The following is a 114,843-nucleotide window of genomic DNA, read 5'->3' on the forward strand; positions in this document are numbered from 1 at the left end:
TTGGTGCCAAAAACAGTGTTTTGTTTTCAAAATATTTAAATGGGACTCCTTGTATGTGCCTTCTGTTGTTATTTCCCCAGCCCAGTGGAGGTTTATTTAATGACCATCAGGGGGTCAGCTGCCTCCACTTGCCCTGGGCCCCAGGTGTGTGGGTTGTGTGTGGGTTGTGTGATCTGCCCAGCTGGGGCTGTTCCCGAGGACTCTTTCCTGGTACAGGGTGCAGAGGGAAGGACTTGACCACCTTCAGTGTTGGAGCCCACTCTGAGCTTGGCAGCCAAAGGTAAGGCAGCCTTAAAAAAATGAATATGCTTGATTTTGAAGTTTGTAGCAAATAGGTGGGAGGGTGAGGGGTTGGGCATATGAATGAGCTGTCTTTATTTGACTTCCATCAGAAATAATTTATTAAGCCTAATTTGGAAGGCTGTATGGACAGATCTTGCAGATGCTGAAATGGAAGGATTGCTTTAGCCAACATATGGAAAATATTTACAGACCTTACACAATGGTGATATATAAGAGTAAACAGAATGTCAGATAAGCCCTGCATTCCTTTATTTTCACTTAAGACTCAGGAAAAAATATATGCTTTTTTGCTAGCAGGGAAAGAGGAGGGCATGTTGGAGGGCAAACTGATCTGGAGAAAAATGTGCGTGTTAAGCAAAGTGAAATATCAGCTTTAAAAGCCTTAAATAATTCACATGCCATGATATCTCCTCTGAAGTTTGTGCAAAGGCTGATTTTTGTGGACTAGGAGCTTAGGTTATGGCTCAATTTTCTGCCCACCTCCACTTAACTTGCAATTGGAAGTCAAAATATCACAATTACTTCGATCCTGCTCATGGTGGGAATGGGAGTCAGGGATATGCCTGTGCCAGCTGGGGAGGGGGACAAGCCAGTCCTCAGGTCAAGTTAAAGCTATTCTTCCTTTTCTTGGCCGCCAAAGTGGTACCTTCGGATTTCTCCTGGAAGCACAGTCTGGGAGGGTTCGCTGGGGCAGCTCCGCCGGGAGCAGCGCTGAGCGGAGCTGGGAGCCCGAGGCGAGGCTTTTACACAGAGCTCGTCTTCCCAGAGCGGAGCTTAGCTGCTTGGGCTTAGGCGTGGTTTTACACTATTTCAGTGCTTGTATTGCATAAATCTGTATTCGCCTGCTCCCCAAGCCCCTCGGCATTCCCTGGGAGCATCGCGCAGGAACAGCGCTGTGCCGCGGGGTCGTTGCTCCGGCAGGAAAGGCAGGAACAGGCTGACAGCTCCAATGGGATGCGGCACAGCTGGTGCTGACCCTGCTCTGCCAGCCAGCAGCCAAAGCAATTCCAGCCAATGGCCTTGGCTTGCCAGAGTTTCATTGCAGATTTATTAGTATGGAGTCCTACGCAAATGGTTTCTCATTCTCCTCAGTGGTGAATGGACAAGTGATTCCTTTCCTCTCCTCTCTAATGTTGCTAATATATAGGAAATTCAATATATTGCTCGCTAGGTTGGGGGGAAAATGCATCTTTGACCAGGTATGTTACTAAAGTGGTCTTAAGAAATGCTAGCTTGTGCAAAATACTGGTGGTTTGAAACAATGACATTTTTAAGTGTTGCTGACCTAAGAACTTTCTTTGACTTTTGCTGTTGTTTCTTTTGGATATGCTTAGTTGTTTATCTAAGCAACTCTGGTCATTGAATGAGGTTTCAAGAGAAAAGGTAAGCAGAGGAAACAAATGAATATAGGCAAATACAAATAACTTCTGCTGTAGCAAGTAAATTTCTTTCATTTTGAAACTCTGAGACTATTTTAAAATATACTGATTCAGTACACTTTTTCATGTTTCTAAAAAGAGCAGGGTTGAGAATACTTACCCACACTGAAATGCTTAGGAACTACCTAAGATTTGTTAGTTTTGGCACAGGCCTGCAAAGGCAGTCTAATGTCATCATGTTTGGAAAAGGAGGACAGTGGCAAAGGGTGATTCAAGTGCAGCATAAACTTAGTTAATTTACAGCACAGTCTTGCTTTTAATAAAAACAGGAGAATTGGTACACAGTGCTGGCAGAAAGCCTGAGGCAAAATCAGATTTAGCTGAGGATATCAATCAGGAAGAGCAGCCAATGTTTGCCATTGCTACATTTATTTTTTGTTGCTTAACCTTTTCAAGATTACTAAATCTGTGTGTTGGGTTGGGTTTTTAAAATTCTGCTCGTTTTGGTTTTTTTTAAAGGCCAGTCTGTAACTGTGTCTGAGGTACTTTTTATATGACTGTGGTGTCCTGGTCTGCTCTAAGTTGCACTGACAAACACACACCAGGTCACTTGCTGCTTGGTGCTCACTCACGTCAATGCTGGGTCCAATAAGAACCAGCTGTGAATGCATCTGAGCTGTCTCTGATACAGTTCCAAGTCTGGAAAAACTAATTCCTCCCTTTCTTTGCAGACAGTGTTGTGCAATGGCCTGAGCTCACTAAATTCTTCTGTTGTTCAACAGCAAGTAACCTAGGTACTACATCTGCTTTGATGGCAACTGACTTGTTGAGGCAATAGATGTTTGGGAGATTTTTGCACTCTGAGACCTACTTTTACTAATTCACCTTTTTATGCCGTTGGAATTAAAAGAAATCAGTACACTTATTACTTCATTATTTCCATACTATTTTGCCAGCTAAGTAGACCTGAAAGACACTGGTTTTGGCAGAACTCCAAGAATCAGGTTAATTCTGTTGCTGCTGTACACACAAAAACACTGTTAGGGAGTTTCTGTTAGCTGCTTATAAAGTGCTTTGAGGAAACACTTTATAGGAAAGATGTGAAATGGTACCATGAACTAAGGTGACTAATTATGAAACCATATGGAAAATCAAATGATAATGCAAGAAAAACAACCCGGATGCTTTGGTATGTGGTATTGTAATGTTTCCTGGAAGGGGTGAGCTTGGCCAGCAAGATTTCCATCATTATCCCTTTCCTCTTCTACCCACTACATCCCTTGGCTCTGTAGTGTCTTGCAGGTGTTGTTTGTTGCAAAATACATCCAATCCCCAAGGAATCTTGACAAGTACTCAACAGACAATAAGCTATTTGTGCCCACTGATCTCTATTTCTACTTTTGGAGTGAGAGATTTGCTGTGGTTTTTCTTCAAGAGGTTCTTACCATCTGCCTTAATCATTTTAGTGTTTACAGGTCTGCAGTTGTTGACAGCATTAACTGCATTGTTTGTTGCCTTTCCTTCTGCAAGTTACACAGAAACACCATCTCAGCCACTTTCCTATTTTAGTATTCCAGCCTGCAATGTAGTTTTCCTGGGCTGTTTATTCTCTGCAGCTGTACTCCAAGGTTCCAAAATGAGGGCTGAAAGATAGAATCAGTTAATGCTATCAGCATTAATATTTGTGCTTTATCTTTGTAAAATACTAATGCTAAGATAAGAAAATGGCCACAAATACAGTTTACAACAGCACTGTACTTACAACTTGCAATGTTAGCAGCCTGCAAGCTGATCTATCTTTGTAAGCAAATGTATATTCTAATTTCTCATATCCTTTCCAGTAAATACAGCCTATGTTCAGAGCCAGGATAATCAGCTCCCTGAGTTGGTAGAACTGCCTAAGATTTCCAAGGACTACATGCTCACAGCTCAGGACTAGTTTGGGTTTGGCAAGACTAATTATCAAAGAGAAAAAGCAGTAAGAATCAGTTCTTGAGAGAGCTCCTGTGATGTCAGGGAATGTAGCCCAGTTACAGTTAGGATAAAAAGTAGAAAAAGCCAAGGACTACAACTGGTGTGGAAGCAAAAAGCAGTTACAAAATGGAGGGGTAACCTGCACAAGGACTTAACAGATTAGGAAATAACTGTTGAATGTGGAAAAAGTTTCTGTCCATGCCTGGTGTTATACTTGGGTTTAAGGGTAACAGAGAGATGAAACCTTAGACCCAAATCAGAACCTGAGTCAGTGTTCCTGGCCTGAGCCTATGACTCCCCAGTTATGGATTCCCCAGAGGAATGGACTGCCAGGGATCTAATGTTTGCACAGCCTACCCTTCCCTCTCTTAGGTGCCTTGTTCCACCTGGTGCTTCTAACCCTAGAGTTCCTCTTTATCCTATCATTAACCCTAGAAGCTGGCTGATCAGTCTATAGTAATGCCCAGTTATGGCTCAGATAAATACTTCAGTATTTATTAATTTTGTGTGGGTGATCTATTATTTTGGTTACCCGTTTGCATTCTGTCCTTGCTTGGAACTGTGTCTCTCTCCTAACCTAGGAATGGGCTGAACCTCAACTTGTGGCCACCAGTTGTGACCCAGAGGCCCTGGGTGAAATCCTTGTACAGCTAACCTCCTGTTCTGGCTGCCCTTTTTCATCCCATAGCAGTCAAGGCTATTCTTCCAAGGTAATGAGCAGACTGGGTGGTGATCATCTAGCCCTTATTACATCATGTTCCTAAGAATTAATAAGTTACAAAAAGAAAAGGATAAATGCCTTTACTTCAGGCCTGTTCTGCTAGGCAGGCAGTTTCTATACTGGTCTGCAGTGAGGCTTGCTGTAGCTACCTCCTGACAGAGCCTCCCCAAAACCTCCCTGTCATGGTCACAATTTGTGTTCTTCTCAAAAAATGGCCTCTGGTGGGACAGTTTGAAATGTCCTTTCTCCAGCCTCACAGTTTCAAAAGGTTGAAAAAGTGTGGTATTTCAGGACTGCTGTTCTGTTTTCAAAAACTTCATTTTAAATGTAGCCTTGAATAAATGATTACTAACTCAGCTGGGGACCAAGGCACTGTCAAGCTCATGGAAACATGCTAACAAATGTAATGCTGACTAAATGTCTAGTACATTTTGTCACATTTTTGAGAAATGTCACAAGGTAAAATATTCATTCTTTGGCAAGGGGAGGTCTCAACTTGGAGGTGCCAAAGGAATTCACAAAGCTTTGGAAATGTCTACGTATCCCTTTCTCTAGGGAAAGAGAAAACTCCAACATAATTTGCATGACTGTTTACATCTGAAAATGAAAGCTGGAAGCCCAACAAGGACACATGAATTTCAACAGAGTTTGTTGCCACAATTATCGCTCAGTGGAATATTGCTTCCGAAGCTGTTGAACTTGTTCTCAGGGGTCTGCTTTGTAATTTATAGGGTTTGCATTTTATAATCTAATTGGAATTTGCAAGATTTTTATGCATGTTTGCTTATAAAAATCAAGGCTGTGTACTGAGTGTTTAAATTCTCTGCTGTGCTAACATAGATATGAGTAGAGTGTAGTCAGCAGTCCAGTCACTTAACTCCAGGAGAAGCAGGCAATCCGACCTGGCCTTGGATGAAACAGCTAAGATCAACTAAGGCATAGAAGGCCATTAGAGCAACAATTTCTTGTAGTATTTCTGAGATAATGGATACAAAATCTGATGTGAAAGAGTGTGCTCTGTTCAGCAATTGTCCCTCAGACTGGACTTATTGTACTATCAGTATTATTATTTGATGGTTTAGGACTCTTCCCCTGGGGCTGGTGGTGTGTTTGGTGCAAGCACAGGTGTGTTGCAGCACAGCACTGTCTAAAGCAGCACAACCTGAATCTTCACACCCTCCCCACCCGTGATCAGGTTTACTCTGCCCTGGAAAATAAAGTGGATCACAGGTCTGAGGATTCTTAAGTATATTGTACAGTACTCTACCCATCTCCTTGTCGTGGGCACTTGAGCTTCTAAGAGATTGAGTAGTCTGTGCATTTCCCAGCCTCTGTGTCCTTTTCGTGTGCCTGTGTTTGGGTGGGAAGCTGAATGATTTTTTTTTTTTAATTTTAACAACTAAGAAAAGGTGGCGTAGGGACATTCAAAATGCACACTGCTGCAGCTCTTGGGAAGAGTTGGTATTTTCCGTGTTGGTGGATTAGCCAAAACTCATGGCAAGAACTGGTGGAAATTAGTTACTCCAAGTAACTGGGGAAGGCAGGTTCTTTTGTTTGAATAGGTTGTGAGAATTTGTCATGTCATTAATAACATGACATTAATTGCCTCCCATGTGTTTCTCCCTAACTGCTTCCCTCAGGCATTCATGCTCTTAATATTTCCCCATGTATTCATATGCATTTTTCTCCTGACCTTTCTGTTGGTTTTTTGATTTGTTTTTTATTGGGTTTTGTGGGGGGGATTTTGTCTTTTTTATTTTAGTTTCTTCTCTTTTTTGAAAAATTTCATTTTCTTCCCACAACACCCCTTTGTTTTTTATCCCCATGCCCTGTTGGCTGTGGCATCCAGTTAATGTTACATTTCAGGCCTTCGGATCACATCTGTTAAAAATCTCACGATTGAGCTGCATATCATGCACTCAGAGTTGCTGAAATTTTGTAGTGCAAGGTTTGCAGCAAAAGTTCAGAGAGAGCAAGCTACTCCCCAGTCGAGAGCAAGGTACTTCCCCAGCTACTCCACATACTTCCCCTACTTTTCTAGTGGGTTCTGAAACCCATGTCAAAGTGTATGCTAAGAAAGAGAAGTTACTGTTTTTATTATAATATACTGTTATTTTGTCTGTCTTAAATTTTGCATGGATTTCTGGTCTCTGATCTGCATGGCAGTTACTATAGGATTAACCAATGCTGCAAGGACAGCTACAAACAACTTACTGTTTTTAATCAAAACTGAGGGTTTTATTGAACAGGTCCCCAAGACAAAACTGAAGAGTTCTGATAAAATTATGATAGTTGCCACCATGGACTTCAAACAAACTCTTAATCAGCCTGTCATTTCATATCCCCATTGTAGAACAAAAAGTAAAGCAGAAGGGTTTCTGTCCACCAAAAAGCTCCAGGCTAGCATGCAATATGTAAGCTCTGTTTATGACAATCACTATTTCATGCTTTTGCTGATTTATATCATACTTGGGTGAATAATACCTTGTACAAAATTGATTGGCAGATTGTTGGTTGTCCTTAACCTTTGGTGTGTCTGAGGGTGTTGAACCATTATCAGTGCTGGGAAGAAGCACAAGTTAGCCAGGAACTGGTATTTCATCATGTCACTCTGGTGGTATGAGCCTGCTGATAGCCTGTGATGATGGATCAGGACAGTTGGCCTTGGAGAAAGTCTTGCCTGTTTAAGGACTAACATGAGGACAGGCAAGATAGCTGTCATGCCTCCAAGCTGTTTCTGTGTAAGAGAAACAGACCACTGGACTGTTTTGCCAGTTAGGATGGAAAGTGTGTTTGGTTTATGTCTCATATAAATAATAAAAGTAATAAAAGACACAAATACCTCACCGCAAATGAAGCGGTCAGGAACAAATTTAAGAGAAAAACAAATAGCTGACCAAAGCACATTAACCACTCGGACTTAAGTCTGACTTCAGTATGCAATAAAGGGCTTTATTAGCCTACACACTTGATGTGCTCTGTTGATTTAAGCACCTAGAGGGTTTTTTTCCCTGCTTCTGGCAAAAACAACTGATGAGAATAATGGTGTTCATGAATGTCCCTCACTGGAGAGAAGAAGGGTGCCAGGACTCCTCTTGTTCACTCTTGTCTCTGCCCAGAAGGGCAGTCAGTGCTTGCTCTGTTAGGAGACGCTGGCAGGAGCATGTGTTTCCTTGGCAGAAGTGCAACCTGTTATACACACACACACACACACACCAGTACACAATGTCCTCTTTCCTTGAGCAATGGAAATTAGCATTATGCTGTTTCCTAGCTCAGACATCCAAGCCTGCCTTCCAGAGAGCTGTGCCTGAGTCCCAGCCCCCAGCTCCACTGGCCAGGCTGGGGGCTGGGATCCCACAGCTGCAGCCCCCAGAACTCTGGCCTCTTGTGAGAGCTCTGTCTCCGAGGGAACTGCTGAAGCCAAGTTCACATTCAAATAGTCTGTCTTGCCATCTATCAGCCTATATCCTGGCCAGTGACTTCTGGTGTCTGTTTCTTTGAAATGCAGAGCTGTTAAATTTATTTAGCTACTTTATTTAGATCAAATGTAGTTTTATGGTGTCTTGTAGGTATGCGAAGGTTGTTGTTATCTCCTTTTGTGGAAGTTTTTTGGCAATGGTCGACTTTGTGTTTATGACGCCAAATTAATATTTAGGTGATGCCTTTTTTTAAAAGATACTTGATCTTTAAATCTGTGTTTTTCTGCCTTTGTGTGGTTCAGCCTTATTCAATGCTGAGAAAACACCATGGGCACCTTCTGCTGATATAAGCTGCCATTAGCAGAAACATATCAAATACATCAGGAGACAACGGGAGTTCTTAAGTGCTTATGAAAGATTATATTAGTTATTGTACATATTTTAGTTGTTACTACATTTTTGACCTTTATTAGATGATTACTTCACACAAGAAAACTTGCAGACCAGCCATGCTGCACTAATGTGAAGGGTAGGGACAGATGTCTCTTTGCTCTAGGAAAAACTTACTAAAATTAAAATGCGTTGTTTATAAGCATTTGGTTGCAAAAGAATCTACCTGGGTAATTTTTTGGGAAGAACTAATTTTTGGTCTGCAAAAAGAAGCAAACAATTTTCAAATCCCTTGATCTGGTGTGTGATGCACCAGTTGAGTGACACTGCAGGGTGCCCCCCTGGCTGTGGGTGCCAATGGAAAAAAAAGCTGAGACTGAACAGATGAGCAGGGTTTGTCTGAAGACATTTTTTTCCAGATACCAGGAACTATAATCTTTCCTGGCTTCCTTGAAAATCTGAGCACTAAAACAAGTGTTGGAGATCGAAAAACTGAAGGAGAACACAAAAACAACAGACCAAATGGAGGCCCAATTTTCACATTTTAGGTTTCCTTCAGAAATAGAATTAGATTAGGAAAGATGAAGATAAAGGCGAAGATACATTAGGAAAAACAAGAGAAAAATTCTGTGGGATATATATTACCCCCAAAGAAAACCCACAGCCCTATAAGTCTCAAAAACAAAATAATTTTTTACTGAATACAGCAAATCAGGTTTTCAGAATAGGACAAATAGTTTTTGAAGTCTGAGGGAAGCAGCAGTTCTGTGATTTGGAAGACAGGGCCAGCTCAGGATGGTGCAGTCTGCTTGCCAGGACAGAGCCTCCTGGGACAAGTGTCTTAAGCCCCTCATCAATCAACTGTTGCAGTCTTCTTGGGAGTCTCCCTGTGGAATTTTTACAATATATAATTCTCACAATTTATACTAGGGTTGAAGGGCAATTACAATAACCTGTGGTTAAAGATTTTTCTATATAGTTAACTTGAGTTTTAAGTTATAAAATTTAAGTGGCTTGGAACACCTCTCGTAAAGAAAGTGCTGCCTCTCTAGAGGTCAGCAGAGGTGTTGGAGCTGGAGTTTGTCAGGTAAGTGGGAAGGAATATCTGCTGCTGTCTTCTCATGCTGTCTTTGGGAATGTTCTACTGCAGAGCAAGTTAGACATGTCAGCCCTGAGCACACTGCACAGGCTGTCTTCTCCCTTCTCTGCAAAATCTCTTGGAGGGTGAGTGTCAAGGTGGACACGTCCCTGCTGTAATTTTTAGTTCTGTAGGATCTGTGCCAGAACACTGCAAGGGCACCTCCAGTTGCATCCTAGAATTTTGAAGAATTTTGTAAAGGAAAATAAACGTGAAAAACATAACCCTACAGTATCTCAGAAGAGCCTGTTTAAGCAAAAATATTTTAACTGAGACGAGGCCTGGAAAAGGACAAGCTATTGAATCACCTTCTATGCTAACATTCCTTCTCTTTCACTCTTACCACAGCACATTTCCCTCATATGTGAAGGCACTCTGTCAGCACTTCATTGCAATTAGCTTGGTTGCACTGGGAATGGCTTTTAACGAGGCAGCTTAATCTGCCTGGTCTCAGGAGTGCAACTGACAGCAAGGAGTTGTGTGCAAGAGATGCAAAGATTTGGAGTTTGCAGGGAAGTGTGAGCATTGTGTAAATAATCCTGTGGATCTGATGCATGTGTTCTGGATATTGACTCATGCTAGAAGTTTAATTTGAAGTGAGCAGGAAAAGAGACTTATTAATGGCTTGAATCTGATGTTGATGAATGCTCTCAGTTCCCTATGGAGCTTGAAAAGTTGGTTCCTGTTGCTTGTTATTGTTCCCTTCTTTATTCAGTATTCTCCTGTGAGGTTTTATTTTATCTTTATTTATGGGCATGTTTTTCGTCTGGGATATTAATTGAAACCTTTTTTAAAAACAAGACATGCATGTATGCTAAGCATGGAGGCTGTGTTCCCACAAAGGCTACAGGAAATTTTAAACTGAGGAGTCAGGAGTGCCACAGCTCTCCTGGACTAAAGTGCCATTGGGTAGGGACAGACTCTTGTGCATGCAAGAGTCTGTCTTGGGGAATATGCTGTTTGCATAAATTGATTTTTGGGGAAAAAAAATTGTTTCTTGGTAAAGAAAGTGTTTGTCAGTGTGAGACTATCAGACCACACTGCGGAAAAATTGAGAAAAAAATAAATTATGCTTTTTTCCCTTTGTTTTAAGCGGAAATGAGTTTATTTTCAAAAGCAGAATCAAGTTCTGAAGGCAGGGCTATGTTCCATGGGACTCTGTATTTCTTGCACCCCTTGGCTGCACCAAGATGTCCACAATGTTAAAGGGCTCTTGGTCTGACATTGCTAATGCTAGTAAGAACAGAGTGCAACTCCTCTCTCATTGAAAGCCTCTTTCAATAGCCTTGTGCAAATCTCTCTAAAGTCAGTGGAAATGTTCCAGCTAACCTCAGTGGGCACTGAGCCAGTTAATACATCACATCTGTCCTAGTCACCTGTGGATGTGCAGAAATAACAGGCAGTAGAACGTGCTTAAACTCTGCAGCACAGTTCAGGAGCTTTTGTAAATACTGGAACACAATGCAATTCTTTTAAAAAACGTAAAAAGACCCCCAAAACTCACCAGCACACAACAACAGAAAACCCATACCCACAACCAAACAAAACCTCCCAGCAAATGTACAACTCCACAAAAAACAAAACAAATAAACAAATCTCCAGAACAAAACCCAAAAAATCCTGAAGGCTAATCCTGAAGATCTGCTTCTGAGAAATTTGTTTCAAAATCAGTCCAAAATCAGTCCATAAAAGTTCTATGACATTAAAAGAAAACAGAATTTCCTGCTGTAATACAGCTGAGGAGGAGGCTGTGAGCCACTATATTTAGAAAGAACAGGTATATGAGCAAATGGATTACAAGTGCTTTATAAACTTGCTCTCTTTAGTGCTCTCAAGCTGAAGCCACTCCTCTGGGCAATAAAGATATGCAGTTCCTGTGGCCAGGAGAGGTAAAAAGCAACTGGCCTGGTGTTTCACTTCTTCAACCTTCACATTTTAAAGCATGGTGCCTTGTCCTTTTAAATTTTTTTCAGTAACCTGTGTTGCAGAGATCCTTTTCCTAAGATGCCTGTGACTAGAAGCTGATGAAATCCTTGTCAGAATGATGTCATCAGTCCTCACTAGAGAGGTCTAATTTTTGGCTCTTTTGAGGTTATTCTGATGATTCTGACAGCTAAGGAGTCTGAGGGGGCAGAGAAAGAGCAGCACCCCTCTTCTTTCAGCAAGATCTGAGCTCCTATCTTGCTTGTTAGCTGTGATATGCCTTTCCTCTGGATCCTTGTTTTCCTTCCACATTGATGCTGGTCTTCTAAGACCTTTCTCCCAAGTGCTAGAGATGCCCATTAACAACTTAGTCTTTTTAAAATCTCTTTTAATGCCTTTTCTGTGCTGGAGTGGAAAACTTCACTACATTAATGACAAGATCATTTTCAGAAATGAGCACATTTTCCTTACAAGCCTCTGCAGGGAGAGGGTGAGAGTTTGTATTTTCTTCAGCTGTTGCAGTTGGCTTTTAAGTCTTTTTACTTAAATAGCTTGATTTATTTTGGTTGTCAGAAATTTGCACATTCAGAGCTCTGGTAATATGTACAAATATTTACAGATGGCAACAACAGTTGGAATAATGTCTGAACAGCCTTCTTCACAGCAGTTAGCAGGATATCCAGAAAGAATTGAAACTACAAGAGGGCTTGCTAGACAAACAACAATAGCTTATTCAATGGAGATGGCTAATCTCCATTATGATTTTGAATTTGCTTTCTCCATCTTATTAGTCTACATTACTGGAAAGAAGTGTTGTTAAAACTAACGTTCTGTGCTTTTAACAGAGCCTTTTGTGGAGCAATTTCTTATACACTCTGGATTAGACCAGCTCAGGGTTTTAGAAGAGTTAATTTTTGATATCTGGCCTCATATTTTGTGAGCTTTCAATGAGATTAAAATGGACATTTCTTTGTAGATGGTGAGGCAGCTTCTCTCCACAGCTAAGAAGGTATGGGCTTCTACACACGGTATCTTCTCCACAAGAAAGAAACAGGATTACTCTAAAGAATTTACCTCTCTTATTAAGGTACATAAGAAAATTGGCAAAATTTCCTAGTCTAAAGCATGTCCTTTTCCTCATCTCTTGTAATTCATCAGTTGCAGATGCCAGCACAGTCTCTGAATCAGTTCCTGTGGAGCTCAGGTCACGACAACAGTGATGCTTTCATCAGATGAGAGGCTCTGCTACTGAGACTGGGGAAAACCTGCCCTGTTAGTTCCTGCCTTTGTGTCAGAACTGGTGATCGTGTACATGACTGCCAAGCAAACCACACTGGAGGCACAGGCACAGGTGAAAACTAAATGTTTGGAACAGAAGGAAAGGGAGGAAAATCAATTTTCACCCAGACAATCTACCTGGGGGGGAATGTCAAATTGGCTCTTGTTACAGCAACATGTGCTCAGATCAGTGTGAGGCAAGTGTAAAACCACTGCCCAAATCCCAGTCTGTACAGCTCTCACATTTGGCAGGAGAATCAGAACCACAGTTCCCCACAGCCACTGGTTTGCCATTTTAAGCATCTGGTTTGGTCAAAAACAGTGAATGAAAAGTTGTAACTATGAAGAGTATGTGATATGGGATTCATGCAAAATATTGATACTCAAAACAGTTTTAGATCTCATATGGGCCTAACATGCTCTGAGGCCATAACTGTATTTTGATCTGATTAGAATGTGCCCACAAAAGCCATAAGATGCCACAAATGCTACTTGATTATTAAGTTCAGCTTTCAAGGCATTATCCCTTTACCTGCCTGGAGATGAAATTGTGAGAAGATACTAACACTAACAAGAGCCTGATAACTTCAACCTGAATGAGGCATGAAAAAAAAATCTCTTTCTAGAAGTTGTAATGAGCTTCTTAAACAGGCTTCCCAAAACCAGGTAGTTCAGTTCATCAGGAGAAGGAAGGTACTTGGAATGTGGAGATAGCTGGATTATGAGGTCTGTTATTTATTCAAAGTGTATTGCAGCATGACTGGCCTAACTTCCATTTACTTAAAATTCCTCAAGAAAAGTCAAGCTCAATATGTAAAAGGCCACTACCATGGTGCATTGTAGCCTTGCCTAAACCCAGAGAGCAGCACGGGCAGTGCTGTGCAGGAGGAGCTGGGGCTGGTCTGTAAATGCTGCCCACAGCTGCTGCTGCTCAGGGAGCACAGCGTGCCCAGGGAATGGTGAACCCCAGAAGGCAGAGTGCAGCACCTGCAGGGTGTTGATGGTGCCCCACTGCCTTGCCCTCTGCAGCACCACTGCCAAGCTCTCCTTCCATTCTGATGTGTGCAAGCTGCTTTAAGGCACCACATTAGGTAACATGCCATGGGGACAAGGTGTGCTTCAGTGTCTGAGCAGAGAACAGAAATCACAGCTGCTAAAAAGCTTTCAGAGAGAAAAAAATTGCCTCTAAAGCAAGGCTTTTTTGAGGATGAAAATGCATCTAGTGATCAAACAAGAGGTAGTCATGCTGTTCTCCATATAGCACAGGATAACAAGTAGCTGAAAGTGGTTTCAGCCCTAGGATGTCTGTACAAAAGTTGTTTCAAACATCCCTGGCCACTTATCTTGGCAAATCCATCTTAATCAAGTTATGAGAGATATTACTTAACCTAAAGATGTCAAAAAATTATTTGTGTAGTTAAACCAAAATGATGGAAGAATAAGTTATGGCAAATAACCATGTTAAATGAGGGTCAGGTTGCTCTCTTAATCAAATAACTTTGCCAAATATTTACTAAAATAGGACAGACTCTTGCAAAAGTATAAATAGTTTGTTAGTTATTTAAATAAAAGATTCTTACAAGCCTTATTTGGTATGATTCTTTGATAGTGTTTATGAGGGTGGTTTTAATAGCAGGATTTCCATTGTGATTTTTCACTAGTGAAAAGTAATTTTTTTTTCCTGGCAAAGTAGATTTTCCCTGCAAAACTCTGATAGAAAATATGCTACTTCATAAATTATGAAATTGTAAACACTTCATACGTGAACTTTAGCCCTATAATTAGAAAGGGTGTTTTGTGGGTTTTGACTAGATATTTTGTTGCCCTTTGCAATAGGCAGGTTCTGAATCCCTGATAAGAAAATACTTAGATATTCATGGAGGAGGGGGAAGCTTCTGGTTCAGTCTTTTGCCCAAACATGTTCTTTGTGCATGCTTGTATTTGTAGAACACAATATCTTCAGAACAGATGAGACAGATGTCTTTAAAATGTAATATTAGAGAATATACATAAAGTAATGCAACGTGAATATTGAGAGTAAATGTGCAATTTCAGTCTCCCTTATCTTGTGGAGTTGGGAATACCTATATTCATGTCTTACTCCATCCTGTTATGTACAATTCACAATATTCCTTAAAAAGAACCCCCACAGAAAAGAGTTAGAAGATACAAGTTACTCTCTAATAGTATGGAAATCCTGCACAACGAAATTTAAGAACTTTAAGAAATCAAAAGTAAAGTATAATTGCATTTTGGAAACTTCTTAATTTGTGGGAAAGAGCAGAATTCTTTGATTCAGTTTTGGTACCATAGGTGTTAGTACCACACATGCAGTGTAATTATGAGTGGGATGAGGATGGGAAAGTGTTAAAAAACATAGTGTGGATGGATAAATCAGAAAGCATCCCTGGTTAGACAATGATTGCTCACCAGGATAACCTGAATCATCTTCTTGGTTATCTTATATCTAGTATATATCAAGTTTTTGCAACCACGGTCCAACTTAGCCAAATGAGGAGCCCTTGGGATAGCAAATGTCACATGAAAACGGTTGGGTTGTGCCAGAGACAGATAAAAACAAAGATTCAGCAGTATTTTCAGCCAGTCTGTGTGTGAAAAGCAGTTTGGCCTGAAATATTGAAGGCTGAACTCTCTGGCTGCAGATTTGAAAATAGTATTATATAAGTCGATATATAAGTTTTGCTGCTATTTTTAGTATTGTGATTGTGTGACCTGTAGTAGTGGTGGTGAGTAGGGGTAATATCTTTGGCTTTGGCAGAAGTGGCAATAAGTTTTACCAACACTATCAACTTCTGCTTTCTAGTTTTCCTCTTTTTGTCCAACCTTGCTCAAGGCATCTATCAGAGTCAGGTGCATGTTGTAATAAGGCACAGTCACAAGTACAGAAGCATTCATTACTTTCTGGATGTGAAAATGGCCTGCTCTGAAGTGATTTCAACTCCACAGTAATAGCTGGAACTATTGAAAATGATTGATTCCAAGAAAGGATTGAGCCTGGAGTTCTCCAGGCAAGGTCAGAAAATGAACCAGTGTCTTAGCTGCCAGATACCAGAAGCTAGAACCATGAAAAAAAATGGGGGCTGCTTGCTCACTTTATTTTACAGAGGCTCCATCCTGACCTTCTGTCTATCTGAGCATAAGATATAAAATTATTTTCAGTTGCAGATCAATTCCTTCCATACAACCATAAAAATGTGAAGTTTGCTTCATTCCCTGCAGTCACCCAAGAGGAAAATGAAGCAAACTAAGAGCTAGACTGCCATCTAACTCTAAGCATAATACCTTAAAATATTGTTTCAAATGGCTGGAAGTATTCCAGCTATGTGATCAGATTATTTGAGTCCAAATGATACCTAAGCAAATGAGTCAATAAAGAGACTAATCATAGATGAAGCAACTAAAAACATGTTGAATAACTGAAAAAGGACCAGTAGAAAATGGAAACAAAACATAAGGAGTGCAAAACCATAGCAACAGTCAGTGTTGCTGGCTACAATAGGCTTGTGTTAACTAGAAATAGAACAAAGTAATGCAAGGGATCAGGAAATAAAAGATAAAGGCAGTTTCAGTATTTTCTGTTGTAAATCATGCCATTTATGGAGTAACGCAGCAGAAAGCAGTACAGTTTAAACAAACTGTAAAAAATGGGAATAGATAGTTCTGTGATTGGATTGCATTCTACATTTTAAACTATTAAATGAGAGGAAATTCAAAGTGTTAGCAGTTTTTGCTTAAAAAAGAAAGTACTGCTGGGGCAAGCAGATTGTGCAGGACCTTTCCCGTGCAAACATCTGCAAATTAATCAGTCATGGTTAAATGGCAATCTTTAACTGGCGACACTGTTTATATGAAAAGCAATTTCAGTGCTAAAGCCTTGTAAAATATAATGGCAAAGTGAGATGTCTTTTTCAGCAAAAGAGAGACAAGCAATAGCACCAAACTTAAAATATTTGAAAACCTAGGGAAAAAACAACAAACCTGAAAATAGACAACAGAAAAGAAAGTGAACAGCAAGATTTTGTGGTTTTTTTGTGTGTTTCAAGTGGTTGGGAGTTTGCCGGTAGAATGTACAAGGTGGCTTCACTTCAGGAAATTTTAAAGCCTGGACATGCCTTACACCTGTAAGTATGCTCAGAGTTGAGGGTGAGTGTGTGGAGATCCAGCTGGGTGTTGATGCCCTGCCTCAAGCTTTCTACTCCCAGGTTTTCTAGTATGCCTGCAGGTGGGTTTCTTCTATTTTATATGTATTTTTATACATACTAGAGATAGAACCCTTGTGGGCAAGAAATTTGGGTCTGTCTAATGGGCCATCTATTAACCATCTTAGAGGTTTCTACTCTTCAGCAGTTTTGGTAGAAAAAGTCAAAAGTGGGTTTTTGGATAAACACGAGAGATGTACAAACAGTACAATCACTAAAACCTCCTTCCTGCAGGAAATCAGGCCAAAACCCAAGGCCTACTAGGTAATATGCAAGGAGTAATGTATCAGTTGTTTAACTGAAGGGTGTGTTGAGTGAAAGAAAATGCTGGATGGGGGAATAAACAGCTGGGACTCATTGGATTATAACACTCAAAGCACCAGACAGTAGTGTTGGAATTTCTGCAAAGCCAAGAAATCCTCAAGAGACAATATTCATCTGCTGAGTAGAATGGAATAGTGGGAAGAATAGCATCAGCCAAATTACTTTAACCTAGCTTTGCTCCAGTGGATACTATTTGATGAGGCAAATTCTAGAATATTCACTATAAACAAATTGTTTGTACAGCAACAATTCTTGTCTTTTCTTAGTGTTCTGCACCCAGTGCTCCTCTGGACACAAATGAAAATATTCTGTGGGGACACAGTATGTTTTTAGAAAAGATTCCAGAAACACATAAAAGCAGCATGCTAAAACTAGTGTTATGTCTTTGGAATTGAGACAGAGTTCCCTTTTTTTATCTTTTTTTTTTTCCTTTATTTTTTTTTTAATAGATAAATATCATTGATACTGGGAAAGTACAGAGATGGGAAAGCCTGAAACAACCAGGAAGAGCTGAACAACCCTAGTCGTGCTAGTGCTCTACAATGGAGGAGATGTTTCTCACAGGTTTACTTTTATGTAGAACTCCTTGCTTAATAATGTAGGCAAAACTGTTTTGCTATATTTTCAAAGGTGAGGATGGATGGGAAAGTGAGCTGGTTTTAAACCACCTTGGCAGTGTTGTTATTTTATCCAAAAAAATCAAACTCTTAATCAGCTATTTCCGATCTAAACTTCAGAATTCACCACCTGCACAGCTGCAGTTGTACAACCAGTAAAAAAAATTCCAGAAAAATATGATTTCAAAAGCATTGAGCAGAGCAAAGGAGATAATTTGTATTTTTTTAAATTGCAAACAAGGAAACCATAGAATTGTGGTCCTATATGTTCTCTATACATGCATAGATTTTGATGTGTCCTTTTCAATGGCTGTGTGTTATCCATGAATTTGGATTAAATGAGCTTGAAAGTATAGTTGGATGCATTTGGTCTTCTAGCAAGGCCTATCAGGAAAACATCATGCCTCTCCTAAGCCTAGCCCCTTCATACTCCTATGCCCTCCTTATAGTACATTATCTCCTAGCTTGTGCTCGTGCAGTAGTGTGATGATCTGCCTCTCTGGGGGGACACAGTGGGGTGCTCTGGGGTGCTCCATGGTGTCAGTGGTTCACATTGCAGCAAGGTCAAAAAAGCAGCTGTGCCAGTGTGACAGAGTGGAGGAGGTGAGAGGGCAGAAGATGCTCTTCTGCAGGAGGGATCCTCATAAACCAAGAATGTTTCTGGAGGAAAGATATTTTTGCTGCATCCTTCAGGCATTGCATCTCAGGAGTTTGAAATCTGTAGTTTACTGTCACAATCTAGAAAGTAAACATAGTGAAACCAGCAGCTGAACAAACCATACATTTCATTTTTTCAAGTGATCCTTTGTATGATTTGAGGAAACTCACTAAAAACTGTGCTGTATTGTGTCCATAAGGGTCTATGGTATTTCTCTGTAGGACATGGGGATTACCCTTCAATTCCTACCTTATTTAAGCTTTAACTTGAAACTGAACTGTTGTTGGGGTCTATAGACAACTTAGCAAAATCTATTCTGGAAGAGTCTCAGAGCAAAGAAATTAAGAGATTAGTCACATCAGCTTGCCAGCATACTTTGCCTTATATGTCATACAGGAATTGCAAAGAGGAACTTTGGAATTATGGAACTGTGCACAAACTATAGAAATACATGAATAGCAGCAACAGCAGAAGGCACAAGTGAGTCAGTGTTGGTGTTGTCCAACAAAGCCAGGATCTTGTGGCTGAAAGACTCTGTTGTTGTTTTGCACTTCTGATAGAAAATATACTCTCAGGAAATACTGTTCTGTGATGGCTGGGGCACTGTGTGCTCTGACATGTCTCTACCGTGAATGTCATGTTCAAAGAAAGGTCTATATTCAGGAAATCTTTGTTTGTGAGTCATCTTTATCATCTAAGAAGAGGTGGCCTGCACAGAGAGGCTGTACCCTGACACAGTGGTGATGAGAGATGCAGAGTTTGGACAGTGGTCCTGGCTTTTTGCATCTGTGAAATCTTCTGATTGTGCACAACGCTTTTGGAGAGATTAAGGTTCTGGGATGAATGTGCATGTGTTACATATGTGCCCTAGATGGGTTAAAGTAGCTTTATCACCATGAAAGGAATGGGGAAACACACACAGTTCTTCCCATGGTAGCAGACATGTAGAGGTGGGTAAAATGGGATCCCTGATACATGCTGGTATTTGTTTAACATATTATTATTTGGTTTATTATTATTTTGCTTAGATTTATAAACACCAATTACTGAACAAATATCAGATTTTTGTGGGTTTTCCCTACACAGAAACACCCACAATTCTCTCTGTAGTATGACATCACTTTTTTTCAGGGCAGCTGTTGTCAGGAACAATCACTATGGCCAAGTATTTCCCACTGCCTCCACCCTGTCAGGAGGTTGTTGGCTAAATCTGATTTAGCCTGCACTCAGATGGAAGCGAGATACTGAGGGAGTTTGGGTTTTTTTCCTCCTATTCATTGGTAGCTCAAAGAAATAAACAGACTTGTTAAACTGAGAAAATCTGACTGATTCCAGCTTCAGAAGTACAAAAAAGATCAAGAGAACTAGAAGTCTCCCTCCTTGATTTTTTTCTATGAGGCACTAGATATAAATATTTTAGAATTTAAATTTTTTGAATGCTGATGATTATAAAAATCAATTATATTCAGGTAAATTAAACTCTTCCCTATGAGGATCTTTTGATAAATCAGGATTTTTTTCCTCTAGAAATGCAAACTTCCTATTGAGACGCTGGCCAACACTCTCACTTTCAGGTTTTGGGCTAGGGACTTGAGCTACCCCTAATCTTATCAAACATCTATTTGACAGAATGCATCCTCAAAGGAAATTAAGGAAATTTAACTGAAGTAATCTATTACAAACATACATTGATTACAGGATAAATTTTCAATGCTGAAGACAATCAACCCTGAGGTTTTGCAGCTATTCACTGGGAATCTTAGTATGATACAAACAGATTTGGGTTAAAAGCCAGACATATAACAGCTGTGTTGTTGGAAAATTAGGAATCATATTCTAAATATTTTAAGCCAAAAGAAATGTTTTAAAAAATCTGCTATGCTTCAAAATTGTCTCATGTGAGCACTTTCATTATCTTTAGGGGAACAAGGACTATTTAACTCTTTCTGGATCTTTTCCTTAACTGGTGACATATTTATATTCCTAATTCAGGAAGAGAAAAAATTAAGAAACCCTGGTATTCTAGAGATTATAATTGAAGTTACTAATCTCACTTACAAAAGTGACTCTTTTTAAAATACAAAACCCCTTTTATCTGTCAAAAAACCAGAGAGGATATGATTTCTAACTTTAACAAAACAAACAGATCTAGGTAATTCTTAGGGTTTTTTAAATTAGTAAAGCTGATGGGGAGTGATGGGTGGAGGAGCTTGTATTTCCCTTCCCACCACATCAGCATGGGAGGAGTTTGGTCAGCTGGAGTCCAAGGTGGTGACTCCTGTGCCAGGTCACAGGGAAACAGCAGAGAAGCAGATGTGAGCTACAGGAGTCAGTGTGTTGTTTTCTTACAGCAAATGGATCACTCTTGTGAGAAACAAGGGAATACAAGAATGTTAATTGCTCATCATGGACTCTGTGCTGATGAACTCTGTTCATCATGGACTCATCAGCACTGAAAAGAGATTACATTCACCAGTAACCTGCTGGGTGGCACAGACTGCTGGAACCCTCAGGTTGGGAAGAAATTATCATTCCTTGATCCTGCTTTGATAATGAAGAGCTGCTCTGTGTTCTAGCTTGAGGAAAGTAATCTCGGCTTAGAGAGGCAGAAATGAGGAGGGTCACTAATGCATGCCTACTACAGAACAGTTTGTTACAAGTGACACTGATGGTAACTGGAGCACTTGCTTTGGTGTGAAATAGGATGAAATGTAAGGAGAAGTGGGATTTGAAAGGTCTGGTCTACCAGGAATAGCAGGTGTATGGATTCTGCCGCCAATACCATTGCAATCCCCTTTGCAGGGAATTTTGTATGAGTTGGATGCATCCATTCTGCCTTCTGTACTAGCTAAGCTTAAAAGAATTTGCAACTTTGTTTGTAAAATTTATTCAAAACCATCTAATCAAACTATTAAATCAAACCAATTCAAATTATCCATTGCTCCCTTATGGAGTCCCCAAGGGTGGAGATAACACTGTCTTAAGCAGTGTGAAACTTCTTATCACTGTTATTCTCAAGCTTTCATGAAGAATGTGAACCACATGTCTTGGAGGGGAGGAGTGGACACATGTTTCTACATTTCCACTAACAAACGTGGCAGTTCATGATTTGGTGCAGCAATTCAGCCCAGTTCTTTCAGGGGCAGGGGATTTGTAAATATTTTCTGAATTTAGCATGTGGGATCCTCTGTGGAGTCTCTCATTGCTTAATGCACTCTATTTCCACTGTGGTCTTGAGTGTTCAGAGAGGGCAGGTATCCTACCAGGGTCAGTGGGCCTGTCCTAATCTGGGACTCTAGGGCTGGGCAGCCCGTCCTGAGCAACATCTCCTAATGTTTGGAAACATTTGGGGTCCTTGGTGCCAGAGCTTGAGAACAAGGCAGCCCTTTGTAGATCTCGAGTAAACCTAGCTCCCCTTTAATTGTGCTTAGCAGACACCTGATTAGAAATCAAGTAGCTTGGAAATATTTGGAGCATAGAGAAGCTGGGATAGGAGTTAGAATAGAAGGACCAGGACAGGCTGACTTAGTCATGATCAGTTGGAATCCTGCTCGTGTATGCTCTGCTGCAGCCTTGAGACACACAGGTGATCTGACAACAGTGACCACTTATAGGTGCAGTATGGTGTCCTGACCTACTTTAGAACACTTGATTTCAGCTGAGCCCCACTCTGCTGGCTTGGTAGGAGGCTTGCTTCCATGCCTGCCTTAATTTCCTTTCACAGACTCTTTAGTGGAATAATTGCTTTACAAACTCCAAAGCCCAACAAGCTGCTCTGCATTCCAGTTTCACAGGAAGTAAATTCCGAGCTTGCCAAGACCTCTCACTCATCTGCGGCTGCTCGGCATCCCAGATCCCTCAGACTGTTACAGGGGTTACGTAACAGGCACATGCGGGTCTGGGGCTTCTTATATAGAAAACCAGAAATTAATGAGTGTGATGTGGCAGGAAGCAGCTTGTATGAAAGTCCCAAATGGAGATTGAGAGATGACAGTAATATGTTTTCAATACTAAGTTAAAGCAATGAAATACTCACTTGAGCAGCAACTCTAAGTCCCTGAGGCTGGTTTTAAAAGGTATAAATGAAGTAAACCCCAAAAATTGCATGGTCAATTTACTTGACATCATGAGCTTAAATTACCCTAACAGCTGGTTTTAAAACTGTTCTCTTAAAAGAGAGAAAGAAGTATTAAGGCAGCTGTCCTTCTTTTTGGAAGCATGATGATAAAGGCAATAGGATTACAATAGTAACAGCCTCCTGCAAGGGGATGAGCAGTTAAGGTTTGAACCACTATGTTGGGACCCTGAGTGCAGCCACTGGCCCTGGGGCTGTGCTTCAGCTCAAGCTTTGTCAGTGTGCTTGTCTCCACTGGCCCTGCCTCCTGGATGCATCTTGGGTCTGCATTGTGGTCTTGCTTCCAGCTCCACCTCCTTTTGCTACTGACTGGACCCTCTGCATAGACCCTGGACCTAATTTATGTCCCCTCCAGGGACTGCTGATGTGCCAGCAGCCAGCTCCACGTGTCCTGGTCGCACATGGCAGGACTGTGGTTTGTGTGTGAGGGCTGTTTGCACCTTGGCCTCTGGCTCACAGCCCCTCATGGAGCTCTGCTCATGCTGCTCATTCCTGGACAGTGTCCCAGGGCAGGACACACCAACCACAGCAGTGTGGGTGCTGAAAGGGTGGAAGACACCAACTCCACAGCAGTGTTGGGCTGAACTCCCCAGCCCGTCATCAAACTGCTACAGAAGCTGATGGAAATAAATTTCATTCTGTGCCTTTTATGCTTCTCAAGGAGTAACAAAACTTTTTCAAAGGTGTCTGTCATACTCAGACTAAGCCGATTGACAGCATGTTTCCTGACCTCTCTTTTCAGATATCTTTTTCCTGTGTACTGAGGGCATTGATTGCTTCTTGGGATGAGCTCAGGCTTTTGTTTAACAAATTTCCTGTTGCTGTGGGGACCAGAACAGGGGCAGCAGTTTCTCCAGTGTTCTTCTTACAGTGTGTTCCCAGGCTTTGGGGTTCTTGCTGCAAGTCTGAACCTTGCTGATGTTTGTTGAGAATTATTTTATGTGGTGGTATTTGGAGACCTTCAGAGTTCAATAGTATAATGCAGATATGTTAGACTTGAACAAACAACCTTTAGCAAAATACTCTCTCAGTTTCCCCCAAGAAGGAGAGAGACAATACAAGGAGAAAACTTTCGGTTTTGCTCTATAGCAGGTGTCAAAGATGGGGGATCCTTGATCTGTGATGGGTAGGGTTGGGACAATTTTGATCTACTCTGCCAGAATGCAAAATGACAGTTCCTGCCTACTTTATCTAGCATGAGCACCCTGGGGGGAAAAAAATCCTGGCAAAGAAGCAGAATAGGCTGGGATCCTATTTGCAGCCCTGCAGCAGTGGAGGGTGGCATGGGTGATGAGGAGCAGGTTGTAGAACCTGGTGTTGTGTGAATTTTCTCTTCCCTCCTTCCCTTGACCTGTTTGGACCAAAATGTCTCTGCCCCAGGAGGCAAGACCTTCCCTGGCAGAGCCTACCTGAGCTACGTGAACCTTAGAAAGTCCATATTTACCTGTCAAGGTTGTCCTCATGGATCACAGACAGGCCAACCCAACCTGAATCAGGACCTGCAGCTCCAGATTTTATTCTCTTATAATAATAAGTGGCTGAACTTCACCTGTTTGGAAATTATTGGAAATGGAAATGCTTTCTAAAAGTAAACTTATGTTTTGAAAGGAATATATAGTAAAATCTTGCTAAATATCAGCAAATATTTTCAGGTGATTTTTGGTCTTTTCAAACTAGTAACTAAAATTAAGAGGGAGGAGTGGAAATATTGTGCCTGTCCTGTAGAATTAGAATCAAAAGAGAGAAAAAATGGAGGGAATTTGTAATAATTAATTTACCAGGATGCTACCACTCTCATTCAATGTGCTCCAGTAAAAAGTAAGTGAAAGTCCAGATAATGTCTGAGCACATGAAGAAATAAACAGTTCCTGTGTATTTCAGAGAAGAATGAACTTCTCATTGCTGTGGTTCCCAATGGTTCCTCAGTTTACTCAGAGATGAACATTGTCAGTACATTCTTTAAACATGAACTAAAGTCATTTTTGTTTTGAAATTACGTACTTCTATTATCATCAACACACTAAGCAAGACATTTAGCAAACTTTTCTCATATTGCAGTTTCATAATGACAAAACTGGACTAAAATACATACATATAAAATTTAGAAGTTTAAGAGTTACTGCCAGTATCTTTCAGGGGTAAATTCTCTGGTTCCCCTGAAAGGTTTGCTAACCTGATACTGTAGAATTCTGGTGCCTCAAGCAGTGCCCCATCTGAGCAATCACTTTAGAAGTACAGCTCTCTAGAGATGAGAAGAAGAACTATCTTACCTCTACCATTGTTTATTATTATGAAAGCTAATGGAAAAATCAGATTTGGAAAAGATATTATGCAGATTCTCTGCTACTAGAAATCCAGCAGTTGTAGAAAGAATTTTATTTCTTTCTGCTACAGGTATCCTGTTTCTTTCCTTGTGTCCTCTCTTTGCAAAAAGGCAATAGAATTTATTTGAAAATCCAAGCAGAGCCCTGGTCATTTTTACTGGCCTGACTGGGCAGGTACAGCCAGCACTTACATAGGCTGTCAATCATTTTTAGATCTGGCTTTAGAATCGTATATAGATTATTTTATAGAAGGAATTTCATAAAGAATGTAAAATTAATCTTTTATAATTTTATAACTATTTTTGGATTGTATTATAAAAAAACTATAAATGAAAATGTTTTCTTGTATACTTAGGTGCTCTGTACTGCATTAGTTCATATTCCTATGGTTCAGATTGCTTGCACTTGTTCGTATGCTTTCATCCCCATGATGGATTATACTTTTCCAAGCAGCTGAAATTTTTGGGGAACTAGTATGTTTCAGCAAACTTAACCAGGTAGAAAAGGAAGAATGTGCACTTTATCACTGCAAATTTCACATGTGAAGTGAGTAAATACATTTAATCTTTAAGAGAAATGCTTAGGCTTTCTTCCATAGATTCCTTTTAAATGGATCATTTAACTTGCTTCTTCATTATATGCTTCAGAAAGTAGAAAGGACTAGAAAACATTTTTTAAAAACTTGTGATGAGACTTGAGCACCTTGTGACCCTCTCATCTCTACCCCTCAAATGATATGTGCATCTGCAGCAATTTTTTGAAAAGACAACTCTAAGAAAGAGGTATTTTCAGGATTAGCAAGTCAGTTGCTGTGTGTCTGGAGCACCAAGGAAGGATCTGTGGGCCAGTTTGCCTTTGTAGGCAAAGATCTTTTGCAGGAGTACACTCACGTATTCACAGACTGCTTCTGTACCTCTAGCATGGACTTTTAACCAGCACATCTTGCAATCTTTTTCACAACCACTCATGTGTCCTGTATGTTGCTTATCAACTGTAATTAATAGACTGAGTTTTATAGCAATGCACGAGCATTCTTTGTGTATATGTCCTAATTCTGGCAAAAGTTGTGTTACCCAGGCCTCACTATGGATCATATTTCTGTATGAAAGGCACCACAGTGTGGGTGCCTTTAGCAGGCTGTCGAGATGGCTGCTGGAAAAATATCTTTAAAGTTTCATTGCAAGTCAGACTATCCTGAAACTTGGCATGCAGCATTTGGAGTGGGTGCAGTTCTTTTTGTTAAATCCGGGTCTGTCTGCTGCTCTCTTTTTATAGTCCAGGTTCCCTAGGGTAGAGGGAAGTACCTAATTGCAAATCTGTCTTGCCAAGTGCTTGGCAACTAGAGCTTCCTCCACAGTGGAGTCTATCTCTAGAGCAGATAACGTCCATTTGGAAGAACCTGACATTTTAGGCTAGAAAAGGGCAAAGAGTTTTGAAGAATAATTTAGAAATTAAACTCAAGTAACACACTTATTTATAGACATTGTGGATAAGACAATTTTAAACATGTCATTGATTGAAAAGAATGTCTTGTAACATAATCTGTAGCTTTCCCTTTCTCTTGCATTTTTTGTCTTTGGCCACTATTGCTTTATTGTGGCATTTTAGGATATTTGGGTGATGGATAATGTTATGAAAACATTTTGTACTTGTGTATCACACAAATATATCTATATCTAATTTTCAAGAAATATATGTGCTTTATTTGAATCAACTAGATAGTTAGAGTTTGAGAAGTACTTTTATGGCTTTGTGTATGTTACAGAAATCTGGCATCTGGGTCTGTGCTTGCAGAGTGTGCATACCAAGGAGCACATATCAGCAGAGCAGAGGTACAGCAGAATTAAGGGCCTGGGCTTGCTGTGAGTCAGTCCTGTAAACCAGCAATCCTGCAGAGTCAGCACAGGCCCCACGAGCAGAAACCTAAACATCTGGTTAACTTTAGGCTTGTGCTTAAGCTTCTTTGACATGAGCTGCTAAGGGAGGGTGGATTTGCTTTTATTCCCTATTCCAAGAGCTTTACTTCACAGGGTTACGCTTGGAAGCAGGATGGAATTTGTTCCCTAGCTTCAACTTACCTTCACATGGTGGGGCAAGGAGAAGGAAGTCCCCAGGTTTCTCCCTCCCTTTTCTCTCTCTCCATATGCAAGCTTTGCAGAGGGGGTGCCAGCCTAAAAGAGAGCTGTAGCTTACTCATATAAATATTCCAGCTGGAGTATCAAGGGATGCAGAGGTGCTGGGTGCACACCTGCCCCAGTATACAAACAGCCTAGGCATTTTGTAGCATTAGATTTCCCTTTTGGCTGGGGTGGTGTGTTCAGTAATACCTCAGTGCGTGGGCTGACCAGTATTTGTGCAATTATCTGAGGACTCTGGCTGTAAACACTTGCAGTGGGTTTGTTCCTTTACTCCCTCAAGCTATGAAAACAAATTGCTCTTCTTTTTGGATTGAATTCCATTCCCATTTCATTATATTGCTGCTCTTCTTCTATGTTTCTCTCTCATGTATTTTTCTCTGCTTTTTGCCTCTGAAGACTTTCTGTATTCAAACTAATTAGATGCAATAGTTTGTATCCATATATTCTATATATTACTTTATTATAAAGTTCTGAATTAGAATTTCAGTTGTCCTAGTTCTAATGATAACATGGTCAAAGAGAATCCTACAAGAACAACCATGGCTGCAGATGCTAGGGGGAAATTACATTCTTGCATGACACTGATGTTCTATCTGAAAAGCTACTGGAAAAATAGCACAAGTCTGTCAGCTTTTCAATTGTGCTCTCTTCTCCCAGACAGTGGAAAATGTTGCTTTGATCCACCCAAATAAAGGAACTCAGCTTGGAGACCTCTTCTGACTCTTCAGTCACCAGTGAGTTCAGTTAAGTTCTTAAAGATCTCTGCTGTGCTTAGTCTGATACACTTAATTTCACATTATAAACTTGATAAATTAATTTTTGGGAAGAAGAATGTAGAAGTCTAAGGAAGAGAATGGGAAGGAAACACCTTTTACTTCTAGAAAGATTTAATTCTGAACTGAGGGAAATAAGGCTTGAAAACAAATGCTATGTTTCTGTTAACAGACCAACAGGATTATCTCCCTCCATCCAAGTGGGAGGATGTTAATGACTTGTTATGGTTTGTTTGATGGGAATTGGAATTTATTGTGGTATCTGGTAGTATCTATCTTTCAGTTCTTTGTCTGTTTTGATAAGGAAAAAATCTTGTGCTGCTGTTTTCCAACTTCATTCCTCCTGATAAATAAGCTGCATATCTTTATAAAACATCAATTACCCTCTGTTTGTCAGTTTTATAAACTGGAAAAGATTAGTGGGAAGAGAAAGGGAGGGCTGCAGCTCATGTTGTGTGCAGGGCTCAATGGCATCAGGGAGGCAGCTGGGGGCTCCTGCTGAGCAGGGAGAAGGGAAGGTGGACAGGGGACACCCCAGCAGGGCACTTCCCAGCCTCCAGAGCTGCAGTTCCTGCCCAAACCTGCATGGCCCAAGAGTGAAGGAACACTCAGGCACCTGTATTCCAGCTCTGGGGCTGATTGTTTGAATCAGTGCTGCTGCTGAAGGATTGTCTTCTGCTGGGCTGAAAGGTGCCCTGGGAGAGCTGTCCTCTTTGTAAGCATCACCTTGAGAGCCTGCTGGGGGCAGAGCTCCTCCTGCATCCACAGCTCCCTTGCTCAGTCATATGTGATGCTTTTTTAATTGTGCCAGCTGCAGTGCTTTTGGGACCATTGGTTTCCCCTGCCACAAACACTGAAACTAGCAGAAGCAGTTGTATTTCTTGTGCTACCTGAATTTTACTTTTGATCTCTTATTGAATGTAGTCTTAGGTTTTACAGAAGCCTGTCTCATAACTTCCAGTGAATTCACAAGGAGCTTTTTGCACCAGAAGATAGAAAATAGACCTGCTAGGATTAATCCAGAATACTTGCACTTGGCTGAATCGCAGCAATGTGTTTCTCACCTGGATATTTTGAGACTTCTTTGAACGTTTCAAATTAGCATTTCACTCAGGCTGATTCTAGTGATAGGGGATGAGTGACATTAATATTTGAAAATTCTGTAGTAAATCTAATTTTCAGGTTTGCATGCCAAATCTTAGCATGTACTGAGGTACTTGAAGCTGACATATAGCTCTTGTAGTTACAATTTAAATGTGTGGCTTGTCTCAGCATTTCATGCCCCAATATATAAATGTTACAGGGTTAAAAACCAGTGTGTTGTAAGCAGGATGATATGGCTCTTTTGAATAATTAGTACCTGATAAAACTACATAACACCCTCTCACAAACTGTGATTATGGTCTGTCATCACATGAAAAGCAATTTGGCTGGTAACTTTAATTTTTTACCTCAGATTTTACTGGGAGGCCATGGGCAGAGTAATGCATGCCAGATTATGCTCTGCTGTCCAGGTATCAGTGTGTATTCCTAAGGGAGTTTGACAGCAGGAGCTCGGTAGTTCAGCAGCCATCAGCTGAAGTGGCTCAGTAATGTCTTACCATGTTCTGTAGGTTCCAAAATGGCTAGAACCAGTAGGCCTTGATTAATCAGTCTTATGAATTCTGTGAAAGTTGTAGGTGATGAATCTGCATGGAAATGTTTAAAGGAAAAGCCCAACATTAAGTCTCCATTTTAAGCCCTGAAATAAAGCCAGGGAATTAAGTTCTGGAGCACTGTTGGTCCAGTTTATTTGTATTCATGTCCAAAGTAATTTACCACAGATTTTACAGTCCTCTTTTTGCTGTCATGATAGAGGACTTACCACAAGTAAGTCATAATGCAGAAAATTAATAAAGCATTGATTTTTAGCAAACAAAAAGCTGAGCTAACAGGAGGTAACTAACACAGACCTCTCTTCCCTCCCAGCATGGGCTGCCTGTAAGTGAATATTTCAGAATACTGTGAGTTATACAAAGACAGCTGTGATAAATACCTATAAATTCAAACTGCACACTGTTTTTTCATTAAGCAACTGCAATGAACGTGACTCAAGTTACAGAGTTACAGAACTAGTTGCAAGCAGATCTGCAATGGAAAACATATGCCAGATAATGAAGGATCACAGCAGGAAATAACTGCTTGGCTGTAAGCTATGTGCAGGGCAATTCTGTGTCCTGGTGAATTGTCCATAGTAAACTACCACAGTTTAATCCATTAAAAGCACTAAAAGAACAAAAAGGTCCTCAGTATGTCTGAGTTCAAGCAGCATTTGGACAATGCTCTCAGGCACATGGTGTGACTCTTGGGAGGGTCAGGAGTTGGAGTTGATCCTGCTAGGTCCCTTGCAGCTCAGGATATTCTATGGCTCTGTGTTCTCTGCTGCAGCATGTGAGCCATTGTAATCCCCTCACTTCTGGGATGTGGAAGGAGCCCCACAAGTAGCTAACACAGCCCTCAGGAGTGGGCTGGCCATCACACGGTGGAGTAACTTCTGGGAGTTTTGAAAGCAAGTTTGAAAAAATTTTATAGCTGAATATCAATTTGGTGAAGGAAAAAAAAATGTTGAACTGTTTATAGAACAAGAAAAAAAGCTGGCTGTAGCATTTTGTATCCTCTGAGATCCACACTATTGTCTCCCCTCAGTGCTTTCCTCCTGACAGGTGCGTACTCACATAGTAGAAATTTCAGCAGTTCTCTTTGAAATTGGCATTCTCAGATCTGATAAGACAAGACTAGAGACAAGAAAACTGAAATGGTGCTGAGAACTCTAGAATTTCTTACCTATACTGCCAAGTCCAAGTGGGGGAGTTTTGATAAGGAAACTGAGCTCTTTGAAACAAGTAAACAGACAGAACAGGAGCAGGACTCAAGAGGACTCCCAGGGCACTTGGAAATAATTGGTACTTTTCACATAACACACAGTAACACTTAAAACAGCAAAAGAATGATTAAAGCCAAAAGCCTTATAGCAACACAGAGTGCATCTGAACCTCTGGTAGGATTTTTCTGGGGGAGATGGTGAGAAAAAACAGAAATGGGAAGTATGAGAAAGGTTTTATCAATGAGCTGCCTGCTGTTACACATAACCTGTGGCATTCATTATATCAATCATTTAACCTTTCCTCATAAGATCCTGATTTTCTTTTAAAATGTCAGTGGTTAGGCTACTTTCCTATCTTATCACATCAAGAAGTAAAACTAACTATGCGTTGTTACAATTAGTTTATGCCATATAAAAGGCATGAATCAAATACCTTAGGCAAAACATTTTGTAGCACTAGAATTTTTGAAACTAAAGTTTAATTAGGTCTTAGATTAAAATCTGACTCTTCTGAAAACTATGGAAGAACTTTATGCAAGAAAGCAAATAACACGTAACATAACCACTCTCTTCTCTGCCATATCACCACAGGAAGATGTGAGTCTTTCCATAAATGGAATAAACAATACTCTGGGGATACTCAGGAATGCATGTAGTGGTTAGTTTTTAACATGATACAATAAACCATTGTATAGGGATAACATTCTAGCAGTCAGTGGAGATGAAAGTAGAAGGGATTGAGTCATGGAGAGGCAGAATTAAGCATATTTAAAAATGCTTGATTATCTAGGTTATGCTGATGCAAAATAACCAATTTACTGGACCCTCAGCTCAGCAGTACCAGAATTTTTTTGTTACCAGGGTAACAAAACTCTATATGCTGGCTTTTTAAGAGTATGATCAAAGAGACTATTCAATTTCCACCCACTGTGTGCAGGCTGCCAATTTAAATATTTACTACCCCTTGAACTGGCCAGCCAGGAACACAGCAGCAGAGAGGGGTATGAACCACATATGTACTGCCACTGACCTGGGACATGCTCTGTTTTCTGGATAAGCTACAAGAGAATTCTGAAGTGAACATGCTGTGGCCACATTAGTAGAATAATTTACTATGTGCTCTAAAAAAACAAACATTAGAAACACCCAACCCAAGCAAAAAACCATTTAAGTAGTGCTGCAGTAAGAACATTGCTTCAGTAATGTCTCAAGAGAACTGTCCTTGCTATAAGCCTACCACTTGAGCTGCATAGTTTCATTATAGATTAGGAATTCATAAAGCCATAAAGTACTAATTTCCTTTAAAATGCTGTTGTCCTACTAAGTGATTTGAATGGCTAGTCATTTTCTCTACACAGCCAAGGTGTCTTTTAAATGTGGAGTAAAATTGACCAAACAGGAGAAAACTGGGTTATTGTTTTTCCTTTTACTTCTGTTACCTTGTGTGGTCTGCTTTCTTGAGGCAGAAATAATTTAGGTGTCCCCTGCTAAATGCAAAGACTTTATTTATATCACCTCATTCAGAAAATACCTCTTCATCACCAACAAATATATGAGGCAAGCTCTAAAGATCTTTTCTTTCTTTGTATTTTATTCACTAGTAGAATGTAATGGCCAGAAAGGTGCTAGGAAAATAAATATAAAAATGTATTTGTTGCCCTTTTCAACTAGGGTGAACATGATAAACATGTCAGTTTCCTCACCTAGTCTGGCTTAGTACTGAGAATAAGCTATTCTTCCCTATGCTAAATAGACAGATGTATTTAGATTTGCTCGCAGGATTCTGTTCTCAGAATTCTAGGTATCAGTTTCTATTCATCTTTCCAAGCACATGCAGCTTTTTGTTGCTGTTTTTTGGTTTCTACCCAATTTGTTACTAACCCTGTCATAGTTGGTGTCCAGAACTTAACACTAATCCAGCTGCAGCTTCACAACCACTGAACATTTGTTGAAGCAATGTAATTTCTGTGCAGATTTTTTTCTAATTGCAGCTTTCATACTGTAAGATTCATGTTCAGTTTATTAATATCTCAAATCATGTATTTAAACTTTAAAGGAATCTTGGTACTTGGCTCTTACCTTAATAGTTTTTAGAGATTCTTAGAATCACAGCAGAGAGAAGCAGAAAATCCAGTGGCAACCACTGCTCAGTCCTAGTAATTTTTTGCTCTTTTCCTTCTTTTTCTTTTTTTGGTCCCAGTGAGAGGCCATTGCATTTAACATTTTACTTCTAGCTTCCCTCTTTATTATAGAGTGCTACAAAAAGTACTTCCTAAGCATTTCTTAGTTAAAACACAATTTTCTTTTTACTTTGCCCTTCCTCTTGAAAAAGAATTCTCCATATTTTAAATAGCTGTCTGGAAGAAGGAATAGCAGTGTGTTCTTCCAGATCATTATGGAATACATGGAGTTTAGAACTGTTCCTTACAAATTTTATTTATCCCTAACGATTTGTAAAAATACCATTAGCAATGATTTTTCCTTTTTGGCTATTAAATGAATGCAGAGGTTAATTGTTGTAGGGCTGATGGAAGGAGCTGCTGAAGGCTGTTAGCAGGGAAGCTCAAGAGCTCAAGTTGCTTAGAAAGCTCACAATAGATAGCTGAGATATTTTCTCTTTTTGTCAGAGACCTCTCTCATAAGACCATAGACAGCATGAGTGAATGTAGGAGGAAACGATACATCTGGAGACACTGGCAGACACCATTGTTTGCCAAATTTGGCCACAGTTCCTTTAGATAAATAATTTCTCAGTGATGTGCTGTGTTGAAATTATATAAACAGCAAAAATTACAAGACCTGGGCCCCAGGGTCTTGAGGGTTTCAAGATTTTTTGCAATCAATATTCTGACATCTGCAAATATTTTTCCCTAACAGCTGATGCCAGAAACAGAGTAACATTACCATTATTTTCTATGTATTCAAGGTTTTGAAAATACTGAAATCTTGTCTCTTCAGCCCCAGTCCTGGGTCAGAATCTTTGCACTTTCATAACCATCAGCTCATCTGAGGCTTTTACAAGAGTTATCAAAGCAGCAACCTCTTCTCAGAATGGCCAGAATCTCTTACAGCAACTCCATCAGCACCTCAAGAAATGTACATGGAAAAACATGGTATTATGTTTCAGTCTCCAGAATTATCAAGGGGTTTAGAGAAACTTCTGTTGAACATGATGTAGCTCACTTTGCACATTGAAGGTATGGGATTTTCCTCCTTAGGACCACACAATAGCCAGCTAACTCTGTAGTAAGAGTTCCTTGATAATTAAGATAGTTTTTGGATAGCTCTAGTGTGTATGGCTGTTATAGTGGAACTATCTTCTATCTTTAGAAGGAATTTATGCAGGAAACCTATGTGCAAGGTTCCCTGAACAGAAACATCCCATGGGAAAACTTACCTTACTTTTATCAAAGTATCTCTAGTCAAGCTTCTGAAGTTAAAAAACCAAATCATTTATTGAACAGGTATTTTTTAATAAATCAGTTTCCATAACAGAAATCAAACCTATGCCTGGCACCTGAGACATCCTGAAGGCAGCAGCTGTGGAACACTGACAGTTACACATGACTCTGAGGAAACATGGGCTATGCAAAATGAGTAACTGCATTTATTACTATTGCCTAAGTAGAAAAGGCCAGACAGGAACAAGAATGTACTTTTAAAAGTTATGCTTTTCTTTTGATGAGATAATCTCCAGCACCTGGCCTTTCCTCTAGCAACACTCCCAAAGTAATATTGTTCTCTGAAAATAGTCTGAACAAAATGAATACACTTTGTTCCATTTTCAGTCCCCCATGTACTAAACAGGAACAAAGCAGAGATATGCAAGTACAGAAAAAAGTCTCTCAAACTCTTTCTTATTTCAGTCTTACCTTAAGGCAAACCTTTAAATTTTAAGGGAATATCTCGAGAATTAAGCATAAAGCTTATGAAACTCTTTTTTCTTTGTTGTTTTTGATCCAAGTTAACTTTCTTAGAGAACAGGTATGCACAGCAATAACCTCTCAGATAAGACCATGTTAGTGATGTCTATGTAACTTTTGCATCTGCAAGTATTTCTTAAACTGACATTTGCAGTCTAACTGTACAAGACAAAATTTCAGTAGTTAAGAGAACAGTGTGATATTATTTCAATGAGTGTAAGTGTTGAGGGCAACAAGGTAAAACTGCCTCAGTATTTCATTTCCACACAAAACATATGAAAGAAATAACAGAGTAAGTTATTTTCTCAGAGCCTTATGTCTTTAAAAAAAGGATGCAGCAAAGCCTCTTTTGCAGTTATTCTCGTTGCAGGGTTTAAGTCTAGTAGCTTATCAAGTAGGTCATATGCTTCATCAGGAACCTGATCCCATCCTTTCATGTCAGTTGCCTTAATTTCCAAAGCACTATCACCTTCCTGAAAATTCTGCAAGTGTTTGTCTGCTGCAACTGCCAAAGCTGTGTTGTTTTCAGACCTGCTGGTCTCTTCTCCATGAGATCTCTTACAGCTGCTATTTGTTCCTCTCAGTTTTTCACAGAGGGTTCGTAGATTTTGAGCTGGGACAACTTGAGTGCACACAACTGATTTTCCTAGGGAAAAGAGTTGTAAAAGAAGCCATATTTTAATATATTTTCTATGCAACTGTAACTTTTGTTTCAGAGAAACTTCATGTCTCAAAGTATAACCAGCATGAAAGAAAAACATCCCAAATCTATCAAAGAACCCCCCCCCGCCCCCCATTTCCACACCAGCCCTGCTGTTACAGCAGCAGCCCCTGAAAGTCAGGAGGGGTTCTCTCAGTTTTGCTCAGAAAATGAGCTTTGGGTTATGTGAAATTATGTAGTGACAGGTTGTCAGCCACCCTGTACACCCACTTTTTGCATTTCACTGTCATTTTAACAGAACTGAAGACAATTAAATACCCTGATTTTTACACCTCTGTCTGGAGAATGAAAATTGATGCTGGCAGTTACACATCCAGGTAGCAAGCACTGCAGCATTTAGCCTGCAAGCACTTAGGGGAATGGCTGTTTGGATATTTTGTTTTGTGGTGATTGTCTTTTTTAAACAGGTCAGCTGTTGGGTATTGGGTTTTTGGGTTTTCAGCTTATTTGTATGATTGTTTTATTAGGGCTTTTGGGGGAAGGGGCAGGGGAAAAAGCAAGGTTTACATCATCTAAACTTTAAGTCATATTGACTTAAGCCTCCAGGCAAAATTTTGTAGGAATAGAAACACTGTCTCAAGAATTCTAACCAGATGCCAGTAGGAAATATTTAGTTGGCATACTTCACCTCAAGTAGCCCTGACTTAGTGAAAGGCAGTAGACAGGTTGAGAAAACTGACAAAGTACCCCATACACACATTGTAAAAGACAGCAAAACACAAAACTGTCTTAAAAGTCTGTCAATATAATCATGCAAAAAGTATGATTTACTTCCAAAATTACTCTCAAACCTAAAAATATATAAAATCTATTTATATACACAAAAAAAGTCATTGATTGTAAATCACAGCACTGAGTAACATTTTTCCCCTTCCCCCATAATTAAGGTTTGCATACCAAAAGTTCTAGCAGCCTGAATGGTTTCTCTGGATCCACGAACTGTCATGATTTGTGCCAAAGCAGTTAAATCATCACTTGCTTTGAAAAATGGATACCGTCCACTGAGTAGAGAAAGGAATATGATTCCTGCAGACCACATGTCTATTGCTGCAAAGGAAAGCAAATTTATTAACAACTGAACTCCTGATTTCATCATAAATAAAATCTCAACTTTCTTTACAAAGAAATTATGATCTAAAAAGTTTCTATCAGCAAAAGTTATGTTCTGAAGTACTTTTGACTTTGGTCACACAGATAATACATCAGACACAGAAGAGTGGAAATTATTGTAATTAGACTTAAGAATAATTTCCTACTTTGATGCAGAGGGAGTGTTTTTCATATGAGTAATTCCATTAACTTGCTAAACTTAATATGGACCAAAACAATGCCTGAAGTTATTTTACCTGGGAAGATGAGAGGGGGCAAATGAAATAGCAGGTTTGATATATATTTAACTTTACTTCACATGAAGAAAACCTTATATAAGGGTCAGACATAAAAAACAACTCCCAAATGTTTGTGAAAATAGTTTTTGGGGATTGAGGCTGGCATAGGTAGGCAGCATAAGAAATGTATCTTAATATGAACTTTGTTCCTCTCTAATATGAACTCACTTGACAAGACAGGCAGTTTAAAAACTGTAAGAGTTCAAAGTTATTCATCACTTTCATTGTGTTATGAAGAGTACAGAGAGTACTCTCTCAGGAGATAGAGGCCAAAGCCTGATGGAAACTTCAGTACTGGAAGCTACACGAATACCTGTCTGCCATAATTTTTTTTGGCTTGCTAAGGTATACATTTTGAGAGATGGCAAAGAAAGTGAAGGATAGAGTTTGAAGGATCTCAGACTCTGAAGAGAAAGAGTAACAGTTGGGAAATAGAGGCATGTTCATCTTAATCCTATTCAAAAAAGTAAGTAGCAAAATAGGCAGTAATTAATTTGGACATTTTAATTAGAAACACTCTTAGCACAGGATTTTAATTTGGAAAAAAAAGTATTAAGTTGACTTTAGTTGCAAAACCAGATTTTATGTCTTTTATTAAGAAATAAAAATCCAAGTTAATAATTTGGCACAATTTACACTGGAAAGGTTTCCTGCCTTCTGCACAGTTCCTGTAAAAAAGTTTTAGGATAATCTTTCCAACAGTGATATAGTAATGATATCTGTTTGAGGGGCCATGAATCCCCCTGAGGATGTGGTTGGGTAAGCTGGAATAATCAAGGTCAAGACCTTTAAAAAGGTTTAATTATGTAACTCTTGCTGAAATTAAAAGGCATTATACATCTGAGTGGGCAGTAAATCCTGGCCCCACAATTGTGGTCCTCAGCAGAGGGCAAGATCTTGTGGAATGACATCAAAATCATGATTCCTCACTACGCTTTTGTCCAGTGTTATGCTGCTAATGAGGAAAGGGGAATAGAGGGAAAAACCAGGGGAAAGTGTAGCTGGACCTGTGTAGGCTCATCTTGGAAGTTTAGATTGTACTCCCAGCACGGTGAACCTGGGTCAGATGTGCTATATTAGCTCTGGGTAGAGTCAGCTGGATTCAGCCAGTAACTTGGTCTCAGCACAGAGGCCAGAACTGGGAGTAAGACTGGCAGGAATAAAAGGAGGTGACTCCAGCAGCCCCAAATGAAAGTGGACAGTTATACTTACTAGTTCAAATAAAGCATGATATTATAAATATTAGTATTAGTCTACCCAGTTCTAATTAAGGCCTTTGTTGATATACTGCAGTAGCTCAGCACCACCGACTGAGTGCAGGGATGTCTGTGCCACCACCAAAGGTGCCCAGATTTACCCCTACTTTTTGTAATCCTGCTCTTCATTACCCTAGAGAACAGAGAACCATCAGAAAGCATGTTTAATACCAGCATGTGCCCAAGATTTCCTAGCTATGTCTTCTTTCTGCCTCAATTCTGTCTAGACAGATTCAGAGATTCTCTAAACTTATCCTAGATTTCTGATGACTGCTAGCCCATAAAGCTGGCTGTTACAGCACAGGCACAAGAACTCCAAACAAGCTGCCTTACCTTTGAAATCTCACTCATACCCACAGGACAGATGTTGTTTCAAACAGCAGTAAGGCATATCTATCTATCTATAGGCATAAGCTGATAAAATATATTGTTAATCCTATTTTGAGTGTGTATACATACTTTACTGAAAATTGACAGCTTTCTCAAAAGTTATTCAGCAAAAAATGGCTAAAACCTTATATTTTAAATACAGTTTTTGAGGACATTTGTATTTATTTCTAAGTCAGAACTCCTGGTCATACACATGTTTAATGGGTGATGTTCAGTGCTCATGAACTTTGCTTCTATTGGTTCTCCATCCTGCAGGCAGGCACAGCCTCTCCCATGTTGCTTGCACCAGGTAATGTATTAATCATCCCTCTACCCTGCCCCAATATTTACCCAAACCACTCAATCTTATTAACTAAATTTTAACACATGGAAATTAAAATTTTAGTTTAAAAAAATTACAACATTTATACACTAGCTAGTGTATAAATGTTTTAAACCACTAGCAAAAAGTAAAAATCTGATAAAAAGTCATACACCATTAATTATGCCTTCTATGGCAGCATATGTTACAACCTATCTAGAAAAGGCTAACAATGTCCTCTCTCCCCAAGATTTATTTAATAAGCCAAGAAACTTCATAAAAAGTTGTTTTTTCTTTTAAAATGTATTGTATTCAACTCCTGCACATGGCACTACCTCTCAAACTCTCAAATGAATAAAGACACATTCAAGTTTCAAACACAGGAAAAATATTCCTGAATTGTTCTTCCTCTGAATAATAAACTTTTAATTAAAATCAGGAAATACTTGAAAAGCATTAGAAGGGATGAAAAATGAATTTCACAAGTTTAAAAATACAAGTTTAAAAAGACAACAAAATATGTATAAATGAGAAGGATGGAAAGGTGAAAAAAGCCATTTGTTTGAGTCTGTTGGGTAGTACCTGTGGTCTGAGTAGGGCACTTTGTTAATACTTCTGGTGCTCTGAATCCAGGTGTTCCTGCCCTGGGAGCCACTTGCTGACGCCTTGTAATAAGAGAAACATATTGAGAAAAAAAAGTTTGTGAGTTCTAAATCTAATAATACTTAATATTATTTTTATAATATACTTGTGTAAGATGTGTAAACAACCTAACCCTGCTTTATTCAAGTTTCACAGAGGTTTGAAGCATCTTATCTAACATGAAGTCAAAAGATACACATGTAAAAGCCTTATCTATTGTATTATATTTTATTACCTAGCATAAGATAATACCAGAGAAATACTTATTGCATACTTAATTCACAATGACCTTTTCTTTGTTTCACCTAAGTGTCATTTTTGTTAAAGGCTTGTTTTCATGGGAAGGTTTGAAGTTGAGGCTAATTAACCCAAGGCAAAAAGCATATGAGGTTCTTGAATGTGGATGCTATTTGTGTTAGTCCAGAGCAGACTAAGGGTTGCTCTGAGTGTTGCCAAGAATTTACTTTTTGTTGGATTGACTAAAAGGTGTGAGGTTAGCATTATTTTAAAGATCATGTGTGGATAAAAGGCAATGATAGATCATAATCAAAACCACCGACAGAGGGATGGAATTTAACTGACCTACTAAAATTCTCCAACATGAGGCACTGGACCAGGCTGCCCAGAGCAGCTGTGGATGCCCATCCCTGGCAGTGCTCAAGGCCAGGTAGGATGGGGCTTGGAGCAACCTGGTCTAGTGGGAGCTGCCCCTGCCCATGGCAGCAGGTTTGGATCAAGATGACCTTTAAGGTTTCTTCCAACCCAAGCCATTCTGCAATTCTATTAGTTTCTTAGATGAACAAATACAAAACAGTCATGCTTCTCTTTTATTCTACATTGCATGTTTCCAGAATCCCAACTGCTGGTATAATTTAGGCCTATTAGATAACTGCTAAATGACAGAATATAGAGCACTTTTCTAAGTGTGGTAATTAACTCAAGTGATTTTCTACAACAGATATAGGTGAATAAACACAACAACAAGAAGATAATTACCAGTGAATATTTCTAGTTGCAGATAGCAGTGAACTAATCCATGAATTCCACAAACTATTCTTGTTTAAAAAGAGCATACTCACTGTTTTAAGGGCTGCAGAGATCAAATGCTATCTTTCACTTACTAAATCAGCAATCTAGTAAATCTATGTTTGTGACTTTGCCTGACAGCAGAGCAGACAATTTTACAACATTATCAAAGCAAATTACCTTGAAAGGCAAACACTGCAAACTCTATCCGTTGCATAACAGTCACAGAGCAGGTTTAAAGGGCAACCACTGGCAGCTTTCCTGGCTGCCCCATTGCTCACAGTTTTGGTAGAAATAATCTTCTTCTTTGTTACTAACTTCCTAGATGAAACATCTATCATCTTTGATTGTTTTATGAGCTGCAATGGAGATATTTTAGAGAAGGTGACATATTTAAGAAGTTTCCCTTTACATACAGACAGAACAGTTCCTAAAATACTGACTTAACCGGTGCTCATGAACAAGAAGAATTTTAGAACTGACAGCAAATCTCTTTAACAATATTAAAACTACCATAAAACACTGGAACTTTCTAAATAGCCTGATTTCCTCCCCTTCCCCTTCAGAAGACATTTTCAGTGTTTACCAAAAAATTATATATCTTAAGATAGATATTCTGAAGCTACAAGACAAGTATTTTTCTAGTTAGTATAGTGCTTCAATTTTTTTTGGCTCAACATGAGAATAAGAGGAAAAGAATGCGAAATGCCACAGCAACACAGACACTAGTTCTAGTTCTACAACAAAATACCATTAACCAAACCCTCTAATTTAGCTGGGGATTCCCCCTTGTCATATTAAATACTAATTACAAAAAAAAAAGTTACAAGTTTTATCCTCAGCTTCAGCTGCAAAATAATTTTTTAAAAAATTTCACAAGGTAAGCAGGGGGTGGTTGAGCACTAAAACAGGCTCCCCAGGGCAGTGGTCACAGCACCAGCCTGACAGAGCTCAAGAAGTGTTTGGACAATGCTCTCAGGCACAGAGTGTGACTCTTGGGGATGGTGCTGTGCAGGGCCAGGAGCTGGACTTGATGATCCTCATGCTTGCCTTCCAACTCACTTTATTTTGTGATTCTATGATTAGCTGCACAGATAGATATACAGGAAAAAAAATTAATTTAGCATCCAAACAAGATCAGCTAGGGAGACAGCTACAGAACTTGTTTGAGAACTTCAAAAGAGACTGAAACACAAATGAAAAATTCTTTGAGCCTTTAAGGAAAGATATTTAATAGTCTGCTCAAAGCCTTTCAGTTTCATAGCATTCTGGAGCAGTGCTCAGTCTTACAGAAAACCAGTCCTATAATTTTTCAAATATGCAGCAGGTTGATTCGACTGATGAGTCAATACTTCTTACTTTTGTGCTTGAGGTCTCCTGGTACGTGGAGCTGTAGACATTGAAATTTCTCTCTCCAAAGACAGAGCGCTGGACAGAATGGTGCACAGAGTCCTCCTGTGCAAAACAAACAAAAAGGGCAATAAGGATCCTGTTTAACAGGCATCTGGAGACTGACACTTCAGAAAAGTGTCATAAAACAAGAACAGCTGCATGTAAGTAATTTTCAGATATCACTTTACTGTGAATGAAGAAACATGGTCTAGACAGAACAGCAAACATGTTTACAAAATGTATCACACCTCTGACAAGAGGTGTGCCCCAAGACAATCTCAGTATAGTCTGTACTGCATTTGTTATGCAACAAGTAACTAAACATAGGTGAATGATTATTGGCTTCGGGAGGAGTTTTACCATCCATGTCTCTAAAAAAGGATTTAAGGCTGTCTAAATAGTAACTCATGCTAAGGTTTTATACAGTCTTCAGCAGTGTATTACACCTAACAGATAATGATGAAGCCAATAGTTATGTAGAAGTAGGTCCTTAGATATAAACACTGTGATGCTGTGCAGGCTCAGCTTCTGTTCAAGTACTGCATCTCCCCCTGTTGGATGAAGGAACACATTAAACATATACAACAGCTTAGTGAAAGAGACTGAGAACCTTTCCTCCTCTTCCTTGTTTCATCTGGACTTTTGAAAGTGAGCTGGACCTTCTGTCAGCTGCTTTTGAGGCTGACTGTTGAGCTATCTCTTTAGGTGCTGTGACACTGACAGAAACCCCATTTCCTAAGGCTGTAATGGGATTAGTTTGCAAGCAACTTCCCTGCTGGTCTTCAGAGTGGGCAGTTTTAAGCAGCTCAATTTGTGTATCAGGGGTTCCTTGTGCCAAGCCAAAATCTACCAAGGCATACCTGAAAAGACACAAATTCAGAATCAGGAGTCACAAATTATCTATTGACCATTCAATTTACTATTCATTAGTTATCTTTTACATTTCATTCAAAGTTACTTATCTGTACTGTTGCCAGCATCACAGTCCCATTTTCTTCCTTCTCCTCCTACTGTCCCATCTTACCTATCTCCTCAATGTTTTTACCCTATACCAGTGTTCATTGTTTCTTGTCCCAAATCTTCTCAAGTGCATCCTTCCTACAAAAAAAATATTTCCAGCAACTCCTTTTTGAAGTTCTTCTAAACCTACAGCCCTGAATCATCAGCCAGCAGTCATGTATGAGTGACTTGACTCTTGCAGGATTCCCACAGGCGGAGGACAAAGGTAGCAGTGAAGACAGACCAGCCAACAGGGCTTAAAGTTTTGCCAGACTCCTGGCAAATACTACTGGAACTTACTTTAGTCTTCAACAGGTAAGACTACATTAGTTCGCACTTCAGATCTGTCTCTGAAAGAATTATTTTTTGTTACAACCTGTACAGAGACAATCCATCTGTCCTTGGGTCTCAAACTCAACTCTCCTAAATGCAACGTAGAGATTAAGATTCAAACAAATGCTGGAAGAGCAAAATGACAGTATATATTTGTTTTGACAGATTGTTTTTAAAAAATCAGCATTTCTCAAACTTTTAAGCTTTCCATTCAGCAAAATGCAATCAAATCTCCCCTAAAAAACCTTCACTGCATAGAATCACAGAAACATTTAGGCTGGAAAAGACCTTTAAAATCAAGTCCAAATGTTTACTCCACTCTGCCAAATTCCACAAAACCATGTTCCTAAATGCTGGACCTACATGTCTTTTAAATTCCTCTAAGGGATGGTGACTCAACCACTTCCCTGGGCAGCCCATTCCAGTGCTTGATAAACCTCTAATATTGAACCTAAACCTTCCCTAGGGCAACTTGAGGTCATTTCCTGTCATCAGTTTTTACTTGGGGATGTGCATCCTGCTACAACCTCCTCTCAGTGCTTTTCTTTGGACATGCTCCAACACCTCAGTGTCTCAACTGTAAAAGCACAATGCTAACAAACACAGCTACAGGACTGCTAGCACTGGAGCATTTTGTCCATTTCAGCTCTTCACAAAGAAAGAGTACCTCATTTACAATTTTTAAATTTTGTAACTTGCAGGCAAAAGAGCCAACCCTACTAGTTACAAACATTAATTCAATGTAAGGTGGAAACAGCCCAAAGCCAGCCATCTTATCTGTATCAGTTTTACCCTATCCACTATTAAAAACATACAAGGATCATTATATGCACCACAAGTTACAATTAACTTTCTTATTAAAAAACACCCCCAAATTTTATTTTTCTCATTCTTATTTGAAAAACTAGTACTTTTACTCAATAGTAAAATCTTCATTTTACCAGGTATTTGTCACTTTTTTACATCAAGTAAAAAAAATTCCTTCCCTTAAGTCCCTTAACTGTGAAAGAAAAATTTACAAATAAAACCCCATATTTTTAGCTTTATTATTTAAGCACATGTTATGCAGCTGGAAGGAAAGAAGCCTAAATGCCTAATTGACTGTGTTCTGCCAAGGCACACATCCCCAGATGAGATCACAGTATGGCCAGACTCACTTTTTTAGCTGCCTGTTGTAGAGGAAGTTGCTGGGCTTGACGTCACGGTGAACAATACCGAAGTGATGAATGCGCCTCAGTGCTTTAAACAGATTAAACATGTACTCCCTCACTTCTTCAAAGGAAAGGGAATTCAAAATGTCCTGAAAAATTATTTGGATATTGTAATTTATAGAATGATTATAGAATAGTTATGTATCTGCTTTCAATTAAATGTTTTACTACATATCAAAAGTCTGAGACTCACCAAGAAGGATTCATGCTCCAGATATGGCATAACAATTACAACATGATCATTTTTCCTGAAGCAGTATTTAACTCCCATAACATTATCTTGTCCCCTAGAAGAAAAGTAATGTTACAGAACAAAGACCAGAAGATTGATGTTTATTTTCCTTTATTTCTTAAAAACTTCAGTCAAGCTTTCTTTTATAATCCTAATTTATACTTTGAGAGCAGTCTTATCAGCAATCAGTAGTTGTGTTCTTGCTGCTCACTGCTGTGTTCCATTTGAACTCCATTTTATGCTCCATTCTGCAGTTTGGAATGAGAATTCTGCAGATTATCTGTGGGGCTGTGATCTGTAGTTACCACTGCAATATAGGCCCTAACTTCCATGATCCCACTACTTTAGGAAAGTGTTATTCATCACACTCCGCCGACAAGTATTCATTCCTAAAACCACATTTTCTGATTAAGTGATTCTTTTTTTCTGAGCATTTCAGAACTGGAACTTTGTTACCAGAGATATATAATGGAATTTCTCAGCTGATAAATGGAGCACTCCCACAAACTGAGATTAGCAGCAAAGGGCATCCATTACAGGTAAGACAATCCTTTTGTTATTTGCTCTCAATAGGAAGAACATAGATGTGTGTGGTTAAAAACAAATTAAGAAAAGTGCCAAAACTTAAATAAATACAGAACACTGAGGCAACTTTCAGCATTTAGTCATGACAATAAATTTTTTGTTTATGTACCCTGCCACTGTGAGGCACTGAAGTTCAGCAGCTATTCGCAGAGGGTGGCTAGTTGGAATCAAGTGCTTCAGAGCCATTTTTTCCTCATAACCTGTTTGTAGCTGTGCTGTGGCCAAGTAAACAGAACTAAAAGTACCTGTAAACAAAGGAGAAAAACACTGTCTTCAACATTTTTAATTAGGTCAATGCAGATTTTTACAGAAGTGATCTAACTGTTCACAATCCTGCAGTACACTTGATACTACATCAAAAGCAGATTCTAGAAGAGAAAAATACAGTTCCTTTTTTCTACTACTGAATATACTGATCTTGTATACAAGTTTTTTATGTCAGTAAAAATGCAAATATAACACTGTCTAACTTGCCTGGGACACAGTGCTCTTTGAATGTAAATTTCCTATCTTTGATTTGCTTTCTTGTTTAGGTAGCTTACTTTCATCTGACATCTAACTCCTCTCCCTACAATGTAAGAGGACTATATAATGCTAATCTGGAAAGCACTGCCAGTGCTATTCAAAGCACTTCTGAAATTGCTATATTTTCCTTAATTCTGTACCTGATCTATAAAGTAAGGGTTCCCACATGATGTGTAACTGCACTGTTTATTTGCCCAGAGCATTTTACCACATCCAATGTGATACACTTGCTTGAGAAAGGGAGTATTCAGACTGTATGATAAGTTTACCCAGCCATTTAATTTTAAGAATATCCTAAATAAACCTCTTAGGAGTTAAATTTATCCTAATGAACCGAGATATCTCAAGATAAAAGTTGAAGTGTTTTTCCATATGAATAAAGAATAGAAATTACTTTTGATTCCATTTTAAGTAATATGTTTGCATCATGCCGGTTCAACAGTCTGAGTGCAAATATACATCAAGATGCCAGCAAAACCTAAATATTTCATGCAACCATAAAAAAATCCCAAACAGCCTAGAGACCCATACCTTCAACAGAACCGACTGCAGTATAAAAGGTTACTAAATTTGACTTAAGACGTTATTTTGGGGGGTGAGAACTGCTAAAATGAAAGTGATTCCAGAGTAGAATCCTAAGTTGAAGCTTGTTTTCCTCAAAATGCTGTTGAACTGCAAATAAGCTTTTTTTAAAACATTGTTTGGTCCCAAGAGTAAAATCAGAGTACTACTCATAACCAAAATTTTTTTAAATTACACTATCTTTTTATGATAGGTAGAAGTCTATTTTTTTTTTTTTAAATTTTAGATTCCTGACAGGAATGGAGCTGGGGGTTTTAAGTAGCTTGGTGAGTTTTGAAATAAAAACTCTTAGGTGTTTAACCTGCTGCACAGAAATTCCATCACAAAACAGATGCAAAGCAGTCCAGCTTCCCATCCCCATCTTTTGTTTTAAAAGTGTGGAGTGTCACAGAGCATTTCAGAGATTAAATGGGTAGTTTCAAAAAGTGCTGAAATCCCACACTCAAAGTACCTGAATCCATTTACAGTCATGCCTGACACTAATTTGAAGTACTTGCAATACTGTCTTGTTGAAGGCAAGGTGAACACAAGCATTCTAAAATTTGATACTGTATGTCTTCAAAAATAGAAAAGTTGCTCATTTTTTTAAGTAAAGCAGTTCCAACCTTTCAGTTTCCTCATCCACTTCTGCCTAAGAAATTTTAGTCAAAACAAAGCTAACTTAAGGAACACCAAGTCTGTCCAAACACAGCTACACACAAGTAGATTTCTCATGTAAAGAAGAAAAATAATGGATTTTTAAAACTTTACTTGAATCTACCTCAAAAAAATTTAATTGCCAAAATTGGAATGCTGTTTTTATAAAAGTCTTTAATAGACCAGATTTTCAAGAAAACATCTTGAAAATGTTCTAATACACCTATGTGCTCAGCAACATATTAGCATTCCTACAGAGACCATGTAGTAAGTCAAAAAAAGGCATTTGGCTTAAATTGTATATATTGGGATATTAGATTTATACTTTTTAAGTTAGAAATGCCAAAAGAAACCTTAACTCTAAGCAATATAAAATGAAACATTTACCTTCTCCAATTTTTTCCTTTATTTTGAAAACATTTACAAGCTGTGGCACTGCTTCATAAAGTTTTTCAATATCTTTTTTTACTCCTGCTGTGGAAAGAATGGGGAAAATAAGTTGGAATTGTTTTTATTTGATTCAATATCTGATCTATTTTGGAGATCACAAATTACACTACACTTGATAGGAGTGTGGATTCATACACAGAGGAAAAAGCAGCACAAAGGCGTCCTATCTTGCTGACATTACCATGTGGGTACTTGGTATTATTATTCTTAATCACACTCCTTTCTAAGCTGCAGCATTTAAGCAATTATTTTTTATTATCTGACACACAGCAGATTCTGAGAGGGCAAAAGCCTGCTGGTTCATAGGACACCTACAGCTCATCACTAAATGTTTACATGAGATCTCCAACTGCAATTTGACAAAACTATAACAGTTGTTTCTGTAAATACAGGTACAAATCCATCAGATGCAAATCACAAATGCAGAAAAATAATTATTTGTTAGATTTTTTTAAGATTGGCAATGCAGTCTTTCCCACTGTTATATAAAATAATTGGCACCACAGCCCATGTTTGCTCTGCATTTAGGCTGCTGCACTTCACACTGCAATCACTAGATGGCACAAGGATGCTGCACTGTATTATTTCCAAAAAATCATGTAGTTTTTTCATGCAGTTTACAAATCCGTGTCGTTCAAGCCTTTTCTATGCTCCACATAAGAATTCACTTTTTTGAAGCTATCAATCATGTAGACTGCAACTAATTTCTGTGGAGCAGGGATAAAGAATATTTTAGTATACAGACCTAAGAACAAACCAGTATTTGAAAGGTCAATCTAATGAAAAAATAGTTATAAAATTTTTGTCCAAAAAATAAATAATAATTTAAATTTAGCATAAACAGACAAATTTTAACCTATTGTATGAGTAAAAGTGCACTATGTTTCACTAGGGCAGTAAGTCATAAGTAATAAGAATTTTTTTATAAATATCACAGATATGCTAGAATCAAAATATGGATTAGCATGCATCCCAAGCCTTCTATGTATCTCACTTTAAACAACAATAAAAACTGCCTGAAAAACCCTTTATTCCTGATAAAAACCCAATAAATCAACTAGTAATTCAAGTTATAGTTAACTTTCAATTTTAATTTTTTTTTATCTCAAGATTTTATAAAAACCAACATACTAAAAATGCTTTTGAGAACTGAAACCTGCTGCCTCACTATCCATTTACTTTCCTTTTTTCTCCTTTAAGTTGTTCTCTCTGCTTCTTCAAATAGTTTTAAGACATTTTGGGAAATATTTCAGGAATGAAAAAGTCCTAAGGTATATACAAACAATCATGGAAAGCTATCTCAACAACTGCTATAGCACCTGCCAGGTATTCTGTTTTGTCCAACACTGAATTCAGATTCCTCCCTAGAGAAAGGTAAAGCTGTCAGACCACTTCAAGCAGGGTGGCAGAGGCTGCAGTGCCTACCCAAGACACTGACAGCATTTAGGAACTCAACACAGCTGCTTGAGAGAAAGAGAAAAGTGCTGGAAAAAATTACTGTCCTTCTTGAAAGACAGCAGTATAAACATCACCTGGTCTCTTCTGGGGGCCTGAATTCTCAGTTGGGTATAGAAAACATACAGTCATTGTGCCATCGGGATAATAATACTGATAGTATTAGCCAGTATTTTCTGTGAGCAGATTTTAAAGTGATTTCTTCTCATATTTGCAAAGCAATAAAAACACTATTCAGCATCTGGGCATAGATGTGCAGGAGCCTGAGAGAGGACTATATATTTTTAAAAAAATCAGAATATATTATATCTATAAACTGACCATCAGGGATTCCTGAGCAAGCACTGTACAGAAAATGTAGACTCAGATACACAAAGAGACTCAGAAACAACAAAACCTCTATGAGAACTCTTGTTCTTAGTTCAACTTCTATGAAGAAAAACAAGAAGCGTGTTTTTATGGACATAAACACATCTAAAGATATTGAAGCATAAGGCTCGTGATTAAAGGTTAAAAGGCAAAATATTGGGTTTGTGCACTTGTTTGGTCATTTTTATTCTCAAGGGCTGGCTTTTTTCATTTTGGTATCCTCATATAATAACATGATATGTAATATATAAATAGCAGCTTTAGCAAATTGTGACAAATTACTGTTGCTGAAGTTTTGTAATGCACAAGCAGCAGGAATAAACTTAAAGTCAAAAGCCACCTCAAAAGTTTTTATTTCATTAATTCTTTATACAAAAGAATCATACACAAACAGGCTTATAATCGAAATTAAAATTTCCCTAAGTGATGAAGCAGCAACAAAATGTAATGCTCACAATCCCTATTTCAGCACATACCTGAAAGCTTGCTGCTCTGCTCAAGGCTCCCGTGCAAGTCTTCAGCCTGCTGAGGGTGCTGTTTGTCACAGGTAGACTTCAACACCGTCTCCATCACAAAACAAGTCTCAAGTAAAAGAGAATCCAAGACTTTGAGGGCCACTTCTGGACACCTGGGGGAGCAAGCATATCTGGTAAGACACTTCCCAGCCCTACACTCAGTTCCTGAGATGAGATTTAGGGAATCTGAGGAGTTCCTCTGTGCTGCCTGAAACAAAGTGTTAGCCACCATCCCAGTGAAACAGTAAATCACTAAAGCCACGAGGATAGACGGGGGAATGGAAAAAAGACTGCAGGATAAGTTTAAATACACCTGATTTTCATCTCTCATGTTTCCTCATTCACATTAAAGCATTGCCTTTTCCCTGAAAGTTTGCTTTGAAAGGCAAGGAACTGATGTACACAGAAATAGCTGCATTGCACACTGCAAAAGCTATAGAAAGCCAGAAAGACTGAAAGAAATAATAGCAGAAAAAAATACCTTCTCAACACGAAAGATCTCTCCCTCCTAGGTAAATTCAATAAAAGGTTTAATTACTCATTGCCCTCCCACCACAACAAGAAACATACAACACGCTTATTTTGAAATGCTTCTTCCCAAATCTTGGAAATACTACATAAAACTCTAAACTAGTAAAAGCCACTAATATTGTACAATCAAAAAGAGCCCTGATCATCCCATTTCAAGAGCAAAAAAGTGGCATCCGTGGGCAGAACAACCAGTGATGTGAGCCTGGAAGCAGCAGCTCTTACAGTTACTCAAAACTGGCTCCATTCCTGCCTTCCTTCCTTGTTACTCTGCCAACCCTTCAGAGTTCTGGATGAACTTTTCCACACGGGGGAAACATTCTGAAAAACTCCTGATGAAAGTATTCATGTGTTTCAGCTATGGAGCTAGAAATACATTTTGTCCCAAGGATTTTGAGCTACCTTTACTCTGTCATCCTTGTGTAACAACAGGGACGAGAGGCAGGAGCCTTCTCTCTCTCGCCCCGATTTTTGCGGGAGCTTTGGTGGAGAGGGACTTTGGAGCACAATTAGGGATGGTTCTAGTCTCTTACATTCCCTCTGCTAGCGTTGAGTAGACAGATTAGCCTGTTCCAAACGCGTACCAGCATGACCTCACCAGCAGCAAAAGGGCTGCAAGCTCACACACACCCCGACACACGAGCATGAGCCGTCACACACCCAGACCCCCGTAACACATCCAGACCACCGGCGATGTCCCCAGCGCCACACAAAGCGGCGACACCCGCAGCTCGGCACTGCTTTACGGGACAGTTCCCGCCAGCGCGGCCCCGGGCCAAGCGCCCGCCGCGGGCTTCCCCATCGGCCCCGGGGCTCACGGGCGGGGTCAGACGGGCCCAGCCGCCACTCCGGCCGGGCAGGGGAGCGGCCCCCGCGGGGATGGCGGGCACTGAGGGGCGGAGGGTGCGCGGAGCGGGGCCCCCCAGGCGAACGGAGCGGAGCGGGTCGGGTCGGTCCCGCGGCACGAGCGGGGCTGAGGGCGGGGAAGGAGCGGGGGTGGGGGGGAAGGAGCGGGGGTGGGGGGGCAGGGGGCGCGCGGACGGGCACTCACGCGGACACCGGCGCGCGCCGGGGTTTTGCTGCTGCCGCCTTTGGCCGCCCGCGCGCCGCCGCCAATCCCGGCCCTCGGCGGAAGCCGCGGCCCCGGCCAATGGCGGCGCCGGGCGGGGAAGGACGCGCTGCCATTGGCCGGCCCGGGGGGCGGGGCCCGGCGGAGCGGCGCGCGCGGGGCGGGGCGGGGCCCGGCGCGGGAGCGGCCTGTGCTCCTGAGCCCGCCGTGACCGAGGGCTCGGCAGCGGTACTTGGCCCTTAGACTTCCTTTGCTGCGTGTGATTATCGCGGAGTAATCCAGCCCCAAGTCCCCCGTCAGGTCTTGTGCTTATTAGATCCGCTATAAATTCAGTCAAATGGCCCAGAGGCCAAGGATGGCTCCACCTACACCATTAATTATAGCGGGGGAGCGGCTTGGCCTGCAGCCTGGTTACACAACAAAAAGGATCGCACTGAATGCAAAATTGAATGAACTTTGGCTCTGGTCTGGGCTGTAATTGCTGGTCAGTAATGAGTAGGACTAGGAGATATGTGGAACTATTGGAACTATGCACTGCAATGTTTGGTGATGTTTGGAGTAGTTGGATTTCATTGAAACCAATGCAGTTGTATGTTTGTAAATAAAAGAATTTAGCACTTCTTGACTATTACCCGTTTTTGGTCAATATTTCTTTTTTTAAAGATAAAAAAATATTATTCTTGTTGAAGAGTATCTCCACTGCATTTCATAATGCATAGATCTCTACTTCCCTAGAATACGAACCAAAATACTCTTGTTTATTGCATAGTCAGGGAGAGATCTGTGAGTGCTGCCCTTGGTAGATAACCAAGCCTGTGGCTGCCGAGGTTCCTAAGGCACTGTTCTAGCTTGGCTATACTTTCTAACAAGCTGTACTTAGGTTAACAAATTGTTAAATGCAGAAGTAGGTTCCACCACTTTCATTAAGTTCTGCTTCCTATTGCACATTTTACAAGGAGGGTGCAGAAATTACTTGCTGTGTTGCTTTGTTGGTTTTAGCAGGTTTTGGTTTGATGTCTGGGTTTTTCTTTTCCAATAGTTGTTCTCCTCTGCACTTTCTGTTTAAGGCTCTAATAAGTCAGTGCAGCAGCTTGAGATTTAGTCAAGTAAAGCATGCAAGCTCAATAATTTCAGTTAAGTGTGACTGTATTTAAAAGCAGATTATACCAAACATTAATTAAATGAGGTATAATGACAAAATAATATATGCCAAATTCTGTTCTTTCTTTTATCTGTGTAATCTTACAGAAGTTCAAAGGGCACCATAAGCACTCATGAGTGCAGGTTTGTCCTAGTGCTAATGACAGGCAACATCATTCTAAATTAACCCCTTGGGACAATCTTACCTACAGCCATTTCTGAATACTACTGAACCAGGAATTATATTTGCCAGTTAATACTTGAAAAAATAGCTGCTGATTATTTACAGGTTGCATACTTAGCTCTGCTGCCTCCTGGCCAGGTCAGAGTTTCATCCAACTTCCTTGGCCTCCCTGCCTTGGAGTTGTCCTCATGTGAAATACCAAATCACTACCATTTCTATACAGCTCCCATTATTGGCACTTCTCTGTCAGCTATACTAACTTCCTCCTCATCACAGTTGCACTTTCACACAGCAAGAAATCTGCTTTCTTTATATTTTCTTATCAAGACCCTGTCTAGCTGTGTTTTCTTTCCCTGCAACGTCTCAATTTATCTTGGTTCCAACACCTAAAATTATTTTCATTTAGACCCAGGTCATTTATCTAGTTTGATAATCAGTTCTTCTCCATTTCCTCCTTTCTTATTGATCCAAATATGTTGTGCTCCCTCATGCCATCATTCCAGTGATTCTGGTTCTCTATCATGTCAAATTTATATTTTTTTTCTTCTCACAAACATAACTGACTTTGTAATATAATCTCATATTGTTTCTTAATTTATTGCCCTACTCTTTTTAGCCTGCCAGAAACACCAGCCTTGATGCTTGCCTTCATTTATGTCTTGCCTTTATGACTTTTTACCATCTTGTTTATCCTCTGTTAAGGAGGAAGTTAAGTCAAATTGGATATGACCCTTCTCATATCTTCTCAACAGTCACCTCTTCATGGATGTTTTGCTCCATGTACCACTTTACAGGAGAGAGACAGACTATATGGATTATATGTACCATTTCCACTCTATTTCCTCAGTACTTGCTTAAGTACTTTTAGCTTATTTTTGCTCTATTTTGAATGAATGTAGAAAAGTAAAGGTATAGCTTCTGCTTCACATCTGCACAACTCCTGTGCCTTTGCTGTAGCTCCTCCTTTGCTGTTGGCTTGCATAAGCACAAACTCCTTCTTTACTCATTGGGCAGAGAAGGCTCCACCTTCTCATTCAACACTGAGTGTCCAGTTCCAGCCATGCACCACAGTAGGAACTTCTCAGAAGGAAAGAGAAGCAATTGCATCAACTAAAAATGACAAACAAAGCAGCACACCTAATGCTCTGTGAGCCAAACTGCTGTGCTGTCTTCTCTTGGGCTTTGTCTCTAAGTTGGATATGAAGGATGAGAAGCAAATGATGAGCCAGGCCCATGCAGAATGTTCCCTACAGCTGACAAGCAATCACCAAAACCCAAATTTGGGAGCTGGCCAAGAAAGGATCCAAATATTGCTGTGTGATTGCATCCACTGCTGCCAGAACCTGCCCTGAATCAAACTGTTTGTATCTGCTGACAGGCCTAAGAGAATCTGTGCTGACACTAGAGCACATCTATTAACCACTTACTAGGTCAATTAAACTAGAAGCTTCCCTGTGTTTGTACTCCATGTGTTTTCTCCAGCCTAGAAAAACAATAAGCAAGATCTAGGAAGGTAATTGATGAATTGTATCCAGCACACACAGAGGCAGGAGATCCTTAACATCCCCTTGCTGCCAAGAACATCTCTTCATAAATTAGAAGCTCAGAAGTCAAAAACTACTTAGAAATGAGCAAATAAAAGCAGCTGTTGCTGTCAGTATTAGAAATATGCCTATATACATATAGACAAAATTCAATTTTAATGACAGCAGAGACTGTTAAATGTACTATTCAGTTTTCATTAGCCTAAATGACACATGCTTTCCTACTTCTAATTACTCTTTTTGTTAGCAATATGATTGTATGGCAAAAGTTTGCTCTCTTTGGCACCAGGTTGAGACAAATCTTTTCACACTATTGTGCCCTTTAGGAATACTGTCAAATTCAATCATTCAGGACTCATGAGTCTTGCACTAACATGAAGAGATTGATTTGAAAACAATAGACTAAAGTCCTTTTTTTTCTGTTTTTCATTTTCCATTTCCATTTCTTAACCAGGAAAACTGAGATTGCCAGCTTTGCTCTCACATGCAGATGAGTGCAGCCCTAGAATAATGCACTCAGATGTGTCAGTGACTGTCTCTGCCAGCATTTTCTGATCTGCTATATCAGAAATACCAAGAATTGCTGTGGTATCAGAAAACATACCACAATAACAGTCTCTACAGCCTATTTAAAGGCAGTTAAAAATATATATAAATTATTTTAGGCAAAGATACAGAGGAGTTCTCAACCTTTTATAAACTGGGTCTTACTCAAAAAAAGTATGTTTTAATAAAATCTATGGATATATACCTAAGAAAGGATGTAGGCTCTCCTACATGATGGAAAAGTTTAAAAAGGCCAAGCTGAGTAAGCTGATGAGTTTGCTGTAGCAGAAAGGGTTTGTGCAAACCTTGACTTACAGATAGAGTGCAGCTGTTAATGGTAACAATTTTTACCTGTATGTGCAAAGTTCTGAGGGTGGCTGGGCCATGATGTGCATGGTTCTGATGCTCACATTCCAAGATGGATGCTGAAAAAATGGAATATAGAGAAGAGGTACAGAATGATCAGGAGTCAGAGAAAATGCTGTGTAATTTAAGAACTAAAAACTAACAGCCACTGAATCAAAGAGATTGAAAGGTGAGTTGATAACTGTATACACACATGCACAAAAAGAATGTTAAATATAAGGGACATTTGAATGTACCCGACTGAAATAAGAAAGAATAATGTCTAGCAGCTGGAATCAAGCAAAATAAATCATTTTCAGTAGCTAGTTCAGTACTGATGATAAGTATTCCTTGGAATAGTTAAGGGCCATCATTGATTACTTGGCTTTGGGTGTCTTGATTGAGACCCAGTGCCTCCCTGGGAAACACAGGCTAGCCAAACACAGGCTGTGTTTTGTTTGAGTACAGCAGGCTTAATTCAGGGCAGGATACACTTGCCTGTAATTTACAGATCAGATTATATACTCCCATAGTCTCCTTTAGACTTTATAAATAAATTTCTATACTTTGTAAACTTACCAAAACATCTGTAAATAATTCTTTTCTTCCTACCACCCCAAGCTTAGCTTTACTTTTTGTGTGTGCCTCATCTATTTGGCTATTTTGTCCCACTTGCACAGCACTGTGGTTGAAAAAAAAATCACTGACAGGTTATAGAGGCACCCATTTCTTGTCTCAGCTGCTGAGACTGCACAACACCTCTCTGAGAAGTTTCTTAAGTAGAGTCATGGCCCTTATTTTTATTTAACCTCTAGGAGAATGTGCTTCATCCAGTTCAGCTCTCTCTATAGCTGGTCTGAGTTTTGCTTCAGAGATTTTTCAATCTTTCAAAGAAAACAGATAAAAACAAAGCTTTCCTCAGCAGCAACAGTCCATTTGATGTTCTTATAATTGCAGCAGCTTTTGTGATTGCTTAGACCTAACAGGAATGTTAGGCTTGTGTAACTTAGGGCAAATTGGCATCTTAAGTGTATTAGCTGTGTGGTTTTCCTTTCCTCATGTTGTATATTGTCTCTTTGAATGTAGAGCTACAGTTTTCTTTGTTGTTCTTTATATTTTATCAACACACAAGATTTTCCTCATGGTTTAAATAAGAGATTCTGGTCTCCTCATAGATATGTAGATAACACTGTGGTTTTGCTCCAGTAGCTGACCTAAGGCTGAATGTGGTAACCTCACTTACTGAATGATTGTGTTGTCATTGGGAATACTGACACACGTAAAATGAGTAGAACTTGGCCTTTTGGTCATATTTTTTGTAATAAAAGATAAAATTAGATTTTTTTAGGAAACTGCAACTTATGACCATAATATTTATGAGGCTGTCAGGACTGCACTGTAAAAATTCATATTATTTAATTCTTCATTCTGACACTAAAGCATCATTTCATTTATATGCAAATAGGAATGTGCTGTTTCTTCACTGAAGAAGCTGTTTGAATTATTCAGATTTTATTAATAAAGCTTCATAAATAAGTATTTTTTCTACTCAATTGGTAGTGGCCAGGGGAGAGAATCTATTTATCAGACTTTGTTATTATGAGCTTCATAACAAAATATGAAGATTTATGGAGTACATAATTAGATATTATGTGATGCTAATAGAGACATTGGGTTATCCAGATGAAATACTGTTTTCTTTATGCATTTCTCCTTGGCAGAGGCACTTTCTGGAAAATGGACAAAATCTGTCCCCATGACTAAGTTCCAAGAAACGCCTATGAAAAGCAGAGAAATTTAATGCCTTTTTTAAATCATACTAACTGAAACAATTTTGAATTAAAGAAGATGCCTAAGGAATGCCAGGGAGAAGCAGGAAGGGAAAATGCCTCCTCTGGGCAGAGATGCTGGTGTGCAGACTGAGAGGGTGTGTGTATGTGGCACCCTGTGTGTGGCAGCCTGAAACCACCTTGTCTTTAAACCATCATTTAGGTGACCAGCAATTAATGTTCCCTTCAACTACCCATCCTAGTGACAGTCCAGATGTGAAATACCTGCTGAACGTTACAGAGCAGCCTACAGGGGTTTGTTATGCTCTCCTTGTTATCCAGGTACATGTTCAGGTGTCTCAGACAAACCCTCTCCAGACAGGTGAGGCAATGGACCAAATAGCACATATGGCTGCATCTGGAATAGACAGGACACTTGCTTAAAAATGAACTTTTTTGAGCCCTCAAGTGCCTCAATCTTCTAGAGTTCCTCTAAGCACAGAAACTCACCCAGAATATTTTATGATGTGACATTTCTTTGCCTATATCTTGCTTGCTTTCTGCTGTATTATATTTTGTGGGGAGGCATATAGGATATTAGTTGTTCCAAAATTCCTCCTACATAACACCATTTCTGGAGTTTGTGGATCCCTCTCAAATCCTCAGTGAGGAAATATTTTAGTGCTGTAATTTGGTGCAAGTATGCTCCAAGTAGTGGGTTTTGCTGCACATGAGCTTTCCAGAGAGACTTTTGGTGACTACATTCTGATTTTAGTTCTATTCTTCACTCTGTGGTATGCAAGCCACAGAACCATATGGTACAGCCACAGAAATATGTGTACTCATTATGAAACTGCTTCCTATTACAGCTACAAAATATGGAAACTATTATTTAAATTGATCAAAAGTTATGTCACTATTCAAGAAAGCAGCAAGCCCAAAACACTTATTTATCTGTGAAAATGGAAATGCTGCAGTAGGCATTTCTAAAATACCTAATGTTAAGAAGAAAACGAAAAATTAATTTAATTCACAAGTAGCACAGGGAGTACTCCAGATATTTTGCTTAACTGGAAATAGATTTTCTACTAGAATTTCCTGAAAGGGGCATGAGGGATGCAATGTTCATATTTTGTCCATAGGAGTTGTCAGCTACCTGATGACCAATGCATGTATTCAACAAACATGGGATGTTGAAATGTCCTTAGTTTTGGTACAAATGTGGTAGTAAACTGACCTTTATGGAAGTCCATGGCATTCTCAGACATTGCTCTCTGTCACAGAAATCTCTCATGGTCTCTCTTTTGACCCTCTGTTAACTGATATTTGTGTCAAAATACAAGGAGTCACTCAGAAACAGGTATTATCATATGAATTTTGAAAGCAAATGAGAAAGCAATAGGATTGGATGGAAGGACTGAGAATGGGATTTTTTTATAGATGGCAGAAGCAGTTTTGTAAACAATGCTGGTAAAACTAACAAAGGACAGAACAGACTGGAGACAGTGCTAAGTGCTGGGTGGGAACTCACAGGAACACTACAGTGCTCATTTGGAGTGGCTGGGGAGAGCTGAAGTCTTCATGTTTGTTCTACCAAGGACTATGAAGCTGTTGTGGAAATGTACAACTTAGCAGGGTGTCTTCAGGGATTTGAGTAAGGGAAAGGAAAGAAGGCAACTGTAATGCCTCCCTCCACTATGAACACTGCCTTTCATGCCAGAAGAAAGGCATAGCCTCTCAGCCTTTCTGATCCCTATTATATTCAATATTCTTATAGCCACAGGCTTTGTGTCCTAACCATTCCCTATCAACTCGGAAAACTCAATTTCCTCGTTTTTTATCCAGAATACATCCTTTGGACACAGTTAGGGGTATTCTGTGTTGTAGTTGGTCTGTTTATCCCCGTGCACTCTTGCATAGCACTGACCAATGGGACCTTATTCTCTGCTGACTTTATCTGCATTTATATAATGCAAACAAAGCTGTGTATAGCAGTTTTACTTGATAGCATTTGGTATCCACACAGCTTACTTCCTAAGGAGAGGTGGAATGAAAAGTCCAGCCTTAGATGAAAAAGTAGTCTGGAGAAAATCCATGGAGAAAAAACAAGGAGAGACATTTTTTAACAGATCCTACAATCAATGAAGAACTGGTAGGGATAGCTTAAGATGAAAAGTGATGTAATTTTACATTAAAATTGGCCTTTAGAGAATTAATTTTAATGTTTCTGCAGGGTGCTTATACTGAGAAGCATTAAGGTCAAAATACAAGTATTTCAAATTTGGAAAGCAAACAGCTTCAATGATAGCTTGAAATAATCAGATTTCTTAATGGGAGACTTCAGTGAGGATGAAATTATGGTAAAAAATAGATTGCTAAGGCAATGAGAGCAGTAATGTGCAGCCACAGGAGACTGGGGGTGTGGAAGAAAGCCAGGGTCAAGGATGAAGTCAGCATCCCAGCCAGCAGGGACAACCAATAGGTCAGACTGGAGCAAAACAAGACAGTGAGCAGCACATGTATAATGAATGTGATAGGCAGGGCCAAATCCTGCCCGAGCTTACAGCAGTACAACTTCAATGGCTGAAACCTCTTAACACAATGTCACTTCCAATATGATCTAACATACATGTAGTCTTTTATTTAAATCAGTGCACAGGGCTAGATTTTCCACTCTCCTGTGCTGTTTCTAGACAATTGTAACTTCATTGTTCCACTGCTATTACTATTGGGGTCTTAGCTACTGCTGAATTTCTTCTCTTGTGCATCATCTATGAGTAAAAATTCACCAGTTTCTTACTGGCCTTCTGTTTTAGCAAGGCTAACTTCTTGAAGTTCCAAGATAATTTTAGGAAAGCATGGTATTGTACTATTCCTTGAACAGTATACTATTTTATTCAGATTTTAGAACTGAATTATTTGTGCATTCTACCCACTGATCCTTATTTTAAAAAAAAATAGAGGTTTGGTTTTTTTGTTTTTTTTCTTGCTATGCTGCTAGTATTTGTGTTTTCCATATTTTGGCATCAGTGGTTTAAAAAAAGGTGATAAAGAGGAGAGTCAGCTACCAGAATTAATAAGCTGGAAAACTGACTTTATTTGAAACACCTTTCTTGTCATATCTTTTATACTTGTAGCATTTATATTTTGAAGTTTTCACTGATGTAAGAACAGTTATTTTATTCTAACACTTAGCTTTCCATACAAGTAAAACTGTGCCCACTTATCTGCAAGTATGCATGCACACAAGGATTTACTGCTCTAATCCCAGAAGAAGCTACAGGTATTTGATTTTGAACTTTAGCTTTTAAAACTCTGGTTCTTTTATTCTTATTGTTTGGCATAAAAAGAAACAAAGCCCTATGGGTGATGCTACAAATAAAAATCAAAAAATTGCAAATCTCTAAAAGCCGCCACATCCCTGCCCCAAAACTCTAGGCTTTAGTTACTCTTTTATGTATACTTTCTCTTAGATTAGCATTATAGAGAAGAGTATTTCCTCCTTGTTTACATTAGTATGACAGAGGTAAAGTTAACCCTCAGCTCACTAAGGCAGAGCAGCACTGGGGCTGTCTGGGTTTCCCTGTGTCTGCCACACTTTGTCTGAAGAGCTGCCAGCACAGGAGCAGAGAGGCACAGTTCCTAAGAGAAGCATTCCATGGCTGCATGCAGAAGAAGGGGGAATGCACCCAGGAGAAGCTGTGCAGTGCCCAGCTGGCAGCATCCCTGGCAGGGCTGTGCATCTCAGTGGGCACAGGGAGCCCTCAGCAGATGGTGGCACTGGGGCCCTCACACCAAAGCAGGCTGGAGAGAGAAGCTTCAGACTGAAAGGACAGGAATACATGTACCACTTAAGGCATCTAGCTTAAAATATTAAAAAGGAGGACAGAACTATGGTAAGGAGAGTTCTTTTAGAAAATTGCCTGTGGACTGTATTTTAATGTTCTGAAGCTGTTCCCTCCAGCTATTTTACACAATACCCAGTTTTCTTGAGTTTCAGAAGTACTAATGATTCAATGGATGCAGAATCAGAGAAAGCTCCTCAACTCATACTCTGCTCCACTGCCTTGAAGTCCTGTTTTCAGCTGGTAGTTCAGAACTATAGAGCATTGCGGAGGGGCAATAAACTCTCTGGTGTTAACTGATACCATCTTTGAAAGAAATTAATTTTAAACCAGAGAAATTGAATGTATAGGAATAAAGCTTTGTTTCTTTTTCCTGAGAACCAGTGGATTACTAACCTAGATGCTTAGTTTAACACAAAAATTATAGTAATGAAATGCAGCATTGTCTTTTGTGTTTGCTATTGGGGTTTTTTCCCCTCTCTTTTCTATTTATGTAGACATTTCTTGAGGGTCCTTATGTTTAAAATAGAAATTACTTGAAACTCTGTAAATATGAATAAAAATTAGGTAAGTAGCAAGCCCCTATCCCCAATTTAATATGAGGATAGTGCCTTTTTAATCCTTTCCAAATATATGGCAAACAGTTCCTTGTATAATGTCAAAATATAACCTAGAAATACCATTTTGTGCAAATTTCAGTTTTATAGGACTTAAGGTATATACTGCATACTGTCTAGCTATATAAATCATCATGGGAAAGTTGGCTTGTTTTTATGACAATAGTAAATAAAGTTGCTGAGATTTTTCACTATTAAAGTAAAACTAGGAAAAATTTAGATATGCAAAAATATAGCTGAAATTTTTAAAAATCTTGCACCTAAAATAAATCTCATTTTAATGCCTTTTTCTACAAGACTGTTCTGAATGAATTAGAAATTACTGAATTACAAAGCCACGATCTGCTGAATTTTCACCATAATAACAATATTCCACTCGAAGATACCAACTTGGCCCAAAAATTTTTATGGAAGTCTCAAAACAACTAGCTATTTTAAAACAGAAGTAGTCTTAAATATTAGGATTTTACCAGGATGAAAACCCTGTTTTTCAACCTGCCTTAGGTGGAAATGTGTTGTTTTAATTCCTGTGTCATTTTAGTTTCACTAGCTTTTATTACCTGTCCTTCAGCAATGAAAAGTGGTCTTGGTCTGGAGAACAGACTTCCCTCTATCCTACTCCATCATATTGTTTGGAATAGTCTTCAGCAGAAAATAAAAAGGCTGTTTTAACAAATTAAAGCACAAATTTCTCAAACATCATCTTGAATCTGTACCAAATTGTTCAAATATGAAGACAAAGCCAACCGACCTGCCTAACATTAGTATCACATATGGTAAAATCTTACACTGTGATTAGGGTGCCATTGGGCTTCCTAGAAATCAACAAAGGAATCAATAGTTCTAACCATTAAAAATAAAGCTATGCTTTACTAGAGAAGTGAGGTGGCAGTAGCAGGGAAATCAGTCTGAGTCCTTGAAATCACTCGGTTTTCAGTGACACACTGTAAAACTGTTTAATTGGCAGGAAAGGAATAATGGTTAAAATGCTTATTTCAGGCTGAATATGCAGCAGTGGTAATTTCAAAGGGGAAATTGTGCTGCTGTCTTGTTCCCAAAAATAATTGCTGTAAATTAGTTTATACTCTTAGAATTGTATGTACTAGTACATGTGTGTGCTTATTTTCTGGGCTTCCCATGTGTGGGGATCTCTATTTAGAGACATGTTTCATGCCCTCAGTGTCAGATAAAAAGGACCAGGTGACACCCAAGCTGTGTTTTCAACCCTTGAAATAGACACAATGCACACCTATGAGCTAATGGCAAATCATAAAGACTGTGAAAGGCAAATTCCCTTTAGTCATTGAGAAACAGATGACAAGAAGCACTAGTAAAAACCTTGATTAAAAGCTTGGAACATATTTGGGGAAACAGGAATTTACTTTTGAAACATGAAATACTTGCAAATAAAATGTAACCAAATCTTTCTTTGGGAGCTAACCTAGTGAGGTGCTACAGAAGCTGGGACTTTAGGGTCCAGATGCAACTCCCAGGAGCCACAGCCACTTTCCTATGTGTTTTTGGTTTTTTGTTTGTTTGTTTTTTGAGTAAACTTCCTCTGATTTTCTGATATCTCCTGTTTTATTGCAGAGTTGTTACTGTGGTGATAGATCTCAGCTCCATCAGGATAACTGCCTTGTGCCTCTGCTCTCCTCTGCCAGCTGGAAAGCAGTGGTTGGAGCTGCCTTGCAGAGCTCTCAGCTCTGACTGGCAACATCATAAATATGTGCTCTAAAACTGCATGGTTGCTGGGCTTTGCCTTGACATTTTAGTGCATTTCTCTTGCTCACACTCCAATTTTTAATTACTATTATTTTTATCAAATACTGTGAGTTTTAGTTAATTCTGAAGTTCTGTACATCTATATTCTGTATCTTGAGTAAGGTGATTAAGATTCTTCCCCAAACATATAGAGTAGCTATGAGGAACACCTTGGCACTGTGGTTTTTTTGTGATTTTTTTTTTTCTTTTTTTTTTTGTTAAGAGGAGATTTATCCGAACACTTTGTTTTCCTTGGTACTCCTGCTGTTACCACTTCTATTGCCCAAGGAAATGTTTCTACCTCAAATCCCTCTGCTTCCACAGTCTATGCACAGACTGTGAATATAGGCCATAGGTCACACTGGAGAAAACAGAAGGGTGGAGGGAAAAGGAAAAGTTACAGGTCTCAAAAAGGGGGTGACTTAGTGAACTTTAATGGCTTTTTACATGAAGCAGCTCAGGTTGGGGATTCTTACAGCCTCCTTGGTCTTACCATTCTGGCTCTGTAGAGGTAAAGCCAGAAGAAAGAGCTAAAACAAGGAGACAGGAGATGGATTTATTTTTGTATATATATTAATTAAATTACTGTCTGAATATCACGTGAATTTTATCTATCAGCAACTTCTCAACAAAGAAAGTAAGACTTTTCATGAAAAAAATTATTTTTACATTGGGTATTTTGTAGTCAGCTTATGAAGACCAAATGTTAAAGTAATTTGCCTAGATGTTGCAAATCTAGCTTGTTTAACAGGAAAGCATGACACTTAAATAAGTACAAAGAAGTAACGAATGGCTACTAAACACTTGAAATTCACACTTTGTAACATTTAGCAATGCTAAGCAATAGTTTAAGTTAGGCTGATTTTTTTAAAGTTAGTATGATTTGCAGAAACATTCTGTTAAGGCATGAGTTTTTAATCATTAGTTTCTTTCATACTAAATTAAACAGTTTTAAGACCTATATAAAATCCACACCTGCGATTCAATGTTAATAGCATGTGAACAATTCTTCACTTTTAAATAGTGATTTGAGTTTTTGGCTTTTCTTGCAAACGTGGTCCAAACATCACTGATGTCACTAGAAATACTTTGCTTACTTAGTGGGTATCTGGTTCCCAAATATAGTGGGTTTAATTCCTTTGCATGAATCAAATATTTGACAAGAGCACAAGTGACTATATTCTCTTGTAACCTAGTGGAATGCATTGATTTGGTAGGGGGGGTCTCTCAAGTCTAAGGTGATTTTCCTGAGTCAAACAGTGGTATTGGCACATATGTGCTCTTTCTACATAAGGTTTAATTATTCCATACAACTTTAAATGGTTTTACCCTCAAAGAGCTGGTACAGGCTTGGATCACAAAAATGGAGAAATAATGGGGTTTTCACTCATGAAATGGAAGATGTGGACTGAAATCACTTCACAGAAAGGGAAGGGATCTTGAGTGAATACTATAATGCTGTTTGGTAAAATGAGAAAGGAGAACCCTACCATACTTTATAGTGATGGGCTAGACTCAATAAATTCCCAAGTCCTCTTTAGAAACACATAGGAAGCCAGGGCATTCAATTTTCTACAGAATATTCCAGCAGAAAATACATTCTGCCTTCCAGAAGAAGACTCACAAAACTGTCAGACCATTATGACACCCTGAATTATTCTATAGACAAAGTCCAGTGATCATTCCATCTTTTCTTGGTGTATTTAAATGTATATGTCCTCTTCTGAACATATTAACCCAAAATTTACCAATATGTCTGTGTGGTCTGAATTAATACATGAAAGGGTTGATTAATGAATAGCTGGACTAAATATGCAAATTGCAAAGTTTTCTTTGAGGCTTTATTTGAGAAGATGTTTTAAAAACTTTATCAATGTCAACGTGTCAGCCTGCATTTCTCTGTGAAATCTTGAAACTGCTCTTTCATCTATGTTGTAAACACATCAACAAGTATGTAGAATGTCTTGACTTTGAAATGCTGTCACCTACTTTCTGTATCGTTGTCAGTAGTCAGCTTGTTATAAAAGTGTTTCATATCTAACTCTGTTTCTTTTGGTAGTGTCGACATACTGCATTTTTCAACTGTGCTCCTTGCTGCCTCTTCCATTTTTATCAAAAATTCTGTGTGACAGAATTTTTCTCTTTCTTTGCAACATGTTGATATCTCAGGTTCTCCACTGTCACCAAAGCAGTTGTGCTACTTTGAGGATAAGTTGAGTCTGTGTAAACCATCTTCAGTGTTTTGTGCCAAAGTGCAGTGGGATTTTGTACTCAAATGTTTTTGTGATGATGAGAAGTCCCCAAGCTTCAGTCATTGTCTTTACTTCTTAGTTTGGAAGTTTCCCAGAATGCGTTCTATTTAGTACTGTGCCTACTCCTGAGATGCTTTGTAGTTTGGAGTCTACAGTTTGCTTGCAACAAGCCTATCTGGTGATGGACAATTTCTTAAATGTGAGTGTCCTCAGACATTCTAATCTACTGTTTCTCATGTAATTTTTTTGGTTTGTTTTTGGGTTTGTTTTCAGAACATATTGGGAACTGGTACAATTGCCTCAAGTGCCCCAGTTAGAATCTGAACATCTGTATTTAGTTACTGCATTCTAAAATCTAAGACACTTGCTACTTTAAAGTTTTGAATTGTACTGTTCCACAAGGATTTTCAGTCCCAAAAATACAATACTGCTGGAGTTTACAGCAGTATAAATTTGGTTGAGTTGGAAAAAATATTCTGTTCAAATGCCTTTGAGACTTGTGCAATGGAATTGCATTGGTTTGTACATGAAGTACTGAACAGAGAGCTTAATCATAGAATCCCTTAGTTGGAAAAGACTTCTAATCAGGTCCAACCGTTAACTCAGCACTGCCAAGTCCACCATTAAACCATGTCCCTAAGAACCACATTTGCACATATTTTAAATCCCCTCACTTATGGTCACTCCATCACTTCCCTGGGCAGCCTGTTCCAATGCCTGTTCCCATGAAGAATATCCAATCTAGATCATGTCTGGTACAACTTGAGGCTATTTCTTCTTATCCTGATACCAGATACTTGTGTCATTCTTGTGTGTTGCATCTTGCTGCATCTGCATGAGTACAGTTTCAAAGGCCAAGTCATGTTGAGTCCCTGCATCAATATGGTTCCAGTGCTGTAAAGCATGATTTCCTGGTATCTTATATGAATCAGGAGCATTGGCTTGTGTCCATTCCATCATCTGCAAGGATGCACAACACTTCTGCACTTGTACTTTCTGTTGTGTGTTACTTGCACTGCAATAATATCCCAGTGCTCTCCTCCGGACTAGACCACAATTTGTTACCTGTGTACAAGACACACTGTTTTGCACTTAATCTTTTTATGATGCATCAGTAAATATATTATCAAGCATTGAATTAGTAAATTTAAAATCATAAGGCTTAAGGCAATGATCATAAAAGTTGAAATGGAGAAAATATAAACTTTGAAGAATGTATGCTTTCTACATTAATGCAAGGAGAATAAACTTCATTTTTGAAGAAAGATCAGTGCATGAACTTGTTTCCCCCTCTATCAGTATAGATCACATTCCTGATAACTAACATATCATAAAGAAACATTTTCTAGTTATGGTATGTTTCAAAACCAGGTTGACATGAACCAGAGATCAAACAAATTCTGTATACACGGACCTACTTTGAAAGAGCTAAGGATCTGTAGGGTGTTCAGATCATATAGTCTGCAGAAATTTAATTGGCATATTGTTGCTGTTTAACTCAAAATGCACAGCACAGCTACAGTAGGGAAGATTATTAGAAATAACTGAGTAAGTAGGCTGTCATCCTAGGAAAGACAGTTTCAAATTAACAGAATTATCTTTGGAATACATATGTGTCTTGGCCCTGCCTACATTAAGTCATTAATCATACTGGCTAGACCCCCCACACTTTGCATATGGAACACATTGCTGGCCTTAAACACTGAGTTATTTTATTCCACCTTTAATCAGTATAAATATAATAATTAGGATGTGACCATGGAAAGTGAAGATGAAGTTTTCTAGAAATATTTGGATGAGCATTTCAAAGAGAACAGTACCTAAAATATTTGTTTCTTTTGTTTTGTTTTTTTTTTGTTTTGCTGGGGTTTTTTTCCCAAACAAAATGGAGTGGACGCAAAGCTAAGAAAAGTAATTCCCATGAGGAGGAATCAGACACATAGTTGGTAAGTGGCCATAGTGTCATGGTTTCCTCAAATCACTGTTTGCCAAAATAATAAACCACATTTGAAAAGATATAAACTGTCTTCTAAAGAATAAGTGTAAAACAAAATGTGTTCTAAAAATTCATCATGCATCAGACCGGTATTTTCAAAACTCACAAAATTTCTTCTGTTCCTTTACTATGGACAAATATTTATTGTTTTTAAAATGAAAAAAATTATTTTAGGAAAATCTATATATTTCTTAGTACACTTATCTATTTAAAAGAAGAACTCTAAAAAAAATGTTACTTTTCAGGAGTTCTGATTTTTTTTTTTTAATTATAGAATTATAATTTCCAATCCAAAGCAAGAAATCTTGCTGATAGGAAACATTTTCAAAGGGCATGAACCAACAGAAGATCTGGAATCCAGATGTTAGCTGTATAGCTGTAGACAGAAGTGATTCATAATAATTTAAAACAAATAGCTAATAAAATAAGAGCATTTGTTGTACTTCTGTTGAGAACTGACTTCAACAAAATTGCTCTAGCTTTAAAAAATCCATTCTATCCCTACCTTTAAAAAAGTACATTGTTGGAATCGACAAGAGGAAAATAGCCAGATATTTTCCAAAACAGTGGTTGCAGATATAACTTTCAGGTTTGTCATCTGCACAAAAGCAGACTCCACAGACACTTTCCAATGAGATGTTTTTTGTTTCATTTTTAAGGGAAGCAGGAATGCCTTGGCTCCTAGGAGGTACCTTCCAAAAGGGTAAATATCACTACAGCATTAATCTCATTTTCTTTCCTTCTGTGTGTATCTTATTTTATCAGCTGAGCATTTGAGATATATATATTGAGATATATAGGAATTGTAAAGTATCAGCTACATGAACTATAAAGTCTATCCTTAAGGATATCTCCTTTGTCTATCTGCAAAATTGCTAATGTCTCTGTAGAACAAAATAAATGTTTGTGCATGACAAGGTTTGTTCAAGGTGGAGTTGTAAATGTGGAATGTGCTTGTTTTGCTAATTTGAAGCATGAGACTAATACTATACATAGTGAAAATAGTTCTTGGTTAGTCTATACCTGGGGGATTCATCTCTTAAGTGATGAAAAATGCAATAAAACCAAAAAATGTATATGGGTAAGAAACTGAAAAAGGGAAAAAAGGTAAAAAAGTACACCACCTCACCATGAAAAAAACCACCAATAGTGCTAAAAATATTTTATTTTAGCCAGATACAAGTCCAAGTTCAGGAGCTAAACTCGGCGGAGCAGCATGTGTCGGGGGCACACACGGGGGCAGGAGCAGCTCGGGCTGCGCCCCGGGGAGCAGCGCCTCGCTGCAGCGCTGGCACAGCCCGGGGCGGACACGCAGGGCGCAGCAGTGCCACGGCCCCGGGGAGCCGCGTTTAGCTCTCGGAAGAGCCAGTCTTGCAAACACTTACACACGTGAGCAACTTCAGCTGCCACAAATCGACTTCTTCACCTGGTTTCAGTTTTTAAGGGGTGCTGCATTTTATCCTAGCCAACGTTTGATAAAATGGAAGAAACTCCCCTTTTCCTCACCTAGGTAACTTCTAGGTAACTAGTTACTTTCTAGGTAACTGCATTTTTGCTGTATTTTTATTTTACTGGAAAAGGTTGCAGGTATAAACATTTTTTTTTAATTATTGAGTTTTACAATTTCTTTAATAAATGAATGATTGCAACCACCTCAAGCACTGATAAAAATAATGCAGTTCAGGAGTTGTGATTTCAGGCTTTCTAACATTTCTCACAGATTTCTGCCATGAGGAAGGGTGCTTTTTAGAGACCAATGGTTTTTCATGTCTCTGAAATTGTGGATAAAGCTCAACAAAGGAAACAGAGAGAAGTTATCCCCGATCGTGAGTTCACTTGCATCTTCCTGTTTTCTACACTCAATTTGTTTGTCACTGATTTGTTCAGTTTGTAACTTCTGAGAAAATGGAATGTTCTAACAGCTCTGTATTTAGCAAGTATGAGAATTATTCTGTTATCATATGGATCACTGACCAATGTCTGGTGCTCATGATTTTCTAGTTGTGTTTTTCTGGAACATGCAAGTTTATGACTTAGTATGTGATCTCCATGAGCTGGAAAGACTCAAAACATATGGCAGATCAGATGTTAGGCTTGGGGAAAATCAAAAATTAAACTGTCTCAGAGCAGTTGAGAGACTGCTTTGCTATATATTTTATGTGATTTGTGTGTGTGTGTTGAGGGAGATGTCACCTAGGGAAAGGAATCGAAGAAAAAAATAGCTTTAAAAAATGAACTGTTTGTATTATGGCTTTAAACATTAAAGTCTGGTCAGCTAAAAGCAGATGTTGTGAACTAAGATGGAAACTTGCCTGAGGCCAGAATCAAAGAAGGCATTCACTAATAGTAAGAAGCAAAAATGCTTTCTGGTTTCAGAATTTATTGTAAGCAAAAAATGAATGCTTACTGCATGCTTGTAAGCACATTTTCCCACTTTAATTCAGATTGCTGAATAAGATTGATGGCTTCAGAATCTAATTTCAGACAATGGGTTCATTAGCAATCCTGATTGTATTCTAAGTTCCTTATAAAATCTTTTGTTGTTCTGTGCTGGCCAAGATCCTGTCATGTTGGAAGTAGGAATGAAGGGCCTCTCACCTTTGGCTGTCTGTAATTAGATGGGGAGGTGAGTTAAAGCATCTAAATGTGTGGTATAAAATTTGGAATATTGTAATACAAACCAATTCTGATGCAAGTCTTTCAAAGGGAAGAATAAATAAAGGAAAGGCCTGAATATACACTGGATAGTAAAAATGAATGTAGTATTTCCTGCATTGAATTCCTAATTGACCTGGGCTTGCACAACTTGAGTGAACACACTTGATGTAAATATGCACTATGTCTAACAATTTGAAATGGAAAGTTAAAAATTAATCAATATTTTCAAGAAAGAAAAACAAAAAAGTTGATTAAATAAAAATTATTTATGTTAAAATCAATCAATATTTGAGAAAATATTCTCCTTTTCATCTATTTATGTATGAGGAAATACATATTTACAGTAGCTGCCTCTATAGCATTTGTTGAATGTCATGAAGCTTTGAACCAGCTTAAAATTTAGATTGTCTTAGACAGTTGTGCCATTTATTTAAAATTTGCTAGTTCAAAAGCTATGCTCTAATGGCAAGTCCAGAATTTTAAGTTGCAGTATTTCAGGGGGGAGAGGGGTATGCAACCTAATTCTGCATTTTACAAATACTTTGTGATATTCTTTCAATTCATATAATTTGAAGAATTTTGTTGCACAGTTTTGAGTAGAGAGGAAAAAACATTATTATTATCAAAAGTCCACTAAAAGGATGAGATTCTTTTCTATCTTTATTTCTTATTGTAAGAATAATTTCTCTGAGTCGTATGGCTCAGGAATCGGCTGCCTTTTCTAATTTACATGAGGGTCTGAGCGAGTAAGGACTTTTCAAGAGAGCGATTCTCAGTAAATCCATGTGTGGACAAACTCTAAATCCAGCACCAGTGAAGTGTCTCCACCTTGCTCTCAGGCAGTTTTGATGGGGAATTTAGGCCCATCTTTTGGCAATAGAGGATTTCCGAGCAGGGGCTTTGTCAGGCGCTGCGGTGCCGGGCCGCCCCTCAGAGGGAAGGCGGCGTGAGGCGGGCCCGAGCCCCGGAGCGGCGCCGAGCCCTGAGGGAGCGCCGGGCGCGCACAGTGCGGCCAGGCCGGGCTGCCATCACTTCTCGCTGGCTCCGCTGAGGCGGCTCCAGCGCGGCTCCCGCCGCCGCCATTTTGCCGGAGCAGGCGGCGGGAGGCGCTGTCGGTGAGGCGGGAGCCGCAGGTTCTCCCTCCTCGGTGCAGGGAGCGGGAGCCTGGCTATGAGGGGACTCTGCACACCGGGCAGTTCGGTTTGTCTGGGACTGCGCCCCTGAAGGTTGTGCCCTTCACTTTGGGCCCCTGGAGAGAGCACTGTGATGAAATACGTGGTCTGAGGATTAGTTGTAGGAGGAAGGTGAAAAGTAAAGTGGCTTCAAAACCGAGCAAATTCTCTCGTGGCCTGCAGTGTTTGTAGTAAGGTGTTTGTTAACGCAGATACATGAGAGAGGTCTTTGCTCTCAGGATTTGGCAAACACCTCTCAGTAAATGTGAATCAGTGGTCTGTGCTGCTCCTGCAAACACCTACTCCCTCATTCTGCCATGTAGAATATGCATTTTCCCTGTGGAATCCCAACAGCATTGAGCGTGTGGAAAAGATGGTTTGTTTCCAGGCCATCCTGGAAAGGTTTTGAGTTCCTCCGCACCACACCCACCCTGCCTCTTTTGCTTTCTTCTTTTCCTTTACAAGTCTGAGAGACTTTTCACTGTTTCCCAGCTGGAGCAGGTGGGTGAATGCAGAGCTGCATAAATGAGTGTGTTTCTTTTAGATTTCACCAGTCTCACAGAATGACCATTACATCTCTTATTATTTTTATTTACGTTACTAAGCAATTAGGATTAATAGAGCTGGTCAAGGAAAAAATGACACAGAGAGCAGAGCGGGGGCCTGGGAGATCAAACATTGTGTATAACAAAGGCTGCTCAAGAATGGGAATTATAAATCCAAACTGTTTAAATGGAAGTTGCATAATCATATATTCATGATTCCCTGTCTGAGGCAGGAAAACCATTTCTTGCTGATGTGCAGTATTTGCAGCTCCTTGAAGCTGATGGAGCAGAGGTTATTTACCTGGATAGGCACTAATACAGATTATTGCTACTTCAATAACAACTTGATTAGTGCTCCAAGCCTGAGAGCTCCTGCTTTAGATTACTGACACTAAAAGCATGGAGGCAAGATTAAAGACCTTTGTTAGATTTATCAGTGTGATTTCTAAATTCTAGCTTTATTAATGTGAAGGGGAAAGTAGCAAAACCTGGCAGTGAGGGAGTGGTAGAAATTGACAGAAGTGGTACTGCAGACTTCCTGTGTGTAAAAGGGGCATTGACAGATTTTTTGTTTGAAGTTCTTTACTGTATTCACACGCTCTATATTCTGGTATTACAAAATGCTTTATTTCTGAAATTTGAAATGGCTCTGAAATATTTGAAGATTAACAGATTCTGTGAAAGAATTGTTTTTAAAAATTTTTGATTCACAGCTGACAGTCTACAGTAATTAAGTAGACCTGAAGCATATTTGTAAAGCACTCTTAAAGACCCTTTTCATATGTTACTGATGAGATGCTAGAATACAAAAGAAGTGTCACCTTTAGTTTTGTCTCTGTAGATGAAGAAAGCTTTGCTTTGTTGTTTTACCTCCAGAGTTGGCCTTTATTGAACTTCATTTGTATTTTACCATTTGCCTCAGTGAGTCTGAGATTTTTGACTCGTGAAATCATCTGTGTGATATTCTTTTAGTAAGATCTTTGCCTTTTAAAGTTGTCCTCAAGCAAAATTAAGAGCTGTAAAACTTCTCAGCAGAAACGCATAAAGAAACATTTCTAATGCCTACAGATGGTGCTAAATGAAAAACATTGAAATTATCTGGAGTATTTTTAATACTTATGTATACAATAAATAATTTAAAAATAATCTCTGGTCCTCATGTTTCAGAACAAACCTGTTAACAACTTTAAGGTGTTAGGCCCATACTCCAGTTATCCAGGTAAGCACTTTGCATGTTTAAAAAAATCTCATTTGCTTGTAAATTAAAATAATCGTTGGGGTAACAGTATAATTTCATTTTTTTAGATGACAGTATAATTTTGTTTTGCAAATACTTGACAGACTCTGATCATAACAAAACAATTGCAGAAAAAAAAAATACTGGCATTATATAAAATAATCACAGAATATGCTGAGTTGGAAGGGACTCTCAATGATTTTCGAGTCCATTTCCTTGCCCTGCACAGCACCATCCCCAGGAGTCACACCCTGTGCCTGAGAGCATTGTCCAAACACTGGTGCTGGTGCTGTGACCACTGCCCTGGGGAGCTGTTCCAGTGCCCAATGATCCTAAACCTCCCCTGGCACAATTTCAGACTGTTATCTTGCATTCTGTCACTGTCACCACAGAGAAGAGATCAGTGCCTGCCCCTCCTCTTCCCCTCATGAGGAAGTTGAAGAATGTGATGTGTCCCCTCAGTCTCCTCTTCTCTAGGCTCAATCTTAGCATTATTCCTAGAATTTAAATACTTCAACATAAACTTTATCTGGATCTTCACTCCTACCCGGTTTTTCTTCCCAGATATGTCACAGTTGCTTCAAGTGCTGCCTTACAAGGCTTTTTTAACAGAAGTAATAGGAACCACATTTTATCAGGAGAGAGGTTCTCTATTAAGGAGAAGAATTATTAAGAAGGATTAAGAATGCAGTCAAGAGCTATAAAAGAAAACAATATAGAAATTAAATATTGGCACTTACAACTAATAAACTTTGTATTGCTTTAGACAGGTTCAAGTTTAGTAATTTCAGTTGTACATTTCTTGTGCCCTTTGCAGACTAAGGGACTTCACATTTGATCTAAAAATGTTCAACTCTGCAGACGTGGTCTTTTCACTGGATAATTTATTTTATGAAAAACCAGATATGAGACAAAGGTAAATCTTTATTATTAGCCACATATAATTGTTTTCCAAATGGAATAATTTTACAGCAGTGGTTTGTTTTTTTTTTTACTGATAGAAATGTGGAGCTAGAAATTTCTAGGTCCATAACTCAGACTTTGAAATTATTCTCTAAGGACATTCAACAATGCAGGTGTATCTTAGAGCTGTAAGAAATAAAGGTTAACAGAAGTTTTGCCTCTGTAATTTTATGTTATTAGAAGTCACATGAATATGTTTTAGCAGGAGAAACAATAGGTTATTTATGACTAGTGATTTTGTGCTAGTTGTTGTGGAGGGTGCTTAAACAACTCTTTTATCTCACATTTGTGTGTATTTAAAATAGGTGTCTGGAAAATGAAAAGCGTAAAACTTGGTTCATTGCACCTGCTCCGGCTATTGCCGAAATTCCAGCTGCAGAGGAGTTACAGAGGGAACTGGAAAAAAACTCAGCCAACTCTAATATGGGTAAAGCATCGCAGAATAGAATCTCAGAATCATTAGAATGGTTGGAAAAGACATTTAGGATGATCAAGTCCACCCATAAACCTAACACTGCAAAGTCCAGCTAGACAGTAATACTTGACATTGGTATTAAATTACTCAACAAATAATTAGCGTGACAGATCATTCCTCTTTTGCTGTGAAATATGAAATATTCTAGGTATGCGAGTAGAGACAAAGAATGCATTTGAGTTGAGAATGATGGTGTTAGATGTGCCAGGAGCATAGCACTCCTCTTTAGGCGTATACATGCTGCTGGTTTTCTGTACAGAACTGGGCAAGGTAAGATGAATAATCAAAATTTCAGTTGCTGCACATTGTTTCACAAAGCATTGTAACACAGTGGGAAGTGGCTGTAAGAGCATAATATTGTCACATGGATCTGATGGCCTATCTCCCACCCAAGGAACACAATGTTCATAGGAAACTCACTTTTTTTCTTCCCTTTTTTGGGGTTTTTATCAAATTACTCAGGCAGCCAAATTTGAATCTGCTCATTAATTGCTGCTAAGTGGCATATTCCTAGACATTCAAGATTATCTTAAGGAGAAGTATTTTAAGCAATTTCATTCCTTTATCTCTGCCAACTAGATTTGTGCATTTTTTAGCTGCTGTGCTGATTTATGATATTCTCTATTTAGGAACTATACTAAAACAGAAAAATACTTTATGCAAGAATAACTGCATTAAGAGCTACTTATTCAAATAAGTTTTTTGATGTTTGTAGAGTTAGAACTCTTGGGCTGTGTCACAAACGGGCATTGTAAATTTGAGTTTCTAGATGGATGATAGTGAAATTAAGACAGCAAAATAGGGCTGTTTTGTTATCTTGTTGCATTTAGTTGCTTATTTTTGTTCCTGCCTTTGCCTTCGTCTTGCCAACAGTGATGCTTGCTGATCTGGTCACCCAGATCAGGACACTGATTCTACTGAGAATTAACCCTGCAAAATGTGATAATTAACCAAGAAGGTTATGAAGCCAGCCTGTTACCAACATCAGGACCAGTTTTGACTCTTGAGATTGCAATGTTTTATCTCAGCTGTTTGTAGAAGAACTTCAAGCTTGGTCATAGTCTCTTTTTTTTTAAAAGATCCTCTTTATTCTGGGACAGGGTGAAGAGCTCTGTCATACAAACTATTTTGTAGTTCTGAAGAATAGTTTTTATCCTTGACTTTGCATAGGAAGGAAGAAAAGGGACTTTATAACTTTTTAATTGACAATGTATGCGTTAAAGTCATTAGCATAAGTCATAAAGTTCTTGCAATAAGATAGAAATGTTAGTTTATATAATAGATGTGAATTTGGCTGATTCTGTGTGAAAGATACTTGATTAAATGACTATGAAAAAGAATATGAATATTAATGAAATAATAATTTATAATTTTTGTAGGAGGGAGAACGCACGAGAAGTTTATACAGCAATGTAAGAGTAAGACAGAGGAAGTAAATGAATCATCAGCACCTGTTCACTTTGGCATAGCCCCTGAAAAAGAAGTCTTGCAATTAAGTCTAGGAGAAAGAGATAAAATTAGTTTTCAGCATGAAAATCTGAAAGTGGTTTCATCTTTTCTCTCCTTTGATGAAAATAAATCTAAAAGAGTAATAGATTTTTCTCAGCAACTGCAAAATAAAGCTTTAATTGAAAACAGTGATGATGAGAGTGTCCATTCAACATTAAGAAAAAGGTATGTGTCTAGTCAACTCATTTAATTTATCTCTGTCAGAATCATTATTTTACATAAATCTGTTGAACACAAAGTTTGGGATCCTTCAACTGAAGGTACTTTAGTAGGCTCCAGATGGTAATTCTTTCAGTATAAGGAAAAAACCGTTTCTTTTTGGCAATATTTTAGTTCTTTAATTAAATGTGTCCTGAGCTCAGCCTCATTCATGAAAAAAGTAAGCATCAGGTTTGTTGCTTAAATTTTAAAGAAATTTTTCAGTAACAAAGCTTTTGGAAAATACTGCTCTGTATTCTTTATCTGCATGGTGACAAGGAAGAAGGCTGAGATCATTTGCTTTGCCGAGCAGAGGTCAGGCAGGCAGGAATACCTTGAGCAGTTCTCAGTGAGATTTCAGTGCTGCCTGGGAGGAGAGGTTTTATCAATAAACTGCTCCTCTGTGTCCAGCTCCTCCCATTCCTCAGAACCTGCATGTCTCTACTGGTATTAATGATGCAGAAATTCAGAGTTCATCTGCTGTTAGGAATCAGAGCCCATCTGGACAGGCAGTTTATTCTTTCAGGTTCTTTCTGGAATGAAAGTAAAGTTAAAATATATCATGAAAGGAGTCTTCATGTCAGATTACATAAAAGTTAGATACAATTTTATTACTTATCTTACAAGTTCTGCTGCTGATACAAATGTATATCTAATATTTTTCAAATATTAAACTCTAACATTACAATAAGCTAATGAAAATTCTGGATCTTTTGCAGCTTATTTAAAAAGTCTGACAATATGCATAAAAATACAGAATTTAAAGCTGCTTCTCTTGATGTGAAAGAAATTGGCACTTACTTGAATACAAGTGAAAACATGAAAGAAATGACAAAAGAAGGATTTTTGAGAAATAATCATCATGCTCCAATAACTAAAGACTCAGATTTTACTTTGCATAGGGTAAATAATAAGGAGATTGTGTCTGAAAATGGAATTAAAATTCAATCATTTTCTAATGCTTCAGAGATTCTGGATATGACAGGTAATTATATTTACTCTATTTCAAGAAAAATAGTCCATTGTCTGTCTTTGGTATATAATGATAAAGGGTATCCAAGATCTGAGGTAGAGTGAAGAACTTTTTCCCACCAGCTCAAGATGAGATAATTGGCTAAAATTGGTAGTATGTATTGCAGTCCTGTGGAACTTAATTGTGTTGCTTTAATATGGACTGGCTAAACAGTTTATGAAGAAGAGTCACATTTTCAGAAGTGCTAAGTCGTGTAAATCTATTTGAAAATGTCACTTCACATCCCCTCAGCAATTTGAAAAAAAACAGCCTTGTCCCTTTGTGTGGTAAAGAGTTTCATTTTCATTTGAAACCAGAAATTGAAAATTAAATGTTTATATGTGGTGTGGGTCCTATTTGTATGTTTGTAGAAATAGATTTTAAGTAGGAGATAACCTAAAAAATTGGGAGAAGTGGTGAGATTTTAATGAAATTTTAAAATACTTGGTTTAGAATTTAGAATGGTTTAGAAATTATTTTTGGCTTTTAATAGTTTTTAACTAAGTGCAGTTTATTTCTAGATTTTAAACTTTTTGGGATATGACACATCCGTGGAATGTACCTTGTGTGCCTGACTAACTACTACAGAAATATGGAGTAGAAGATTAGTTCTAGCAGAAAAATGTAGGCCAGAGTGGTGGCTTAGGATAGGACTTGAAAACAGGTCAGGAATGAAAAGTGTGATTCCTATCTGGATGCCTTATGAGCAGTGGTGATTCCACTTGTGGGTGAGGTTGGGTGTGGATGAGGGGACCAGCAGCATTCACCTTGCCTTCTGCAAGAGTTTGTGTAGAATCACCAAGCAGTTGAGAAACCCCATCCTCCACAACATTCTGATACCCCAGGAGGGCAGGAGGGCGTGGATCAGCAAATGCCTGGTGTAAAAATGGTTGGCCAGGCTCAGAGTGATGGTGAACAGCTGCAAGGGGAGTACTACAGGGGTCTGCCCTGCAGGAGGGGATTGCTGGCAGCAACATCATGAAATTCAGCAGGAGCAAATCCACAGTCCTGCCCCAGGTAAAGAGAAGAATCCCTAGGGTTCCTCTGGGATGGTTTGACTGAGGGCAGCTTGTGGAAAAGTGCCCAGGATCTGGCAAGCAGCCTGCTGAACTTCAGTGAGCAGTGTGTCCCAGCACTAACAAAGGCCAACAGCATCCTGGGCTAGGAAGTTTAGAGGAGTGATTATCCCTTTCTTGGCACTTTTGAGACCACAACTAGATACTGCATCAAGTTTTGAGTCTCTGGTACATGCAAGACATCCTTAACCTGGAGCGAGTTCATCAGAGGGCCACCATGATGACCTTTTCCAATGATGAGATAATGACCTCCCTGTCCTATTCCATCATCTCCTTTCTATCACCTGGACCTGGCTGCAGCCTTGAAGCTCCTTACAGAACACATATCTTGGGATCAGGAAGATATTTGTCATGGTTATTGGTTGAAAATGAATCTGATTTTATACATGCACTATTTTTACTTCTTTAGGAACTACAGGAAGAAAATTGGAAATTTTGAGGGCTGTTACAGAAATACGTATCCTTTGCCCGATCAGAGTTTCCTGATTTTATTACAGTGCTTTTACATTTGCAAAATTATAGTGTTTAATTTATAGCCATAGAAATTAATGCATTACATTCTAATAGTTTCAATTTGTAGCATAATGCTGGGAATCAAATATTCAATAGATGTTTATCCTTTTGGCTTCCAAAGCTAGAATGAAAAAAACACAACTTTTAGATCATTCATTCCTAAGAAAGCTTATTCTTATTTCAAATGTTCAAATTTTATCCTCAAAACTTTACTTTTAAAATATAAAATGTAAAATTGTAATTTGCATAATATGTATTTCAGCCATTTTCTACAAACACACATATATCACCATGCACTTTAAATGAAGTAAAAATGAATTATTATTTAGGCTTATTAGGAAAACTGAATCTTATTTCTGTCCATTTTCTTAGAAGAAAATTAACTTCACTTATTCATTGTTGATCTGTACCTATGTTGCAGTGTGCCTATACTTTAAGCAGATTTTACCATAATTTTCTTTCTTTTTGGCCCTGCCTTGAACATGAAATATAATTGAGCATTCATCTGTATTTATCAAACTTCTGGGTTTTTTACATATACTTTAATATTTTGTTTTTAGGATCCTCTTAAATGGTAGATTAAATATCAGGAAGAGGAAGTGTCTAAATTTAGGCATCTTAAATTCATGTACATAGCTTTAAAATTTTAAATTTTAATTTCTAAAATGAGTAAAAATTCCACTATTATGACTTTACCAATTAAAGATCATTAATGCTTTTCAGTTTGAAAACAAATAACTTATTTAGAGCAGGGATTTTAAAAAAGTTTTTTTTTTTTTTAATCCTTATTTTCTTTAGTCTAATGTTATTTGCTTATCTTTACCCATTTTCAACTGCTTTTATTTCTTGCTTTACTCCTGTATCTTTTCTTCTGTATCTTTTTCCTCATTCCATGTTGCTTAATGTAACATGGATCTGAGGCCTTAGCAGTTCATTGTTCCTGTTGCTGTGGGTGTCATACTTGGCTGTGTGCTCATCCTCAGCCTGATGAGATGGTCACAGTCAGGCTGCTTGTGTGGCTGCTCTGCAGGTCCAGACAAGGATCAGCTGATTTGTCTGGAGCTGTAACCTAACAATGCTCTCTTTTCATCTTCTGCATATTTTAGATAAGAATGTTGTCTGAAGAACACGCATTATTGGCAACTGAAAAATATCTTTAAAACCACAGTCAGCACTATGTGATAATAGGTGCATTTTTTTGCTACTGTTATGTCTGGGCATACAGTGTTATGCTAAATAATTTGTGTTGTATTACAAATATGATGTGACCACTGATACCATAGATAGGCTAACAGCAGTGTTCTGCACGTTCTGATATCTGGTTTGTCCCTTGCAGCTTCACATTCCATAACTGTGTGCTCTTCCATGAAGCCCATGCCAGGGAGGAGGTTCTTGATTATTGGTATAATCCTGAGACCTCTCAAATAGGTTGTGGTTTTTCAGTGATGCGGAATATATGGCACACCAAGAATCTAAACCTACTGAATCATTAATAGGTTGCTTTTGGATAACTTTTTACAAGCCTGTGAAATATTGTGGTATGTTTTAAGTTTGCATTTACATTGCAATAACAAGATGCATTAACATTCCTACAATTTTATAATTTACTAGTATTTATAATATATAATATATAATTTAGAATTTCTAGTATTTTAAATTCCTTAATGCTCTCAAGCAACCCAATTTAGAAGTATTTTTAAGGAGTTCCCGTATTTTAACTATGCACAGTCAAAAGCTTTGGACGATGTAAGTATGAAACATAAACTGCAGCTGCAAGTAGTACTTTGTAGATAAATTTAAGTGGTACTTTGATATTCAGAACATAAAAGGGATTAGAAAACTATAATGTATCTAGAACCTCTTCCTGGAATAGTTTATCAGGGTTGTGCTTATCTGGGAGAAGAGAAGAACTTTAGAAGAACTTTAAAAAGTGTTTTTATCATAAAATATATTTGTGTGAAGATGATAATTATATTTACACTTATGCATACAGATTAGTAATATATTTGCATGGAGGAGGAAGAGTGACTAAGTGACTGAGTGACTGACTGAGTGACTAAGTGACTGAGTGAGTGAAGGACATGGGGGAGTGACACTGCAGAGGAGGAAAGAGGAAAGACTCAGTCTTGTCAGAGGAAAATGAGGGAGCCTGACATGGACATACCTGGCTTCTAAGATGGTGGAGGATAAAATGTGTGGGGAAGAAGCATAGTCATGCAAACCTTTCATTTGTCATTACTGAAAACTTAACAGGACTTGGCAATTCTTTTGTAGCTTTTATATACGGATAGGAACTTTGTGATTTGTGCTCCGACTGGCTCTGGAAAGACTGTAATGTTTGAACTAGCTATTACCAGATTACTCATGGAAGCCCCACTGCCTTGGTTAAATATTAAAGTTGTTTACAGTAAGTATTATGCAGCTTTAAACATTTTGGTGACAGAGCATAAAATGTCTTTCTGGGAATGCAGAGTCTGGAGTGAGTCTAGGAATAATATTGAGATTAAATACATTATGATATTGCAACCTACTTCATTCTTTAAAAAGTTAGTTTAGTATTTATTTGTGGTACCATTGTAACTATTATTAGTATTTAGCAGCACTGTGTAATTGTAGTGCTCTGCATTGCCTATACAAATAAAAATTAGAAAATCTTGTAGCAGTTTGTCCTCCAAGAATGCGGGATGTACACAAAAAGGTAAGGAGAAAGCAAAGGAAAGTAAAACAAATTCTTAGTGCATGGTTTCTGGCTGATACTATCTTTTGTATGGCTGGCTGTTGCTCTGAGATGAGGATCAAATTTTCCAGTATTCACTTACCTGGCAAAGTTTCCTGCTGTTTTCTGTATACTGATTCAGAGGCACAAGAGCTGTGATCCTCATGAGTTTAACTGATTTGTGTAGAAATATGAAAATACTTGGAGGTAGTTACACCAATTACACTTTTTTTCTTTCCTTGCTGGAGAACTGAGTTAATATAATGTAAAATTGATTAAATTGGTGATTTTGTCTCAGTTTTAATTTATTTGTACACTGATATGTTATTCAGTCTTGCTATTATAGGTTTCATCCTTATATTTACAAAAGCTTCATATTTGGTTTTTTTTATTCCATTTTGTTCAACTTCTTATAAAAAAGCTATTGTTGCTTTAGAGTTTACTGTGTTTTATAAACTGATCTTTGAAGCAGACATGCTACAGATTCTCTGTCAGCTGAATGAGGTTGAGTGTACGGTAATAGTTTCCACTTGCCTTAGAATTGATACAACTTGGTTGGAACTATCAGTAATGAAGCAGTTACCGGCTGGTGGAGTTATATCTGCTGACCTTTCCAGATTCCACATTGATGGAGAAGGAGACTTGTCAGTTTTCTGAATGTGGTGATGATCAGAATGAAGTGGTAATCACACTGTGTCACTGCTGGTGTGAGTACTGGTGCCTGTTCATCAATGGCCCCATGTCTGAGTATTAGCTGGCAGTTCTGTAGAGTTGTTTGCCAGTAGCTTTACGTCGAAGGGCTGGTGACTGTAGTTCCAGGAGCCATCACTTGCGTCTTGCATTCTTGCATTGCTAAAGATGATTAGTTTTGTGATTTTGTGAATTACTTGCTGGTAGCTTAATCAGGTTTTTGGAGCTAATTATTTCTCTGATACTCTTATGAGATTTTAAATCTCTTTCTGAAGCAGAGACTGTTTCTTTAAATCTCTCCGTTTTAGGGATAATTTGTGAGCAAATATGCAGAAATCATTCATATTCCAGTGCCTCTAACTAACATAATCATTGCAAGATCTATTATACTAGGGCTGTTTTCAAGTCATGCATTGATTGCCTCTTTCACTTAAAACACTGCCTTTTCCATATAGATTAATCATCCAGTATAGCCTTACATATGTTGTTAATAGCAGCCCTTATTGAGAATTACATCTGATTTCTGGAAAACAAGAGTCTGCAAAAGTACAGTGTGTATCCTCAGGGGAAAAAAAAAATTAGATTGTTTTAGGATTCTCTTCATGAGAACCAGCATAAGAACTGCTACCTGTTGTGTTATCTGCTTTGTATGACCCTACACTTACCTGTACATTGATTTTGATAGACTACCAGAAGAATTGAAAGTCTGTCTCTTGCTCTTGAATGGTTTCTCACTTATAATCTCTTTTCTCTCTGAATACAGAGTACTCAAATCATTCTTAACTGGGAAAAGGTTGGTATTTGTATGATCTTCCATTAGAAAAGATGTATTTCCTGTGGTTTTTTCCATCTGTGAGAAAACCTTTGATAGTTGAATGATTGTTTCCATGTGGCACTGCAAAGAAAATCAAACCCAACAGGATAAAGGATTAAGAGAGAGCATAAATAATCTTAATTAAAGGGTTGTGTTTCTGCTTGCTGATGGGAAGAACTAGGGCCCAAAGCTCAACATTGTGCACATAGAGTAGAATAATAAGGACAGTAACTCCAGTTACAGATTTTATGGTTCTGGAAGCAAAGCTGAAAATTAGGGAAATTAAATTCAAGAAGGCATCTTACTAAAGAAATTAAATGCATGCATTTCTAATACAGTTGTAGATTTGGTTTTCCTGATTTAATTCTCCTTATTTGGTGTTGTCTTTAGTGGCTCCAATAAAAGCTCTCTGCAGTCAGCGTTTTGATGATTGGAAAGAAAAATTTGGACCTATAGGACTCACCTGCAAGGAACTGACCGGAGATACACTGATGGATGATTTATTTGAAATACATCATGCTGACATTATTATCACTACACCTGTAGGTTTCATTCTGAGTTCTTACAAGAATTTAGAATAAACAGACATTAGCAGTCTTCTAATTGGATGCTGCAAGGACTGCTCTTTTTTTTTTGGTAATACACAGTACTTTTATGATCCCTTTGTTTGTCTGCACACTGCTGTGCCCTCTCTCAGTTCATATAACAAAAGTTAGTAATATAATAATGTGCCAGATGAAACATAGATAGCATTAGCTTAAATTCATTTTATTATTTCTGTTTAAAGATTTATTGGAGTTTAGGCATGTCTCCATGTACTATAGTTGTGGCGTATGTTCGCATTTAAAACATCTTTCAGCTTCTGTTGTTGTTTTGATGTGTTGGTTTTTTCCTCCAAGGAAAAGTGGGATAGCATGACTAGAAGGTGGAGAGACAACTCTATAGTCCAGCTTGTGCGACTCTTTCTCATTGATGAGGTAAGAAAATTAATGAGGATTTATGCACTGCTTTTGTATCTTTTATGAAGATAAAAGGAAGCTTAGAAAATATTACATGTATTTAGCAAGTGTCCAGATTGTAACTGGAAAATATTTAGCACATCTTTTAAAATTCTTGATAGGTACACGTTATAAAGGATGAAAGCCGTGGTGCAACTTTGGAAGTTGTGGTCAGTCGGATGAAAACTATTCAGTCTTCTCTTTGGCGTCTCTTAGAGGAGCATGATACTGTTCCTCCCTTGAGATTTGTAGCTGTTTCTGCAACAATCCCAAATACTCAAGATGTAAGAGTTACATTTTAACTGTATTTTGATCAAAGGAGTTGTGTTTTATAAAATTTATCTGGAATTTCAATTTTAGATTGATAGCAAAATAGTAATTTTTAAGTTGTCATCTGAAGACAGCTATGAGGCTGCTGCTAATGTAAGATTACCTTCAAACATATGGAAACATCAGCCCTGTATGGACATGCTTCAATTTTAGATTTCTGCTTGTTATTTCTGCCTCTTACAGATCACAACAGACTTGAGATTTCAGTCCAAATTATATTGGTCCTTCAAAAAGCAGAACCTCATTTATGATTTTAAATGATAAAAAATGTGTTAATAGTTTACACGTGACAAAAGCTAAGTTAATTATTCTGTGATGCTATTAGAGCAGGAGCACGATTAAAAGAAGAAATTTATCTTTTCTGTTCTACTTCTTTTTTAAAGATTGCAGAATGGCTTTCAGATAGCAAGATGCCTGCTGTATGCCTGAAAATAGATGAGGATCAACGACCAGTGAAGCTACGCAAAATTGTTCTTGGTTTTCCTTGCAGTGACAATCAGACAGAATTCAAATTTGACTTAACTCTTAACTACAAGATAGCTAGCATTATACAAACATACTCGGAGCAAAAACCAGCACTTGTGGTACAGCAGCTTTTTTTTTTATCAAGTTTGAAATTGTTTCTTTCTTAAAGGTGTTGATTCAAAAAATATCTTTTATTTATAGTTTTGTGCCACAAGAAAAGGAGTACAGCAGGCTGCTTCTGTTCTTGCAAAAGATGCTAAATTTCTACTGAGTATAGAACAGAAACAAAGGTATTTTTCTATTTAAATTGGAAATAAGTGTTTGTAGATTTCAGTAAACCTGTAATATCTGTGAAGAAAGCTGTTGAGCTAATACAGTTTCTAGCAGAGGGGTGTGTGATAAAATCATCATCACAGTTGACATTATTTTTGGTAAATTGACACTTTTCTTGGAAAGTTTTATTTACTTCTCAGAGTTTTAGGATACCTTTCAGAAAGATTAAATTGTTTCTCAAAGCTGCTTTCTAAACATAATAACACTAATTCGTATGGTTCTCTGAGACCTTAGAGTGCAAAGATTAAGCATATGAATAGTTTAATTGGATGTGATTTTACAGGTGTTTTAAGTTAAGCCATAAGATGTCTTTGCTTTATCAGAGACTGTTAATAAATACAGCAATATTAACTATTATTCACTTCAGGGTTGTCTAGTCATGGAAGCTGCAGAAGCTTCCTCCTGACTTTGGGCCTCAAATACTATCTGAATTGCCTTATGTGAACAACATATAAGGATTGTACATTGCCACTTGGAAAGATGAGCAGGCTCAAAAAGCTACAATAGCTTCCCCAGAGAGTCAGTCTGTTCCCTCTGTGAAGATGGGAAAGGTGGTGGTTGAAAGTAACCAAATTATGCATATTTTTTAATTTGGTTTTTTTTTTTTCCGGTTTTTTTTTTTTTGTTTGTGTGTGTTGCATAGATTACAGGGGTTTGCAAATTCATTGAAAGACTCCAAACTGAGAGGTAATTATAACCTACTACTTCTCTGCTCTGTGATTGAATATTTCCTTGAGAAATCTTAGTTAAATGATGTATATAATAATTTCATTATCAGACCTTTTAACATATGGTGTGGCTTATCATCATGCGGGTATGGAGATATCGGACAGAAAAACAATTGAAGGAGCTTTTACTGTTGGAGACTTGCCAGTACTTTGTAAGTACATTTAACTTTGAGAGCCAAACTGTCATTTATGTATCCTGAGAAGATTGCAGTTTGGAAGTGGTAATATTTAGTGGTTCTATAGTTTTCTTAACCTTTGGAAGTTGTGAAGACCAGGTAAAGGTGTTTTTGTGTTTCTCATGCACTTTTACCCTGTGAGCCTACATATGCACTGCTACTAAAGACCATAGAATTTCTTTTCACCACATATAGAGGTCATCCCCCTCCTATGTCCATATAGATCTGTCCATTTCCATGTCCATTTTCTTTTCCTGCCATTGAACCCTCCCACTGAGGTGGAGCTCTATGCTAGTGAATCTTTCCTCTGAGTTTCCAAGATGTTTTCTTTGTCTGGGTCCTTTGCTACTGTGGCTTCCCTGAAGGGAATTATCTATATTTTCGCATCTTAGGTGGGCAGGGTATTATTTTCAAACTGCCATGCAAGGTTTTGTGACTGATGGGGAGGTCCCTAAGAAATGTTCCATCTGTTATGTGAAATGAGAAGGGACCTGAGATATGATTGTCTCATCTCATCTCATCGGAGCTTTCTTTTTCTGTAAAAAAACATCCAGCCCCTATGGGGATTTGTCTGTCTGGTTCATGTACAGCACTAAAAGATTCATGGATCTTTTTTCTTTCCTGTTGCAACAATCATAAGAAAAAGTAATTTCTAATTTTAATTTTCATTTCATTTCAAGAATTGGAAACTTCATTAATCCTTTTTTTTCCTAGCAGAATAGTAATATCAATTGGGTCATATGACTGGCTTTCTGTGTTGAATTCTTGCCACCCCATATATTCTTCAGAGAAAGTGAATTAGAAAACATGAGTGTAAGATTACTTGCCACACACTTGATTGATGTTTTCTGTGTGAGTGTGTATTGGTAAAGTGTTGTAATAGTATTAGTTGTGATTGTGGTTTGGTACCATGGGTATAAACAATGCTAATGACTGATGACTTAAATATGTCTTAGAGATATTGACCACTACTAAGCAAGATGAAGTCATGATTGTATTCAAATACCCTTGAAGAAATAAGATTACTATTTCTTCATTGTGTGTGTGTTGTATTTAATGTGGATCATAGTCTGAATTATCTCCAAATATAAAGGAATGCTTAAATAAAAGTATTCGGGATGTAATTTGTTAAAGAACTTGTAAACAAATGAATGCTGATGATCAGATACAGAGAAATTGTTTTGCAAGTACCTGTTTGTAATCTATATCAAATTCTTAGTGGTGGAGAATGCCCATTGATTCCACTAGAAACTAAGAACTCTTAGGCATCAGGAGTTAAGTCACCTATTTGCTGCTTGTTTAGTATCTGACAGACATTTTGATGGTGTTCATATACTTTGATCTGATATAGTTACTACTAGCACCTTAGCCATGGGAGTCAATCTACCTGCACACCTGGTGGTTATAAAATCCACAATGCATTATGTTGGAGGAGTGTTCCAAGAGTACAGTGAAACTGATATTCTGCAAATGATTGGGAGAGCTGGAAGGCCTCAGGTAAGTGAATGTTTTATTGTATTGATGCTATCTATAGGCAGATTAGTAGATGCTATTCTTGTCAAAGAAAGTGCAATGCCAGTAATTTTACTGCTGCATTTTGTTTTTAAAGGGTTATTAATGCTTAAATTACTCCTAGGTAGCTTTTCTGTTGAGGAAGAAATGTTTGCTTTTGTATTGTCCATCAAAAATTACTGCTTCACCTTGCAGTGGAAAAAGATCTGAAGATTACATTTGGGTTACATAGTGAATGGGGATTAGAGAAAAAATAGGAAGCTGTTATGCAATAGCCATTTCAGACAGGATTTTAAGAGAAGAGTTTTAGTGGATTCAGCAGGTATGTGATGCGTATTCAACTGTTTTTTTTTTTTATTTATTTCTAAGAACTGGAGAGCAGCTTTTATTTGGGTTTTGTTTTTTTCAGTTTGACACTACAGCTACAGCAGTTATTATGACTCGTTGCAGTACTAGGGAGAGATATATACAGATGTTAAATGGTGCTGATATAATAGAGAGCAGGTAACTAAGTATTTTTTTATAAGACTCTGTAGATAGTAGCAAAACTTCATAGTTTCTACAGTATGCGTTTTTCTTCACATGGGTTTTGGGATATTTCTTCGTCTATTTAGAAGAAATCAAGAAAGAACTAAGGAAAATAAAACCAAGCTTTTCAGGAGTTAATGGTCTCTTGTTATATCAGCCAAAAGAATCTTTAGAACATCTTAAGCTCAAAAAAAAAATAGTTTTAGATTCCTGTTTGAAAACAGTGGAAGCTGAAAGAGTATTTATTGCTAAGACAAAAAGCAGGAATTGATCACAGACCATATCTCTGAATTTCTATATGATAGAGTCTGGAAAATACTAGACCTATATTTGTTGTTAACATATTATAACAAGAAATGTAGGAAAATTAAGATATTAAAAGGTAAAATATAAAATTTAATTTTGTTAACATTTAATTTTTCAAATATATTTAGAATATCAATAGCACAGAATGTCTATGCTGCAATTTTTAAATGTATGTGACTTTATTTTCTAATAAATGTGAAACTTCAGAGTTGACAGTTTATTTTTGTTTGCTGGATATTTGCCATAATGAACAAATTACATTATTGACTACTTACATAATTTTTACTGTATTGTATCAATTTAACTGATTACAGTGAACAGTTGTGGTTTGAGGGGAGGGGTTTGTCTGGTTTTGTTTCTTCAAAAAATTAGCTTTAGCACTTTTTATTGCCCATTGGTAAATGTCCTTAACTTTTGTTTTTTTGCACTAGCTTGCACAGGCACCTTGTTGAACACTTAAATGCAGAAATAGTTCTGCATACTGTCACGGATGTCAGCGTAGCTTTGGAATGGATACGATCTACATTCTTGTACATTAGAGCCTTAAAAAATCCAACTCATTATGGTTTGTTTGGTTTTATATTTTTAATTCATCTAATTATGACACTAGGATGTGTTATGTCCATATTGCTTTTTTCTATCATTTCCTTTTGGACCGTAATTTCAAAATGTGATGAAAACAAGATGTGCAATGTGGCCTGTAACATTTTGTTCTTTAACATAAGTAGTGGGAGCTTTAAAAACTATGAAGAAGCCATTTACAGATTCATAATCTATTTCTTTTGATCTTAGTATGTTGGACCATGTATTAATGCAGTATCAAACCATATTGTATTTTTCACTGCTAAATATGTAATCTGCTAAGAAAAAGAATAGTATTTCAGTTTTTTCGAGAATAAAATTTCAGTTATCTGAATTCCAGTGTCTTCAATTTGTCTTGTCCAGAACATTATTCCAGTCCCTGGTCCTGACCATGTCTTTGTTCCTGCCCACTTGCTCTACACCTGATACTGAAGTCATTGAGTAATTGCTGGAGACAATGTTTAGAAGGATTTAGAGGTGGGACTGGAACATAGTACATCTAGGACTTGAATGGATGTTACAATTGAGGTGGCTTCCTATATTCTAAAATAAGAGAACTGTACCTGGAAGTTGCTACTGACATTTCTGCAACTTTTAGGACTCTGATATTTTATATGGGGAAATGTCTGCAGCTTTTACCTTTGCACATCTATTCTAAAAGCTTCTTAGTGATATTTAGATAGTTATACCCTGTAAGACTTCTGACTTGCTTGTAGTATAATAAATATTCCCACATTTTCATTTTGGGGTATTTGTCTGGCTCCTAAAAATCAGCAAATCAGTTTTGATGGGTAGTAACATTGAGAAGGAAGTATATAATAGTATTAGGTTAAAACAGCTTTTGTCTTTTCTATAAAGGTTTTTCATCTGGATTAGACAAAGTTGGAATTGAAGCAAAATTACAAGGTAAGTGGCTTTTTAGCTTTTTTTTTTTTCAATAAAACATTACTATTTAGGGCAGGTTCATTCATATTTATTATCTCATCCATTAATTTCATTGGATACATTTGCAGAACAAATGCAATTTACTATGATGTGTTATTGATTTTATTTCATTAGTAATACTTTTGAAATACTATCAGTACATTGTAACTGGTAGAAAAGCTTTTCTTTCAAGGCCTGTCTTCAGGAACACAGTATATTTGCTACCACTTAAAGTCTCCAAATGTGAGAGACATTGACTCTGACTTGCGCACAGTGAAAAGAGGAATACTTAGCAGTAAGAAAAATTGCTTCTTTCAGTGGTTTTGTATCTTTTCCTTTCTTTTACATCAGGACTTTTCTACTCTTGCCATATAGGTTGAAAGAAATAGAGGGAATGAAGCATGATACTACCTAAATAAGCCTTTTTGAGAGAAGGCATGGATTAAAATCATCTGTACGGATAGTGCTAGAAGAATTCAATTAATGATTTTTCGGTGTGGATTATATTTCCTTGAAACTCTGATGTTAAAAACTACCTTTTTTAAAAAGTTCTTGGAGGAACTAGCTCCTCTTCCCTGCAACATGAAAGATTTTGTATTAATGTATATAGTGTTTTCTGATATTTCATATGTAAAGTGAATAACTTCTGATTGCTAAGGGAACTACCTCTTTGAGTGCTGTTCTAACTTACTTTTAAATTCTGAATATTGCCTTGGTCTTGAAAAAGAGAGAAAAAAAGCATTTTGGTCATTCTTATGCAGTTACACAACACAACGGGTTTAGTGAAATAAACACCAAAAAATGAAAAAATGAAAATTTCTAATGAAGGATTCATGAATACTTGTGGGTATTTGAAATTTGAACCATTTAGGTGTTAACTCTGTAGCAGAAATATTTTGTATAAGTACTGTGGGCTCTCTGATCTGTCATTCAAAATTGAATATGGCAACCCACATTCTAGCATGTAGTTTCTTTTCCTTTGCAACTTTTGCCTTACTGAAAAACAGTTGGCTTGTCCTGTATCAATTATCTTTGAGTGACTTTTCCAAGTCAGAAGTTAACCACTGCCCTTAATAGAAGCAGGATCATATTCCAAAACCTTTACTTGAGTTCAGTGGAATTAGTTGGGTATACATTCATTGCAATTTGATGGTGATGTTTCTGGTTTGTACATAGATAAGGTATTTTTAGTACATGAAGAAAACATTTCTCAAATTTTTGACAGAACTGTGTCTGAAGAACTTAAATGATTTATCATCTTTTGATTTGATCAGGATGGATGAAGCAAATAATTTCAAACCAACAGGTAACACTTTTTCAAATAAACTAATTTTCAGAAGTGATGTAGAGATGGTAGTGAACTACGAAGGGTCTCAACTACCCTTGTGACCCATCAATGAGTCCACAAATGTAGTAGAGAGTAGAATCTGAGGGATTGTTTGAGTAGAATTTATGGACAAATTTCTTGACCAAGTAATGGATGTTCATTCTCTTAATCTTGTTTCATGAATAGATCTTCTCTTGTTGTTGCTGAAAATTTGTTGCAGATTAGGACAAGATTGCAGAACATTGTGACAGGATAATTGACTGTGGCACAGTGAAATGAAGGACAGGTTTTATCAATAGCTGCTCTTCTCTACAGTCCTCTGCTAGAGTGCTTGGCTTTTAGCAGCCTCAGTTTGCTGCCTGGTGTGTTAGTGTGACTTAATCTCCATTGGAGAGAACTGCCACTGGCACATGGTTCTTTCTGCCGCTCCATGATTGGGTCAGCAATGTCCATCAGACAGCTGGGGGCAATAACATACTGAGTAGTGGGGGTAAATCTCACAGAGGCCTGTAATAAGAAAATTAATTTAATTTTGTGGCTTAAAAATCTCCAAGCCATTACAATACACTTGGTATATTTCTTTTTTTTAAGGTATATTCTTCTTTTACAGATACTGGAAGATTAATGGCATGGTATTACATTGCATTTGATACAGTGAAGCAGTTTTTCTCAATTAAGGGAACTGAGACTTTAAATGAATTGGTAATTTGACTTTTTTAAAAAAAATTACATTTGTTCAATTGGTTTTAAACAATCTAAGAAAAGAAGCATAAGGTGTTGTTTATTTTAAAGACCTCAGGCTTTGTTTGTATTAAGTTTTAGAGAATACATCTAATTAAATTCTGTATGGCGTATTTTTGAGGCATTGTACTTTGAGATCTTTTGATTTCCAACTCTTTCTCCCCTCACTAATCTTGCTTATGAAGATGTAAAGTTGCTGAAGCTGTTCTGTTTGTGTATTAAACATTTACTCTTTTGTGGTTTAGTAGTCTTTTTTGTTGCAAAAAAGAGCAGATTTTATTTTTAAGGGAATTGTCTTCTGTTTTAAGCAACTTTCTTCTTTCAGATGATGGGTTGTTATCTGAATCACAAGACATTTTGTTTTCAGGCAAATACTATGGTAAAACAGATTTGCCATGAAAAAATGGAACACTTGTTCTCCTGTAACTATCTTTGTTGTTAAAGTGTGAAGAAAGCAAGTTGAAATATATAACAGAAAAAGTTGTTTGTATTTGCCTTGTATAAAGTGTTAGCAATGTGTATGGTTGATTTTATGGTTTCTTTTTAAAACAGAAGTTAGAAGAAGTGGTAGAAAAAAAGACAAAACAATTACTAAAAACCTTTAATTATTACAGATTACAATGATCTCCAACTGCTCAGAATTTGTGGATGTGAAATTAAGAACAAATGAAAAGAAAATATTAAACACTTTGAATAAAGACAAAGACAAAATAACTATCAGGTATTAAAAATGCATTGAAAATCAAAAGTAATTTTTAAAAATAAAAAAAAAGAATTGGAGAAAATATGTATGTTTTCATGCATAGGTTTCCAATGGAGGGGAAGATAAAAACAAGAGAAATGAAAGTAAACTGGTAAATATTACATTGCCTTTTTATTTTTTATTGAAAAACTGTTATTTTATGGCTGTTGAGGTCCCTCACAATATTTTTATCATTTTGCAGAGGACTGAATTTTGTATTTTGTTGTTTCTATTCTGAATTTCCTTGCTTTTTCCCCATTAAAATCTTTCATGTTCTTTCTTTACAATGTAGCTTATATATTAAACCCATTCTTTCTCCAGTCTCATTCAGGCTCAGCTGGGATGCATTCCTATTCAAGACTTTACTTTGACACAAGATACTGGCAGAATATTCAGAAATGGCTTGAGAGTTACTAGATGTATGGTAAAATTTAACCCTTTTTTGTACATATCCTAATAAGATACATTTTGGTTTATTAACATAGGTCTATCTTCTTTTTACAGGGTTATCTGACTTTCTGGCATCATCTAAGAACAACTTTTCTGCTTTATTAAACTCTTTGATTTTAGCAAAGTGTTTCAGGTGCAGACTTTGGGAAAATTCACTTCATGTGTCTAAACAATTGGAAAAAATTGGTAGGTAGTAGTTAGAAATCATAAAGTATAATCTTGACAGCGAATCAAAACTCATAATTAGCTTGCTAATTTCTGTGGTGTCTGCTTACATAATTGAATTAGTCTCCTAATTACTTATTTGCCACAATTGACTACCACAGTTGTCAGAAGAATCTGCCATAACAAAAGTAAGCTGTTCAGTAATTTTCTTCAGATTTTCAAACTATTTCAGAATTGTTCTTATTCCTTAATGTTCTTCTCATTATTCCAGGCATATTCCATTTTTGTGATTGCATGTCCCTGATTGGGCTATGCTTTCCTTTTCAAGCAGCTGCTGCTGTAGGTCCTCCTACTTATATGCATAAAAACCTTTTAATTCACATTGAAAAGGGTAGGAATCATGAAATAGAAATCAATTTATTGTGCATGAGGTTCTTATACACATGATGATCAAAAGTTTCTAATGATCTTCTTCCTTTCACGTATCCTGTTATTGAATGAACTTCTGGCTGGAAGTTCAGGCTTTTCATAATTATTTGAAAAGGAGTTCAGAAATTTTTGAGTTCTCTGTGTTATAAAAATGTAGTCATACTTGTTTGAGGTAGTAGTGTATCTTCCTGCTTTGATGTCTGGTCTTATCATACCTTCATGCTTTCAAAATTCACTGCAGTGTTCTCTGTATTTCCTCTTTATAAAAACAGATCAGCTCTGCACTGAGCAGTGTAGTACAGAGATCTGTAAATTAGAGAGTGGCTAAACCCAGTGGTCCATGGGGTACAGTACCTTACAGCCTTGCCTGCTCAAGTGCAGAGGCTGTAATGCTTCATTCATGTGGATTCAAAGCAAGGGCAGGGCTTTGTTAGCCTGTGCACAGCACAGTGCACAGTTCTGGGAACACATTTCCACTATCCCACACCTGAGCCACTGTTGACACAATCATCTGAGGAATCTGCCTCATGTTCAGCATTTCTGTGGAGTTAGGATGAGTGGGATAAATATGGCACTTGCAGTGTAGACAAATCCTTTCCTGTACACTATATTCAGTAGAATAAAGTCACGTTTAGTTTTTTAATAATGTAACAGTGTACATACAGACATCTCTGTCCAATTTGCCTTTTTTTGGGAACTTTTTTCTTATGCTGTCATAGCTCTTGCCGTGTATGTTATAAAGAACTGCTAACTTCCAAAGTGTCATTTGTTCCCCTCACAAGCTTCTTTTGAACATTCTTCTGACAGTTCACTCTTTTCCTGAATCAAACATTGAATTGTGATTTTTAACCTCTGCCTATGGCTGTTAATTTTATTCTGTTTCTTTCTGAAGTGAAATGACTTAAATTCATAGAAATTTGCTGATACCATGTAGCATATTCAGAAATCCTTAATTTTTAAACTCTTATCTCAGCATGCTATTTTTGAACCTTAAAAATGACTTATTAATAAGTATTTCCATGGTAAGTGAACTGTTCTTTGACTGACACTTGGTCTTACTAAGACTAATAGTTCAGTTAAATTCTTACTGCATTTCTACTACTCTTGTCCAATAATGATGCTCCCTCTTGTTGCTGAATGGTATGTTTGATTTCTGTTTGCTTGTTCTGACAGACAGGATAATGATCAGTTGTCATACAGGATTTCTGACATTTACTACTTGTTCAATTTCATTTCTACCCCCATTTATTTTTTGCTCAGAAGTGTAGATGAAAATAAAAAGGTCTTATTTATATCTGGTATTCTCTTCACTGGTGGAAATCCTTCTGCCATTTTAGAAATTAGGATAAAAGAGTTCAGCTTCAGTAAAAAAGAAACAGGGCAACAGCTCTTGCAGCAGAAGTAGCAGGTGAGAGATTTCAGTCTTCAGACTGCAGAGCTTCTGCAAGGGAGCAGGAAGATGGAAAAAGATGTTTTCCCTAAGTCAGACCCGAAAGATCTTCAAATACACATAAAAAGACAAAAAGTCTTCTATTTCTCTAAATTATTAATTTCTTGAGTTAAGTCTTTTCTTATAAGATTACTGTAATGTCTTCCAAGAAGCAACCTAAAAGTATCTAAAGAGGTTTCCCACTTAATTTTTGTTTTGCAGAACTGTGTGAGAAGGATCCAAATATTCATTCTAAGTATTTGGTACTATTTTTTTACCTACAATCATTGCAGTTATTATAATAGTCTGTAGTTCCAGATCAGTTAAATGCCTTTTCATATGATGTGATAACTCTAAATCTCACTGGAAGTACTGTGAATCACAAAGAGAAATAAAAATGTACATGGAATTCTCTGCTTTTGTGGCTCATATGCCATGTTTTTTGCTAAAACTGCAATGACTTGTAGAAGATTATAATAAATACTTGTTTTTCAGTGAATTTAATTCTTAACTTGCTCAAAAACACTGAAGTCTTTATCATTTTAACATAATTAAATAATTTCTTGAATAGGGAAAAAATTCTGAGACAATACTGTGTGGCATGCGTTTTTGGCACATATATATACAGAATACATTTCTTGACTCTTGTAGAAAGTGATCTAAAATCTGTTTTACTGTAGAAAATGTAAAAATTGTCATCATTGAAATATTGTATATTTTAATGTTTGGTTTGTATTGCATTTCTTTTTCTCTTTACTAATGGAGAAGTTAAATAATACCGAAATACTTAATCAAGTGAAAATAAATTTCGTGATTTGCTGGGCAGAAAGCTACATAAAATGTAAGATAAAATTATTTATGCTTTGGGTTTACCTGCTATAATGCAATTGTTAGAATAATTTGAGGTTATTCATTGTCCTTTAACAGCATAAAACTTGTATGTTTTTCACAGGTGTATCACTGTCGAATTCTATGGTAAATGCTGGGCTGACATCATTTAAAAAAATTGAAGACATAAATGCAAGGGAGCTTGAATTGGTAACTTACTATTTTATACATAGATAAATATGATAGGGAAAATACTGAGGATTAATACTGTTACTAGTAAAAGCAGTATAGTTAATATATATTTGCTATACGATCATAGCAAAATTTAGATATTTAGGTGATTTATTCATATTAACTAGTAGAATTTAAAAAGCTGTGTAGCTACTGCTGTTTTCCTTAAAAATGTGTATGATGTTTTGTTATAGTGAATTTAATGTGAATAATGATTTCGCTGATTTGTCTGGTTGTGGAAAGCAGATCCTTAAATTTGTAGAATTTCATCATTTACATGTTTGAAACAAAGGACAATATGCACTTCTCTATTAGAAGTGTTGGAAAAATATAAAAGGGAATATGTATTTACATTTTCTCCTAGTGTATGTGAATTATGAAGATCCAAATTCCTATTATTGCAAGTTTGAAATAGGAGTAGAATAAAAATCTAAATCATCTATAAAGCACTTATTTTTTTTAGGAGAGGTAAATGTTACCCTAGGACTGGGTATTTGGCTCTTGGCTTCTTTTCTGCAGAAACTGCTATTCCAGTGTTCTGGGAAATATAACAGACTTCTAAATCTTACTTGGGCTTTTCTGTTTTGACTTTGAAAATTTGATTTCTTGTTTCTGGCTCCTTTTCTGTTTTTTCTTGTCATTTGTTCTGTTTTAGTTAAAGCTTGTGCAACATAGAACATAGAATATCTCGTATAAAACCTGAGTAGTCATTAGCAGTTGATTGGTTGTTAACTGAATAGAAGCAGTAGCAACATGAAAAAGTGTTGGAATTTTCTCTTGATAATGTTGCTGTTCTGGGCATCACTGGTGGTAGAGAACCAAGAGTGAAAGGGGCTTTTAATTCTAACATAACTACTTGTGATTTTGATTCCTTGGATTTACATCTTTGCAGATTTTAAACAGACATCCTCCTTTTGGAAACCAGATAAAAGAGTCTGTTTTGCACCTTCCAAAATATGAACTTGAAATTGAACAGGTACATTCTTTTATATTTATTTTATGTGTTTATGCTGGTATTATTAAATGAAAAAGCAAATGCTGACTTAAAGAAATTTTGAGTCTTCACAGATAGAAGATCACACAATACTGTGACCTCCTTCCAGCTTAGTAGGTAGAATGAAACTCCTAAGTCTCAAAGGAGAGCCTTGGAACAGACATTCCCCATAATATATTGGCCTCTCTCGTTGATAGCATTTTATGTTACAGATGTAAACCAGTATATTCACATTCTAGCATTATATGTGAGTCTGAGAGGCCTCTTCTGTCTTGAATTTAAACAAACCCTAGACACAGCAAAACACCCAAATAAAGCTTACTGAAATGGTATTAGCTCATGTTTATTTTTTACAGCACACTTAGGAATATAGAGAAACAGTAAATTATTACGTTAACCTAGCTGATGCCCTTTCAAAGGAAGGGTAGAATTCTATGTGTAATTGAGAGCTTTGACATTCTGATGTGCATTTTGTCTTTATATGGATCACAAAGACACTTTGGCTTTCTAAAATGAAAAATTCGAAAAGTAATCTTAAGGTTGGTAAAAATGAAGACACATTTGAAGTTAAAAACTCAATAGATGTGTGAAATACTATTGGTATAACAATCAGTTCTAGTTTACTTTTCATTTGCTATAATACCAGATGAGTAGCTCAATTCTCAGAACAAAGATTAAACAATTATAAATATCTTATAGGGGAATGTTGGGATGCCAAAATATAACTTCTATATAACAAGTGTTACTCTTGCATATTTCTCTTTGCATTTCTCTTTGATTCTCAGTACTGAATCAAACTTAGAATATTCAGCTATGGCCAAGTTAAGTACTGAAAATCACTGTCTCAGAACAACAAATAAAAATTGTACCACAAATTCAAATTGCTTGAGTTGAGCTTTTGTGCTTGTATCAGCAGATAGACATTGATGGAAGGGCATGTATTTTATTTTGCATGTTTTAGCAGTTTTGTCTTCTCTATCATTTTCCCTAGCTTCCCAAATACAGTGACACATTGGCTGAAATCTTAGTAACCGTCAAATTAACAAACTATGAGCAGCTACAGACAAAGAGAACAGCACCAGACTTCCACTATGTTACGTTGGTCATAGGAGATGATGACAACCAAGTTATTTTTAATCAGAAAATTATGTATGTATGATCAGGCTTTTTTTGCCTCACATCGTTTTATGGTGTTGGCTTTTCATCTGTTTTGTGACTTGCAGTTTTTTCAATACTTCCTCCTGATGTCTAATGGTACAAAATTTTTCTTTATCCTAAAGCATTTTCTAGTCACTGTTGTCATTTAAAATGCTACACAAGATTCAGAAACCCCCAAAACATGCCAGTGTGCTTGTCAGTGCAGAGAACACGTGTAAATATCTATTTAACATCAATGTCATATTATGTAACAGTCGTAATAATCTTCCCATAAATATAAAATAAGTAAAATACCTATTAAAAAAATAGATAAACCAGTTGTTACTTACTCCTGTTAGCTGTATTTCTTTAATTTTTTTTTTAATTTATGTTTTCTGTCAGAGATGGAATGAAATTCTCCAGTTGGCTAAGAGATGCTTGGAGCAAATGGGAAAAAATAAAATCTTTTCCATCTGCTTGACCTTCATGAGAATTCTGGCTGAAATCTGGCACTGAAACTGATCTGCAGGATCCTGGCCCTCTTATGGCCATAAATCACACATTATTGGAAAGCTATTCTTAGGCCAATTATCAAGCAAAACTAAAGAACTAGGACCAAATACAGGCTCTTTTACTTGCTTACAGATACCCTAATATGCAGTTGTGTTTTCATTGTCCATGTCTAACAACTTTGCTGATGCATTACAGGGATTCTGTGCTGCTGAAAACTGGAAATTGGATGAAGAAAATTGAAGTTAAAAGAGCACTTAAATCAGAAGACATTAGTATAAATTTAATTAGTTCTGATTATGGTAGGTCAGGTATTCTTTGAATTAAAAACAATATGCATAAGATTTTGGAACAAATTACTAGAACACTTTCTATTAAGCCAAAGTATAATGAAGTGAGCTTGTCTGGAAACAAACCCCTTTACATGTGTGTTTTAGTGAGTTGCATGCTACCTCTCACAATTGCTTATCTGTTTATTTAATTTGCTACTACATTAAGGAACTATTTCTAGGAGATAATATTTTGCTCTGTTGATACAAATTGGGATTGTCTTTTGTCCTTCCTCTTCAAGTGAGTTAACTTTCAGTAGAGATAAGCTATCAGCCTGACAGGTTATTTATGCTGAGCAGAGCTCTTTGTGAATGGTTAGGTTTTGTATTGTAGTAAAGAGGTATTGGATATGGATTCATCTCCACTTTGGTAACACAAATTCCTACAGCTGAAAATGTTGCTCCTTACTGTGTGCAGATTTAAACAAAGGCCCCCTCAGTGTCAATTTCCATACAATTGGAACTATAGAAGCAAATGAGGAGAGACCCTTACAACCTTGAAACACAAAACTTTGAAAAACAATTTAAAAATAGTCTGGCTCTATTAAATTCTGTCATTATATCCCACCAGTAGAGAAGATTGCTGTGTGCTAGATTAACTGAAGTGTAGTTGATGTTTCCGTGGTAAATATTGACATTGACAATCCAGCCTGGAATAAGCTATATTTCTATAGCTAGATCCATGGCTCTGGAAAAAGGAGTCTTTTCTAACCACACAGAAAATAAAATTATCCTTTTAACTACATGTTGTATTGAGTTCAGTAAAACTCAGCACAACAGTTAATTTTTCTGTAACTGGTAACAGTGAAATTAGACTAAAACCAGGTCTTCCTAGTCCCTACTTACTTTGAAGTCTGTTTCTATTTCAGACTTGAAGGAAATATCACATTTTTTAAAAGCCTGTCTGGTTTTCCAGCAAATTTTATTTCCCTAATAAAAGACAAAATCACTATCCTTATAAAGGGTGTCTCTCAGTCTCTTGTGAATTTGGCATTCAACTTGAGAAGCATTGTCAACATACTCATTTGATGCCTTTGCCAGTACAGAGCTGCTGATACTCCTGAACCAGGGCTGAAGTAGAGTGTAAAAGTTAAAATTTTATCAGAAGTGCAAAGCTATAGATAAGTGTAGTTTTAACAGAAGAAAATTTGGTTAAAGGAACTAATTTTGGTTTTCTTCTAGTAACTATGTCTTTAATTCTAAAAAATGTTTGAGACTTTTAATCTTAATCCTAAAGAATCTGGTCATGCAAGAGTATGTTTTAAGGGCAAATTATTTTTAAAAATTTCCATGATCTTTGAGTAACATGTACTTGCTTAAGCACTTTAGAAAAATGAAGATAATCAGTAGTATAGAAACAGTTTAAAGAAGTTTTAATATTTTTGTCTTTTTTTTCCCAAGTTGGCCTTGATATACAGCGAGCATATACAGCCTTCTACTTAACACCAAAACCAGAGGGACGTAAGGTGGTTACAAATCAAAAATTGAAAGCTAAATCTACACTTGATACATGTTATGGCTCACCCCAAAGCCTGCCAGCAGCAAAAGTAGATACAGGTAAATGGTCAGATCACAGTATCTGGCTAATTCCAAAGTCAACAGAAAATTGGATTTTGCTTCCACTAGGGAACTAGATCTTTATTTATCCCTGCTGTTTCTTTCTCAAAGGTAATAAAAATACAACTCTGCTGCTTCTACTTGTCAAGTACTACACTGCAATTCTTTGATGATCTCGAAAGCAAGAAAAGTCATGGGTGTTTGGAATCCAATATTACTGTTTGAATTTCTGTATTATATTTATCTAGGAGGCAGATCTAAACAGGAGTTTGATTACAAGAAATATGGAAACAGAGAATGCAACCACCGCTGTAAAAACAAAGATGTGTGTGGGCATGACTGCTGTGAGTTTCATTAAATCTATTACTTCTGATACTTTTAGACAAATGCAATTTAGAACAGCTCCCATCATACCAACGGCTACATTTAACAGAAACAATACAAGCAAGAGTGTGGGGCCTGAGTTGTTATGATGCAGTCATAAAAGCAGTTATAAATAGCTTTGGCAATAGAACTTTTATAGGCACTACAATGATTAATAATACTTTTTGTACTTAGCATATGATTTAAAAAAATATCAAGATTGTTACACTTTTATATAAATATTTTGTTAGATCTTGTGGTTAGAATCTTTTAGAATCTTTTAACAGAAGATACTAAGCTTAGTGGCAAAGTTTTTTGAACTAATTTGAAAATAATTAGGATTTATTCCTTATAACTAATATAAAGATTATTTTGCTTCATTTTCTCAGGTAAAACTGGAGTACCTCCAAAGTCACAGATGAATGGAGACACAAAGTTTTCCTCCTACCTAGCTGATTTAAGGAGCAGGAACTCAGTGTCATCTATACCCCCAGTAAAACGGCTAAAGGTTCATTTGAATGCACTCAGCCATTTCATAGGTTTATTTTAATCTGTTACATATTTGTAGGAATTGTTTGCAGAGAGAATTTTATCACTAAACATGAACGTTCAAGTTTGACTTTTCTGTGTAGAGTGCAAAAAGCAAAGAAGTACAAAGGTCCAGGAATCTTTCAGAGGTTCTGCTGTTCTTTGGGACACTTCCAGTGGTCCACTTTTGTGCATGTCCTCTATATTTTTTTCTTTTATGGCATTTGATAGGTTGTGGTTGGTGAGGTATCGTTGGAAGGTACTGTGTTGTGATTTGGTTTGGCAAAATATGACCTGAATGAAACAAATTGTGGTATTTATTAGTCATGCTACTAAGAGCCCTTTTTCACTGGCAGGTAGATCCACTTGTTTATAATAAAACCATCCCTATTAGTTTTAAACTTCTGAAAGATTTCATGGCTTGTACTTTATTCCTCTGAATGTAGTGTTAAACTAGATATTTCTGCAGCAAGAATGACATTTGAGGTATTGGAGAATTTTATTTCCACCTCACAGTTTTGTTTGCTTGTTTGTTTGCAATAGAGGATAATTTAGCCTACAGCTAACGCAGATGAGGGTCAATCAGTCTAGCTTTGTCAGGGTGCTTGGACACCTCCACTAGAAGCACATAATTCAAACCTTTTTAACTGAGTACATTAGAGAAGCAGACATTAGAAAGGTTTTATGACATTTAAATATTACACTAACTTACAATATTAATAATGTCATTAAGCTTGTTAAAAAATAACAGTTCTCAGTATGTTTAAATCTTAAACATTACAATATTTTGCTTTCTTTAGATGCAGATGTTAAATCAAGCTGAAAATGTGGATCTCAAACAATTTGTTTTTACACCTAAGTCTTTATTGCCAGCCTTGCCAAGGTACTGCTAAGTTTTGTGAATAAAATTATTTTGCAGCTTTCTGCAGATGTTTTACTGACATGTCACTGATTTATTTTTTTTAAATAGGTCTAGCAATAAACTGTCATCTTTCTCACCTTCAGTGGACCAGATAGATAATATTAGTACCTTAGAAGTATCTCAGAAAGAACTGCAATCCTGGAATTGTAGAAAAAGTAGTAAGTTATTGCTAACATTTAAAAATACAGTGTTCACTGTTTTGATGTTTTAATTAATGCTTCATACTTTTCTGCCACAGATAAAAGCAGATACTGTTTTTCAGATGCTTTGAATGTGAACTTTGACCTGAGAGATGATATTTGGGATGATATTGATGATGAGAAATTGGTATTTGCTAGTAATTTTGTCAGTAGAGAATTAGGTAAGTTTATTTCAACAAACTTTTTTCTTTCCTACATACAAATTATTCTATAGGCTATTTAAGAATAAATTATTATAGCATACAATGAATAGAACCACCTGAAATTTTTGGTTAATTGACTTGACTGACAGGTTTATTATTCTACCTTGAATGTCACATATATTTTGACAAATCTATTACAGAAGGGAGAGTTGAAAAATCACAATTAAAACATTTTGATGGCCTGCAACTGCATAATTTTTGTTGCATAATGTATACTGACTGTCTATCTCTGCTTATCTGTATATCAACCAAAAACCCACAGAAGAAATATTTCAAGTGTTAAGGCACTTTCTTATTTTTCAAATTATTATTTATCATATAATGTGAAATATTTAGAGGGAGTTGTGGCTGCTTCTCAACTCATTTAAAACTCTTAATCTTTCACAGAACTTGGAAATATCTGCCTCCCAGATGAATGTCAACCTCTCTGCCAGTATACAACAAGCAAAGCCACACATAACATTTCAAAAGAGTAAGGCTTACATATTTTACTACTATTTTATTCAGTTTAAAATACTGTCTGAATTTCACATGTGTCTGTGTAACTAAGTATATAGAAGATTGTTCACTTGTAAAAGTGAGAAATTGCAATGTTTAAAAGGTATGAGTTGTTGAATGATTTTAATTTTATTTTTATTTAAGTGTGCAGGTAAATAAGTAGAAAATCCGGAACTGAAAAGCAAATAATTTTGCCCTTCTGTAATAATACTGTAATTATTAAATTTGGTATTTTCAGTTCATGCACAGTACAAGACAACACCAATATTCAGAACTCAGATGTTTCTGTGGTCAGTAGCACATCAAAAGTGAATTTATCTGTACAGAATAGAAATACAACTTTGGTGAGTAAAAATATATTGATAACAGAATTTTCTATTATTAGAGTATTTACTGTGTAAATATATTTGCCATATCTGACTTATGAATCAATTAGGACATCCTGAATTTCTGAACCTCCCTGTGTTGTCCAAACCTTCATGCATTCTGTGTTCAGTGGGATATTCCTGATACAAAGAAATAGGATATGAATTTTTCTTTATATAGTATGATCTCAAAACTATTTAATCAATTTGATAGTTTTTCTATCCAGTGTATAGTTAGATTCATCACATGCCTGGTTCTTGTAATACCAGTACTGCATTCTACAACGATCTGTGAATTTCAGTTGGTTTAACCATATATCCTTTTTAACTTTTATGTTGCAGCTGAGTTTTCAGGAAAAAAAGCATTCAAGTCTTTCTCAAGGGCAAAAAAATGTACAGTGTTCCTCCATCCCAGAAATAATCTCAGACTCTTCTAAATTCACTAGGAAAGAAGATTTTTTTATTTTCACAAAAGAACAGGAAAAAGAAGTAGATCCTAGGTAATAATAACATTTATATGTTTCTCTGTTTCCTCTGTGTTCCAGTGCTTAGTTCTTCATGGAACACAGCACTTTAGGCAATGTGTTAGTTTCTAATATTCATTGTTAAAAAGTTTAGTTTTCACAATAATAGTAACAATTAACTTTTCTTAAAAGAGAAATTACCTTAATTACTTTGCTTATCTTAGTTTCTCTTGACTCTACATAGTGTTCCTGATTCCATGGGCTTTTGATGTGCTATACCTAATTTATTTGTTTGTTTCCTTAATCTTCTTTAGATATCTTCTTGATGATGAATCCAATGATGTCAAGCCCTTTCTTGGAATATTTGATGGTATTTTGTAAAACATGTAAACAAAATACATTGTAAGTGCTGGGAAAAGAGTTTACAGTGAAGGCTTCAGTCAAGAAAATTTTATTTCTGTTGTATACCTATTTATCAATAGCTAGATTGCTGCATAGAGTATATAATAACAAAACTGATAGCTAATTTATAGAATATAAGAAATAATATTTTGTTTTGATAAGTACTTAAGTGGTTTTTTGTTGATCTTGCTGTTTTCAGGATTATAAAGAAAAATATTGAAATATGTCAAAGGAGTATAGTTCACAAATTGAGGGTGCCTTTATAGATATCAGAAAAACCCATTAGAGAAAGAAAGGTATTTGTAGTAATGTGTTTGTAGTAATATGTCCTGCTTCTCAAGTAATCTTTAAGTGAATGCAAGACTTTCCTTGGAAATTTTGTAATGTTGTTTGGGTTTTTCTTTCAGTTTCTCTAAAGTTGAATTTTTCATAGTACAGAGTCTCTAAAATAATTAAATTTATAAATAGAAGTAATAAAATGGTAAATTGTTCTAGATTCTAGATATTCCCTTTGACTGTGCTATGAACATGTCCAGAAAGTGCAACTTAAGCAGAAATGTTTCCCGATTCTCAGCAAACCAGTTTTTCAATGTCTGTAAAAATACTTTAAACCTCTGTTGCCTGTTCAGTTTCATACCCAAGGTCATAAAATGGACATTCATGTGTCCTAATACAGACTTAGACACCAGGATTTGATTTGGGTATCTTCTTGTAGCTTTAGTGTTTGAATAGTGGACCTTACAAGTTCAGCAGTTAGTGGAATAGATGATATTGCCTAAAATACAAGAGAATATTAATTCTTACTGTTAATTTTTCAGAATGTGAATAATTAAAATGTTACAATCACATGTGGAACATTAGCTGTCTGTTCTTTCAACATTGTTTGTGGTGCAACTAAATGCAGCCATGTTTTACTGCACTACCAGGTTGTAATTTTCTAAGCTAATAACATTTTGCTTGACTCCAGTGTTTCCTTATGCTTTTGACTTTATATAACTTTCTCTGCATGAAAGAATGGCCTGATCTAAGCAGCCTCAATACTCACCCCTCAATGTTTTTGACTGTGCAAATGCCAGCAGGCCCAAGTTTAACTTCCTTTTCTGCACCTCAAATACTTTATTACATCTCAAAGCTATCTCAAAGCATACATCTCAAAGTATGTCAGATCTCTTTAAGTCAGATTTTTTTTTTAAATTAAGCTTCCAAATATGTAACTCAGAATTACTGTACTACTGCTACATTTAGCCCAGCAGTCCTAGTCACGTACACATTCCAGTTCTGTGTCAGGGTAAGATTTAAGAATGCAGATTTTATCTCCTGCTCATCACCATCTTCTGATTTCCATGGGAAACAGATGGCTCCTGGGCAGATACAGTGGTTTTTCTCAAAAGATGCTTCATATAAATGGCCAGGGGATCAAAACCCCAAGTCATGCCCCAGAAGGTCAATGTTGACATAGCTATGGAGCATTGTAATTGCCACTTTTTAATTGAATCCCATTAAGTGATAAACCTAGTTCACCTGGACTCCCTGTCTAGTCACTAGAAAGAGGCAGACACTGTCAGAAGATATTTCAGATTGTAAGTGGGCTGAATTACTCTCTGGTGGAACTCCAAATTACCTGTGATGAGAATGACATGGAGAAGCTGGTGTGCTGTCATTTCAGACAGGCTCACTGAATATTGCCTTGCTTGTGCATGTGAGACACTGAGTTCCTTTATCCAGGTAAGGATCTAACTTCCCTAAGGTGAATAAAATGGCAAAAGATGGCTGTGCTTTGTTTCAGGTGCTGACCAAATGCTAAAAGGGACTAATTAAACTCAACAGGATATCATCAGACATTTTCACTAAGCTACTAACAATGAGTAAAATACAGAAAAATATTTTTTAAAAAATACATTAAAACATTGTTAGATTCAAAACTGATCCTTATTTTAATTCTACATAGAGTTGAAACTTTAAATGAGTGGCTTGAGTTTCAATCAGTGGGATTGTCTAAGTAATTCTTTGGGGATACAGCAGGATGCCACAGACTTTAGTCTGAGGATGATTCTACAAAATTTACATTATAAAAAATACTGTTTCCTATAATGAAAGAAAATTCAGTGTGATGAGAAGTCAGATTTTGCCATCTTACTTGTGTGATTCTATAATAAAATTCCATCATAAAATACATGCTTATACCTGCTTTTAATTTAACTTCAACTTCCTTGTCCTATCACACATATTGATTTCAAAATATAAACTGAGGTCAACCATATCGTGCCTGAAGAAAATGCAGTATGCACTCAAAACCCATAATCTTCAAAAACAGTGGGAAAATAAGTATAATGTTTAAACATGTTGCCAGACATATTTGTGTATAAGGTAAGCTTATGGTACACAGAATACTGCAAATGTATTGTGACATAGTTTTCATTGTGTGGTGCAATGTCTTGAGCACATTTTAATTATGCAGACTTTATTCATTTATTTGAAGATTTTCATGAGTTAAACATTACAGTAATTGTTAAAATAAGAGCATCGGACTCCTGTTATTTGGCTGTATTTTTACTTAGATATACCTTCACAGAATAGTTGTGAGATGTGAGATATAAAAGTTGGTGTTCTTAAAGGCGGTCAGAATGATAAAGAATGAACATAAATCACTATATGGAACCAATATACACAAAATAATTAAAATCAGTCATTTTGCAGAGCACAAATGATACCACTCTAATGCATCTTTATGACAGTACTGGTGGTACCTCTTCTGAAAGGGTGTCTTGCATCAGCTCTTTATGTCACCCCATCTGCATTTTATGTAGATGAGCAAAAGAGCTGTATCATGTCAATTGTTTTACTGCCAGAATCTTTAATTATATTTCTGAAATGAGATCATGAATGCCTGGTTTTTTCCAAGCTTCTTTGCTTAACAAGGAAATAGAAAAGAAGGTACTAATCAGGGTAAAATTCACTTCCTGCAGAGGGCTAATAACATGTTGAATTTTTGGAAGACTTCCATGAGAATTAACTGAGGCGCATACAATGTTTTCAGTGATGAATTTCAGCTTGACTGAAAACAATCAGATAGAAAAAGGACAGGTGTTTATTGTCTGTCACTCTTCAGCTGAGATAAAGGCCAACCTGGCTGATCCATGCTTCTGTATTTGTTCTTGAAATCTGTGTGACATTAAATTGCATCAGTTTAAGCCTTCACTTTTCTCCCAGTGTTATAACTCCTGGTCTCCATGTGCTCTGGACAGGCGTTTCAGATGGAAGGGGCTGGGATAAGCCCCTCTAAGCACTTGGGGCCCTTTTGTCGCTGCTCTGTCCCTAGGCAATGCTGATCACTAGGCAATGCTCTTCTCTCTGATTGTGAAGTGACTGGGAAAGATGTGCTACTGTTACCTTGCAGTCCTGCCCTTAACAGGAGTCCCAGTCTAGACTGTTAATACCAGCTAGGGAGAGTTGTTTCCCAATTGGCTTTAGTGTGCCACCTATCCCACTGAAACACTACACTTTCACTTTGGGGAATGCGCTTTTAGTGATCCTGAGTCTGTCTTCTTGTGCTTTTTAAATGGATGATTGCCATGTGCCAGGGCTTGAGGGGCACATCTAATTGGTGGTAAGTGAAAATGTTAAAACATTTTGCAGAAATGCAATAGGTGGTATTGGGTGGATGTACTTCACATAAAGAAGGTGTATGTCCTTTCAAATATAATAATAGTGCCTAGATATAACAACAAGTAATTTCTTCCTGTATTTAACTAATACTGCATGGAACTAGCATGTCTTTTTAACTGAGGCTAGATGGCAATTCCTACATTGTAGATAGCTGAGCATAGGGAATAAGACAAAACATTTTGTTTTGAAGGCTGTAAGGGTATTTTGTTTATATAAAGGAAGAAATGTTTCTTTTGTAACTGTGAAACTTCCTATTAAAGGATGCATATAACTTTCAAAATAAAAAGACTCTTGTAACTGTAAATGGCTATGATATATTTGCTGTTCCCCACCCACTCAGAGGCAAAACCTATTTATGAGGCTTTATTAAGTGCAAATAATTCCCATGGCTTCAGCACAGAAGAATCAGCTGCAGAATATAGTCTGATTTGCATATAAATGACATGATTTCTGCTCAGAAAAGTATATTGAGACGTACATATTTCTACATTGGAAACCTGATATTCACACATATTAAGGTCAGCTTGCGTAACTTGTTTTAGGCTGCTGCATGTTGATACCTGATCACAATTCCAGCTAGATTCAGGCTAGATTCAGGCTTTATCCTTTGAAATTATGGATTTCTTCTTTTGATCTAATTAAGCTATAATTTAGAGAAATAGATTCCAAAACATTTAAATCATCAGTTTAAGGACTTAAAAGTATTCAGAATATTCATCAGTACAAGTTGAAAGCTCAGAAGGCATTTCTCCTTATCTCCAGTACTGTGAATTTGTGATGTGAGGAATTCCTGTTGTTTGGGTGAGACAGAAAAAGGCTGTTAACTTGCCCTAGTCCCTTCAATAAATGGTAGTAATGGAACTAGACACAGAAATACTACCTTTTTGTGTGTGTGCTTTAATCTGTGTAGTAAGTAATACAGTGAACCTTGCCATTGGACTCTATATTTTCACAGATTCTCATTATATCTTGCTTTGCTAATGTCTTTAAAGTTTTTTCTTTAAGCAGCCCAGCCACTCATTCAGGACCAATGTTCACTTACTGACAGACTCCTGCTGCTTCTTAGATCCATCCTAAAATAAAAGAAAGATGTTGGAGAGACAGGTATTAAAAAGTTTGGAAGAGACCTGCCAGACCTTGCTTTTCAAATTACTGCCTAGCAAAGGCCTTAGTGAGCTGAATGCCATTGCCAGAAGTAGGTTTGCTGCCTAGAGAGACTGATTTGCCACAGTGAATTGCCTTTAGTTTTGAATGCCTCATGGAGAACTTGACACTGTCTAATAAAGAAAAAGTCAAAGTAGTGCTATCTAGAAACTTGGATGTGCAGATCGGAGCCTCCTTTTTAGCAATTTCTTTAGTTTAGAAAGGCTATTAAATTATGTGAATTAAAATAAGGCGGTATGGTTTATTACTATTTTTCCTGGGTTTGGTGTAAAATTTTAGCTGTTGTAGTCCTGAGTTGTTAGGTTCTTGGGTGAAAAGAAAATACACTTCTTTTATCCCAGAACTCTATCCTTGTGCCTTATGTGTTATGCCTGTATAGTTGGGAATTTATACTCAAAGAATAGTCACCCAGCAGCTGTACCATTTATCATTTCAGTATATTCTCAATTATAAAGATTTTAGGCTCTGAAGTCAGTTTGGTTTCTAAAAAATGAACTAACAGATGTAAAAGGTGCATTGACCAAAGCATCAGCACATTATAAAATAATTTCATTTCTAAAGTATGGCAGCAGAAATGATAAAGAAAATGTCGACTATGAAATAGACATGCTTTTCTTGTGATACATCCCAGACATGAATTTGAGAGACTGAAGGCTTGCTTAGTGAGGAAAATAAGCTGTGTTAGGATGGTAAGAGGTACAAGTGGATCTTTCTTCTTCCCTGTCTCCTGGGTGTGATAGTCTCAGACAACCACATTAGCAGAAGCTTAGATTCATTCTTAGCTTCTGGAATGGATTTGCTGAAGTGACAGTGCATACTGAGGATGATGGTAAAAAGATGGGCAGTGTATTCTGGAAGAAAATAAAGTTGGCAGCTTGCAGTGGTGGAACACAGCTTCAGATAAGCATATAGTTCAACAGAAATTAGTCTCTGTCCATAGACTTTATAGCAGCCGATCAGACCTGCTCTTTCAGTTAATAATATCTCAGCACTGTAGCTTAAGGGATACAATTTTCAAAATTATTGTAGTGTGGGACCGATAAATTTCAGCACAAAGAAGGCACTATTCCATATAATTTATTTTAGATTTCCATCTAGGGTATGTTCTGACACTCCACATGAAAGTCAAATTGTCCATGTAAAATGGTTTTCAGGTGATAAGTTGACCCCTGGGGTTTTAGTAAAATAATAGATTCAGAATTCCATCTGACTCTCCAATCTATAAAAGCTAGTTATCAGCTGTTTGAAGGATTTGATAAGAAAGGGGAAAAAAAAGAGAGCTTTTGTATAGTGACATTTTTCTCATTAATGGAGACAAGGTAAGAATCACAAATTCCTTCTGGATTTGGTAGTAAATACTCTGCTGACATGTTCCAGAAGGTAGCTGTTCTGTGTGAGAAGTGTATGTGTATAATCCTCCACATGCATATGGAACAAGGAATATTTCTAATAGATATGTACAGCCCATCAAAAGAAGGACGTTAACTGTGCCATCATCTGGCCATCATTTCTAAATGCATTTCATCACCAGAGCCTACTTCAGCAGAAGTTTTGCTGCAGAATGACTGTCTTACAGTGCCTAGAGACATGGTAGAAGAATAAAAAGTATTTTATTCAAAATTCTTCATTATTTAGATGTAGTGCAAGACAAATGGAAACCTGAAAAGAAATGAGGTGTTATTTTAAGTTCTTGTCTGAACACTTACAGGACCTGCTGTGATTTTTCTTTTTCTAGTTTTGTTATTTAATTGTATTTTCTTGAGAATACTTAAAAATAGTTCCTACTGTAACTTGTGACTTTACTGTCAGTTTAAGCAGATCCAAAGTTGGGTAGAGGCTTTGTTGCATTTTGTTTTTGTAGATAGGTGTATCTGCATGTCAATGCAGCAATAGTGAGTAACTGAGGAAAAGTGACAGTAAGAGAGGAACCAGAAGCAACTTGCTTAATAAAATGCTAAAAGCATGCTTTTGCTTAGTATGTTTGAGTGCCTCTTTGAATTTTGAACAAAGAAAATATCTCCTGCTTTTAAAAAACAACTGTTCTCAAGAAAATATGACTTTTCTACAGTCTTTGTGAATAAAAAGGTTTGTCTCAAAGAAAAACCCAAGTCCCTTCTCAGTTGTTTGTGATGTTCCTGTACTTTCCCTTCTTGTGTGAGTGGTGAGCTCAGTGCAGTAGTACTGTTATACTCTGTTGCTGCAGCTTTTGCAAGTGTGAAGAAAGCTACAAGGAGGGAACCCGTTTGCCTCCTGTGTTCTGGAAGGCGCAGACACCCCTAAAAGGAACTGAGTGCTCAGAGGTGAAGATACCTCCTAAGATGGGTAGAGAAGGGAAATGTAGTGATCTGAGATCTGTAGTGATCTTGTAGGCAGTGTTGTGGAGGAGTTGGGATTTTGCTCGTGGGACAGAGCTAGCTTTGGAAGTGACAGGAGAAAGGTAAGTTTCCTAGAGCAGGTGTCTGTGGCACCTCTGTGAACCATTTCAGAAATTTTCAGATTGGAAGGAGGACTGGAAAGAAAAGATTTACCCTGTAATGACACAATGGGAACATTAATTTTCAAGATTTTTTATTCATTCTAGCTCTCCAACAGATCAGACTTGTCATCATTTAAAGAACAATTTTATCCTCCCAGTAGCACTTGCATCTATCTAAACACAAATGCGAATTTCGGGTCCTTGTGGACAGGATGAAAAAGGGCTAACAATTCTTACACTTTACCTCTTCCTGGTTCTGGTTGGTTGGTTTTAGCTTTATAGAGATAACTGGGTGTTAGTCCTGCAAGTGGGTAAATTATAACAGATGCGGGACAGGCCTGCTCCCTCACTTTTGGAAGCATGACTGGAATGTGTTTGTGAAGATGTGGAAAACTAATCAGTAATGAAAATAATCACTGAGTATAAATCTGTGTTTTGTCAGAAAGGCTTGTTGGTGCTGTGGAGCTTCACTCTTGCCCCGTGTCACTCAGCTGTTGTACCAGGCTAGTTGTTCTGTAAGTTGTTATGTGAATTATCTTTTGAGAATCCGGTCTCTTATCTCTTGGTAATGCTGCTATTGCCAGAAGAAAGTCCATGTGTACAAAGAGCAAAGCATGGTTGTATTTCACTTATCCTTGAATTGGAAAGTAGCCTTTGTTTCATGTATACGGCAAGTGAACTACATTATATTAATGAGAGATCCTAAATCCTGCTTAGAATTGTCATTGGCAGCTACTAATATATTTTAAATAGTATTTTTTATTTGGAGCTTAGTCATAATTCACCAAGATGTTAACTATAGAGATGGTTGAAAGGGCTTTGGATGGTCCAAGATTGCATCCCAGCTTCGTAGCATTCCTCATTGCATTGAAACTGTGCTAGGCTTCGTATCTGTAGTGAAAGAATTAAAGAAAGAGCAGCACTAAATTTACGTTTCCACTCCTTGTGTGAATGGAATAGGAAATGAGGATATTTTTGTTACCAAGTGGAACGAGTAAAGAAATTCCAAGTACTGGCTACCATTTGTAAACAGCTGTGTCTTCCTACAGACCCAGAGAGGAGATTTCAGACCGTATTTCTTTAAAAAGGTCATTGAGGAATACAGCCCCCAGGATGCACCGCACACTAAGTGTTTTAATATGTCTTTCCCACAGGGCTCACATCGGACATTTCTCCTCCGTTACTACGCTCACAATCGCCGGCCTGAGGCGCATTGAGGGCGGAATCGCCCATGCGCCGCGCAGGAGCCGTGCGTGGAACCAGCCCTGGTTCAGTGCGTACCGGCGGGGGCACAGGGCGGGGGAACAGCGCGGGGCGGGCGCGGGGACCTCGGCTCCGCGACGGCTGCCGGCAGCCCGCGGGCCGTGCGGGACCCAGCCCCATTGCCCCTATGGCCGTGCGGGACCCAGCCCCATTGCCCCTATGGCCGTGCGGGACCGAGCCCCATCGCCTCTATGGCCGTGCGCGGGGAAGGCCCCGGGGTGCCGCGCTCCGGGTGCTTTGGTCGGCGTCACTCGCCGTGCGCTTCCCCGGTGCTGGCACAAGGCGCAGGGTGAGACCGGGGTAGGGTGCGGCCTTTGCTGCGGGTACCCCACGGTGCGTTGCACGGTGCTTGACCCGGAGGGACTTGGTGGCAGGGCAGGCGGCCGGCCTGGCCTCGGGCAGCTGTATCCGGACTTAAAGGGAGCCGTAAATACTGAACACTTATACAAAAATTCAAGTTAAAAGTAAGGGTTCCGACTATACCGTAGCACCGCAAGAGCTGTAATTTTAAATGGAGAGAGGCCTACGTAAGATGGCCCGTTCTGTGGGCTTGCAATGTATTGTAACCAAATTAAATGGTTAACAAGGGACTGACGTCCTGCAGAGGGAAGGTGACATACCATTTTTCGGGATTTTTCCAGGGAGTCGTGTGACCCACTCCAGCACCGCAGTTCCTTCCTGACTCCTCGTTTGTCAGTCTGGGGTGAGAGCCGGGTACCATTTCCAGCCTTTGCTGCGTGCCTCGCCTCGGTGTGCAGCGCCTCCGCCCCGAGCCCACCGCGAGTGACCGCCCCGGCCAGCCCGTACCTTCCTGTGCCAAAGAAAGGAAAGAGAAGAGCCTTTGCCTTAATGCAGTAATAGGTTAGGGGATAGTTTTTGTATCGGAATTTATTTTCTCCTGAATAGGAAAGTGCGTGCCCAAAGCAGCTGTTGCGCTGACCTCCCTTCCCTGTGTGCAAGGCCCCCGTGCATGCGGGTGGAGGAAGGGAGAAGTGGCAAGACTTGGCTTAGCTCTGCGACCTTGCTGGGCTTGACTCTGCGACCCTGCTGGGCTTGGCTTTGCGACCCTGCTGGGCTTGGCCCTGCAAACGGGACCCCAGAGGCCGGCGGTGGCTCTAGGGCTCGGGAAGGCTTGGGTGCGCCTGCGGTCGGAGCGGGGCTGCACGCAGATCCTTCCCTACTGAAAAGTTGTGTCATCACCGGACTGGTATCTGGCTTCGCATTCCTTCCCGGAGTTCTCGAGATGTTAGCTTCCAAAAGGGAGGTGTCCCTTGCGGATTTATGTCAGTGATTTTGGGTTTTAAACTATTCATGCATGAAAAATGACTGTAGGAGCTGTATACTCCCATGTATGAATAATGACTGCATGGGAACAGATTACAGCAGTTTTGCACTGAGACTGCTGCAGTTAACATGCTCTCTTTGGGAACATTATGAAACGTTTTTAAATACTGGTTCATGTTAATGCATTGATTTCAATCAGTCTCTTTTTGTCCCTTTTGGATTTGTTCAACTTAACAGCTAGCTTGTTTCATGTTTGCTCTAAGATATGCTTAGCAAATTAGGCAAATAAAAAAATGCATGCAGAAATATGGTGCTATGCACATGTATCAGGGTTTTTTATTTATTAATAGACTCAAATTTCCATACGATAGTCTGACTTTTTTTTTGCTCAATGGATAGTTTATGCCAATTACATGTAGTTTAACAGTTTTGAAACCTGTTTTTGCTTTTCTAATGCATAAAGACATTGATTCTGTTTCAGGTTTTAATTAAACTCTACACTGACTTTAAAGATTCTATTGTCCTTTTCATTTAAATAAGATTGTTGTTAGATCTTTAACAAGACCTCAGTGGGGTAATAAATCTAAGCAATTGTCCTTATTAGGAGTA

The 114,843-nt window shown here is 37.8% G+C and overlaps 2 protein-coding genes and 2 long non-coding RNA genes across 6 annotated transcripts; 3 read left to right on the forward strand and 1 right to left on the reverse strand.

Moving 5' to 3' along the window:
• Positions 1-1,386: 1,386 nt before the first annotated feature.
• On the forward strand, positions 1,387-49,551 carry LOC130256400 (uncharacterized). Of its 2 annotated transcripts, XR_008841104.1 has the most exons (6): positions 1,387-1,502; positions 12,409-12,601; positions 41,648-41,780; positions 42,821-42,933; positions 44,834-44,933; positions 49,466-49,551. It is a non-coding gene; the product is annotated as an uncharacterized LOC130256400 (long non-coding RNA). The 2 variants fall into 2 exon arrangements; XR_008841105.1 differs by lacking the exons at positions 1,387-1,502; positions 12,409-12,601 and adding an exon at positions 27,598-27,678.
• CDC7 (cell division cycle 7) lies at positions 31,202-51,189 on the reverse strand. 2 transcript variants are annotated; one of them, XM_056497989.1, is made up of 12 exons: positions 51,091-51,171; positions 49,473-49,624; positions 47,110-47,193; positions 45,089-45,224; positions 44,356-44,449; positions 44,109-44,251; positions 42,230-42,479; positions 41,587-41,682; positions 40,408-40,586; positions 39,142-39,224; positions 36,122-36,271; positions 31,202-35,149 (listed from the first exon to the last, which is right to left on the reverse strand). In XM_056497989.1, the coding sequence occupies exons 2-12, from the start codon at positions 49,564-49,566 to the stop codon at positions 34,809-34,811; spliced, it is 1,650 nt and encodes a 549-aa protein (XP_056353964.1). In that variant the 5' UTR covers positions 49,567-49,624; positions 51,091-51,171; the 3' UTR covers positions 31,202-34,808. The 2 variants fall into 2 exon arrangements, with proteins under 2 accessions (XP_056353964.1, XP_056353963.1); XM_056497988.1 differs by having other exon boundaries at positions 31,203-35,149; positions 47,110-47,196; positions 51,091-51,189.
• Positions 51,190-66,927: 15,738 nt separating this feature from the next.
• On the forward strand, positions 66,928-68,671 carry LOC130256450 (uncharacterized). Its single transcript, XR_008841116.1, has 3 exons — positions 66,928-67,057; positions 67,767-67,810; positions 68,280-68,671. It is a non-coding gene; the product is annotated as an uncharacterized LOC130256450 (long non-coding RNA).
• A 4,846-nt stretch (positions 68,672-73,517) lies between these two features.
• HFM1 (helicase for meiosis 1) lies at positions 73,518-106,547 on the forward strand. Its single transcript, XM_056498110.1, has 38 exons — positions 73,518-73,635; positions 73,988-74,109; positions 75,537-75,831; positions 76,584-76,849; positions 78,362-78,409; positions 80,141-80,211; positions 80,740-80,872; positions 83,076-83,227; positions 83,585-83,662; positions 83,806-83,967; positions 84,397-84,597; positions 84,680-84,768; positions 85,455-85,498; positions 85,590-85,691; positions 87,067-87,212; positions 87,637-87,731; positions 88,493-88,626; positions 89,502-89,549; positions 90,793-90,873; positions 91,505-91,596; positions 92,250-92,356; positions 92,442-92,489; positions 92,699-92,796; positions 92,882-93,013; positions 95,803-95,888; positions 96,802-96,885; positions 97,895-98,052; positions 98,749-98,852; positions 100,281-100,436; positions 100,685-100,780; positions 101,189-101,307; positions 102,128-102,210; positions 102,298-102,407; positions 102,512-102,610; positions 103,040-103,124; positions 103,389-103,494; positions 103,858-104,015; positions 104,294-106,547. Exons 1-38 carry the CDS (start codon positions 73,565-73,567, stop codon positions 104,358-104,360), a joined length of 4,326 nt encoding a protein of 1,441 aa, XP_056354085.1. The 5' UTR covers positions 73,518-73,564; the 3' UTR covers positions 104,361-106,547.
• Positions 106,548-114,843: the final 8,296 nt, after the last annotated feature.

This window comes from Oenanthe melanoleuca, chromosome 8 (assembly GCF_029582105.1).
Source record: "Oenanthe melanoleuca isolate GR-GAL-2019-014 chromosome 8, OMel1.0, whole genome shotgun sequence".
Classification (NCBI taxonomy): Eukaryota; Metazoa; Chordata; class Aves; order Passeriformes; family Muscicapidae; genus Oenanthe; species Oenanthe melanoleuca.

Bases quoted from the DNA above. Each gene is read 5' to 3' on its own strand.
- CDC7 (XM_056497988.1), bottom strand. From the start codon at position 49,566: ATGGAGACGGTGTTGAAGTCTACCTGTGACAAACAGCACCCTCAGCAG. The intron at 42,480-44,108 runs GTGAGTCTGGCC...GTGTCTTTTCAG, and splicing joins TACAACAGGCAGCTAAAAAA to GTATGCCTTGGTAGATTTTG. The intron at 41,683-42,229 runs GTTCTCAGTCTC...TGTTTTGCACAG, and splicing joins AACAAGGAAGAGGAGGAAAG to GAGGACTCTGTGCACCATTC.
- HFM1 (XM_056498110.1), top strand. From the start codon at position 73,565: ATGTTCAACTCTGCAGACGTGGTCTTTTCACTGGATAATTTATTTTAT. The intron at 80,212-80,739 runs GTAAGTATGAAA...ATTCTTTTGTAG, and splicing joins AGTCAAAAGCTTTGGACGAT to CTTTTATATACGGATAGGAA. The intron at 92,490-92,698 runs GTAAATATTACA...TTCTTTCTCCAG, and splicing joins AGAGAAATGAAAGTAAACTG to TCTCATTCAGGCTCAGCTGG.